The sequence below is a fragment of the Ornithorhynchus anatinus genome, chromosome 8 (genome assembly GCF_004115215.2).
Source record: "Ornithorhynchus anatinus isolate Pmale09 chromosome 8, mOrnAna1.pri.v4, whole genome shotgun sequence".
Lineage (NCBI taxonomy): Eukaryota > Metazoa > Chordata > Mammalia > Monotremata > Ornithorhynchidae > Ornithorhynchus > Ornithorhynchus anatinus.
In genome coordinates, this window is record NC_041735.1 from 25297012 (window position 1) to 25418907 (window position 121896).

A 121896-nucleotide genomic window follows, 5' to 3' on the forward strand; every position below is an offset into this window, starting at 1 on the left:
ACAAGTCAATTTTCAAATACTTGTATTTTATGGTATTTAAGTTTGAATTTAATCTGACCTATGGGATTTTTTCTTTAAGCCACCAGAAGGCAATGGAGCTTACGTTCCTCTACACTGTAAGCTTGTTGTGGGCAGGGAAAGTGTCCACCAACTCTGATATACTGTACTCTCCCAAGCTCTTAAGACAGTGCTCTGGACACCATAAGTGCTCAATAAATACTATTGATTGATTAATTGGACTTTATTGAGCCCTTGGTGTAAAGCACTGTACTAACTGCTTGGCAGAGTACAATACAGTTGGTAGACATGATCTCTGTCTTCAAGCAGCTTACAGTCTAGTGGGGGAAGCAGTCGCTAAAATCAATTACAGGTAAAGGAAGCAGCCAAGTGGGAGGAGGTATACATAAGTGCTGTGGGAGTGGGGTGAGTACAAGTGCTTATGAGGTGGTCTAAGTGCATGAATGAGGCAGAGGGAGGGAATATATAAAGGGGGGATAATATATTAGTCCAGGAAGGCTTCCTTGAGGAGATGTGACTGGGGGAAGAGAACTGATTGAGTGCCTTGAAGCTAATGGTGAGGAGTTTCTGCTCGATGTGGAGATGGAGATTCAACAACCAGAGACACTTAAAGAGTGGGAAGATGTGTGTAGAATAATTTTTTTAGAAGTATGATCTGGGCAGCAGATAGTTGTAGAAATGGCAGTCATTTCCCAAGTTTTTCATTCACCATTTCCTTTTTCTCGGATATCTGCCCCCAAACTATCTGCCAAAAGACATTTAACTGTGAATTAATATTTACAAGCACACGTGTATTTAGTATTCTGAGGGAAGTCCCTTCCCGGGAATATTTTCCAGTTTCTTTATCCCAGCACAGTCCTCATTTATGGAAGAGGGAACTCAGAGTATTGGGACAGTTCAAAATGCATTTGCTAAATGCCACGGATTGACAGACACACCTCAAAATGGAAATGTTAGAAGAAATTAAATTCTTCCTTTCCTCCGTTTGCTTAGCCAGATATGCATCACAGCGGCTAATTGTGACAGCCAGCGGTTTCATTATGCTGATGACTGAACACAGGAGCTCAAGCTAATGACATCCTTAAGCCAAACTGCCAGCTTCAGTACTCACACCTATTTGTCTGCCCTTTTGAATTAGATTTTAAACTAGAGGAGCCTAATAGGTCAACTTGGAATTACTGTGGAGGTAGAAATTGGTTCACATTTCCCTCTCCCCAGTGTCTTAACACCCTGACTCCTGCCCCTTGACTTTGTTGTGGAATCCAAGACTGTGTTGGCAGAAGCAGGATTGGTTTTTAAGGCTGTTGAAGCAACCGAGTGTGAAAACCTGATAAAAGTCCTGCAAAAATATGTCACTTGCTGAGCTAGACTTCCCTTAGTATGGGCAAAATCTTCCCTCGATTTCTTCTCTTCTCACTCACAATTGTACCTCTGGGGCTTTTGACCATAAATGGGACTGGCACAAAAAAAAAAAACTTTACCCATAACTCTGTTGTATTGTACTCTCCCAAGCGCTTCATACAGTGCTCTGCACATAGGCACAGAATAGAGCACTTCTCTGGTCTGGACTGGAGGGAAAAAAGGGTATCACCCTGATCCTCTAACCCTTGTGGGAGCCAAGAGCTCATATCTTCTCTTTCTTCTCTCAGCCCAGAGGAACAGGACACTAGAGACCTGGTGTTAGTTAGTGTAGTGGACTTTCTGGAATAATGGGGAATAATGGGGTATTTCGGGGTGGGGAGTAGTGGTGAGATATATGAGGAGAGGGAGGTGATAAGAAGAAGAGTTTCATCTTAATAATATAATAATAATGACGGTATTTGTTAGGCCCTTACTATGTGCCAAGCAGTGGTCTAAGCGCTGGAGTAGATATAAGGTAATCAGGTTGTCCCATGTGGGGCTCATGTGTACCCAGTTTCATTTCACCATTTTCTCACTGAGTATCATGGGCAGTATAACCCAGCTGCTTGATGATGATGATTGATGATGAGGATGATAATGGAAAAAAAAACCTTGTGTGCATTTCTCTATATACTGCAGCCCTGTCTAGCTACTCACATGTTCCATTTGAGGTCAGTCAATCAGGCAGTAAGCCAACCATATTCACTGAGCACTTAGTGTGCAGAGCACTGTACTAAGCACTTGGGAGAGTACAATATAACGATATAACTGACACAGTCCCTGTCCACAATGAGCTTACAGTCCATAAGGGGAGGTAAACATTAATATAAATTAATAAAATTACAGATATGTACATAAGTGTTGGGCTGGTGGGGAGGGGATGAATAAAGGGAGCAAGTTAGGGAGATGCAGAAGGGAGTGGAAGAAGGGGAAAGGAGGGCTTAGTCAGGGAAGGCCTCTTGGAGGAGATGTGTCTTCAATAAGATTTTGAAGGTGGGGAGAGCGATTGTCAGATATGAAGAGGGAGGGTATTCCAGGCCAGAGACAGGACGTGAATGAGAGGTCAGTGGCACTAGCAGGAACAGGCAGAATCAGACAGAAACGGCATACAGGGAGGTCACCAGCACTGTGCAAGCCACTAGCCCTATTATCAATTTCCTCATGCTTTCTCAGTGTCAGGACAAACTCTCACAGCATTCTGAACAGAAGTGTCCTTCAGCAGCAGCAGCAGCAGCTGCTCCATCCGCATCATCATCTTTCCCAAAGAGTCGGAGTGTAGGATGAGAGAGAAGTTTCCTTTCAGTCCCTCAGGTTAAAGAACATTTTGCCAATTTACTTGTTGTTATGAACTAATCTCTTGAATTTGTCTTTACTAATGGGCATTAAGACTGAAAAATATTTTCCAGTATTTTCCATTCGACATCTCAAAGAGTTATTCTGCCCCACGAATAACAACCAACGCCAAAAAGCAGACATTTGTTTACAGAAGGGTGGTTCTTTTGTGTCTTACAAAGTTCGATTTGTTTATAGGGTTAAACAGATTTTTTTTTTCCAGTGCCTCCACTTTGCATCTATTTCTATCACTGAATGACGCCGGAAGAAAGTAAGGAAATGACTGGGGTACCCTGCCCGTGGTGCTCGATGAGAAATTAATGACATCAGACAGAGTACCAATGGTACTCCAACTATTCCTGTCACCTCCTTCCCTCTCTGCACATGGCCCTCCCTTCCATAAACCCAAATTCCAAAAAGTCTGCTGTACAAACTAGTACCAGAGAAGCAGGTGAAAATATGAGCTCGAGGCTGCTTTTTTTTCCCCTCCAGTCCAATCCAGAGAGGAGCTCCATTCTGTGCCTCCCCACAACCTAAGTGGCCCGATGGTCAGGTTTCCTAATCCCCTAAATCTCTCTGAAAGAGGGAAGGGTGCCGGGAAAGGAGCTTAAAAGCCTCTGTTAAACACTGAAGGAGTCAATATGCTCTGATTTTTATTGCCAATTTCACCTTCACATAAAACTTGATGGCTCCTTGTGACCCCTTAGCTTTCCTCTTCCTGGCTTCGCCTCCTCCTTCACGGACCAGGCAAGCCAGAGCTGACGGAGCCAATACCCAACGCTCAGCTCTCTCAGTTCTACCTCGCTTCCAGCAATTGATTCCTTATCTGATGTCAGGTTAAAATTAAATTCTCTCATGTCAGTTTACTGTATGAAGAGAACGAGGTGATGGAGGAGGAGAAGGGAGACTGAAACGCATCTAATACGGTATGGATTTCCCTGTTTGCTTCCCGAGCTTTATAGACTTACTCTCTGAACTCTGAAATGGTGGATAATGGCCCCTAGTGCACCGCTTATCAATTCCAATGAAGTAAGCAAACCTACCGCTTGATCCTCCACCCTGAGAACCAGGCAGGAAAGAACAGCGGTGTCCAAGTTGTTTTTTTAATTGTACTTGGTAAGCACTCACTAGGTACCGAGCACTGTACTAAGCCACAAGTCCCTGTCCCACATGCAGATCACAGCCTAAATAGGAGGGAGTAGGATTTAATCCCCATTTTACAGATGAGGTACCTGGGACACAGAGAAAGTGACTTGCCCAAGGACACACAGCAGATAAGTGATGTACTTGGGAGTAGAACTCTGGTCCTCTGACTCCTAGGCCTGTGCTCTTTCCATTAAGCCATGCTGCCTCCCCCAGCAGATTTCAGCCACGCAGCATTTCTCTGGATGCAAATCCTAGCTGCCTCTATTTTATTCTGCAGGGAAACTGAGGTCCCTCCTTGTCCACTGTCATGGAGCAGGCATATTAAGCCACGTCTTGGATGGGACTACCTGACCTTCCCAGTCTTTGACTATATCTTCCCACCTAAATCTTGCCTCTAGTTTTTTAATCTTACACTGCAGGTCCTCCTTGAGAGGACACAGATTCTCATGGAATCTGGGAAAGAGGGGATCAAGTAGATAGACCTGATCCTTCATCGACCCCTTTTATCTGCCACAAGCTTTCTCCTACTGAAGGGGAAGATGGTAGAGAGGGTGATAAAAGGAGGAAGCAAGGTTAATGGCTTCCTACCAAATCCTGAGCTGGAGAGAGATGATTTTTTTAAATATTATTTGTTAAACAGTTACTATATGCTAAACGCTGAACTCAAGGCCAGGATAGATACAAGCTAATCAGGTTGGACCCAGTTCCACATGGGGCTCACAATCTATTCCCATTTTTACAGATTAGGTAACTGAGGCACAGAAATGCTAAGTGACTTGCCCAAGGTCACACAGCCAATAAGTGTCAGAGATTTGGTTTCAAAGGCACCAGCATCAGTACTAGTAATAGCATTTATTGAGCGCATGCTTGGTACTGTGTGTACACTGTATGAGGCTCTTGGCAACTACAGGATAAACAGGTGACATGAGCCCATTGTTGCCGAATTGTACTTTCCAAGTGCTTAGTACAGTGCTCTGCACGGTAAGCACTCAAGAAATACAATTAAATGAATGAATGAGGAGATTTCACTGTGGCTTAGATCTGTCTCGCAATTTGAGAAGCAGCATAGACAATTCACTTAAGTTCACTGTACCTGCTCCCTCATCTGCAAAGTGACAATTCAATGCCTCTTCTCCCTCCTACTAAGAATGTGAGCTTCGTGTGAGACATGATCATCTTGTAAGCACTCATCATCATCTTGTACCTACCCCAGTGTTTAGTACGGTGCTTGGCACATAAGTTCTTGACAAACTACACAATATTATTGTCATGATTATTTTTGTTAGAGTCAACCCAAGACAGAGTAAGGCATAGAAACCTGCCAGCAGCAGAGTTTGCATCAGAACTGGGGAGGGACAACCCCGTAACCCAACTGGAAATCTTAAGGTTTTAAAAAAAACAAAAATAGCCATTAGACTTATTACACTACCTCCACTACTCAAAGAACTAAAAATAACCCAGGAAACAGTGAGTTCTCACCCCTGTCACCAAAATACAATGGACATCAAATTCCATTAGAATGTTTATATTGAGGAAAATTGCATTCTGCAAACTTAAATGATCTCTCTCTTCGCTCTCCCCTCCCACCTGCCATGGCCCATTTCCTATTATATTTTTCTAACAAACCAATAGATGCTTGAAATCAAGAAAAGCCATAAAGAATTGGAATCAAATTAAGTCTACATTCTAACTGCATTAGGTGCTGTCAAGCAGAGTTTACTCACTTTTCACAGTTCTATCTAGAGGCTAAACAATTTTGTTCCCTTTATCTACTAATCAAAACTGATTACTCTGATAATGGACCCCCGGCACTGAACGCTTTATGAAGGTAAATTATGCTATATCGAACAGGAAAGGGAATGGAGAAATCATCCAGAGATAAATAGGTCTAAAGATGCATATATTGATCTCTTCCTCATTCTCTCTCCCTCTCCCTCCCCATCTGCGATAGGGTTCAATCAATATTTCCAGTGTTCTAATCCCATCCTTTATAATACCGTCATAATTGGCCGTTAGCACTATTTACCCTTCAATTGGCTTGTGTTGAACGTTGCAAGTCCCTGGTCTCTTCTTTCCTCTCCCTCAGTGAGGTGTGGGCTTTCCAGAGAGCTCCCCCCTAGATTAGGGTTAGGTCAAATCCCATCAACTAAGGACTTGTCCACGGAACCACTGTCCATTGGCTGGTACCCAAATGGAAGGAAGGGGTAAGAGGAGTTCAAAGACTGATCTTGTAGGATCTGTGGGATAGGGAATGGCTCGAGAGAGTGCCGCTCCTCCAGAGCCCCAGGAAGCAGTGTGGTCTAGTGGATAGAGCATGGGCCTGGAAGTCAGGCGGACCTGAGTTCTAATCCTAGCTCTGCCACTCTCCTATGTGGCCTCGGAAAATCAATTATTTTCTCTGCACCTCAGTTACCTCATCTGTAACATGAGGATTAATGCTGTGAGCCCCATATGGACATGAACTGTGTCCAACCTGGTTAGCTTGTATCCACCCCAGTGCTTAGATCGTTCCTGGAGCATAGCGCTTAACAAATACCATTTTTAAAAAAATTCTTCAGCATTCATTAATTCAGTCATATTTCATTCAATCATATTTATTGAGCACTTACTGTATGCAGAGCACTATACTAAGCACCTGAGAGAGTAGAGTGCAATAATCGACACACTCCCTGCCCACACTGAGCTTAGAGTTTAGAGTCGGGGAGACAGATATCAATGCAAATATATAAAATTACAGACATGTATGCAAGTGTTGTGTTCAACAGAATCCAGGGGAGACCAAAGCAGGTCTTAGGCCTGCAGAATTCCTACAGCTGAACTGTGTTGGACTGGTTTGCCTTTAACTGTCTGGGACAGGAATCCCACTGGGGAAAAGGCACCCAAGCCAAATGTGGTTCTGCCCCTGTTTGTGGCTTCAACAGCATTTCTAGCTTGGACTTACAGTTGCACAGTGAGCTCCAGAAGCTCTAATAATTATCATTATTACGGTATTTGTTACATGCTTACTATGTGCCGAGCACTGTTCTAAGCGCTGGGGTAGATACAAGGTAATCAGGTTGTCCCACATGAGGGTCACAGTTTAATCCCCATTTTACAGATGAGGTAACTGAGGCACAGAGAAGTAAAGTGACTTGCTCAAGGTCACACAGCGGACAAATGGCAGAACTGGAACCCACGTCCTCTGACTCCCAAGCCCGTGCTCTTTCCACTGAGCCACGCTGCTTCTCAGTCACGGCCAACCTTTGCCAACAGGCCCAAACCCACTTCAAAGAGCAGGGCTGAAAAAGCTCAACGGTAGCTCAAGCCCTGACCTGCCCTCTCCCATGGTTGGGGCTAGTGCCTATTTGCAGAATCGCCCCAGTAACGAGAGCCTTCTCCTTCACCCAGACTAGATCTGCTGCCTGCTCTTCTCTCATTCCCTCCTCCTTTGAAACTTGAAGATTCCAGTTGTCAGGTTGGGCCAGGGTGGGGTGAGGTCTTTCAGGTATAGTTGGATCCATGCCCTCGGTCCCTCAACCCCATCCCAGGTAAGAAAGAAAAGAGAAGTTTTGAGGCCTAGTGGGAATAGCAGAGGCCTGGGAGACAGAGGACCTGGGTTCTAATCCCAGCTCTGCACCTCAGTTCCGTTATGTGTGAAAAGGGGATAAAGATGCCCGTTCTCCTTTCTACTTAGCCTGGGAACCCCCTATGAGACAGTGATTGTGTCCAACCTGATTATCTTGTATCTACTCCAGTGCTCTGTACAATGCTTAGCACATGGTAAGTGCTTAAAAAATACCATTATTATTAATAAACCCCTGATGGTTTTCTGACATCCCATCAAATAGTTTCCTCATCCACCCACTCTCTTCTCCTGCTACATCCCAGCTTGCACTCTCCATTCTCCCCAAACTCAGCTTCTCAGTGTACCTTTCTTAACTCTCCTGCTCCTGACTCTTGGCTTTTCCCTGACTTGTAACGTCCTCCTCTTTCAAAGCTGCCAAACCACAGCTCCGCACACCTTCAAAACCCTTCCGGATTCCCACCAATTCCTTCTTTTTCCTTCTTCCTAGGTCACATCATCTCTACTATCACCTCAGCATTATTGCAACCATTTTAACAGTTTTGCACATGCTACCAGAACACTCTTCCTCCTAAGTGTAGATGATTTTATTTTCTTTCTCCCCTGCTAGACTATAAGATCCTTAGGTATGGGGATTGGGTCTTCTTTTTCTATTGTAATTGCCAAAGTGCTCACCCCAACATTGAAGGTGCTCAATTAGTATTGTTGGTTTGTCTTCCTCCTACTTATCCACTCCCTTCTACCATTACACCCCAGACTGAACTCTTTGTTCCACTAAACTAACCTACTCACTGTGCCTCTTTTTCACCTCCTGCTAATCTTTTCCTCAAATCATCTCTCCAGCTTGTCACTACCTCCCTCTTCCTTTCTGACAAACCACTGCTTTCTTCAAAGTCCCTTTAAAATCATGTCTCCTCTAGGTTTTCTCTGATGAACAACTAATCTCCCCTAGATAGTGATTTACACATAGTAAAACCTCAATAAATACCACATATTAACTGACTGATTGCCATCCCTCTCGACTGTAAACTCCCTCTAGAGCGGGAGCTCTTTGTGGGCAAGGAACATGTCTACCAACTCTGTTGTATTGTACTCTCTCAAGTGCTTAGTACAGTGCTCTGCACACATCAAGCTCTCAATAAATACCACTGATTGATTTCAGCATTTCTGCACCACCTAAGTTCTTACAACCCCTCGTTAGGACTTACCTACATGTCTGCATACTCTATTACTTCTTCTGTCGCAGTTGCAAATTACGGGCTTTCCTTCCAGTACAACATATCCGCACAAACTGTTGGAAATTCTTGAAACCAAGCACTTTCAACCAAAATCAATCAATTAAGAGTATTTCTTGAGTGCTTCCTCTGTACTGAGCACTGAATTAAGCATTTGGGAGACTACAAGAAAATGTAGGCAGCCAAAGATAACTTTTCTTTCCCTCTTTGTCCTCTTTATGCTCTTCTCCCTGCATGACTGTGGTTGTTACAGCCTAACTGGATACATTAGGGAACTGATTATCCAAATTAGTTGGGCTGAGGTAAGTCTAATTCTTTGACCGTTCAGACAACGGAACACAATTAAATCCAGCTAGCTTGGAGAGGCCAAATTTATCTGGTTACCTAACTTTTTTAATCCCAGTTGTCCAAACCAGCCTCAGCTGGCTAACCAGCCATTAGGATATCAGATCATCAGCATTTCACTACACTGCTTGCTGGGATATGCGGTGTTATCAAAAAAAGCCAAACCAATGGGAAAAATAAAGGCAAACCAAAGTAACTCTCCTGATTTATATAAAGTTCCATGAGGGGGAATTGAGTATTCGGATTCTTAAAAGAATCAAAAGAGACCTACTGACTCTAAACTCTAATGCCCCAAATCGAACCGTTAGCCTTTGTGCTTCAGCCAATGGAAGCCATTTAAAACTGTTGTTTACGAAAGGTTTACTAAATATGCATATATACAGACTGAGAGAAACATAGCTACACTCATACGCAAACATACCCCATATATATACATATGTGTGTGTGTGTGTATTGGTGAAGACTACTATTTCTGAACTGTTTTCTGCTTCTAGTCGAAGCATGAAAAGATAAATGTTCTCCTCTCAAAGATGAGATACCTATCCCACAAATCACTGTTCCCTTTCCCCAGTACCTTCCCTTGCCTCTAACCCTCCTCCATTACTCATCCACTGGAAGAAAATGCAAAGAGTAATAATAATTAGACAAGTACAAATAGCCAGGCAGTGATATGGATGGCCTGTTCCCCTAAATAAAGGGCCGTTACCATACCAACGGGCGGGCAGAGTGCTGATCTAACAGAGCTTGGAGGTGCTCAGGCAGGGCCGCATCATCCGTTATCCGACAACTTGGTCTGGGCTCTGGGAGATGCGAGATTCTACCGGGCAACGTGGGCCCCATCCGTTTAAGTCAAGGGGAACTATTGTTTTTTATTAAGAAGACTTCCGAGGGGCCGTGGGGTGGTGGCGGAAGAGGCCAAAATCGAGCGCCGGGCTGTGTCGAGAGTGTGATTTGGGGGGAAAAGCCCATAAAGAAACCTTCTGAAACAGCTTGGTGTTTTGGCAGGCCTCGAGGACTCAGCTAGAGCTGCTCTTTCTTGAACTCCCAAGAGGCTGAGGAGATGCCGGACGATGCCTGAGGCGAAAGCAGGATCTGTCTTACTGCTTGACTGTTCCCTCAACCTACGGAGTTGGAGAGCAGGCCAGCCCTCAGCTGTTCATGATTAAGCTCTTGGAGATGGAACTGAATGTGACATCTAGCCAAGATATCTAAACACTTCAGGAGCCAGATCTTCCATTGGCCCAGAGGGTGTGCCAGCCACCTTAGGGCCCCCAAAAATGCCACAAGCCCCCCATTCTACACACGGAATGAGGTTGGCCTTTGGCCTCTATGAAGCTCCCTGCCCAGAGTGAATAAGGAGCCTCAGAAAGGGGCATGGCTGGGGATGATAGGGTGTTCAAGAGTCCCTTGACCGTGACTCTTCCATCTGGTTTCTATAAAGGGAGAAAGGCATTCCCCTGAGATGAACATAAGATTTTCCCACTTAGAACAGATGCTGCCTCTGGGCAGAAACAGTCTTGGCTGGAGAAGAGACTCCTATAGGAAAACGAAGAGTGATCAGGTGGCCCTGAACTCCTAAAAGCTCCCTCAGTTGGTGCCCTCTAGCCTGTTAATGTAAGGGTTCATGGGGGGCTTAAGCTTTTGACCGCAGGCTAAGGGAGTGTGGGGGGATCTGAACACCCAATAACATGGCCCTGAGGCATGAGTGACCACCACTACTGCAGCTGACGTCTCAGGCAAAACTACCCTTATGTGCAGTCAGGTGGAGCACACGTCCCACCAATCGCCATCCCTTCTTGCGGCGGTGTCCTGATTCCAGGCACAACTGTGGCATCGATTGGCAGATGATAATAATAACAACTATGGTATTTGTTAAAGCCTTTACTGTGTTCCAGGCACTATACTAAACGTTAAGGTGGATACAAGCAAATCGGGATGGACACGGTGCCTGTCCCATGTGGCGCTCCCGGTATCAATCCCCATTTTACAGATGAGACAACTGAGGCCCAGAGAAGTGAAATGATTTGCCCAAGGCCACACATCAGACGAGGGTCAGAGCCGGGATTAGAACCCAAGACCTTCTGACTCCCAGGCCCGAGCTCTATCCACTATGCCATGCTGCTCCTATGTGGTGGCCCACCCTAAGGAGGAAGGACGGTGGGGGTTGAGATGGGTGGGGAGAGGGTAGGTTACTGTCGTGGTGTGGCCTAGTGGGTACAGCAGGGACCTGGGAGTCAGAATGACCTGGGTTCTCATTCTGGCTCTGCCAGTTGTCTCCTGTGTGACCTTGGACAAGTCACTTCAGTTCTCTGTGCCCCAGTTCCCTCATCTGTATGATAGGGATGAAGACTGAGAACCCCATGTGGGACATAGACTATGTCCAACCTGATTATCCTCTATCTTCCCCAGTGCTTGGAACAGTGCCTGGCATATAGTAAGCACTTAACAAATACCATATAAAAATGAAAAAAACCAAGGCGGGGGCGGTGGAGTGGGGGTGGCAATCTTAGGAGAAACAGACAATGGAGACCACAAGAGTGCTACTCCTATCTAATCTGAGGATCCAAGGATCCATCCTCTGCTAATAATAATAATAATTGTGGTACGTGTTAAGCACTTTCTCTGTGACTGATACACTGGGGTTAGATAAAAGATAATCAGATTGGACAGAGTCCCTGCCCCACGAGAGGCTCACAGTCTAAACAGGAGGGAAAACAGTATTGAATTACTTTTGTATAGATGAGGAAATTGAGGCACAAAGAAGTCAACTGATTTGCCCAAGATCACACAGCAGGTAAGTAAAAGAGCAACAGTTAGAACCCCACTGACACCCAGGCCTGTGCTCTTTCCATGAGGCCATGCTCCTGCTTTTTCAGCACCAACATGTATTTTTCTCTTTCTTTCTCTTTCCTCCTTTCTTTTTCTTTTTCCCTCTTTCTTTCTCTCTCTCTCTCTCTCTCTCTCTCTGCCCCTCCCCTGCCCCCCTTGTGGTTGCTGTTTTCTCAGCTCCCTGACAACCAGGAGGCATCTCCAAATTCCTAACTTAGAGAAAGCACAAACATCCTCTCCCCCAGCTAGCTGAGCTTTAAAGGGGCCAGGAGTTGGCTTTCCAGTTTTCCGTCTCCACCTGCCGGGCTGGCAAGAGGTAACTGCCCTCTACTTCATCTCTCTGACTGACTGGAAGTGTCCCTCCCTACTCAGGGGCCCGTGGGCGGGCCTCACTCAGCCCCCCTGCCAGCAGACCCCCTCTCCTTAATGGGGCCCGGCCTGGACAGGGAGGAGGATCTGGCTTCCGTCCCCTTCCCTCCACAGAAACCGCCTTCTCAAAGGTCACCGGTGATCTTCTTGCCAAATCCAACGCCCTCTACTCCATCCTAATCCCCCCGACCTCTCAGCTTTTGACACTGTCCATTATCCAACCTTGCCCACATCCTGCCTCTGGCCTGGAACACCCTCCCTCTTCATATCGACAGACAATTACTCCCCTTTGCCTCAAAACCTTGTTGAAGCTACATCTCCTCCAAGACGTCTTCCCTGATTAAACCCTCTTTTACTTTTTTTTCCCGTTCCCTTCTACAATGTCCTGACTTCCTTTTATTCATCCTGCCTGAACTTATGTACCTGTCTGTGATTTATTTATTCATATTAATGTCTATCTCCCTGCCTAGACTGTAAGCTCAGGTAGGAAGGTAATATATCTGTTTTTAGGTTATACTGCACTTTTGCAAGCACTCTGTACAGTGTTCTGCACACAGTGAGTGCTCAAAAAATATAACTGATTGATTGAGGAGGCCAATAGGGAGTTGAGCATGCCAACGGAGGGGTCTGGTTAGTCTCAGGGACCAGATTTGCCTGTTCACCCTGGGTGCCAATGTAACCTGTCTAGGCTTAGAAGGTCTTAGAGATTCTTGGGGAGCACTCGCTCTCTCCCCACCCCCTTTCTGCTGCTACCCAGTGGCATCATGCACAGTGTGACATTATAATTATTATTATTACTATTATTGTTGTATTAAGCATTTACTCTGTGTCAAGTGCCGGGGCAGATATAAATTAATCAAGTTGGACACTGTTCCTACCCTTCAAGGGTTCACAGTCTAAATAGGACAGAGAACAGGCTTTTTTTTTTTTTAAGGGCATTTGTAAGCATTTCCAATGTGCCAAGCACTGTATGAAGCACTGGGGTAGATACAAGCTAATCAGGTTGGACACAGTCCATGTCCCCCACAAAGCTCACAGTTTTAATCCCCATTTTACAGATGAGGTAACGGAGGTGCAAAGAAGGGAAGTGACTTGCCCAAGGTCACACAAAACATAAGTGGTGGAGCTGGGATTAGAATCCAGATCTTTCTGATTCCCAAACCCGTGCTCAATCTACTAGACCGCTGCTTCCTAAATGAGCAGTGAACCCCCATTTTACAGACGAAGAAACTAAGGCAAAGAGAAGTTAAGTTAGAGAAGTAGCATCCTAATCCAGACGCTGCCACTTATCTGCTGGGTGTCACTGGGCAAGTCACTTAACCTCTCTGTTACCTTGTCATGTAAAATGGGGAAAAATGGGAGCCCCATTTGGAACATGGCCAGTGTCCTACCTGATTAGCTTGTATCTACCCCAGCACTTAGTACGGCACACAAGTAAGCACTTAACAAGTACCATTTAAAAAAAAAAGTGACTTGCCCAAGATCTCAAAATAGGCAACTGGCAGAGCCGGAATTAGAACCCAGGTCTCTGACTCAGAGGCCCGTGCTCTTTCCACTTGGCCGTGCTGCTCCCAAGATGATATCATGTCCCAGACGAGAGGTCCTGCAAAATCTGCCAGCCCAAGGCCCACTTTGAGGGCGGGGGGCTGATATGACTGGCCGAAGTTCCATCTCACAAATGGGAATCTCACAATCTCTAGACTGTAAATTCACTGTGGGCAGGGAATGTATCTATTGCTATTTGGTGTGCTCTGGTGTGCTCTGCACACAGGAAATACTTAATAAATAGGTTTGACTGACTGACTGACAAAGGGGAATAAAAGGATATGATATTTCCATACCACAGGACCAGCTTATCCACAATCCTAAGGTTCTCCGTGACTCTTAGTGAGTTTTTAGGAGGCTGCAAACCAGCCCTTAGGCGGGGATCTGCTGGCACCGAGATTTTTCAAGAGGAAGTGAATTCAGCTTCCCAAGGACTAGGCCTATGGCAATGATTAATTCTGAGGACCCCCTCTAACTTCTTTGAACACTCATGGAGCTGGGAAATCCAGAATTCTATTCTCCTGGATCCTCCCTCGGACTTCTGCCTCTGCTCCAAACTAAGAAGTGCTAAGTATTAATGCAAATCATCTTAAGAGTACTTAAGTTACTTTACTTACAATTGGTAAAAATCTAATTTCCAAAACCTTATATTAGTGCAATAAACTAGCATTTCATTTATGTTAGCAGAATTGGGGACGGATATAGTAATTTCTAAACAGTTTTATCAGCAATATCAGTAAGCGTGTCTGTATTGTAATTAACAAGTGCTCTCTTTAATGCTTTACTAATAGCACGAACAAGCTAGATTTTCCCAGTGCTGAGCTACTCCCCAGATCTGACCTGATTAACTTGTATCTATCCCAGCCCTGAGATCAGCAGCATGGCCTAGTGGAAAGATCACAGGCCGCGGAGTCACAGGATCTGGATTCTAATCCAGGCTCTTTTGTGGGACCTTGGACAAGTCACTTAACTTCTCTGTGCCTCAGTAACCTCACCTGTAAAATGGGGATTAAGACTGAGCCCCACATGGGACACTGACTTTGCCCAAACTAAAAAATATCTATTCCAGCATTTAACATAGTGCCTGACATATAATAAGTGCTTAACAAATACCAATAAAAAAAGTACTTGACTTATAGTAAGTGCTTAACAAATCTAATAATAATAACAATAATATATAAGGGAAGATCCTTGGGAAACTGCATGAACCTGACCAGATCTTCAGGACTCCAGTGAGGGCTCTTGGTTAACCCCACTTTACAGATGGGAATATCAAGGCACAGAGAGGTTAAACAAATAGTAGGTGGCCAAGTCAGAATGAGAAATCCTGATCTTCTAACTTCCAAACTTTACTGTCTCTCCCAGAGAAAGGAATCAATGCCATTTACAAAGTCCTTTGAAGTTCTAGGGTGAAAGTCTGTTACTGGATTATTTGAGGGAACCATCCTAGTTTTGCTAGAACACGATGTGGGTCTCCTCACAGGACCCTTCTCCTATTACCTCAGAAACTGTAACCTCTCTCAGAGCTTCGTATAGTGTGTTGCGTGCAGTAAGCGCTTAATAAATATTATTACTATCACCCCAAAGACTCAAGCCTATAAATTTAAGTCTCCTCTCGATGGTTTTCCCATTAATTCACATAAAGTGGGAAGAGGCCTCTGATTTGGCTCCAATTAATCTCCCTTTCCTTTTCTAAAATAAAACCGATTCTCAGCCTTATAGCCACCCTCTCACCTAGCTCACGATTAAGGGCAATCTGAACGACTATCATTAAAGCTGCGGAGGGGCTATCACAGCCTACATTTGCCTTAATAAATAAGTAATGAACAATAAGCCGAGAGATAATTATGTCTAAATGCTGAGCAAAGAAGAAGATAACGTGGAAACAAGGCAAAGTGCCTAGCAATATGGAAAGAGGGAAAGGAGTGGCTCACACTTTCAGGTCAGTCGGGGGAGGCATTCTGGGTAATTTTCCTGGAAGACTGGAGTATAGTGGCTGCCCATTCACTAATCCAAACCAATCTGTAAAATGGCTGAGGAGAAGCTGGACAGAGAAGGGGGCAGAGGGCCAAGAGTCAAAATAATTATTCAGGAGGGATCTTGGTTTTCAAACTAAAAGAAAACAGAGCTTCTATTACAGTGATTCCCAGGCACGCAAATCTGGAGGGTCTTGAGGGTTCAAACCTGGGGAGATCTGACCTCAGCGGAACATTCAGCATCCAAAGGGCTGGATGGAGAACTTGGAGAAACTGACTCCATGGGGATTTCCCGGTTTCACTTGACAGAAGAGGCTCACTCAACCCTTGAGAGATATTAGCCTAGGCTCACGCACCACAGACTAGTAAGGTCAGGAAGGGGGGAAAAGCAGTGCCAACTGCCAATCCAAACAGCAATCCAGGGAAACAACATGGCCTAGCAGAAATAGCACAGGCCCAGGTGTCAAGGGACTTGGGTTCTAAACCCACCTCTGCCACTTGCCTGCTGTGTGACTTTGGGCAAGTCATTTAACTTCTTCATGCCTCAGTTCCTCCTCTCTAAAGTGGAGGTTAAGACTGAAGCTCCATAGGCTACGGGGACTATATCCAATCTGATTAGCTTGTGTCTATCCCAACTCTTAGTAGAGTTCCTGGCACAGAGTAAGTGCTTAACAAATGCAAAAATAATAATAATAATGGGAATTCCCTTCCACTTAGACCATGAACCTCAAGGGAGACAAAGACTTGTACTCAACCTGATTATTTTGTATCAGTGCTTAGTACAGTGCGTGGCACATAGTAAGTGCTTAACAAACACCATCTAGAAACCAGACACACACACACACACACACACAAAGATATTCAGATCAAACAGTGTGTCAGGGTCATGTTAATCCAATAGTTGGGTCATGTGTCACATCCATGCTGGGGTGAAAAGCAGCATGGCCTAGTGGATGCAGCACGGGCCCAGGAGACAGAGGACCTGGTTCTAATCCCAGCTCTGCCACTTGTCTGCTGTGTGATCTTGGACAAGTCACTTCACTTCCCTGTGCCTCCATTTCCTCATCTGTAAAACAGTGATTAAATCCTACTACATCCTACTTAGACTGTGAGCCCAATGTGGGACAGGGACTGGGTCCAACCCAGTGCTTGGCACACAGTAAGTGCTTAACAAGTACCATAATCCAAAAAAAAAAAGGAAAAAAAGTTGCCAAGCTTCCTAATCTCAGTCTCCTGCTTCATTTTCCATACTGAATTTTCTCCTTAAACACTTAGTGATAGAAATTTAGCCAAATTACATCCAATCTGTCACTCCAACTCAGGACGGGATCCATCTGTTAGTAAACTCCAATCAACCCAAATTGCTGATGCTAAAATCATCTGCTTTGCCTGACCCCTCGATCACATCATTCCTCTCCTTAAGAGCATTCCATTTCCACTCTGCTATAACTCCCTAGCATGACCAAATCCATCATTTCTTCAAGATTCTCCATCCATCTTTGCCATCTCTCGACCCTTTGCTCACCTCCTCTTACTCTTCTCACCTTTCCCTCCTCTAATGCTAGGCTACACTTCTCTTTGCCAGAGTCAGTCCCAACCCAAATCCAAGTCTTCGCCTTAGAACAGAAGCACAGTCCCATCCACACCCAATGATCTGGTTAATAATGATGCCGTCCGTTAAACGCTTACCATGTGACAAGCACTGGGGTAGTAACCAGATAATTAGGTCAGACACAGTCCCTGTCCCACAAGGAGCTCGCAGTCTAAGTAGGAAGGAGAACAGTTATTTCATCCCCATATTGAACATTCTTTTTTAATGTCATTTGTTCTGTGCTTACTATGTAGCAGGCACTGTACTAAGCACTGGTGTAGATACAAGATATTAAGGTTGGACACAGTCTTGGTCCCATTTGGGGTTCACAGTCTTAACCTCCAATTTACAGGTGAGGGAACTGAAGCACAGAGAAGTGAAGTGACTTGCCCAAGGTCACACAGCAGACAGGTGGCAGAATTGGGATTAAAACCCAGTTCTCTCTGAATCCAAGGCCTCTCCTCTTCCCACTAGGCCATGATGCTTCTCATGCTGCACATCGTTTAGACTGCGATCCCGTTATTGGGTAGGGATTGTCCCTATCTGTTGCCGAATTGTACACTCCAAGAGCTTAGTGCCCTGCACATAGTAAGCGCTCAATAAATACTACGGAATGAATGAGGGAACAGAGCACAAAGAAAGTAGAGTGACTTGCCCAAGGGCACACAGCAGGCAAGTGGGGCAGCCGGTATTAGAACTCAATTCCTCTGACTCCCAGGCCCATGCTCGATGTTCTTTTCATTAGGACACACTGCTTCTCACAATGCTGCTACTCTTACGACGATTACTACTACTTCCCCTTGGATTCATTGATTCCAAGAAAGAAAAAATTAATAGCAGAAACCTCTTCCCGCTCTAGCCCCAATCAAGGATGTATTTCCCAGTCTTTCTTTGTCCTCCAAAAAAGTTCCCAGCTCTGAAATCTGGGGATGTACGTGATGAGCTAGATCCAACAGTACAATACTGAGTAATGACTAAATAATAATAATAATGTTGGTATTTGTCAAGCGCTTACTAGATGCCGAGCACTGTTCTAAGCGCTGGGGGAGATACAGGGTAATCAGGTTGTCCCATGTGGGGCTCACACACTTTTAATCCCCATTTTACAGATGAGGGAACTGAGGCACAGAGAAGTTAAGTGACTTGCCCATAGTCACACAGCTGACAAGTGACAGAGCCGGGAGTCGAACTCATGACCTCTGACTCTGAAGCCCAGGCTCTTTCCACTGAGCCATGCTGCTTCTCAAGAAACAGAGGCAGAGTTATGACAGGCATTCCAGTCACCTCTAGGGAACAAAGATGGCAGAGACTCTACTGGTCGCCCTCCCATTAAAGCCCGTCTCTTCCTCTCTTCTTTTATGGTATTAGTTAAGCACTTACTATGTGTCAAATACTGTTCTCGGCGCAGGTACGAGTTAATTAGGTCAGTCACACTGCCTGGTCCCTCACGGAGCTCTCAGTCTAAATAGGAGGGAGAGCAGGTATTTAATTCCCACTTTACAGTTGAGGAAACTGAGGCCCAGAAAAGTGAGGCGACTTGACTATGGTCACACAGCAAGTGATTGGCGGAGTCGGGATTAGAACAGAGGTCCTCTGACCCCCAGATCTGTACTCTTTCTACTATGCCACTCAGCTTCTGCTTCTGCTCTCCAGAATCCTCATCCAGCGTTTAGAACAGTGCTTCGCACATAGTAAACGTTTAACAAATATCATCATCCCCTGGAAATTCCTAGCAAGGATAAAAAGATCCCAAAGCAAGAACTTGAGTGCCAGGTCTCGATTCCTGTCTCCCCCCCATGCTTTCCCAACCAGACTTCCCACTGCTCCAGCCAGTCTGCACGCGTCCCACCCTCGGGCCCGACCACGTTGCGAGAGACACAAAGGAGATGGTTAAGAGGAGCTTCCAGGGACGTGTCCTTTTTCTTTTTTAAAGCCCTTCGCCAGCCCAGCTCATCTGAGCTCATCGGCTTCTTGCTGATACGTCTCACTTTATTAGTGAGTTTGGCCTTCAGCGTCTTGGCTGTTTGATCAATACAGCAGGGGGTCAGTGATATTTTCTCACTTTTAGTGTCTCGCAGCCTTTAACTTTGTCACCTGATGAACAGCGATACCCGGGGAACGCTTATCTCGTATTGATTTTTCTGCTCTCCTACACTCTTTCCAGCTGTCCCGCCATTTCCTCCCCTGTCACTGGGTGCCCATTTAATGCTAACTTATCCGCTCTGTCCCAGGTTCCTCATTTTTACAGGACAACTCCCCCCACCACGTCCCCTCTACTGCACGGCACACTGTCAAAAAACAATTTCCTTTTTCTCCGGCCTGACTCATTGTCGCCCTTCCGTCATCTGTTGTATGTCAACTGGACCCTCTCCTCGGCCCCCGCCTTCGCCCACCTGCAGGGTGGAGAGGCTGACCTGGAGATTATAAGGGAGAGCTTTTCTTCTTACTTTAATGAGAAGTAGAATAATAACTGTGGTATTTATTAAGCACTTACTACGCACCAGGCGTTGTACAAAGCGCTGGGATGGATGCAAGGAAATCCCTGTCCCACGTGGGACTCACAGCCTCGATCCCTATTTTCCAGATGAGGGAGCTGAGGGCCAGAGAAGTGAAGTGACTTGCCCAAGGTCACACAGCAGACAAGGGGCAGAGTCGGGATTAGAACCCTATTCCTTCTGACTCCTGGGCGCTTCCATACTCCTCTCTGCTATCATCCATTTTGTAAGCTCCTTGAGTGAAGGGATTGTATCCACTAATTCTATTGTATTGTCCCAAGTGATTATTATAGGGCAGCAACACGGGCTAATGGATAGACCACGGGCCTGGGAGCCAGGGGACCTGAGTGCTAATCCCGGCTCGGCCACTTGCCTGATGTGTGACCTTGGCGAAGTCACTGAACTTCCCTGAATTTGACCTCGGGCAAGTCATTGCAAAGTTTTGAGGCCGGACAACACAAACCATTCTCCTTCCAGCCGCCTCATGACAGGAGCCACTGGGCCAAATCATTCATTCGATCATTCATCATATTTACTGAGCAATTACTGGGTGCATGGCACTTTACTAAGCACTTAGGCAAGTTCAATATAACAATCCACAGACACATCCCCTGCCTTAGTTAATGGGGACCAGGCAAGAGAGTACTCTTGGTGAACATGGCCTAGTGGATAGAGCACAGGCTTGGGAGTCAGGACGTCCCGGGTTCTAATCCCAGCTCGGCCACTTGTCTGCTGTGTGACCTTAGGCAAGTCACTTCACTTCTCAGAGCTTCAATCACCTCATCTGTCAAATGGGGATTAACACCGTGAGCCCCACGGGGGACAGGGACTGTGTCCAACCTGATTTGCTTGTATCTACCCCAGGCTTAGAACAGCGCCTGGCACACAGTAAGAGCTTAACAGATATCATTTAAAAAAAGGTGCAAGCCATCTGTTGTTACTGTCAAAACAACTCAAAAGTGCATCTTTCCTGGAAGTAGGATAGATCTTTCCTCTCTCAACAAATGGTGCCTGGACATTGTTCACCCAGCGCAGCAGAGGGGCCGAAAGGTTTATGTTCTTGGGCACAGGGTGTTCGGGTATAAAGAGGTTCTCACCCTCAGACTTAGTGTTATCTTCAAATTAAAGGACAATGCTACTGTGGTTGCCCTCCATTTTAATAATAATAATCGTGGTGTTCATTAAGCACTTACTATGTTCCGGGAACCGTACTAAGCACTAGGTTGGGACACAGTCCCTATCCCACATGGGGCTCAAAGTCCTAATCACCATTTTACAGATGGAGTAACTGAGTCACGGAGCACCATACGAATGGCAGAGCTAGAATTAAAACCCAGGTCCTTCTGACTTCCAGACCTGTGTTCTTTCCACTAGGCCACACTGCTTCTCACTGAGTGCACCTGAAAGAGAATTCTCTGCTGCTCAGGTGTACTGGCCCCAAAATGGTGCTGTCTCTGTTTTGGAGCCTGCCAATCTTCATTCGAGAAGAGTAGTCCCTTTCCGAGATTCTGTGGGCCAAGCCGGCCTGCCTGCTTCAGTTTCTCCAGATTCCACTTTTTGACTCTTTTCCCATGCCTTTAAATCATTTATTTTGCCCTTCTGGCATAGGTGGGCCCCCTTCCGGTTCTCCAAACAGGAGCTGCTTGGAGATGTACTTCCCACACGCTTAGTACGGTGCTCTGCACACAGTAAGCGCTCAATAAATACGATTGAATGAATGAATGTTATTAAACTCAAGTTCTCTCACAGCGACTCCGCATCGCTGTGATTTAATACTGCAGCTCCGAGGGCAACCCTATCCAGAATGCGGCCTCTTGGGAGACTGGGAAGGGGTGGGGTACTGGGAGCCTAAGTGGGAGGTCAGCTTCTGATCAGGAACCCTCTAAACTCTAAGCTCCCTGTGGGCCGGGACCATTTGTACCAACTCTATTGTATGAAGCTTCCCCAAGTGCTTAGTACAGTGCACAGCATTCAGCAAATACCATCGAGGCTGTAAGCTCGTTATGGACAGGGGACATGTCTGCTAATTTGGTACTCTCCCAAGTGCTTAGTACAGTATATAGCACAAAGTAAGTGCTCAATAAATGCCACTTATTGATCGACGCGGTAACTGGGCCCTCCACAACCTGAAAGTTGCCAAGTTGTGGTTCTAGCAAAGTAAGAAATGACCCTTAAAGTCAGTATGATTTCCTCCCAAAACAGTGTAGTCTAGTGGATTAGAGTATGGACCTGGGAAGCAGTAGGACCTGGGTTCCAATCCCAGCTCCACGACTTGTCTGCTCTGTGACATTGGGCAAGTCACTTACTTTCTCTATGCCTCAGTTACCTCTTCTGTAAAATGAGAACTAAATATCTGTTCTCCCTCCCTTTTTGAATGTGCGATAGGTATCGTGTCCGATCTTCTTGTATCAATACCAGAGCTTAACACGGTGCTTGGCACATAATAAGTGCTTAACAGATACCATTCTTCTTCTTCTTATTATCATCCCCCTACTCCAAGCCAAAGCAGCCTGCAAAATTAATGGTGTGCAATCTTTTGTCTTGTTTGGAATAATCTTGGCTAAGTTTGTTTTGACACTTAAAAGTCCAAAACACTGCCTGGCCCAGACCAGAAGTAAACCCTGATTTTATTTGTGAATTTGAAATTTTCTTCAAATATCATTCTCGCTCTTTATAGACAAAGCCATTGTTCCCTAATGGTCGGGGCTAACCACTAGACCAGAGAATTTTGCCACTTAATTAATGTAATTAATTTGTCTCTGTAAGTCATTTTGATGCCTCCAAGGAGAGCATACTCTGCAGTGATGTGAACTGCTAGGCACTTTATATTCCCTTAAATATAGAGAAACTGAAGAATTATGGACCTTAAAATGAATACTGTTTTAAAATTAAGGCAGTGGTTTTGAATTGTTAGTATCTGCCAAAGATCCTCTCCCTCCTGGAACATCCTACTGGATCTTTATGTATGTCCAGCAGCCCCACAGCATTTACATATATACCCATAATTAATTTTAATATGCTTCCCCCTATAACCGCTAAGGTCTTTGTGAAAAGGACTCATATGTACCAACCTTACTGTACTCTCTGATCCACACACAGTGAGCGCTCAATAAATGTCACTGATCGATTAATTGGTCTGTATAGACCAATGGCACTATTCTTCCTCAGTAAGAATGACCACTTTCCCCCTCCTACTTGGACACTCCACCCCATCAGCCATTCATGTTTCTATTTATTTAATGACTTGTCCTTCCTTTTATTCACAGGTAACTGTGTTCACCCAACAACCATGCCTAACACTTATTGTGTACATGTATATTGCATATACATCCTAAACCTCCTCTACTTCTCAGCTGCCTTTTACACTGTGGACCGTCCCATTCTCCTGGATATATCATCCAACCTTGGCTTCACTGACTCTGTCCTCTCCTGGTTCTCCTCTTATCTCTCTGGCCGTTCATTCTCAGTCTCCTTTGAGGGTTCCTCCTCCCACTCCCATCCTCTAACTGTTGGGTTCCCTCAAGGTTCAGTTCTTGGTCCCCTTCTATTCTTCATGTACACTCCCTGGGAGAACTCATTCATTTCCAGGGCTTCAACTACCATTTTTAAGCAGATGATACCCAAAATCTCCATCTCCTCCCCTGTTTTCTCTCCCTCTCTCCAGGCTCGCATCTCCTCCAGTAGTCAGGACATCTCTATTTGGATGTCTCCGTGCCATCTCAAACTCAGCATGTTCAAAACGGAGCTCCTTATCTTCCTTCCCAAACCCTGTCCTCACCCGAACTTTTCCGTCACTGTAGATGGCACAACCATCCTTCCCGTCTCACAAGCCCATAACCTTGGTGACATCCTTGACTCCGCTCTCTCATTCAACCCATAAATCCAGTCCGTCACCAAATCCTGTCAGTCTCACCTTCTCAACATTGCCAAGATCAGCCCTTTCTTTTCCATCCAAACCACTACTACATTAGTACACTCATCCTATCCCGCCTAGATTCAGCTTCCTTTCTGCCCTCTCAACCTCCCACCTCTCCTTCTCACTGGTTTTTGTCTACTGTCTCTCATAATAGATTGTAAGCTTCTTAAGAACGGAAGCTGGCAATTCGGTCAGGGTTCACCAGTCAGTGTAGTTGACTCTCTTTTTTTTCTAAATGATATTTGTTAAACACTTACTATGTGCCAGATACTGTTATAAGCACCAGTGTAGATGCAAACTAATCAGGTTGGATCACATATAAGGTTCACAGTCGTAATCTCCATTTCCCAGATGAAGGAAGTGAGGAACAGAGAAGTAAAGTGGCTTGCCCAGGGTCGCACCGAGACAAGTGGCGGAGGCGGGATTAGAACCCTGACTCCCAGGCCCGTGTTCTATCCACTAGGCTTTGCTGCTTCTCTATTGTCCCAAGTGCTTAGTACAATGTTATGCTCTAATATGAACTAAATGTAGTTCCAGTGCTATTGATAGGCGCTAAGACAGTAGACACTGTGAGTGTCATCAGCTGGGATATGGCAGGTTCCTCTTCCTGCACTCCTCTCTCAGGGCCACACCTGGAGAGTTTCCAGTACTCTACCAGTCTCGATTATGGGAGGGAGACTCAAGCAGAGGCCTACCCATTCCTTTCCAAGCTTGGGCAGTGGCTAGCGAGTGGAAGGCAATCTGGCTACCAGTCAAAACATCCCCGTGCTGGGCAGCAGCGGCATGGGAGAGAGTCGAGGGCGGAGACTTAGGTTTACTGCGCGGAAGGAGGCGACGGTAAACCATTCTGCATTTTTACCAAGAAAACTCTACGGATATACCACCAGACGATTGCAGTTGGAGGTGGGGCATTCTGGGAGTCGATATGGGTCGGGAACAACTCAACAATACAAAACAAGACTTTCTACACACTCTCCCCATAAGCTGCAAAGACCTCAATCCCGGCCGGACAGTGAGGTGTTCGGCTCCGAAGACCTCGGGGCCACCTTGGCTCATTTGAGCCCAAGCACAGCACCGTGTTCTCTGATTTAATGCGGAGAGACTCTTGCGTTTCTCTAACAGGTTCATTCCTTTGTCAGATACAGCCTCATCTCGGCGGGATTCACGGAGACGAGCGTACGAGGAATTTATCGCTGTGCCGGGTTTATTCTTACAAAAGCTATTCATTTATACATTCTCCCCTTTATTGGCAACTCTGTGCATAAATGGGGCAAGGCAGGCTCCGGGCCTCTGCCTTCGGAGCAGAGCGTGAACCTCCAGTGCTCTCTGCTGGTCAGACTCCACACTTGGAATCACGAACATTAATCATAGCAGCAGGAGTGTAAAATTCAATTTTACCTCTCCATTCATTCTGAGATGAGTTGAAGGCCAGCCTTGTACATAGAAACCACACTTTACTTCATCAGAGTCCCGGTAACAAATGGAGTGTCTTCTTTGGGGAGTTTAACCATCAAAAAACACCGCGCCATTTAATTCCACCCGTGCCTAGGGTCAGAACTAGAGCTCTGAGCATCAGCAAATGCCTCAGCTCTCAACTACGCAGTAAACTATGTTTTAGAGATTGTTCCTCAATATGAAATGATCAGTCCATTTATCTGCTAAAGCAGCCTGTCTCTCTGCTCAGCCTTCCAATATTTTTTCCGCTGACCTGATCTGGACAATAAACCAGAGTCTTCTTAAGGTATTCGCCGTTCAATTTGTTACTTGGGTGCCTCTGAGTCCGGCTGTCATCCTGGAGGGTGCAGTCGTCTGGGTGGAACTGGAGTGCTGAGCTTTTTTTTTTTATGGTACTTCTCAAGTGCTTACTGTTCTAAGCGCTGGGGTAGATACAAGCTAATCAGGTTGGACACAGTCCATGTCCCACATAGGGCTCACAGTCTTAATCCACATTTTACAGATGAGGTAACTGAGGCCTAGAGAAGTGAAGTGATTTGCCCAAGGTGACACAGCAGGCAACTGGCAGAGCTGGAACTAGAACCCAGGTCCTTTTGACTCCCAGGCCTGTGCTTTATAATAACACTAGTGGTATTTATTAAGTGCTGGGGTAGATAGAAGGTAATTGGGTTGGACACAGTCCATGTCCCACTTGGGGCTCGCAGTTTTAATCCCCATTTTACAGATGAAGCAACTGAGTCACAGAGAAGTTGTGACTTGCCCAAGATCACACCGCAGACAAGTGGCAGATCCACTAAGCCACACTGTTTCTCCAAGAGCCTGAATGCTGCTGGGGAAATAAGTAGCCAGGGAGATAGAGCCAGGTGCAACATATGGCTCCCCTTTATTGGCAACATATGGGGTTGGGGGCCGGGTGCTTTTGGAAAGTGCTTACCGTGTGCCAAGCACTGTTCTAAGCCCTGGGGTAGGTACAAGTTAATTAGCTCAGACACAGTCCCTGTCCCTCCTGGGGCTCATGGTTTAAGTAGGAGGGAGAAGAGGTATTTAATCCCCATTTTACAGGTGAATAAACTGAAGCACACAAAAGCCAAGTGACTTGCCCAGGGTCACACAGCAACCAATTAGCAAAGCAGGGATTAGAACCCAGGTCCTCTGATTCCCAGGTCGGTGCTCTTTCCACTAAACCACACTGCTTGTCATAATAAAAAATAAAAAATTTAATAAAAATATCCAGCCCTTAGATGCTGAAGAATCTAAATTCTCCCCCAGGACTCAAATCATTCACGCTGCAGATGCCATCCCATAGGATACTGACTTCTGGGAATGTTGGGAAGAGCAGACAAAGTTCCCGGGGAGTCCCTGAGGTCCATGGTGGCGATGGAGCCGTGGCTTCCGGGGTAGAGGGTTCAGGAGAAAGGGCTCAACCCTGGGAGTCAGGATAGAGCCGGGCCTTAGGAGTCAGAAGGACCTGCGCTCTAACCCCTGTGTGACCTTGAACAAGTCACTTGGTTTCTCTAGGCTTCAGTTACATCATCCATAAAATGAGGATTCAGCCTAGAGTGGGACATGTACTGGGTCCCACATTCCCTAGCACTTAGTACACTGCCTGGCACATAGTAAGTGCTTAAGCAGTGTGGCTTAGTGGAAAGAGCGCAGACTTGGGAGTTAGGGGATGTGGGTTCTAATCCCGCCTCCACCGCTTGTCTGCTGTGTGACGCTGGGCAAGCCACTTAGCTTCTCTGGGCAGTCATCTGTGAAAACTCTCTGGATCCACTACCAGAACGATTGCAGATGGAGGTGGGGAGTTCTGGGAGAGATGGAGTCGCTATGGGTCGGAGATGACTCCACAGGCGTAAGGCAGACAAGACCAGATGCTACCTCTGCCCGCCTATTCGCTTGTTGCACCCCATGCACCCCTGGGAATGTGCCTGGAAGGGAAAAGAGGGCATAAGTGGTGCTGCCAAACAAGGCTCATCTGCCATTCCAAATCCATCGATGGTATATATTGAGCACTTACTGTGTGCAGAGCACTGTACTGAGCACGTGGGAGAAGACAATATAATAGAGTTGGTAGACATGATCCCTGCCCTCAAATATCTTTCAATCAAGTAGCGAGCTTCCATCTAACACATGGAGAAACTGAGGCACCAAAAGAATAAATGATTTACCCATTGCTACAGTGAACAGTTAATGCAGTGGAACGGTAGGCGTTAAAGTCATACAAAATATTTTTAAAGACTATCACCTTACGAATATCACATATTCAAACACTTAACTCCTAGATTAGAACCCACGTCCTCTGACTCCCAAGCCTGAGCTCTTTCCACTGAGCCTCGCTGCTTAAGCTCATTGCGGGCAGAGAATGTGTCCGTTGATTGTCACGGTGTACTCTCCCGAGCACTCAGTACGGGGCTCTGCGCACAGTAAGCGCTCAACAAATACGATCGAATGAATGAATCGATCTTGGGGGCACCATGAATGTCACCATGGGAATGTCAGCTCCTTGAAGGCAAGAATCGGGTCTCATTCTTCAGGAGAAAGATACACAGTTATGAGATTGATGGGGAGGTGTTGAGAATGCCCAGGCAGATTGCAAACCAGAGTGGAAACTCCTTGAGGGGAGGGATCCTGCCCGTTTATCGCACTTTCCCACCTACTTATTGCGGTGCTCTGGATTAGGAGCCCCTTGAGGGCGAGGAACCATGTTTAATTCCCAACTGTGTACATTCTCTCAGCATTTAGTACAGGACTACGGGCACAGCAGCTGCTTAATTGAGACGATTATGACTTCGTAACTGTCATATCTGTTAAGCACTCACTAGGTGCCAAGCACCGTACTAAGCGACGGGGTAGATATAAGATCATCAGGTCCCCCATGAAGCTCATGTTGTAAGTAGGAGAGAGAACAAGTATTGAATCCCCACTTTACAGATGAGAGAACCGAGGCCCAGAGTTGTGAAGTGGCTCGCCCGAGGTCACACGGCAGGCAAGTGGTAGAGGTGGGATTAGAACCCAGGTCTTGTGACTCCCAAGTCTGTGCTCTTTTCACTAGGCTATGCTGTTTCTCGTACTTGCTCGGCACACAGTAAGTAATGACGATGGCATTCATTAAGCACGTACTATGTGCCAGACACTCTACTAAACAGTGAGTGAGATGGAGACAAGCAAATTGGGCTGCGCACAGTCCCTGTCCCATAAGGAGCTCACAATCTCAATCCCCATTTGCCAGATGAGGTACCTGAGGCCCAGAGAAGTGAAACGACTTACCCGAAGTCACACAGCAGCCAAAGTGGTGAGAGTGGGATTAGAACCCATGACCTTCTGACTCCCAGGCCTGTGCTCTCACCACAACGCCATGCTGCTTCTCGTAATAATTAGGGTAACTGTTAAGCGCTTGCCTTGTGCCGGGCACTGTACTAAGCGCCGGGGTGGACACAAGCAAATTGGGTTGGATACAGTCAATGTCTTACTTGGGGCTCACAATCTCGATCCCCATTTTCAGGTGAGACAACTGAGGCACTGAGGAAGTGAAGTGACTTGCCCAAGGTCACACAGCAGTTGATTGGTTGATAGTACTCTGGATTAGTGGTTGATCGATTGATCGATCAGCTGATAGCCCAGTTAGCTGATATCTCCTCCAGGGCTTGATACGTGGTGAGCGCTTAACAAATACCATCATTATCTTCGTTGATTGAATGAGTAGTGGGAGTTGTCCAGAATTTTTGTTGCCTTCCCTTAAACCTCGCCAGTCAGGGGATCCACTTCAGACCCTGTGACAGTGTGGATGATGGAAGTGGGAGAGAAGGATGAGGAGGAAGAAAAGGACATTATTTCTAATCCCTTTGTTTCTCCTGTGGCTTTTGTTAAGTGCTTACTATGTGCCAGGCACTGTACTAAGCGCTGGAGTGGATACAAGTTAATCAGGTTGGATATAGTCCCTGTCCCACTTGGGGCTCACAGCCTTAATCCCCATTTTACAGATGAGGGAACAGAGAGGTCAAGTGATTTGCCCAAGGTCACACAGCAGGCAGAACCAAGCTTAGAACCCAGGTCCTTCTGACTTCCAGACCCGTGCTCTAGCCAGTAGGCCACACTTCTTCTCAATCCTTCTGAGCAGAGGGGCCGGGGTCCCAGCCTCGGGCACTCTTCTAGACTGGCTAAAGGCCTTATCAAGTCTTCTCCCGGTCACCCCCTTAAAGGAAGTGTTAAATGATCAATACCTGCAATTTCCTTGAAACTGAAAACATTTCGAGGAAGACAAGTTCCTCCCCGACCCACTTTACGGCTCTCAGCATGTGTAATTTAACTCTGATCTACATCCTAGGTTCTCTTCCTCGCCAGACTCTCCCCCTGGGAGCAATGAAGAAGCCCTTTCAGCACTGAAACCAATTGGATGGCTAACAGAAGCTGTCAGCCCCACTCTTTTATACTGTCTCTGCCGGTATTTACATTTCAGGCCTGCTGGGGTGATCAATGCGCCACAGAAACACTACACCTAATCTATGACCACTTCATAATGCCAGAGGACCAGGGACTTCTGTCCCTGGATTCAACTCCTTACCAAGAGCCCCTTCGTAAAGCATGAACACCTTTCCCTTGTCCGGAGATGGATCTGCCTACGGGCCCGCTTTCTGATCATTCATTTCACAGCTCGGTTTGTTTCACGGCACCCGTGGCTGTGAAATCCTCGACTCACGCGTTTCGTACTCTCCGTCGCTCTCCCGTCGCCCTTTACCGCCTTCAGAATGTTCTACCCAGTTCCTGGGAAGTCGGGAATCTGGCGGTCTTTCCTGAGAATGCCCCAGTTTGGTATCAATCAACTAATCGATCAATGGTACCTACGGAGCGCTCAGTCGATCAGTGGTAACTATTGAGCACTTACTGTGTGCAGAGCATTCTATCAAACATCCGTGTACATATTCGTAATTTATTTATGAATATTAAAGTCTGTCTCCCCCTCTAGACTATAAGCTCCTTGTGGGTAGCCACTTTCAGCCCAGAGGGGTAGACAGACATTAATATAAATAAATCACAAAGGTGTACATAAGTGCTGTTGGGCTGAGGGTGAGTGAATATCAAGTGTCCGAAGGGTACAGAGCCAAGTCCATAGACAACACCGGAGGGAGAAGAAGTAGGGGAAAAAAGGGCTTAATCGGGGAAGGCCTATTGGAGGAGATGTGACCTTAAATAAGACTTTGAATGTGGGGAGAGGGGAGGTCTGTTGTATATGAACGGGGTGGGAGTTCCAGACCAGAAAGAGCACGTGGGAAAGGGGTTGGTGGGGAGACAGATTAATCAAACAGTTAATCATGGTATTTACTGGGTGCTTACTGTGTGCAGAGCACTGTACTAAACTCTTGGACGAGAATACAATGCAACAGTGTTGGTAGACACAGTCCTTACCCATGAGGAGCTTACAGAGTACGGGGGGGGGAAAGGCTCTGTTAGGATGGGGGTCTCGGAGCAGAGAGCCAATGATCCTGACAGATTTCATTCAGGAGAGGCCCCTCCAACTGCCTCGACTGCTTTCGACTATGGGATAATCGCCCACCTCCCTCCTGACATCTTAGCGGAAAGTAGAACAGATCAGTGAAATGAGGGCCACAGACATCCGACAAAGGGTTGCGTATGACATCGTCACATTTCAGTGCAAAACCCGAGCGACGCTCAGAATACCGTGTAAGTTTGATACTCCAAGGTCAGCAAATTAGCCTCCTGTATCTTCGAGTCCTGCCATTGGCCACCCTAGGATCCTCTGCGGTCCTCCCATCCACCCAACCCCCGGACCACCAGAACATGAAGTACTAAAATGCAATGTTCACACCCACCCATTAGGGTGACTGACATTGAGGCAGGGTCGGGGAAGTACGTGACCTAAATATATACACATAATGTTCGGGAGAATCAAGCTGGACATACTGGGGAATGAAGACAGTCAGTTAGTCATTCATATTTACTGAGAGCTTACTCTGTGCAGAGCACTGTATTAAGTGCTTGGGAGAGTACAATATTACTTCATGTTCCCTGATCACAGTGAGCTTACAGCCTAGAGGTGGGGAGAAGGACAATATTAATAAATAAAATTACAGATATGTATGTAAGTGCTGTGGGGCTGAGAAGGGGAATGAATAAAGGGAGCAACTCAGGAGGATGGGGTGGGGCAGTTTGTCACTGGCACAACAACAAATAAAACCCAAGTAGGATGGGACTAGGACATTTATGGGGGAAAGGAGACAGGCAATGGGTCCACAACAAGAATAGATGATCCCATCATCTCTTGGAGGATTATTGAAAATAGGCAGACACCGCTAATCCCTGCTCTGCTGCTTGTCTGCTGTGATCTTGGGCAAATCACTTCATTTCTCTGGGCCTCGGTAACCTCATTTGTAAAATGGGGATTGAGACTGTGAGCCCCACATGGAGCAGAGACTATGTCTAACCCGGTTTGCTTTTATCCACCCAGGGGTTAGTGCAGTGTCTGGCACACAGTAAATGCTTAACAAATACCATTATTATGTCCCAGACTGCCCAAGGAAGAGGAAGTCTACCTTTGGGGTGGAACCAGAGAGGGACAAGTGATGTTCAAGGTGAAAAAAGGAGGAATCAGAGGGCAATAATTTTTGGTCTGCAGAGCCCAAGCCTCTGGTCTGTGCACTCGTATGGGACGAGCCGGGAAACACCGTGGCTTGAGGGCTTTTTTTATGTCATCTTGTTCTTGGATTAGTAGCTGTACACTGGGGTGATGGGTAGATCCTTTCCCTTTTTAGGGGGGCAGTTCATTGTTGATGGAAGGTAGTTGTCAGGATCATCTCCCTCTGCAATAAATTACTGCTGGCTCCACCACATGCCTGCTCTGTGACCTTGGACAAGTCACTTAACTTCTCCGTGTTCAGCTTCTTCACCTGTAAAATGGACATTCTATACAGGTTCTCCCTCCTATTTAGACTGTGAGCCCCATGTGGGACAGAGATTGGGTCTGACCTGCATATCTTGCATTTTGCCCAGAGTTTTAAATAGCGTTTGGCATATAGGAAGCATTTACTATGATTATTAATAGTAGTATTAGTAGTCCTGGAGCAAGGATTATATCCTAAAGTATTAGACAACGGTCTTTCCACTCTTACCCAACCTGTCCAGGAAAAGGGGGGGGTGTGCCCCCCACATGAAACAGGGATTGGGTTCCACTTGATTATCTTGTATTCCTTTCATCACTTAATACAGTGTTGGGGCATAGTAAGCGCTTAACAGTTATCACAATTATTAGGATCGGCTATGAAATACAAGATAACCCGGCACATTTGAGACATCTGACTACCTAGATCGCCTGTCTCCCCCACAGTCTTTGCATTAAGATCGCTTATTGGGTCTTTTGACGGACCTGTTCTTTCGTTCAGCTATTAGAAAACTCGGTAGATGGTCATCCATCCAACAGACAGGAAGAGTTCCCACTTGACTCTGGTCTCCTGAAGTCAGACTCCAAAAAATGTCCACCAAGGCACTTACCGACAAAGTTTTAAACATCGTTTATGAACAGGGAGCACATAAATGTAATGGATTGAAGCAGCAGTCATTTTCCTGCATCTTTAATAAGTACAATGTGTTTTATAACGTTCCATAAAACTATCCTGCCTCCAGGTGCCTATCCCTTATCTAACAGAACCACTTACCATAATCATCCAATTGTTTACGGTTGTTTGTTTTTTTCCCCCCAGCATAAGCTTGTATATTCCTTCTGCTATTCAGTTAAATATGTAAGCAAACTGGATCGCAGACAGTATCAAATCCTGCAGAAGCCTAGTGGAGCTGGAGAGAGTCCTAACCAAAGCACCGGATCGTGACTGTCCTCGCACAAGCCAAATGACTTTAGATTGAATCACTGGGTTAGCAGACTGTTTTCTGCTCCTGCTTACTCCTCTATGTTGCCTGAGTATCTAAGGCACCGCATCTTATTCATCCATTCAATAGTATTTATTGAGCGCTTACTAGGTGCAGAGCACTGTACTAAGCGCTTGGAATGAACAAATCGGCAACAGATAGAGACAGTCCCTGCCCATTGACGGGCTTACACTCTGATCGGGGGAGACAGACAGACAAAAACAATAGAAATAAATAGAATCAAGGGGATGAACATCTCATTAAAACAATAGCAATAAATCTTACCTGGCATCGCTGTTATTGTTACATTAAGGCACTAGGTTCCTGAATGGTGCATGCTTCATTCGTTCAATTCAATCGTATTCGTTAAGTGCTTACTGTGTTCAGAGCACTGTAGTAAGCATTTGGAAAGCACAAGCTGGGACGTGGATTCTAATCCCGGCTCCCCCGCTTGTCTGCTGTGTGACCTTCGGCAAGACACTTCACTTCTCTGTGCCTCAGTTACCTCATCTGTAAAATGGGGATGAAAACTGTGAACCCCACGTGGGACAACCTGATGGCCTCCTGTCTACCCCAGCGCTTAGAACAGTGCTCAGCACATAGTAAGCGCTTAACAAATACTATTATTATTATTATTATTATTATTACAATTTCTTCAAATTCATTCTTCCCTCTAGAAAAGACAGTGGAAAGAGCACAGGTCTAGAAGAAAGAGGACCTGGGTTCAAATCCTTGCTCTGCCACTTTTCTGCTGTGTGACCTTAGGCAAGTCACTTCACTTTTCTGTGCCTCAGTTTTCTCATCTACAAAATGGGGATTAAATCCTACTCCCTCCTACTTAGATTGTGAGTCCCATGTGGGACTAGGACTATGTCCAACCTGATTATCTTGTATCTAATCCAGTGTTGACACTTAACAAGTAACTTTAAAAATAAAAAAAGGAAGAGAGAAGGCCCCATCAGCCTCGGGCATGTTTTGAACCCACGCCCCTCCTGGGCACGAGACCTGGGTGGCAACTTGAGAGATGCCTCCTCCCCCAGAATCGAATGGATCAATACCAAGGGGGTGTCACAACCCAAGGGTGAGGCTGATTAATTTCAGGCTCTTCAGGCTAGCTCAGTCTGCAGCCATCAGATATAAATTGACCAATGGGTTGACTGTTTGGTTGAGCTGGGGACCCAGGACACCCAGGGCACCCACTTAGAGATCAGCCTATGGTCACACTGGACTTTATCTTATTTTTTAATGATATTTAAGTGTTTACTATGTACCGGGCACTCTACTAAGCGCTGGGGTAGATACAAGATAATCAGGTTGGACACAGTCCAAGTCCCACATGGGACTCACAGTCTAAATCCCCATTTTACATATGAGGTACCTGAGGCACCGAGAAGTGAAGCGACTTGCCCAGTGATCACATGGCAGACGAGTGGTGAAGGTAGAATTTGAATCCATCTCCTCTGACTCCCAGGCCCCAGGCTCTTTCCACTAGTCCACGCTGCTTCTCAACTAGACTTCAGATGAATTCTTTGGCCTTGTTGGGTCTCAGTTTCTCTATCAGCAAAATGGAAGAATATTGGAATACCGACAAGCTTTTAAATGCAGTGAAGTTGCACCTTCCATTTCAGTCTCTAAAAGTAAATTATCGTAGGTCGCTGGCTGTCTTACAAGGACAAACGTGTGGCCCTGACTTGGGAGAGGACTGATTCTGCTTTCTCCACTAAATTCCTGCCGATCTCTGCGAAATTTTTTGGTGTCTTTGTGCCTTTCTGAGTGAAATAAGATCATCTAGTATCCAGAGGCCACAGGGCCACGTGCTTTAGAAAGAGAACAGACTCAGAGTTGACGGGGCTCCAAACAACCCCCAAGTAATAACAATAGTAATAATAATAATTGGTGTACTTGTTAAGTGTTTACTATGTACCAAGCACTACACTAAGCACTGGGGTAGATGATATGAGTTAATCAGCTCCCACATGGAGCTAAAAGTCTAAGAGGAGGAAAAGGTTTTGAATATCCCATTATTCAGAGATAGGGGAACTAAGGCACAGAAAAGTCAAGTGACTTACTTAAAGTCACACAGCAGACGGGAGATGGAGCTGGGGCTAGAATCCAGGTCTTCTAATTCCCAGTCCCATGTTTTTTCCACTAGGCCACGCTGCTTCACTAGAACATTCACCTAAACAAGGGCGCAGGATTGCATCAGTGATTAATGTAATACGATCATCAAGGGAAAACTCCAAGTTGTAAATCTCCAGGGCTCCGGCACGGAAACGGACACTGACAGATCCAGAATTTATCTGCTTGCTAAATCTTTATTCCTTCCCAGGACATCATCCCAAGCATGATTTCCAAACACTTCTCTTCACCTCAGTGCTGAAAGACCAGAATCAAAGAAGTCCTGACTGAGAGGTAGATTTAAGTTAGTTTCCAAGACAGTAGCTATCCACTGCGACGAAGCAGTGGGGTCTAGTGGGAAGAACACAGGCCAAGGAATCAGAGGAACCGGTTTCTAATCCTGGCTCTGCCAGTTATCTCCTGCAGGACGTTGGGCAAGTTACTTAACCTCTCTGTACCTCAATTCCCTCATTTGAAAAATGTAGATTCAATACCTGTTCCTACTCCTACTTAGACCGTGAGCCCCATGTGGGGGCTGATTATTTTGAATCTACCCCAGTTCAGTGCTTGGCCTATAATAAGCATTTAACAAATAGCACGATTATTCTCTATTTAAAAGGGGAATCTGAGGGTTTAGTGGGGTTTTTTGTTGGTTTTTCCCCTAGAACCCAAACTAGTTTGCTCCCCCTGCTCCCATCCCATCACTCCTCCCTGTTTAATTTTGTTTATACTATTCAAAGCGCTTAGTAAAATATTCTGCAAGAAGCAGTGAGGCTCCTCTTATACTAACCTCACTGTGCCTTATTTTCAGCTATCTTGCCGTCGAGACAGACGAGATAGATGTCCACATCCTGCCTCAGACCCCAAACGCCGTCCCTCCTTAAATCCGACAGATGACTCTCCCCGCCTTCAAAATCTAATTGAAGGCACATCTCCTCCAAGAGGCCTTCCCAGACTAAGCACCACCTTTCCTCTTCTCCCACTCCCTTTTGCACTGTCCTGACTTTCTCCCTTTGTCCTTCCCCCCTCCCAAAGCACTTATGTGCATATCTGTCATTGATTTATTTGTATTGATGTCTGTCTCCCCAGCTCTACACTGCAAGCTCATTTTGGAGAGGGAATATGTCTGTTTGTTGTTGTATTGTACTCTTCCAAGCGCTTAGTACAGTGCTCTGCACACAGTAAGGGCTCAATAAGTGCAAGTGAATGAATGAATTATTAGTGGAAAGAGCACGGGCCTGGGAGTCAGAAAGATGTAGGTTCTTATCCCGCCTCCACCACTTGGCTGTTTTGTGTGACCTTGGGTAAGTCACTTAACTTCTCTGTTCCTCAATTCCCTCATCTGCAAAATGGAGATTAAGACTGTGAGCCCTGTGTCCAACACACAGTCTCTGTGTCCAACACAGTTATCTTTTTGGATTACCCCAGAGCTTAGAACAGTGATGGGCACATAGTATGCGCTTAACAAATGCCACAACTATTATAATAAGCACTCAGTAAATATCGACTGATTGACCGATTCTTCCCTCGTGCAATCTGGAGTGAATGAAATTCAGGCAGGGACCCGCCCACACACACACACCCCGCTACACTGGGGAGAGAGAGAGACACTCTGATAGCAGCTTTGGTACCCCCAGGCTCTGAATGGGAGAGGTCCAGCTGGCAAGAGCAATGAGATTTGAATCTTGGACAGAAGTCCTGTGCCAGGTTTGGCGAGTCACAGAGTGGCTCCCCGACAACTCGTCTCCACGGGCTCACTGTCCTCCCAGATGCCGGGACCTAATAGGGTCTGAGATGGGGAGGAAAAGCAGCAACGAGGGAAGAGAGATTGGCAATTTTAGGGGTTTGAAGAAATATAAAAACAAAAAAGGATCTCTAGGGAAGTTTAGAAACCCGGAATGGCTGGGGACTTGATCCGGACACCTTGTGCATTAGGTGATGAGATATTTTTGTTGGATCTCAGGAAATAATAGACTCCTATGGTGAGATGGGACCTCAAAAGGCCAAAATAATGTTAACTGTGGCATCTGTTAATTGCTTATATGTGCCAGGTACTATACTAAGCGCTGGGGTAGATACAAGGTAATTGGGTTGGACACAGTCCCTGTCCCACAAAGGACTTACAGTCTTAATCCCCATTTTCCAGATGAGTTAACTAAGGCCCAGAGAAGTTAAGTGATTTGCCCAAGGTCATGCAGCAGACACGTGATAGAGCTGGGATTAGAACCCAGGAACTTCTGACTCCCAGGCTTGGGCTCTAGCCACTAAACCATGCTCCTTCTCTCACCTGTGGGCAGGGAGTGTGTCTGTTGTTGTACAGTACTCTTCCAAGCCCTTAGTACGGTGCTTTGCACAGAGTTAGCGCTCAATAAATGAATGAGTGAAACCCAGTGTCCTGCCTCCAGAGGGGAGAGCAACTAACCCAACCAAGACAGATGATTACAGATTTATTTATGATTTATTATATTTATTTATTTATATTTATTGTTATTTATTATTAAATCCTCATTTATGGAGTTCCCCTTGCTTCCCTTAGTAGCCAATCCTAAAGTGTTATTCCTTAGATTCAACAGAAAAGTGTGTGTTTCAAATGAAAAATGAGGTAGAATGTTATTTGGACAATTCAGACTTAAAAATGCACTTTGGCTTCGAGATCCAACTGTCGAAGGTGCCACCCTCCCCCCCTCCAACCAAAAGATCCCTGAAATAGTCAGATAATGATTTTTGGAGTGTGTAATATGCTCATGTAGATTGAGCCTCTACATTAGGAAGAGCAACAACCACAAAAAACCTATTCTAATTCTTAACGTGTTTCTGGAAAACATTTTGGAAAAAAACCCAAAAAAGTCCATTCTGACTCCAATCTGGATAGTAAAATTCATACTAATAATGACAACTGTGGGATTGGTTTAGCAGTCACTGTACACCAAGCACTGTACTAAGTACTGGGATAGGTTGAAAATGATCAGGTCAGTCCCTGTCCCAGAGATTGATTCCCCAGTTTGCAGGTGAGGGAATTGAGGCACAGAGGATTTAAGCCACTTGACTAAGGTCACTCAGTAGGCAAGTGGCAGAGTCAGGATTTGAATCCAGGTCCTCTAGAGTGTAAGCTATTTGTGGGCAGGGAATGTCTGTCATATTGTTATACTCTCCCAAGAGCTTAGTAAAGTGCTCTGCACACAGTCAGTACTCAATATTTAGGATCGATTGCTGACTGACTCTCATTCCCAGACCGATGCTCTTTCCACTAAGCCATGCTGCTTCTTATTAAGCACAGGTCTGACATTACTGGGAATTCGGTCAACTGCACAGGTTCGATTCTTACGGTTCCACATCTGTCTTTCCACCCAAGCCTTCCCTATCTACCCAGACATCACCCGGATAAGAGAAAACTTTTCAGTTTAGGCTCCTTCCGGGCGCCCAGGGATTTTCTCAGGGTTCCAGGGAGAATGGGGATTAGAGGGGAGAGGGCGGGGGTAGGAGGAGAAGAGTACCTTAAGTGCCCTTGGGCGGCAGCTGTCAATCAGGAAGCCTCCCCAGCCAATCGGGACACCCAGAATGATGCAATTCCATCATTATCCATACCTCTCGCTTTTAAGCCCTTGGATGCTGAATTGCAACAAAAAGTGCTAGTCAGAAGTCCTCCTTTGTTAGCTAGCTAACGAGTGTGGTCATGTCCGTACCTTACGAAACAGATGGATTCTATGACCTCTTTTTTTTTTCCACCTGACACCGCCAGGTGTGCCCAGTGCAAACTCAAGCACTCTGCTTCCCCAGGGTGTCCTAGGGAAGGAACAGAAATACACAGCAGAGGAGGCTTATGCTGTTTGCTACCACAGGGAGTTGTACGGGCAGAAAGAAAATATCAGCAAGTTCAAGGGGGCTCGGATCGATACTTGGGCAAGCAAGTCCATGATTGGTCGCTAGAGCAAAAAGTAGGGAAATCAGATGGTCAGTGGTAGAGGGTCCTTTTAAAAAGGACATCTCAGCTCCACCGCTCGCCCGCTATGGGGGATAGCCTTTAATGTGCTAGGCCTCAGTTTTCTCATCCGTAAAATGGGGATTAAATACCTGTTCTCCCGTCCACTTAGATTGCGAGCCCCATGGGGGACAGGGACTATGTCTGACAAGATATTCTTGTTGCTCCTCAGCACTTTGCAGTGTTCCTAGAATCCACATCTTCCTCTCCATCCAAACTGCTACTTCACTGATCCAGGCAATTAAAATAATCCACCTCAACCACTGCATCAGCCTCCTCATTGACCTCCCTTCCTTCTGTCTCTCCCCACTCCAGTCCATACTTCACTCTGCCGCCCAGGTCGTTTCTCTAAAAAAGCCTACTGTGCACATCTCCCTTCTCTTCAAGAACCTCCAGTGGTTGCCCGTACTTTGATGCATTGAACAGAAACTCCTTACCATCAGCTTTCAGGCACTCAGTCAGCTCTCCTCCTCCTACCTAGTCTTGCCAATCTCCTCCTACAATCCAAGTCTCACACTTTGTTTCTGTGGTATCTGCTTAAGCACTTACCACGTGCCAGGCACTGTACTAAGCGTCGGGGTAGATACAAGATTATCGGATTGGCCACAGTCCATGTCCCACGTGAGGCTCAGTGTCTTAATCCCCTGGTTACAGATGAGGTAACTGAGGCCCAGAGAAGTTACATGACTCACCCAAGTTCACACGGCGTATAAGTGGAGGAGCGGGGATTAAAACCCAGGTCCTTCTGACCTGGTCCAGTCCTGGGCTATATCCACTAGGCCGTGCTGCTCTCCCTGACGTCGCTAACGCCAGCCTCCTCACTGTATCTCGAACCCGTCTGTTTCCCCACCAACGCCTTGCTCAGATCCTCCTCCCTCCTGTCTCGAACTCCCTCCCGCTTCCTATCTGACAGACCACTGCTCTCCCCATCTGCAAAGACCTACTAAAATCATACCTCTTCCAAGGAGTTTTCCCTGATTCACCTCTGATTTCCCCACTCTATTCAACCCTACTCTGCATAGTCTATGCATCTAGCTCTGTATGCCTTAAGCACTTTTATACTCCCCCAACCTCCAGCCCCTCAGCACTTATGTATTATCCTTATATTCTGCCTTTCCCCCCGCTCTCTGTAATGTATTTTAATGTCCATCTTCCCGTCGGGACAGAAAGCTCCTTGAGAGCAAGGATCGTGCAGTGATCTGCACGCAGTGGATACTCAGAGAAGCAGCATGGCCTAGTGAATAGAGCGCAGGCATGGGAGCCAGAAGGACCCAAACTAAGCCCCACTTTTCCTCAGCTCCCCTTCCCTTCCATGTCACCATGACTCGCTCCCTTTGCTCTTCCCTCCCTCCCCACAGCATTTATGTCTAGATCTATAATCCTATTTATGTTGTTGCCTGTTTACTTCTATTGAGGTATGTCTACCCCCTGCTAGACTGTGAGCCCACGTGGCCAGGGATTTTCTCTTTTTATTGCTGTACTGTACTTTCCAAGCGATTAGTACAGCGCTCTGCACCTAGTAAGCTCTCGATAAATATGATTGATTGAAGGAATGACCTGGGTTCTAATCCCACCTCCGCCACTTGACTGCTGGGTGATCTTGGGCACGCACTCTGCTTTTCTGGGTCTCAGTTGCCTCATCTGTAATATGGGGATGAAGACTGTGAGTCCCATATGGAACATGGACTGTGTCCAACCTGATTAGCTTGTATTTACTCCAGGGCTTAGTACAGTGCTTGCAACATAATAAGCACTTAATAAATGCCATTAACATTACGAATAAATTTTATGAACTGACCGATTCCCCCGGGTGATGGTGGACGGGAGAGGGAGACCCTGCTCTGCTGACCCGAGACCCCAGTGGAGGAGGGAGTCCAGGCTGTTGATAAGTGGCAGGAGGGAAGAATGGAGATCCCAGAGTCTCCCTAGGGTGTGACCTCAAGAGCCATTCCATTGGTCAATCAATCAATGGTATTTACTGAGCATTTACTATGTGCAGAGCACTGTACTAAGCTCTTGGGAGAGCATAATATGAATTAGCAGACACGTTTCCTGACTAGAACAAGCTTTCAGTTTCGAGAGCGAGAGACATTAATACGAATAAATAATTTATAATATATAACATAATGCGATCCTTGTGGATGAACCCGCAGAGACCGGCTGATTTGTTCAAGTGCATATTGAGTGGAAAAAGTACAGCACTGTGAGTCAGGAGACGCAGGTTCTAATCCCAGCTCCACCACCCGCCTGCTGCGACCTTGGGCGAGTCATTTCACTTTCCTGCGCCTCCGTCTCTGCATCTGTACTTGTCTTATGCTGTCAAGTCATCTCTGTCCCATAGCGACGCCGCGGACACATCTCTCCTACAACGCCCCGCCTCCATCTGCAATCATTCTGGTAGCAGAGCTGTAGAGTTTTCTTGGTAAAAACATGGAAGTGGTTCACCATTGCCTCCTTCTGTATTAAACCTGAGTCTCCGCCCTCGATTCTCTCCCCTGCCGCTGCGGCCCAGCATGGGTGAGTTCTGACTTACAGCAGATTGCCTTCTGCTTGCTAGCCACTGCCCAAACTAGGAATGGAATGGGTAGGTCTCTGCTTGACTCTCCCTCCATAGTCGAGATTGATAGAGTACTAGAAAGTAGGTGCGACCCTGAAAGGGGCGCATATGTCCAGTGGGGATTAAATATCCGTTCTCTCTCCCTTAGACTGCGAGCCCCGTGTGGAACGGGGACTGTGTCCAGTCTGACTTTCTTATATCTACCCCAGCACTTAGTTTGTGCTTGTCACATATTTATTATTTAATACTGTTTTACTGGACTCCCCCAAGTGCTTAGTACAGTGCTCTGCACACAGTAAGCATTCAATACGATACTGATTGATTACTTCAATCCCAGACAGGCACAGGATAACCTTTGCTCCATTTCCCCCCAGATTCTTTTTATTTGATGGTGTCTGTTAGGCAGTTACCTTGGGCCAAGCACTGCCAACCATGCCCCGACTCAACTGAAAGATAAATAAAAAACAAACCAATAAACTAAAGGGATGGGTGAGACGATACCCAGATCGGAGTCTCTCTCACCCAAATTGGGCTGTCTCGTCACATCTCTCAGAAATTATTCTTGGAGCCGGAACTTTCAGGATCACCTTTGCCCTCTTGACATTCCCTCAGACGCTCCAGAGCTTAAGACCCAACCACTTGATGGATAGAGATCCTCCTATTTGATGAATGCCAACCTTCAAAACATTACAAGGGTCCTATCTCCTCCAAGAGGCCTTCCCCTATTAATCCCTCTTTTCCCCTGCTTGCCGTTCCTTCCGTGTCATCTGTGTGCTTCTCTCCGCGACCTTCGGATACTTGATATTCACCCCACCCACGACCATACAGCACTTAACGTTCGTAGCTTTAAATTACAGATTATGAATTACTTATTCGTATTAATCCATCTCCCCCTCTAGACTGTAAGCTCGATATGGGCAAGGAATAGATCAGCTAATTATATCGGACTGTGCCGTCCCAAGCTCCCCGCATAGTAAGCGTTCAATAAATACGAGATTGTCAGAGTTTGTCCCTCTTCTCTTAGCCACGGATGCCAACCGATTCTCTTCCCCCAACCCCACCTCCTTCCATCACAGAACTGATGAAGAAAAGCTGACAATTTAAAGAAATAAAAGTGACAGCATCAGACGGGTGACAGGACCCTCCAAGGAGGGGCCCCGTTCCCTCAGGATAGCCGGTGTCATTTAGGCCAGCAGGAGCTCAGTAGTTAAAGCAGCTCCAAAGATCGGTGTTTTACTGTCATCTAGAGACCACTTCCTGAAACTGCGAGCATTGCTCGGAAAAACGGGGAAAGACGATTTGCCACCAAAACGCTCCTTCGGCGACTGCCAAGTTGGGTGATCCAGGATCTCCTGGTTCTGGTTTTCCTTCACTCTCCCCATAGGTCATGGGTTCGAATCCCGGCTCTGCCACTTGTCAGCTGTGTGACCGTGGGCAAGTCACTTCACTTCTCTGTGCCTCAGTTCCCTCATCTGTAAAATGGGGAGTAAGACTGGGAGCCCCACGTGGGGTAACCTGATGACCCTGTATCTCCCCCAGCGCTCAGAACAGTGCTCTGCACATAGTAAGCGCTTAACAAATACCAACGTTATTAAAAACCTTACTGAAGGCACATCTCCTCCAAGAGGCCTTCCCAGATTAAGCCCTCCCTTTCCTCTTCTCCCGCCCCCTTCTATGTAGCCCTGACTTGCTACCTTTGTTCTTCCCCCTTCCCAGGCCCAGTGAACTTATGTACATATCTGTAATTTATCCCAGCGCTTAGAACAGTGCTCCTAGCTCTTAGAAAAGTGCTTGGCGTGCAGTAAGTGCTTAGCAAATACCGTAATTATCATTTATTTGTATTCATATCTGTCTCCCACCCTCTAAGATTGTAAGCTCATTATAGGCAGGGAATGGGTCTGTTTATTGCTGTATTGCACTTTCCCAAGCACTTAATACAGTGCTCTGCAAACAGTAAGCACTCAATAAATACGATTGAATGAATTATTTGAGGGAAAGGAAGGTCCCGGGACATTTCTAGTCTTGGATTTCAGGGGGATTTGAGAATTTTAGGAGCCAGGTTATAAATAAGAAGCCCACGACTCTGCCACCAGGAAAGAATAATAACTATGGTATTTGTTAAGCACTTACTATCTTTTAGACTGTGAGCCCGTTGTTAGGCAGGGATTGTCTCTCTCTCTCTGTTGCCAAACTATACATTCCAAGCGCTTAATACAGTGCTCTGCATACAGTAAGCACTCAAATGCGATTGAATGAATGGGCGTGGTCCTGTACTAAGCGCGGATGTGAATCCAAGCAAATCAAGTTGGACACACTACCTGGGAAAAGTGGTTTAAGCCCGTGTGGGAGCTGGCCAAGAAGTTTTTTGGGCCCTTCAAAAGACTCACACTTAGGAAGAGAAACCAGCCTGCTCAAAAAAACACAACAGAAAACCTCAAATGAAATCAGCATCACTATCGTCCAGCAAAGGCACACCCTACTTTCTTGTCCAACTGAAAAACAAAGCTACACATGGAACACAACTTTTCCTGAGCCCAGTTCACGATATGAAGGGAAACTGACAAGCTTTATCGGCTAGTGGAAAGAGCTCTGGTTTGTGAGTCAGAGAAACTGAGTACTAATTCCGGCTCTGCTGCCTGCCTGCTGTGTAACCTCAGACAAGTCACCTAACTTCTTTGTGCCTCAGTTTCGTTCTTTGTAAAATATGAAATAAATAACTGTACTTATTACTTAGACTGTGAGTCCCATAATATGGGACAGGGACTGAAGCCAGCCCAGTTATTTTGTACCTCCCCCAGTGCTTAGTACAGTGCCTGACTCATAGTAAGCATTTAGTTACCTCATCTGCCTCTGTTAACTCATCTATAAAATGGGGATTAAGCCCGTGAGTCCGATGCTGATCATTGGATCGTCCAACCCAATTATCTTGAATCTACCCTACAACTCAATACAGTGCCTGATACATAGAAAGTGCTTAACAAACACCTTCTTTGAAAACAAAAAACACTTACCCACTTGTGTATCCTTTACCAGCGCTTAGTACAGTGCTCTGCACACCATAAGTGCTTAAAATCACTACTCGTATCACATTCACTATTAAACCGAGGCCACTCGAGATCCAGACACGGTAACTCTCCTTCTGCTCCTTTCGGCATTCTCCTGTCTCCGGGCTGAAGATACTCTACCTTCTAAGCAGCTGACCGCTCCAATTTAGGGGGCCAGAATGCATTTTCCTTGCAGTTGATTCCAAACAAGGTCTGTTAGTGCCTCGCACTGTGGAATGCTCTAGAAGCTTCCCCCTTGCACGTGAGTCATTATCTGAAGGAGAAAAAAGTGGACACCCTGGGACATATGATTAGTTAATTAAGCTTCTCTCAGGTGTACTTCCCGAATCACCCGTCCCTCTTTACTGCCAGATGACCTCAGGTAAATTGACTTTCCATTCCAGTTTTTCTTCCCAGGAACCCTTCCTGCCTCGACAAAGATGACACAGCAGCTTTTGTTTCAAAAGTGTAACGGATTCTCCAGACCCCACCTTCAAACCTCTCTCAATTCTCAGAAGAGATTTTTCCTCTCCCCATAGCCCAAGGGATAAGCATTCTGGCAGTGAGGAAAAAGCGACCTTTGATGATGGGCTGATCCTTTGACTACCTGGCAGGGTTTACCTCGGTCTTTCTCATGCTGCCCCAGGCCACCACATAGGGTGTGTGGTGATGAGAGGAATCTGGGGAACAAAGTTTTCATTTATGTTTAAGTTCTTCTTTTCTAGGAGCCTGAGCTCCTAATTCCTTTCCTTCGAGCTTGCACTAGTCTGCTTGGATGGTTTATTTCCTCCTCCGCAGGACTATATGTCTCTTCTGTGACTAAGCTTTCAGCCAGATTAAATGATTTCGCTTTTCTTCAAGCCTCGGCTCTGCTTTCTTACGTTTCTGCAGGATCTTTAGTGGACCGGGACCTTGTGGAGTCAAATGGATCATAAAGGGGCCTAGGGCGGTGATTTCCTAAATGGACACCCAGGGATGTGAAGGGACCCCCAGGGACGCGTACCTCCCCTAGTGCTTAGTACAGTGCTTGACTCATAGTAAGCGTTTAGTTACCTCATCTGCCTCTGTTAACTCATCTATAAAATGGGGATTAAGCCCGTGAGTCCCATACTGATCATGGACTGTCCAACCCGATTATCTTGTATCTCCCTAGCATTCAGTACAGTGCCTGATACATAGAAAGTGCTTAACAAATACCTTCTTTGAAAACAAAAAACACTTACCCACTTGTGTATTCTTTACCAGTGCCTCCAGAGATCAGCAGTTCATTCCCCAGTCCCCTGGAGAATGAGCTTAGCCTAAACAAACTTGATGAGTTTCCTGTAGCATCATGTGAAAATAACCTAATCAGAATAACTGTGGCATGTGTTCAGCTCTCAACAATGAGCCAAGCGCTGTGGCAAGTACAACATGAGCAAATCGGCGACAGCCCTTATCCCACACTGGGCTCATAATCTAAGAAGGGAGGAGGTCAGGTATTTTAACCCCATTTTACAGAAGAGGAAACTGAGAGACAGAGAAGTGAAGTGACTTGCCCAAGATCACCCAGCAGGCAACTGGTGGACTAAGGATTAGAACCCAAGTCCTCTGACTCCCAGTCCCATGCTCTTTCCATTAGGCCACCCGCTTCTAATCATGAACCTCATTCGTTATGCAGAAAACAAGAAACGTCCGGTAGGCAAGAACGAGCCAAGGTGGTGATCAGTTTCCTTAGTTTTTTTTTAATGGTAGTTGTTAAGTATTTACTGTGTGTCAAGCACTGCTCTAAGTGCTGCGATAGATATAGATCAATCAGGTCAGACAGAGATCCTGACTCACATGTAAGTAGAAGGAAGAACAGGTGTGGAATCCCCATCTTATGGTTGAGGAAACTGAGGCACAGAAAAGGAAAGTGATTTGCCTGAGGTCACACGGTAGAGAAGCAGGAATTAGAACTCAGGTCCTCTGACTGCCAGGCCCAAGCTCTTTTCCCTGGGCCACCCAGTAGTGATAGAGTGTACGCAGTCTGTGCTATAATCAATTCATTCATTCATTATTGAGCGCTTACTCTGTGCAGAGCACTGTACTAAGCCCTTGGGAGAGTACAATACAACAATAAACAATGTATAGAGAAGCAGCATGGCTTAATGGAAAGAGCCCGGGCTTGGGAGTCAGAGGATGTGGGTTTTAATCCCCGCTCCGCCACTTGCCTGCTGTGTGACCTTGGGCAAACCACTTGACTTCTCTATGCCTCAGTTACCTCATCTGTAAAACGGGGATCAAGACTGTGAGCCCCACGTGGGACGGCCCGATTACTCTGTATCTACCCCAGCGCTTAGAGCAGTGCTTGGCACTTAAGAAGCGCTTAACAAGTACCATCATCATCATTCCTGGCAGTTGCCTGGGAACAGGCAGAGGGAGGATGAGGAGGAGGAGCAGAGGGTAGAAATCTCTCAGATGCTGGATCTGGACTGGCCATAGCTTCACTCGGCAAAATGGAGAAGCCCCAGAAAAAGAAAAAGACACTGGTCCTGCGGATATGTTGTAACTATCATCCAGGGTTGGACTAGGCTCAGGGTGCCTGAAGAGAAGGACACATGGTCAGTAGAACTCACCTCATCACCTCGCCCCTTCCTACTTTGCCTTGCTCTTCTCCTACAACATCCCAGCCCGCACACTTAGTTCCTCTAATGCCAACCTTCTCACTGTACCTCCATCTTGTCTTTCTCGCCGCCAACCTTCTCACTGGACCTCCATCTTGTCTTTCTCGCCGCCAACCTCTCGCCCACCTCCTGCCTCTTCCTTGAAACCCCCTCCCTCCTCCTGACAGACTCTCCCCTCCTTCAAAGCCTTACTGAAGGCACATCTCCTCCAAGAAGCCTTCCCTGACTAAGCCCTCTTTTCCTTTCCCTCCTCTCCCTTCTGCCTCACCCTGACTTGCTCCCTTTATTCGTCTCCCACGCCCAGATCCCCGACACTCGTGCACAAATCTGTAATTTATCTCCTTATATTAATGTCCGTCTCCCCCTCTAGATTGTAAGCTCATTGTGGGCAGGGACTGTATCTGATACGTTGTCTTCTCCCAAGCGTTCAGTACAGTACCCTGCACCCGGCAAGCACTCAGTGAATACAATTGACTGACAGTAGAAGCAGGATGGCCGAGTGGTAAGAACAGAAGCCTAGCAGTCAGTAGATCTGGGTCCTGGGCCCCGTCTCTGCCACCCGCCTGCTGTGTGATCATGGGCAAGTCACTGAGGTTTTCTGTGCCTCGGTTTCCTTATCTGTAAAAGGAGGATTAAATGCCTGTTCTTCCTATGAGACCGTGAGCTCAGCGTGGGACAGGGACCGTGCCCGACCCGATTATCTAGCATCTACTCCGGCACTCAATGCGGTGTTTAGTGCACAGTACGTGCTTAACAAATACCACTGTTCTTATTGGTTTGGACACTTTCCTAGCAGGGAGGGGCAAGGGAAGAGGATCAACAGCTTCTCCAACCTGCCTCGAAACTGTTCTTTGGGATGCCACGGATCCCCCAAAGCCTCACTCCTGGAAGTGCCACCCAGTGGCCTAGTATCCCAGGCATCTGCCCGGCCTGCCTGCTTAGGAGGCGGTGACCTGACCCGACTTTCAATCCCTCAACATCTTCAGTAGCATCGACGCCATTATTTTTGCACCTAGTTGGTGCAGATCACTGTCCTGAGGCATATTTCAAAGGAGCAGAGAGAGAAGCAGGGTGGTCTAGTGGAAAGAGCAGAGACCTGAGAGTCAGAGGACCTGGGTTCTAATTCCGATTCTGTCACGTACCTTCTGGGTGACCTTGGGCTCGTCACTTAACTTCTCTGAGCCTCAGTTCCCTCATCTGCAAAATGGGGATTCGATACCTGTTCTCCTTCTTACTTAGACTGGGAGCTCCATTTTCTTGTTTCTACCCTAGCGCTTAGTGGCACATAGTAAGTGCTAAACAAATACTACAACTGTTATCATTAATGTTATTAATATTATTATTATCACTATTAAACAAACGGTACAAAGGGGAAAGAGTACAGGACTGGAAGTCGGGAGACCTGCGTTCTAGTCCCCGTTTGCCTGTTGCGTGACCTTGGGCCAGTCACATAATTTTCTGTGCCTCAGTTTCCTCATCTGTAAAATAGAAGTAAAATTCCTGCTCTCTCTTCCTCTTAGACCGTGAGTTCTTTGGGGGCCAGAGTCTATGCCAGTTTTGACTTCCTTCTCTCTATCCCAGTGCTTAGAAGGGCCCATGGCATATAATAAGCACTTAATCAATAGTATCATCATTATCATTATTACAAGTTAGTGGAAGAGGCAGTAGACAGAATCGATGATGATTATCTGCTAGCTTGGAAGTTCAGGGCTTCCCGCTGCTTGCTGCTCCCAATCCCATCTCAGCAGGGATGAAACACTGCGTTTGAAGTGTAAGAACATCAGCGGTGCTTGCGAAAGAGAGAGAGGGAACCGTGAAGTCGGAAGAAATGTATCAAGCAGGAATCTGCCGCTCCAAAACTTTTTATCCGCCTCTAGATCCATTAAACCCCAAGTGCAGTCTACAAGCAACTTGACTGGCTCCACCCAAAAGCCTTCTGTAGGAAGAGAACTGTGGGTCCAATTTCCTTTCCACTCCGGTTCGCTGGAACGTTATTCTTATGTCCGGTTTTCCCCTTCTCCTGTTGGTTTGGTGGATGACGTATTCCCCGTGGCTCAACCTTACACAGCCCTGCGAGGCTGGAATTCCAGGTCCCGCTGGGATGGGAGCAGGGGTGGGGCCCGGGGCCTGGCTCGGCTCCTGTTTGTCTTTCGGCCGGGCCCATCGGAGCCTGACCGGCTCTGGGCGTGGCGGACACGCTGGGGCCTCCCTCTGCAGGGTTGACCGGGTGCTCTGCTGGCATCTCATGACGCGTGGGAGGCATAGAGCACGTCTGAAAGAGGCGAGGCGGGAGCCAGTCCTAATTAGTCAATCAGTGGTGCTGAGTTGAGAAGCGGTGTGGCCTAGTGGATACAACCCAGCTCTGGGAGTCAGAAGGTCATGGGTTCTAATCCCAGCTCTGCCACTTGTCTGCTGTGTGACCTCGGGCAAGTCACTTCTCTTCTCTATGCCTCAGTTACCTCCTCCGTAAAATGGGGATTAAGACTGGGAGCCTGATGTGGGAGAGGGACTGGTTCCAGTCTGATTTGCCTGTATTCCCCCCACAGTGCTTAGTACAGTGCCTGGCACATAGTAAACGTGTAACAGATACCACAGTTATCATTCTTATTATTTCTGTTCGCACAGCGCTATACTAAGCACTTGCATATAGTATATCACAACAGAGCTGGTACACCCACCCCACGCCATTCAGTCTAGAGGGAGAAACGGACATTAAAACAAATTAAGAATTAAGTACTGTGGGGCTGAGGTTGGAGTGACTATCAAGTGCTTAAAGGGAACCGATGATAACTGTGGTATTTGTTTAGTGCTTACTTCGTGCCAGGCACTGTTCTAAGCCCTGGGCCAGATACAAGCAAATTGGGTTGTTCACGGTGCTTGTCCCACATGGGGCTCACAGTCTCAATCTCCATTCTACAGACGAGGTAACCGAGGCACAGAGAAGCGACTTGCCCAGGATCACACAGCGGACAAATGGTGGAGCCCGGATTAGAACACAAGTCCTTCTGTCTCCGAGGCCCGTGATCTATCCACTAGGCTACGCTGCTTCAAACGCATAGGCGACGCAGAGGGAAAGGGAGTAGAGGAAATGAGGGCTTAGTCAGGGAAGGCCTCTCGGAGGAGACGTGATTTTAATATGGGTTTGAAGGCGGGGAGAGTGATGGTCTGTCAGATATGAATGGGCAGGGAGTTCCAGGCCAAAGAGAGGATGTGGGCGAGGCCCAGCTCAGGCGAGGCACGAAGTAGGTCAACAGAGAGGCTCGGGCATCTGAGGAGCAGCGGGGCTTAGTGGTTAGAGCACGGACCTGGGAGTCAGAAGGACCTGGGGTCTAATACCGGTTCGGCTACACGTCTGCTGCGTGACCCTGGACAAGTCACTTCACTTCTCTATGCCTCGGTTAACTCATCTGTAAATTTGGGATTAAAAGCGTGGGCCCTTTGTGGGACAGGAACTGTGTCCAACCAGATGAACGTATTTACCCCAGACTTTAGAACAGTTCTTGGCACATAGTAAGGGCTTAACAAAAACCACTATAATTCCCCCTCTAGACCGTGAGCTCGTTGCGGACACAGATTGTCTCTCTTTATTGCTGTTTTGTAGTTTCCCAAGTTCTTAGTGCTGGACTCTGCACACAGTAAGTGCTCAATAAATAATAATAATAATGCCGGTATTTGTTAAGCGCTTACTATGTGCAGAGGACTGTTCTAAGCGCTGGGGCAGATACAGGGTAATCAGGCTGTCTCACGTGAGGCTCACAGTCTTAATCCCCATTTTACAGATGAGGTAACAGGCCCAGAGAAGTTAAGCGACTTGCCCACAGTCACACAGCTGACACGACTGAATGAATAAATGAACCCAACCCAACCAGGAGGGCCTTTCAGGCCTTGTTTTCGGAATCGTCGTTGGATGGTGAACCCGGGAGGGCTGTGAACACGAGCAGAATGGACAAGGCATTTCCGGAAGGGAAGTACGGGGCCGCGCCCGTGATGGAAGTGGAGCAGAGCTACGCAAGGGCCCGAGCCTGGCTCACGGGAACAGACCAGGCCCGGCCGGGCCCCGGAAAGGCAAGCCAGACTACAGCAGGAAGCGGCGGGGCCCAACGGGAAGAGCAACGGACTGGGAGTCGAGAAGCCCGGCTCTAGTCCTGCCGCTTCCACCAACGGCCCGCTGTGTGACCCTGATCGGGTTAGCTAACCTCTCTGAGCCTCAGTTTCCTCATCAGTAAAGTGGGCATAAAATACCTGTCCAACTTCCCTCTTAGACTGTGAGCCCCGGGTGGGACAGAGACTGTGTGTAACCTGATTATCTGGTATCTACCCCAGTGTTTCTTGTATATTCAATGTTTAATAAATGACCATCACCATCATTATTATTCCTGGGCCAAGACCGCCGGGGGGGGGTGGTTGTGGCTGGTGGCCAGCTTGGCGACTGTGTCTCCGTGGTGCAGTTCAGTATGAGGAAGTCCCTGGGGGCTCCGAGGGACAGCTTTGGAGAAGTCCCACAGGAAAACCACACATGTGTGATGCATAGCTCATGTCTTACCCTGATCTCCTCCCTCCTCCCTCCAAAATATGGGTCAGGCTTGGCCCGGGTCCAGGTCCCACCCTGAGGGGGTCAGCTCAGGCTGGCTCCGGTAGGGCCACGCCTGGCTCCCCCTCCGCTACGGTGACGTGACGCAGAGGGGCCGTCTGAGAGCGAGAGGGGAGTCCGCAAAACACCGGATGGACGACGTCCTATTCTCCGACCTCTGGCTTCGACCCCACCTGGGCCCGGGGCAGGACTCTGCAGGTGGTTTTACCACAGACCATCAATCCTGCCAGTGACAGTCCCTTCAGTGGCAGCAATTTTGCACAGTCCCCAAAGGCCCAGTACAACAATGGGCAGCGGGACTCCATGCCACATCAGCATGTTTTTAAATTATATTCATTAATAGTAACTGAGGTATTTGTTAAGTTCTTACACTGTCCTAAACGCTGGGGTGGATACAAGCCAATTGGGTTGGACACAGTCCCTGTCCCACATGGGGCTCACAATCTCAATCCCCATTTTACAGAGGAGGTAACTGAAGCCCAGAGAAGTGAAGTGACTTGCCTAAGGTCACACAGCAGACAGGTGGCAGAGCCAGGATTAGAACCCATGACCTCCACAGGTTAATCAAGGTGGACACAGTCCATGTCCCACATTCATTCATTCAATCGTATTATTTATTGAGCACTTACTGTGTGCAGAGAACATGAAATAACAATAAACAGACACATTCTCTGTCCACAATGATGGCGTTCTCAGTCTTAATTCCCAATTTTACAGATGGGATTACTGAGGCCCAGAGAAGTGAAGTGACTGATCCAAGGTCACATAGCAAATGAGGGGTAGACTGGGGATTAGAACCCAGACCTTCTGACTCCGGGGCCTGTGCTCTATCCACTAAGCCATGCTGCGTCTCATCGAGCTCCTTTCCCGGTGACTTACCCAAGTGCAGGGTGATGCTCCCTACGCCTCTGGACTCCACGGTGGCCCAGGACTGCCACAGGGACTCGGGCAAACCTTCTCTATCCCAGGCACTCCCAGGGACAGGCCGGGGGAAGACACGACTGGGCAAATCACCTCTGTTGAAGATTGAACCAGAAGGAAATGTCTTAAACATCAGTAAGAGGGATTGAGGTTAAACCTAGAGAGGAATCCCCAGGCCGTGAGAGTTGGATGACTCGGAACAGGTTACGGAAGGAGGCCGTGGAGCCCTAAAAAGTAGGATTCCCACTTTTCCGGAGGCAGGGGATGGACTATCCAAGATCTCCCAGTCAACCCAGTCAGAAGATTCAGAGGAACCGGGCTTCCAAGAGTAGAGTCTGGGGCTAAGCAGGAATTTTAAAGGAGGAATTTCAGCAGGGAATCTATTAATCAATTCTAGTTATTGATCACTCTGTGTGCAGAGGACCATACCAAGAGCTTGCAGCTTGGCCTTAGAGGTTAGAGCCCAGGCCTGGGAGTCAGAAGACCTGTGTCCTAATCCCGGCTCCGCCGCTTGTCTGCCGTGACCTTCGACAAGTCACTTCACTTCTCTGTGCCTCAGTTCTCTCATCCGTACAATGAGGATTAAGACTGTGAGTCTCTTGTCGGACGTGGACAATATCCAACCTGATTAGCTTGTACCCACCCAGTGCTTAGAACGGTGTCTGGCATATAGTAAGTGCTTAACGAATACCATAAGAAAGAAGAAAGCAAGGAACTAGTTAGCAAATACCATTATCATTATTATTCATTTATTCCTGAGAGCTGGTCTCCCACACCATCAGGATCTGAAGCGCTGGCACAGTCTCAAGGAGAAAAAGAATTCTTGCAGATGAGCTTTTGAGGAGAGGTCTAGAGTGTAAACTCATTGTGGGCAGGGAATATGTCTGTCTGTTGTTCTACTGTACTCTCCCAAGAGCTGAGTACAGTGCTCTGCATACAGTAAATACAACTGAATGAATGAATGGATGAATGAAAAGAAGCTTTAGCTCTGGCTGAGAATGAAGGCGTCTCAAGGATAGTCCTGAGCTGGAAACCACCTGAGATTGAGTTACGTGACCACCCCTCCCTCCTCATATCCGACAGACAATTACTCTCCCCGCTTCACGGCCTTACTGAAGGCACGTCTCCTCCAAGAGGCCTTCCTTGACTAAGCCTTCTTTTCCTCTTCCACTGTGTCGGCCTGATTTACTCCCTTTATTCATCCCCACTCCCAGCCCCACAGCACGTATGCCCATATCTGCTAATTAATTCATTTATATTGATATCTGTCTCCCCCCCCCAACCCCCCAGACTGTGAGCTTGTTGTGGGCGGGGAATGTGTCTGTTTACTGTAGTGTTGCACTCTCTCAAAGTGCTTAGTACAGCACTCCGCACACAGTAAGCGCTCAATAGATACGATTGAATGCACGAATGAGTCCTTGATGCACAACACATCAGCTGCCACATGCCTGAGGTGGGTAGGGCCAGTGTTCACGCCCACAGACACAGCTCCGATAATTAAAACTTCAAGAAGAAGGAATAGAATCGAAACAACCCAACGCAAACACAAACCAGGGAAGTTGATGGGAGAGAGTGAATCATACGATCTCGTCATGGATCTCCTCTGCCATTTGGAAGTATCACCTTTTTTATGGTATTTGTTAAGCGCTTATTATGTGCCAGGTACTCTACTAAGCGCTGGGTAGATACAAGCTAATCAGGTTGGAACTGGTCCCTGCCCCGCATAGGGCTCACGATCTTAATCCCCATTTTACAGATGAGGTAACTGAAGCACCGAGAAGTTAAGTGACTTGCCCAAGGCCACACAGCTGACAAATGGCAGAGCCGGGGTGAGAACCCAAGTCCTTCTGACTCCCAGGCCCGTGCTCTATCCACTAGGCCATGCTGCTTCTCCATCACTCTGCTTGATGGTAATAATAATAATGTTGGTATTTGTTAAGCGCTTACTATGTGCCGAGCACTGTTCTAAGCGCTGGGGTAGACATAGGGGAATCAGGTTGTCCCACGTGGGGCTCACAGTCTTAATCCCCATTTTACAGATGAGGAAACTGAGGCACAGAGAAGTTAAGTGACTTGCCCACAGTCACACAGCCGACAAGTGGCAGAGCTGGGATTCGAACTCATGAGCCCTGACTCCAAAGCCCGTGCTCTTTCCACTGAGCCACGCTGCTTCTCTTCTCTCATTAGAGGAGCGAAGTGTGCAGGCTGGGTTGTAGTATCATTATATTCTGCCATTTCCCCATCTGTAATTTAGAAGCAGCGTGGCCCAGTGGAAAGAGCATGGGCTTGGGAGTCCGAAGTCATGAGTTTGAATCCCCGCTCTGTCACTTTCATTCATTCATTCAATAGTATTTATTGAGCGCTTACTATGTGCAGAGCACTGTACTAAGCGCTTGGGGTGAACAAGTCGGCAACAGATAGAGACAGTCCCTGCCGTTTGACGGGCTTACGGTCTAATCGGGGGTGGTACTGTTTAAGGAAATGGGGGAGACTGAGGCCGATGGAAAATGGGTTAATGGAACCACGGGAAGCCATCTCTGAAGTCCAAACTCAGCCCACAAGGCATTTTGGGTCCGACTGATGAGCAACTCCTTGAAACCGATCAGCTGAACAGCAAAGACACTTGACAACACTTTACCATTTCCAAAATTAAGGTTCGGTCATTAACCAAATCGCTCCCTCAAATTATGTTTGAATTAGGACAGGTTAAGAATTGGGCAGGAATCATTAAAAGTAGTGATTTGATTGTGCTTTTTAGTAGAAGTTGGATTTTCTTTTTTTTTTTAAAATGTGCTATGTGCTTATTATAAAAATAATAATAATGTTGGCATTTAAGCGCTTACTATATGCAGAGCACTGTTCTAAGCTCTGGGGTAGATACAGGGTAATCGGGTTGTGAGGCTCACAGTTAATCCCCATTTTACAGATGAGGTAACTGAGGCACATGTTCCAGGCATTGAAGTAAGAACTGGGAAAGCTACAAGCTAACCGAGTTGGACACAATCCGTGTCCCACACGGGTCTCCCAGTATAAATTCCCATTTGACAGATGAGGTGACTGAGGCACGGAGAAGTTAAGAGAGTCCAAAGGTCACGCAGCTGACAAGTGGCAAAGCCAGAATTAGAACCCATGTCCTCTGACTCCCAGGTCAATGCTCTTTCCACTAGACCATGCTATTTTTCCTTCTGTGAGAGGATTTTCCAGCTGTATGCACCATTATCAGCATTAAGTAATACTGTTGGTGTTTGTTAAGCGCTTACTATGTGCAGAGCACTGTTCTAAGCGCTGGGGTAGGTACAGGATAATCAGGTTGTCCCACGTGAGGCTCACAGTTAATCCCCATTTTACAGATGAGGTAACTGAGGCACAGAGAAGTTAAGTGACAGCTGACAAGCGGCAGAGCCGGGAGTCGAACGCATGACCTCTGACTCCGAAGCCCAGGGTCTTTCCACTGAGCCACGCTGCTTCCCCTGTAAGCGAGCCTCTACTTCGAGCAGAGTACTGGTATTAATCACTTGGGGAACATGGAGGAGAAATAAGAGATAGGGTCCTTGCTCTCCTGGAGCCCACAGTATAATGAGGAGACAAGTGGATCCCGATATACTATAGGTTAATCAAAAGAAGAACTATTATAATTGCTGCAAAATGCAAGTGGTACATAGATCCACATTCATTCATTCGATCGTAGTTATTGAGCGCTTACTGTGTGCAGAGCACTGTACTAAGCACTTGGAAAGTACAATTTGGCAACAGATAGAAACAATCCCTACCCAACAACAGGCTCACAGTCAGGAAGAGTTAACCAATCAATCGTATTTATTGAGCACGTAAACGTAACGTGTGCAGAACATTGTACTAAGTGCTTGGGATAGAGCTAGTGGCCTAGTGGATAGAGCTCGGCCTGGGAGTCAGAAGGACCCGGGTTCCAATCCTGCCTCCGCTACTTATCAGCTGTGTGACCGTGAGCAAGTCACCTGACTTCTCTGTGCCTCGCTTGCCTCTTCTGTAAAATGGGGATTAAGACTGTGAGCCCCATGTGAGACAGAGACTCTGCCCAACCCGACCTGCTTATATCGACCCAGAGTTTAGTACCGTGCCTGGAACGTAGTAAGCACTTAACAAATACCACAGTTATTATTATTATTACAACACAACATAATAGAAGCATTCCCTGCCTACAAGGAGCTTACAGTCTAGAGGGAGTTAGTTAAGGCTTCGTCTCTCTCTTGCAATCAACTCTTTTCTCATGTCATCCCTCCTGACTGGAACTCTCATATTTGACAGACATTCATTCATTCAATCGTATTTATTGAGTGCTTACGATATGCAGAGCACTGTACTAAGTGCCCCAAGAATCTAGGTCCTGGCCTGGTCCTGAAGGGTGATTTTAAGGAGGAGTTGGAGGACATCCTGGCAAAGGGTCAAGGCTCAGGGCTGAGAGGAAAAAGGAAAAGACAATAGCTAGCAGTGGCCATCCTCACACCCCTGTTCCCTCTTTGCCATCACTTTTCTAACTCAAAAACAACTGTGGGGAGATACCGGCCCTGGTCAGAGCTGAGGGCACGGGAATGGAAGCCCAGGAGGCAGGGAGAAGGAGAGAGGGAGGGGAAGAAACAGAGATGGAGAGAGAAGTATTTTACAGATAGAAAGAAGGGAAGGGAAGGAGACAGAGGAGGAGGCAGAGAAAGACTGAAAGGGAGGGGTGGGGGAAAGACAGAAGGATAGAGATTGAGAGGGAGAGGTGGGAGGGGAGAGAGAGACAGAGAGGCAAAAGGAGGGACAGAGAGACAGAGACTAAGTGGGAGAGGTGGGAGAGGAAGAGAAGGGGAGAGACAGAGAGGGAAAAGGAAGGACAAACAGAGACTAAAGGGGAGAGATGAGAGAGGGAGAAGGGGAGAGATGGGACAGAGAGACAGAGGCCAGAGGAACAGAGGTGGGAAAGGAAGATAGGAGAGAGAGAGACTGAGAAGAAGTGAGAAAGAGAAGGAGGGGGAGATAGAGTCAGAGAATTCCAAGTAGATGGTTGCCAGCTTCTAGCAGAGTCACAGAAGGCCACCTCAGATAGGTCCCCAGCATCATGTGAGACCCCCCACCCCCAAGACTCCATAAAGGGAGGGGGTGCAAGGGATGCTGGAAGGTTGGCTGCCGACTTCCCTTCTACTCAGCTAGAAACAAGGCCAACATCTCCCCTGCCTGGGGGGTCCCTGGGGCTCAATATACCTGTGCTTTTCTAGAACAAAGTCCTGTCACCAGTCATCCAACTCACCCAAGAAACACCACCGAGGCCTGCCAGGAATCTTCATTTGGGGGGTGCTCTGGGGAAAACAGCACAGCTCCGGGAGGCAGAGGGCTTGAGTTCTTTGCTTAGCTCGGCCGCTGGTTTGCAGTGTAGCCTCAGGAAATTCACTTATATTTTTTCATCTGTAAAACGGGGATAGTGAGACTTTCCTCTCTTCCTCAAAGGGATGGGTTGTGAGCATCAAATGTGAACTGCAAGTGCTCTGGAAAAACTAGGGCACTAGACTAACCAAGGGTCACTATCATTTCTGTGAGCTTGTTGTGGGCAGAGTGTGTGGGCTGTTATATTTTATTCTCCCAAGAGCTTAGTACAGTGCTTTGCACACAGTAAGCGCTCAATAAATATGAGTGAAGGAATGAATTTCTGCTCCTGGGGTGGGGAAGCAAGAATCAATGACTGAAAGGAGTAAGTGGAGAGCTAAGGATGAAGACTACTTATAGCTCCCGTGAGATCTGAATCAGCTGGGACCCTCTTGTTTTCCTGCTAGTGAATCAATCAGTGGCATTTCTTGAGCGCCTACTGGGGGTGCGGAGCACTGGATACTGTTTAGAAAGGTTATTCATAATAATGGTATTTGTCGAGCACTTACTATGTGCCAAACACTGTTCTAAGCACTGGGGTAGACCCAAGTTCATCAGGTTGATCACAGTTCCTGTCCCACATGGGGCTCACAGTCTTAATCCCCATTTTAGAGATGAGGTAACTGAGACTCAGAGAAGGTAAATAACTTGCCCAAGGTCACACAGCGGACACGTGGTGGAGCCGGGATTAGAACCCAGGTCCTACTGACTCCCAGGTCCGTGCTCTATCCACCAAGCCACGCTTTTGGAATAGAGACAACAGCCACTGCAACACTTCTTTCTTAGATGGATGAGGATTTTTTAATGGCATTTGTTAAGTGTCACAAACTGTTCTAAGCACTGGGAGAGGCACAAGTTAGGTGGGGCACACAAGGGGCTCAGTAGAAGTAGGAGGGAGAACAGGGATTGAATCTCATTCATTCATTCATTCAATAGTATTTATTGAGCGCTTACTATGTGCAGAGCACTGTACTAAGCGCTTGGGATGAACAAGACGGCAACAGATAGAGACGGTCCCTGCCGTCTGACGGGCTTACGGTCTAATCGGGGGAGACGGACAGACGAGAACGATGGCACTAGACAGCGTCAAGGGGAAGAACATCTCGTAAAAACAATGGCAACTAACTAGAATCGAGGCGATGTACAATTCATTAACAAAATAAATAGGGTAACGAAAATATATACATTTTATAGCTGGGGAAACTGAGGCAGAGAGAAATTGACTTGCCCGAGGTCACACAGTAAGCGATTGGCAGAGCCAGGAATGGAAACCGGCTCCTCTGACTCCCAGCCCCAAGCTCTTTCCAGGCTGCTTCTCAAGAATTCGTCAGTTATGGGCCCAATGTCAAATTATGCCTAAGGAATTATTTAACTCTCCACACTTTATCTTTCTTCCTCGCTCAGCCCAATATCTTCTCCCATTTCCTAATCCAGCCACACACCCCTCGGCCCTCACTCCGTGGGCTCAATGCCCCCTCTGCCTCCTATCACTCTTTCATCCCACTTTTTCCCCGCTTTGAATTCTCACCCTTTTTTCCTTGAACCCTCCCACACTTCTTCCCCTGAAAAGACGATTGTCTTCGTTACTTCCCTCCACCTTCTGCCATATTATCATCTCCAGGGAGGCAGGGAGGCAGTGAGGCCTAGTGGAAAGAGCACAGGCCCGGAAGTCAGAGGACCTGGGCTCTAATCCCAGCTCTGCCACTAGTCTGCTGTGTGACTCTGAGCAAGTCACTTAACTTCTCTGTGTCTAAATTTGCTCCTCTGCGACATAGGGATTCCATACCTGTTCTTCCCTCCTAGACTGTGAGACTTGATTACCTTTTTATCTACCCCAGCACTTAGTACAGTGCTGAGCACATAGTTGCCGCAAAACAAATAACATTATCATTACTATTATTATTATCTGAGGAGCAGCATGGCCTAGTGGATAGAGCACCGGCCTGGGAGTCAGGAGGTCCTGCGCTCTAATCCCAGCTCTGCCACTTGTCTACTGTGTGACCTGGGGCAAATCCCTTCACCTCTCTGTGCCTCAGTTACCTCATCTGTAAAAAGGGGACTGAGATCGGGAGCCCCACGTGGGACAGGGACCGTGTCCAACCCGATTTGCTTGTATTCACCCCAACGCTTAGTACAGTGCCTGGCACATACTAAGATCTTAACAAATACCATAATTATGATTATTAGTATTTGTAAAATGGGGATTCAATCCTACTCAGTCCCATTTAGATTGTGAGCCTCTCGTGGGACAAGGACTACATCCTTCCTGATTATCTTGTATCTACCCCAGCACTTAGTACAGTGCTTGGCACATAGTAAGCACCTAACAAATACCGTAATTATTATTATTATGACTACATACAAACATCCTCCCTCCTTCAGTCTGCTTCAGACCCTCATTCCAACCCTTCCTTGCCTTTAATAATAATAATAGTAATTGTGGTATTTGTTAAGTGCTTACTACGTTCCAGACACTGAACTGAGCACCGGGGTTGATACGAGACAATCAGGTTGGACACCACCCCTGTCTCGCATAGGGTTTCCAGTGTCAATCCCCATTTTAGAGATGAGGTCACTGAGGCCCAGAGAAGTGAAGTCACTTGCACAAGTTCACCCAGCAGACAGGGGGTGGAGCTGGGATTAGAACCCAGGTCCTGTCTTCTGGGCAAATACTCTATCCACTTGGCCGTGCTGCTTCTCCGTGCCTTTGTGGATTACAAAACCACATTAGGAGGATTAAAAGGAAGAGGATAAGTGTTGGTCCCCACAGCACTTACGTATATAGGTATATATCTATAATTCTATTTATTCATATTGCTTCCTGTTTACTTGTTTTGATGTCCGTCTCCCCCCACTTTAGACTGTCAACCCGTTGTGGGCAGGGATTGTCTCTCTTTACTGCTGTATTGTACTTTTCTAGCACTATTACAGTGCTCTGCACACAGGAAGCGCTCAATAAATACGATGGAGTGAATAAATGAATAAAAAATACCGCAACGTCCTTTCGACGGCTCCAAGACGAGCCAGTCCCTCAATCCCAATTTTACTCCTTTGGTTAATGACTCAAAAGGAGGCTACCTTGGGGGTGCTCCTTCATCAGCCTGTCTTCTAGAGGGCGAAGGGATGGGAAGGTGAGGTGGTGGTGTTTTAAAAGGGAATCGTCAAGGAAGGCCTGAGCGATTGTAGTTCGAGACTCTGCAGGAATTTTTATAAGAGGAATGAACCGTGGAAATGATTAAAGTAAATATTTGGCTAATGCTCAGGCCTTTCATTCCCTCAAACTTCCCTGCAGAACCATAAAAATGTCTTTCTCTTATCTGGTAAAAGGCACCACCACCTTGGCTCAGGGCATTGCTGGGAATTAATCACGAGAAGGTTTTCAGCCTCAGGGGCCAAGCTGAACATCAGCTCCTCTCAATCAGTGTCTCACTTCACTGATTATTTCTCTCATCCACCGTTGAACTCTTAGCTCTATCCGAGTATATTATTTCTGGGAACTGCCGACACAGGACGTCCCAGTTGCGAGATTGCAGTGCGGTATTTGTTTTAAAAATAAGCTTGCCGGCCTGGTCCCGATTCGCAGTCGCTCCAAATCCTAATCGATAAATCAAATGTTATCCGCTTAGTTTTTTTCAATGGTATTTATGCACTTTCTGCATGCTAGGCCCTGTACTAAGAGCTGGGGTAGATACAAGCCGATCGGGTTGGACACAGTCCCTATCCCATATGGGGCTCACAGTCTTAATCCCCATTTTGCCGCTGCGGTAACTGAGGCGCAGAGAAGTGAAGCTATTTGCCCAAAGTTACACAGCAGACAAGCGGTGGAGCCGGGATTAGAACCCAGCTCGTTGTGGACAGGGAATGTGTCTGCTTATCGTTATACTGTAAAAATAGAATTGTGGTATCTGTTAAGCGCTTACTATGTGCAAAGCGCTGTTCCAAGCGCTGGGAGATACAAGGTGATCAGGTTGTCCCACGTGGGGCTCACAGTTTTTTTTTTAATCCCCATTTGGCAGATGAGGTACCTGAGGCACAGAGAAGTGACTTGCCCAAGGTCACACAGCTGACCAGGGGCAGAGCGGGGATTAGAACCCATGACCTCTGACTCCCAAGCCCGTGCTCTTTCCACTGAACCACGCTGTTTAGCTCTAAGAGCTACTACTGTACTCTCCCAAGGGTTTAGTACAATGTTTTGCGCACAGTAAGCCCTCGATAAATACGATTGAACGAATTAAGCTTCTTCTGACTCCCAGGCCCGTACTCTACCTACTAGGTCAAAGCGCTTCCCCCTGTGCCGGCCACTGTACTGATCAAAATGGGCTAATCCAAAATGTTTGCCTTGTTGTCCAACTCTGGCCCTGTGCCTTAAAGGGAGTTACCCAACCTCCAACCCGCGCCCCTAAGTCTCCAGGGCCCCGGAGATCGGGGCCTCCTGACTCCGGCTGCTGCAACTGTCTTTCGGGAAGGACCGGAGTCCTCCGCAGCTCCGTTGGTTGCCCAATTCTAGGGCCGGGAGCCAGACTCCGCACGGAGGCAGGTGCCAGTTTTACCAGATAAGGGAGAGCTCGTAAAGCGCTTTCCCAACACAAGGTGGATATTGTTGGCTCAGGAGGGCATAAACCGGCTGACAATCAAAACGAGTCCAGAGGGACATTCCCAGAGCTTCGTGAGCATGGGACCAGGGTTTTATGGGGCCTGCCCAGGGCATCTTCTTCGGTTAAGTTCCTCGAGCCTGCGAAAAGGCTCCGGGCAAACAACTGCTTAACTGGAAGAGAGCAGGACCTTTGTTTTGTTTTGTTCCGCTCCCAGTACAGTTCAATAAGTAGGTGGGAAATGTGTGAATTCATCCATTCGTTCAATTGTATTTACCGAGCGCTTACTGTGTGCAGAAAACTGTACTAAGCGCCTCAGAGAGTACGATATAACACTAAACAGACACGTTCCCTGCCCACAGTGAGCTTGTAGGCTAGAGAATGCTTTTGGATGAAACTGCCGCTTGCGCGTTTCTGTCTGTGGTTATCTTTCTGCTGTTACGCGCGCATCCGTGCGAAGGGGTAACGTTTTTGACTCTGTTTACGGAACAGTTCGGAAGTCCTCCCTCTTAGCAAGGCATGGTAGAAATCCAAAAGAATCTGCACCCGCCATGCCAGCTCCCTAAACTGGTTCTGGGGCTCACAGTTGAAAGCAGGGCATGTGGTGATTGAAATACTCAAATACTGAATCCTGAAGTCAAACCCCTTCCCGTGTCTTTTTCTTTAGACATTCAGTTCTTAATTACGGGGCTTAGGAGTAGGACCAGGCTTGACCTGGTAATTAGTGAAAGATGACGAACTGCTCTGCCTCCCTCTGACAGGGTCATGCTAATGGAAATTTCCCTCAAATGAGCTGATAGGAGCCAGAGTGAGAGGGAGGACAACATTTATTCTACGTATAAAGTTTTACTATTATTTACACATTTAAAAAATGAAAACCAAAACAAGAATACATGTCGATGCCAAAAGCGGCATATTCCCCAAACAAATGTCTATACAAAAATAAGTTTTCAAGCTACATGTTTTTAAAACAAATCTTATTGCAACGGTAAGAAAAATAAATACGCCTACATCGACAGCAGTGTTTAACCCACACTCTGGTATGGTTGAGGAGCTCTGGGGTATCAATGCGTGAAAAGGAAGTGTACCCTTCCTATTTCTCAAAGATTCTTTCTCTCCCCCACCCCCCTCCCCCCGGGAACCCCCCAAAGCAAACCTCTTAGATTCCTGATCTCCAGAAGAACAGAGCACCTGCTTTTTGGTTCGGTCTCACTCAAAGGAGCACTCCCATGAGATTTTTTTTCCCCAATAAAATTTCATGAGATTTCACTAGTGTTAAGCCGGTTGTACCGAGTCTAAGATTTCTTATTCCAAAATAAGAAGCTAAGCTCACTTGTGAAAGCGCATAAATCCTGTGCTACAGGGAATGTGTACGCAGATGGCATGTGTGTCAATCACAAATCATCCCTAACTCTCTCAAAAGTTAGGGGGAAAGAGTCTCAGGCGAAGACCCAATGAGATCAAAGAGAGTTCTCTGGTGTAGATAAATTATTCATCCTCCCTTTAAATTCAAGGCCATCTAAAAGTCCTCCCTAGGGCCATAGAAGGACAAAGGGCATAGGAGAAGGTAGGTAACTATTGCTTTTGAAGCTCTGGGCCAATTAGGCATGCTCGGTGTGTGTTTTCAGGGCCACTTCCTTGCCCTGAATCCATCCTTGCCAGGCAAGCTGAAAGTTTACCTGGGACCCAATAGGTGGGAACCACGGCATATTAAAAAAATCCCTTTCCCTCTTCTGCAGGGCACTGTAAGACGAAGGTTTTCTTTCCTTCCCGGACTCTCTAGGGCTTAGAAATTTGTGGCCCCGTTTTCGGATCGTCTGTCCATCTATTTAAAAGGAGCGACATGCCCAGATTAACAAGGCCAAGTTAACCAGTGTGGCTAATTCAGCCAGGGAGGAAAACGTCCCCAATGCAAGCTCTACTTAGTTTCGCGATGTGCTGCTCATGCATAAACCCCTACAGGATCCCGGCAGGCATTTAAACATGGAGGTGAGCAGGGAGCGGGTTAATGGTTCATGACTGCGCAGGGGGACCACCGCCGCCGGCTTCGAATCGGCGGAAGGCTCAGAGATGACATCCGTGGACGGTGGCGTGTAAGGGGCATCGAGGAGGGCAAGGCCAGGTCCTTTCAGCGGCGGCTAGCCTGCTGTCACTGGTCATCTACCTTGACCCTTTTGGCTTTCAGGGAAAGATGCTACAAAGGCAAAGAAAAGAAGAGCATTTTAGATTTAGGAAATAGCATTTCATAAATACTCAGCTATCACAATCTTTTCTTTTTTTGGTATGGCATCTGTTAAGCGCTTACTACGTACCGGGCGCCGTTCGAAGCTCTGGGGTAGATGCAAGGTAATCAGGTGGAGAAGCAACGTGGCTCAGTGGAAAGAGCCCGGGCTTGGGAGTCAGAGGTCATGGGTTCGAATCCCTGCTCTGCCACTTGTCAGCTGTGTGACTGTGGGCAAGTCACTTCACTTCTCTGGGCCTCAGTTACCTCATCGGGAAAATGGGGATGAAGACTGTGAGCCTCACGTGGGACAATCTGATTACCCTGTATCTACCCCAGAGCTTAGAACAGTGCTCTGCACATAGTAAGCGCTTAACAAATACCAACATTATTATTATTATTATTATTATTACAGTCCATGTCCCCCCATGGGGCTCGCAATCTGAATCTCCACTTTACAGACGAGGTACCTGAGGCACAGAGTGAAGTGACTTGCCCAAAGTCACACAGCGGATAAGTGGCGGAGCTGGGATTAGAACCCACTACCTTCCGACTCCCAGGCCCGTGCACTATCCACTAGGCCACGCTGCTTCTCATGGGCCACCCGAGAGAAGAGCCTGTGCCCCCTCTGTCTTCTTCCAGCTCCCCAATGGCTCACTCCCTACCTCTCGCTCCGGGGTGGCCCGTGATGTGAACCTCTCCCTCGGCTAATTATGATCATGGTTGTGGCAACTGTTAAGTGCTTGCTGGGTGCTGAGCACTGTGCTAAATGCTGAGGTAGATACCAGATAATCAGGTGGGACGGTCCCTGTCAGACATGGGGCTAATACTCTCTCTCACGAGCGGGTTTAAACCTCACTTGCTACCAGTGGGGAATTATTTCCAAGCGGTGTCAGACTTCGCAACTGGCCGCAGAGCTCTCGCCTAAGCGCTTCTAGCTGCTCGGGGAAGATGTCGAGGGAGGTAGGTGGGAGAGCGGCAGCGGCAACCGAACCCCCGAGAAGCGAAAGGCATCTTACTTTCGGCTCCGAGTAACCCGGGCACAGCTAGACGCTGATGCTGAGCCGTCGAATCACCGAGTTCCAGCCCCAGTTGTGACTGGCCATCTGTGTGACCACAGGCTAACGCTTAACCTCTCTGTGCCTCAGTTTCCTCATCTGTACAATGGGATGAGATACCTGCTGTCTTTACCTCTTATACCGTGAGCTCCATGTGAAACGGGAACCAGGTCAGATTAGGCTACGTATCTATCCTAATTCTAAGCTAAGGTCACCTAAAGGCTGGACTGAGAAAGCCAATGCTTGGCACACAATTTCACCATAATTATTATTACTATTATCACGTTATAATATTATGAAGGTTAAGAAGCAGAGACTGAGATATGAGGTTGGCAGAGAAATGAAGGAGTTTACTTAAACAACGACGGAGTCTTTGGGTCGATATCGATACCCAGTGTTAGCAATGGCTTTAAATTGTGGAACGAGGGAAAGACATTTTAACGAAACCGTTCATGTTTCATTTCTGGTATGTGTTCCCTGCCTAAGCAGCCACTGCTTCAGAACTGTTTAAATTCTCTCTGTAGAGTAAAAACTGACATTCTGAACAATGAGGGTCAGGCAAGGACAAGTCACTCATTCCCTGATGTTCTTAAAACATCTAGGACAGTTCAGCTAATCTGTTTGCTCAATTTGTGAAATTTTCCAATTCCTTTTTTAAAACATGTGCCTCTTCCACATTACCAGCTAGTGAGTTAAAAATAGAACTGACCTTTGCCAAAGTAAACCAATTTGAAATGTGCATGGATTTGGAGTCCGTGAGTTCAAGTGTGTTCAGAAAGTGGAAAAAAAAACCAACCCAACATTCAGGGACCTTTAGGGTATCAGTGAGATCTATAGCCTTCATCAAAGTGTTGGTCTGTGTCAAGAATCACTGATCTTGAAATTTCTAAAAGAATTGGGTTTAAAATCCCAAACCAAAGGGGATTAAAATAAAAGCCATTCTAGGTAGAGAGAAGCTCAGATATCTCCTTTGCCTCAGGTGGCGGCTGGGCTGGGAGAGTTTCTGTGCCTGGGTTCGAACGTGGCCATTGCAGTGTCAGCCCCAGGACGCGTCTGCCCACTCATTTGCCCCAACAGTCATCTCCTAGTTGGGACCGTAAGCCCCTTGTGTCTCCCGACCCTGTTATATTGTACTCTCCCAAGCAACGTTCATTCATTCATTCAATAGTATTTATTGAGCGCTTACTATGTGCAGAGCACTGTACTAAGCGCTTGGAATGAACAAGTCGGCAACAGATAGAGACGGTCCCTGCCGTCTGACGGGCTTCCGGTCTGATCGGGGGAGACGGACAGACGAGAACGATGGCGATAAATAGAGTCGAGGGGAAGAACGTCTCGTAAAAACCGATGGCGACTAAATAGAATCGAGGCGATGTACAATTCATTAACAAAATAAATAGGGTAATGAAAATATATACAGTTGAGCGGACGAGTACGGTGCTGAGGGGAGGGGAAGGGAGAGGGGGAGGAGCAGAGGGAAATGGGGGGAGCAGAGGGAAATGGGGGGGAAACGTGGCCTAGGGGAAAGAGCACAGGCCTGGGAGTCAGAGGGCTTGGGTTCTAATCCTAGTTCGGCTCCATCCCCGCTGTGTGACTTCTGGAGAGACACTTCACACGTGGCTCCGTGGAAAGCGCACGGGCTTGGGAGTCAGAGGTCATGGGTTCGAATCCCGGCCCTGCCACTTGTCAGCTGTGGGACTGTGGGCAAGTCACTTCACTTCTCGGTGTCTCAGTTCCCTCATCTGTAAAATGGGGATTAAGACCGTGAGCCCCACGTGGGACAACCTGATTCCCCTGTGTCTACCCCGGCGCTTACAACGGTGCTCTGCACATAGTAAGCGCTTAACAAATACCAACTTCACGTCTCTGTGCCTCAGATCCCTCATCTGCAAAATGGGGATTCAATCCCTGTTCTCCCTCTTACTTAGACTGCGAGCCCCACGTGGGACCCGATTATCGTGTAACTACCCCAGTACTTAGAACGGCGGTCGGCACATAGTAAGCACTTAACAGACACCCCAGTTCTTATTATCCTTACAGTGTTCTGCACACAGTAGGTGCTTGGTAAATATCATTGGTTGACTGACTGACTGGTTCTAGCTGGGCACCCTCCCAAGAGCTACCTTCGCCACAGCTGAAGCTCTGGTTGCAGGGAGCAGATCGGATTGCTGTTCCACCCTCTTCGCTGGAAGGAACAGTCATTTCTGAATGCAGGACCAAGTGCTGACAAGAGGCATGTCAAGTTGAGATGGAGGTCAGCTCCCCAGTGGTCCTTCTCCCTCTCTACCACCTTCGTAATTAGGATTCCACGGCCAAGTTCTCAAATCCCACTGTCGGGAACCCATCTGGCGTGGGAAAGCAGTACGCCAGTGAAAGCCCAGGACCACCTTTCTAAACGGGACTTCCCTCGGGGCTGGGAGTTAGGGGAAAAGGCATTTTGAAAAAGGTCGGCTAATACGGTGGGAAGGTGAGAAGCGGTATGACCTAGTGCTATTTATGTTGTTGATGAGATGTACATCACCTTGATTCTATTTATTGCTATTGTTTTAATGAGAGGTACGTCCCCTTGATTCTATTTATGGCTACTGCTTTTGTCTGTCTCCCCCGATTAATAATAATAATGTTGGTATTTGTTAAGCGCTTACTATGTGCCGAGCACTGTTCTAAGCGCTGGGGTAGACATAGGGGAAGCAGGTTGTCCCACGTGGGGCTCACGGTCTTAATCCCCATTTTACAGATGAGGGAACTGAGGCACAGAGAAGTTAAGTGACTTGCCCACAGTCACACAGCCGACAAGTGGCAGAGCTGGGATTCGAACTCATGAGCCCTGATTCTAGGGCCCGTGCTCTTTCCACTGAGCCACGCTGCTTCTCTAGCCCTTCAGTGGGCGGGGGCCATCTCTATCTGTTACCGATTTGTCCATTCCAAGCGCTTAGTCCAGCGCTCTGCACATAGTAAGCGCTCAATAAATACTATTGAATGAATGAACCTCGTGGAAAGAGCACGGGCCTGGGAGCTGGAGGACCTGGTTCCAATTCCGGCTCCGCCACTTACCCGCTGTGTGACCTTGGGCCAGCCACTTCACGTATCTGTGCCTCGGTTCCCTCATCTGCAAAATGGGGGCTTAAGACCCGTTCTCCCTCTTGCTTAAACTGTGAGTCCCAAGTGGGACCTACCCCAGGATTTAGGACAGTGCTCGGCACATAGTAAGTGCTTAGCAAATACCGCAAGTATTATAAATCCCGGCTCTGCCACTTGGCAGCTGTGTGACTGTGGGCAAGTCACTTAACTTCTCTGTGCCTCAGTGACCTCATCTGTAAAATGGGGATTAAGACTGTGATCCTCATGTGGGACCAACTGATCGCCCTGTATCTCCCCCAGCGCTTAGAACAGTGCCCTGCACATAGTAAGCGCTTAACAAATACCAATATTATTATTAAATGCCATTTCAATGGCTGCCGATCTAGTGCATGCTTATTAATAGGAAAGGTTTAACTTTTGTGGTGGGGATCTAATTAAGGATCTCCAAAATAAGATGACAAACCAAAAGCTGGATACTGCACAGAAGTGCTTTAAGTAGAAACTCTGGCTCCAGTTCATGGCCCTCTGCCTTAAGCTAATCATCAGAGTGCTGAGGGGAGAGAAAGCTCAACCAACAGCAATAATGAAAACCAGACAATAGCTTGGCCCCAAGCTTCCAGCTGGATCTAAAATAGATGAATGCAGCTCTGTCAACGTTTAATAGGTATAGCTACACTCCACTCTGGTGGAGACTCGTCACTGCTTGCTCAGATCCTCGGAATATGCGCTGTGGGAAGCGGCGTGGCCTAGTAGATAGAGCACGGGCTTGGGAGCCAGAGGACCTGGGTTCTAATCCCAGCTCTGTCACTTGCCTGCTGCGGGACCTTGGGCAAGTCACTTACTCCGTTTCCTCAACTGCAAGATGGGGATTCAGTACCTGTTCTCCTATCTACTTAAGCTGTGAGCCTCTTATGGGACAGGGACTGCACCCGGCCTGATTAAACTGTATCTATCCCAGCGCCTAGAACAGTGCTAGACACATACTGAGCACTTAACAAATACCATCGAAAAATAAAATAAGCATCACAATCCTATGCACTGAAAATTCCTCTGCCCAAGGATCTCCAAGTACATGATGGAAATACATAAAGCTATATTTAAATCTGAGAAAGCATTTTGCCCATGCAACTCCCTGGGGGGAAAAATAAATTAGCAATTTTTTCTAAGAGTACATACACATAATAATAATAATAATAATAACGGTATTTATTAAGGGTATACTATGTGTCAGGAACTATACTAATACACATATACTCTTAATCCTGATTTTACAGATAATACATATACACATTTGGATATATTCCTATATATAGGAATTGAATAATGCCTTTGTTTTCCCAGGGAGTACCATAAGTACTACAGATTTACTTACAGTACTTACAGATGTACTTCATCTGTACTTCTAAAAAAAACTTAGAAAAAACTTTTAATTCCTTTGTTACCAAAGGAATAAGATGGGCAAAATGATTTCCCAGGTGTATCTGTATATACATAGAATTAAAGATCTATAGTTCAAATAGGAGTTAGAGTTCCTAATTCCTATCTGAACTGCTTGCTTTTTCCTGCCTTCATATATTTCATCAGTTCTATTTCAAGAGAGGACACCCGTTCACTTTGGAGGGTCTTATTTCTTTTGCCAACTCAAAAATTAACTTCTCCAACCGACTGAATATACCAACTTTAGGGAACAAGAGCAGTAAACGTGGAAATTTCCACGATGGGTGGGCTCTGGGGATTCGTACCGTTCCTTGTTGGTAGAAGTGAGGGGCCAGTTCCAGGAGCCATGAAGATTCAATAGCAGTCACATCTCTCATATAATATTTTGAAGTCTGAATCACCTCATTGTAGACCACCCTGAAATCAGAGAGCGGAAATAGTGTCACAGTGTTTGAAGCAGTAGATATTGAGAAGCAGCATGTGGTGGATACAGCACGGTCCTGGGAGTCAGAGGGACCTGGGTTCTAAATCCGGCTCGGTCATTTGTCTGCTGTATGACCTTGGGCACGTCACTTAACTTCTCTGTCCCTCAGTTACTTTACCTGTAAAATGGGGATTAAGACCGTGAGCCCCATGTGGGACATGGACTATGTCCAACCTGATTAGCTTGTATCTACCCCTCCGTTAAGTACAGTGCTTGGCACATAGTACTGTAAAATTTTAAAAAGCCATCATTCACCAGAAATTTTACATTTCTTGGGGCCTTCAATCTATAATTGCTGTGAGATAGAAAGGACAATTAATGCACTTTGACTGGAAAGGCGATATTCTAATTCAATCAATATGGGAAAAAAATCACAGTTTTTTTTATTATTAAGCTGTCCCACCTACCCTTTGGCTAATAAGATGACTGAGATTGGCTCTGCAGCCGATAAATCAGTGTTTTCAAAATAAATAAATCATGCAATTCCTGCAACCACCATATTGGAATCTGAAAAGTGAACCCAAACTCCATTTGAAAATTTCATATGGAAACTCCTCCCCCATCATTCCATGGGATTATATGACCGGGTTGGGGTTTTCCATGAAATCTGAAGCTTTGTGATTTTTCTGAATGCCTCCAAAATACTTTAAAACTATTACACTCTTGCAAACGTCCACATCAATAAGAGACCAATCTGTGAATCGGAGCCTTTCGGGTGGGATTAAAATAAATCACCCTTAGTACAGGGAATGCCTGGCGTAGCGCTTTGTTTAGTGTTTGCACACAGTAAGCGATCAATAAATACTACTGAATGATTCTCAATAGGCAGGTAAATCCGGAGTGTCACAATCTGAAGCTCTGCACTTGAAGTGCCTTTTGCACAGACATAATCTCAACTCTGTTTCACCTTAAAATAATCAGTCCTGCCTTCCTGTTATAGAAATGGAGCTATAAAGTGTTAATGATTGAGCACCAGAAATTAACCAATACAGCACAGCTTACCAGCGAGGTGGTTTCTCTGCATACAGCACTGAAGTGGGATGGATATGCAATTCATGGTCATCTCGAATGGTCCTTGAGAATAAAAGAATGTTGTGTAATTTACATTTAAGAGCTGTTTAACGACAAGAGGCCTCTTGGCAAATGTCTTCAACCTCAAAAAAATATGTAAATGATATGGATTATCTAGATATACGATGGTTTAGACACAGATCGGGCAAAAATTTCTTCCCCACCTTAGATCCCCTCTGCCTATCATGGGGGTTAGCTTTCTTTATTCCGCACCAAACCATAGGTCAAGAATATTTACTGCAGGAAGGCGGGTAAAATGAGAAAAAAAAAGGATTAACTTGTGGACAGCTTCTTTTAATTCTACGTATCTGACAATAGAGGTCTCGCTACTTGAGCCCAGGCTTCTGAGTTTGTCATTGACCTAACACTGTAAAATGGTACATTCCCAGAATCCCAGAACTGAGCTACGGTCAATCTTCCACCATCCAAGTGTCTTAAAATTTATTATTTACCTCAGAAACAATCAAAAACCCCTGGCAGAATGCCTTTCCAAGACTCCTGAGAATCGGTTTTCAAAACGGAAAAATAATTTGCTTAATGCAATATAGGGAATGGTGACGACTGTGAGCCTGTTGTTGGGTAGGGATTGCCTCTGTTGCTGAATTGTATTTTCCAAGTGCTCAGTACAGTGTTCTGCACAAGTAAGCACTCAAGAAATGAATGAATGCACTCTATAATCATCTGCCTACTATAGACCCTACAGGCCTGCCTTTGAAAGGGACAAGGGCCTTTCCCGTTCCTCGACAGCCATCCCTAGCATTTATGTACCCAGAGATTTATCTGCTCTCTCAGAGACGTGTATTCATTTTTCCATTCCCTTGCTAGTTCTGTCGTTTTTGCTCTTGTTCCCACTATTTATAAATGATTTATGTCTCCCAGACTTCCCCATTAAGACTGTAGGTTCCTCCAGGACAGGGGCTGGAGGAATTCCTCCCATACTCACCCATATCCTTAGTACAACGTCCTCTGCATTCACCGGTCGCTTGCCCAATAAATGCAATTACCGATTGATTAAGAGAACAATGGTACCTATAGGCTCCAGTGGAGTGGAACTTGGCCGCATTAGCGAAGAATCCGGAGACGATACACCTCAGAACAGGATCTGGGTCACCTGAATTAAGAGAACCCATATGTGAGTCTGGAAAAAGATGTACTCTTTTTCATGTGCTATGTGCTCAAGAACATTTCCTTTCACGGAGAAATGGCATGGGGGAGGACACTCATATGAAGTTGAAAATGACTTTGAATTTTTAAGCACAAATTTATCCATTCAAGCACACCAAATCACTTATATTCTTCCAGTTTCCAAATTAGCTCAGCCCGAGAGGAGCAAAAACTGACTCTGGGAGAATAACTTACACAGATCTTGCATCTATCATTTAATTTGCCTGCTTCAGTTATAGAATTAGGGTGATCCCAAATCTTGGGGCGAGAACAGCTTTAGGAGGCTTTAGTGGGCCCTCCTAAGTCTGGCAAATATATTTGAGTGTGCGCAAATTTATACACACACTTTCACGCTTACCCTCCTGACTCATATGCTTAAAAGAGATACTAAGCACAAAACCAATGAAACACAGAAAGCAGGAGTTCTGCGGCTCTTACCTTCACTGGATTTCTTTGGTACTTTAAACTTGACAAGAAGCTTTTTCAGTTGTTCCCTCACTGTAGTGGCCCTGACCAGCCCCTTGTAATTAAGGAAATGCTCTTGACACCACTGTGAATTCCTACTATGCTGTGGGGCAAACAAGACAATGGTAAATTTACAAACTGAGAGAAAAGCTTTTGCCACCCAGGAACTGCAGCATTTGAGAAGGCTTTTTTTCTTTCCCCTCTAATTCTGCTCACCCAATGGACTTCAGATTTTCTGAACACTTCCCATTTCCACTAATTCCCAATACACACAGTACTTTCTTAATCATACTTTTGCAGCAGAACTGTCGATCACGATTCTGATCTTCTACAACTCGGATATATATGAAGGGACATTGACAAAATATTTAATCTTTTTCTACGCCTCCATTTATCCAAACTGGAACTGTACTCATCTACGTTCCAAGAGCACAATAACATCTTTGTAAAGACCTTCGAGTGTTTAAGAAAAGAATTGCGGAATTGTAGAGTACCATTACTTCCAAACTCAGTCAGAGGGAAGACAGGTGGCAAACACAGTGCAACAACCTTTGCAAACTCATTTCTTAAAATAAATTTCACCTCTGAAGGGATTATCTTCAATTTAAGGTTCCCTCCCTCTCTCCCCTTCTCCTCCCCACAACAGACTCAATTATTTCTAGTCCCAGTCTTAAAACCCAGTCTTATTTCTGCCTAATATTAATGCCAGCAAGATTGAGGTTTGGAATACGTAAGCACCTGGAGAAAATTCTTAAGGCTTCAAAACAGAGTGACAAGAGTGCATGGGATAAGTGGCACGTGCACACATAAACCCTTGCATGGTTGTAACCTACCAGGCTGTTGGGTAAGTTCTGTGGGGCGCGTATGCCTTTTACGAGCACACCCACTTCACTCAGCCATAAAACCCAACTGAAACACACATGGACACAGTTAGCTCAGAATCTAAATGCAAAGAATTTCACATTCAGGTCCGAGAACTCTGTAGCAACAAGAAGACTCAGTCAGAAAAGCTGGGGACATCTGTGGCGTGACAGGCAGTCGGTCAGCTTTTGGTGCGTTAAACTATCTCCAGTCAGAGAGGCTTGAAGACTGCACGGAACTAAGTCAGCTCCCTGTTCCGTCAGTCAATATCACATTTGTAGGCTGAGCAGGTGATGCACGTTAAACAGGGCTTATGATACAAAAAGAGGTGCCAGGAAAAAATAGAGCTAGCCTGATCATCATTTGAATAATCTTAAACTTCTAGGACACTTTGCTTACTTTGACAAAAGCTTCATACACATTAAGCATAGTGAGATGGTCACCTTCTTCCACAGCAAATTTTCGGTGTTGCCGGATCTGAAAGAAGACGGTGTACTTTATCCATGTTTACCCGGCTATATTTTCACTCGGATATTCAAATGTAACCACTGGGGTTTACTTTTCTTCATTCCCAAGTTTTACTCCTAGGCTAAGCAAACAATATTTTCCTACAAAAATCAACAATATTAAACAACCTCAGAACTCTCCTCAATTCACTATGAAGATTGATTCTGACTTTCTAGGGGGTATTCTAATTTGAGATGGTGGGTTCCAGATCTCCGAAGTTCCCTTGGGGAATTTTTTGAAAGTTTAATGAAAGTTCTGGGATTAGCGACTTGCCTGAAGGGTAATAATACTCTTAGTATGTATTAAGGGGAAAATCTAAATGCTTACTTCTTGCAAATCTCCTTGGTATTGTTGTTGGGTTTTTTGGAAAGAATTCCAGTATTTCACCAATTCATTAAACTATCTTAATGAGCCCCTATTCTCTTCAAGTTCTCAAAGGTGGTACAGGGCACCTGTGGGAGCTGCAGCAGAGAGAACAGTCTTCCTCTCTGATTATTATTACTATTTTTTTTTAATGGTACCGGTTAAACTCTCACTATGTGTCAAACACTGTAATAAGCACTGGGATGAGGTATGCCCCAGGACCGGCAACAAACAAGTGTCTGAGCTAGGTTTACAATGCAGGTCCTCTGACTCCCAAGCCTGGGGGCTTTCTACTAGGCCGCACTGATTCTTTGCTGAAAGAAAGAGAAAGTGAAAAATCACTCTCCAGACAGAGGACTGACTGAGCTGCCGAGCCACCCAAACACCCTTCAAATTCTCATGAGAGGTGAAGTGGGAGAATGGAATGCCAAGTAGGAATGCGCTGGGCACCCCCACCCCCAAATGACATGAAGTCAGATTACATCCCATCCCTCTTGCTCTGAGAAGCAGCGAAGCTTAGTGGAAAGAGCACGGGCTCTGAGGTGGTGGGTTCTAATCCCGACTCTGCCACTTATCAGCTGTGTGACTCTGGGCAAGTTACTTAACTTCTCCGTGCCTCAGTTCCCTCATCTGTAAAATGGGGATTAAGACTGTGAACCCCACGTGGGACCACCCGATTACCTTGTATCTACCCCAACGCTTTGAACAGTGTTTGGCACATACTAAGCCCTCAACAAATACCATCATTATTAGTATTATTACAATACAAGAGCCTGCGAAGGGCCCTGACTTCCAAGGAAAGGGAGCGAAGCATTCTGCCACCCTCTCTAAAGCCTGGGAGGAGAGTTGTCTCCATGGATATGATCAATCCCCTTGTAAGGGGGGGTTTGAGCTCCCCAAATTATTTTCTTGTTTGGAGGAAACCTGGACATTCTCTTTACTTGAACCTGATGGGCGGCAGATCTGAGCTCTCCTATATTAAAAAGTGATGAGGCTATTTGAGAAAGATCCTCTCAGGGTCGCACCTGGAGAGTTTCCAGTCTCGGCCGAGGGAGGGAGAGTCAAGTAGAGACATACACGTTTCATTCCTAGCTTGGGCAGTGGCTAGCGAATGGAAGGCAATCTTCTACCAGTCAAAACTCAGCTGTGCTGGGCAGCAGCAGCATGGGAAAGAATCGAGGGCGGGTCAAGTTTATTGCGCGGAAGGAGGCAATGGTAAACCACTTCCGTATTTTTACCAAGAAAAACCTCTGGATACACTACCAGAACGATTGCATTTGGAGAGCAGGGCGTTCTGGGAGAGCTGTGTCCTTGGTGTTGCTATGGGTTGGAGACAACTCGACAGCATAAGAGAAGACAAGATTTGAGAACGAGTCTTCTCCTTTTCTAATTCAGATACGCAGTAACCAAGGCACCTCTCAAGTAGTCTTTGGTTGGTGACGCTCTGGCATGGTCCAGAAGCAGCGCGGTCTAGTGGAAAGAGCAAGGGCCTGAAGGGGGACAAAGAACCTGGATTCTAATTCCCACTCTACTACTTGCCTGCTGTGCGACACTGGGCAACTGTGTGACACTGTGGCTCAGTTTCCTTACCTGAAATATGAGGAGTTCTCCCTGTTCTCCTTCCACCTTAGACGGTGAGACCCATGTGGAACAGGGACTGTGTCTGACCTGATCATCTTGCATGTACCCCGGCACTTAACCCAGTGCCTGGCACATAGTAAGTGCTCAACATCGCTATTTTTATTAGTATTACTATTATTACGAATCTGTTGGTGACCTAACGGACACATTAAACAAGGGGCAGAATTCATATTGAAATACACTGAACTGATGAGAGAGTTGAAATTGAACTCACAGCCTGAGCCTTCTGATTTGGTGGGATCACAAAGACATTCTGAATCTGCATCATGGCCGCAATGCTCAAAATTTCCTGGGAGCAGCCAAAGTTTCCTGCAAAATAGGTAGCAAAACAATCTTAATTAATAGCTTGGGATGACTCAGTGTGAGGACAGGGATCTTCTTCCTCAAATCATCCTGGTACTTGAGTGACATACCTAAGCTGTAAAAGGAATTATTTCCAAAGCTCAACGATCCTATTTTGCCACGTGAACTAGTAGTTGTCGTATAAGAGGTGTGGGAGGCATGAAGGAATTTTAAGCCAATAAAGGCTGTTATTCTCTGGTTAACCAGGAAGTGCCAGGAAAGGCCTTGCGTTAGTCTCCTGATGCTCCCGGTCACGGTGCTCTGACTTCCAGGCCCCGGCAGCCAAAGGGGTGGGTGTGTGCATATGTGGGGGTGCGTGGACACCATGGTGGGCTCCATCGGTGGCCACTGCTGGGCAGTCCAAGCCAGTGGATCTTTAGTTTGGGGAAGCTCTTGGTCCCTCCTCCCCAGAGGGAAATGTTAGAGCCAGAAAACAGATACCCTAGGCTCCCTCGCCTGGGAATGTGGGGGTGGGGGTGGAATGATCTGAGCCAGGGTGATAGGGGCAGAAGGGGATGAAGATAAAATAGTCCCGAGTCCCGGACCTTCCCTATCCCCAAATCTATTCCACCCGCCTCAGGAGGGAAGAGGGGTTATTAATGCCCCCACCCCGCCACACCCCATTTTGTCTCCCATTGTATTGCGGTTAAGCAATATCCCAGGGTATTTGGGGCACCCGAGATCTGAAATATGGCCATCCTTGACTGGACTTAGTCATAAGTAGAACATTATGTTCTGTCAGTTGGCAGTAAAGATGGATGGTAGCAGATAGCAGGCTTCATTTGCACGTTTTTGATTCATATTGCCAGTATTTTTTTTTCTATAATAACTGAAATCAGAAATGAAGGTGGCCTTGTAGAAATGCTTAAGGTGCTCCCTCCCAATAACTTCGGACCTCCACACGTGATTTCAAGTCGACTACAAATCGGGGCACAGCAGCATGCCTCGGTGGAAAAAGAGCGGGCTTGGGAGACAGAGAACCTGAGGGCTAATCCACTTGCTTGCTGGGTGACCTTGTGCAAGTCTGTTGGGTTTTTTATGGTATTAGTTAAGCGCTTATTATGTGCCAGGCACCGTTCTAAATGCTGAGGTAGATACAAGTTCATCAGGTCGGACACAGTCCATGTCCCACATGGGGCTCGTGGTCTCAATCTCCATTTTACAGATGAGGTAACTGAGGCACAAAGAAAGTAAATGACTTGCCTAAGGCCACACAGCAGACAAGTAGTGAAGCTGGGAACAGAACTCAGGTCCTACTGACTCCCATAAATCACTGTAACTTCTCTAGGCCTCAGTTTCCTCATTTGTAAGGGGGGATGCAATACCTATTTTCCCTCCCATCTAGAGCGTCAGCACCACGTGGGCCCGGGAGTGTGTCTGGCCTGATTATCTTGTATCTCTCCCAGTGCTTAGTACAATGCTTGGCATTTAGCACTTTTCAAATACCAAATTATTATTACGAGTAGTAGAAGTAGCAGCAGCAGGCTCAATAAATACTCTTGTTTGACTGGAGGCAGGTTACTACTCACCAACACACCTGGCTTTAATTGAGCCTGAAAGACCTGACAGTCCTATGAATACAGTAAATTGTACACAACACTAATTCAGCGAGGATGGTGATAATTAGGAAGGCCTAGACATGCAGAGCAGTTTCAGACCAATAAGCATCCCGCTGCTCCTCCCAAGAGCTTATTACAGTGCTCTGCACACAGTAAGCGCTCAATAAATATGACTGACTGCTCCCTTGTTTGTCCACATAAATACGACTGACTGCTCCCCTGTTTGTCCACTGTCCATCCTCTCCAGCAGTCTCTCAATCAATGATACTTACTGAATGCTAACTACGTGCACTCTACTAGGCGCTTCAGAGAGTGCAATACTGCCGAGGTAGCGGACACATTCCCTGCTCATAACGAGGTCCCGTGGCCCACCTGTTTGAACCATTCGCCGGCTCTTCTATGTGTCCAACCTGATTTCGTTGTATCCCCCCAGCGCTTAGTACAGTGCCTGGCGCATGGTAAGCACTTAACAAATATCATAAGTATTATTATTATTGTAACCCAGAATCCAGAGCCACTTCACAGGTTTGAAGTCTCCAATATACCCGAAGCAATCTCTCCTATACCCCAAATAAAATGACCAACCCCTGATGCCTTACCTGATTCGAGAAGCATTTTTGCAAACATGGGGTTCAAGGGGAATTCTGCTATCCTTATACCTAGAGGTTCGGTTAAATGACAGTGTTTGTCCAGACCTGCCAGGGAAATAAACCTATCAGTTAGAAAGCAGATTCACTTGCTCATTCAATCACATTTATTGAGCACTTACTGTATGCAGAGCACTATCCTAAACTCTTAGGAGAGTAGAATACTTGTATGAATGTTGGGGAAGGGGGCTGCTGGATTCCATTGAATACAACTCAAAAACTAAAGTTCCCAGGAAGAACTGGAGTGCCCAATTCACTGTCCTGTACATCTTACAGGTTTGGGGTTTTTTTGCTTTTTTTTAAAGCGGGGGGAAAAAAACCTGTTCTGTGGCCAGGTAGTTAATCATATTTATTGAGTGATTACCGTGTGCAGAGCACTTTACTAAGTGCTTGGGAACATACAATGTAACAACATAAAAGACACATTCCCTGCCTACAGAGAGCTTACACTCCAACATCAACTATCATCCCCAAGAATGAAGTTAAGAAAGGAGCAATAGCAAGGACGATACAGATACTGAAGTCACAGAGACAAACTCTGAAGAAACAAATTCCATTTAGCCAAATCAGTCCGGAGGCTGGGTTGTCCCACAGATAGAAAAATATAAGAAAGTAACCTCCACGTTATTACCTTATTAAAGGTGAAATGGTTACTCAGTGGTTACTCAGGTTCAGCATTACTGCAAACCTCTATTTCCTGTGAGTTCTGAGTCACACCTTATTGTACTAATCCAAACATGGAATACAGCCTTTACAATGATTCAGAAGAGTAACGTCTTTTCTGACTCTCTGAAGATGGCAAAATTTCAGCCTGTAGACTAATCTTAACTGATGTTCAGGATACAGCTGGATATTACACTATAACTCTGTTCTATTATACTCTCCCAAGCACTTACTGTAGTGCTCTGCATTCATTCATTCAATAGTATTTATTGAGTGCTTACTAGGTGCAGAGCACTGTACTAAGCGCTTGGAATGGACAATTCGGCAACAGATATAGACCATCCCTGCCCAATGAGGGGCTCACAGTCTAAATGGAGGAGACAGACAGCAGAGCAAAACAGAACAAAACCAAAACAACAACGTCAAGACAAATGGAATCAAGGAGATATACACCTCATTAACAAAATAAATAGGGTAATAAATAATATATACAAATGAGCACAGTGCTGAGGGGAGGGGAAGGGGGAAGAGCAGAGTATGGGGGTGGGGTGGGGAGGGGGAGCAGAGGGAAAGGGGAGGCTCTGCACCCAGTAAGCCCTCAATAAATGTGATTGACTAACTGACTGATGCCTCCATTTAAGGTACTAAGCCAAATCTTGTCAAACAACTAATGCTTAAGCACAAACCCATCTAATAAACAAATGTTAATTCTGTAACCCACAAGAATTGATCAAACTAATCATTAAATCTTTACAACAACCCATGTTCTAATCCCAAATCCAAAACATTTACACCTAGCTTGGCTCAAAACACATCAATGGCTCAGGCCTTAACTCTGCTTGCCTTAACTCTAAAACGTTTTTCTGACATCTGATTTCTGTTGATGCTGACATTGCTGATGGACTGCACTTGTCGGTACTTGACACTAGCTGTTTTCCTTGGTGTCTAAATCAAGATGTGAAGCAAATCACTGAAAATCAAACTGAACTTTCCTCTCCTTCAGTTTTTATAGCGAAGAACTGAGCACTGAGCATCACCGAATTCAAAGTTTGCGCAGCAGAGGGTGGTACACTAAGCCATTCCAGCTGGCTTGCCTGCTTCTGACCCATACTGGTGACAATGGTGACCACTTCTGGGTGGTGACCACACTTCTAGGTCCGGATGCCACTTCATGCGTAAGACAAGCTGCCTCGGGGAGTCGACGCACCGACCTGAGCACCCTCTTCCACTTTAACTGGCCCCTCTTGCCTCTATGAGTAGCAGAAAAGCCACAAGCGAGCCCAGGTTACGGATGATCCTTGTGCCATCGACCCAAAAGTGGACCCGGAAGCAGGCCCAGCACAGCCCGGCATGAGCCGTACCAAGTCTGCTAGAGCTCGCCTGCAAATTGGCAAGGCAGTCAGATTTGCACGTAGCAAGCACTCAGTGAATACGATTGATTTGCCTGCTGATTTCTGGAATTAGAATATCAACAGTGAATTCCTTCATTTATGGTTTACAAGAGCTTTTTTTTTCCTCATGAGACACTCTTTTATGCATTTGCACGGTATAATTAAGACAAGTCTTGAGGAAAATGGGCAGCCTCACAAATTTCTAAAAACGACAGTGGCCTGTTTAGCAAAAACACTAAGAAATATTCCAGATTGACTCTGCAAACCCTTTTTAATCACATCTGCCTTTTAAGAAATGAGTTTTCAGTACTTTAGGTCCTGTTCTGTGTTTAGATTCAAAAAGAATGCCAGTCTTACCAAATTCTAAATCTTCTCAGTCCCTAAACAAAATAGAACTAGTGTTTAGACAGTGGATTAAAATAAAGTGAAAGGTGACAAAAATGACTCGGGGGCTAAATGCAACAACTCTAAGAGATCCAAGTACACTTTTAATAGCTTGAGTCCACTACTAAATTGAGACATCAACTAATTCTGATTCATCTTCTAAAGAAGGCAGGGTCATATCTACTAACTCTAATGTACTCTCACAAACACTGGGAGAGTATATAGAGTGAGTACTCAATAAATACTATTGATTGGGGACAGCGTGTATGGAGGTCCAGCAACCTAATGCAAACTGCCAATAAAGAACAATCCTAAAACACTAAAAATGTTCTATATTTTAAGTTCTGAGCAGAGGTGGGAGGGTGACCTACCTCAGGATATTCTGTTCCAAATTCTATTTTGGTTATAGCTAAACTAATTAGTGGCTACAACCAAATCTCAGATGGCCCTCGTTGCATAATACATTCAATATGTAAATAACGTTAACCAATCGAGATACAAAACTCTAGGGAAGAAACAATGTACTGTGTTTCACATTAGAAGTAAGGTGCCCTGACAAAAAATAGGTCATAAGTTTGTCTTTAGAAGACCTAGAAGTTTCCAGAATTAATTTTTAAGACCCCAAAATTAACAGTTAGTCACACTTAAAAGGCATCCATTTTAGGTAAGAGCTACTCTGAGTCAACATCACTTGAGCAGAACAAACAAAGAAAAAAATCCTCACCTCCCAGTGCATATAGTAGCTCCAAAGCCTGAACCATTGACTGGGCTGGGGGAGGCTGCGAAGAAACCATTATCGGAAAAAAAGAAATATTTCAATGCCGATATGAAAAGACTAAGAGGCTGGTGAAAATTGCCATAATTCCTGGATGAATCAACAGAAGCACTCGGTCGCAAAACCACGAAGGAGTCTTTGCAAATTGAAGAAGATGGGATGGAGTCAAATTTCCAGAGATGTTCACTATTATAGAAGATGGGTAGTAGTTTTGAGTCTTGAGGAGGTTTATCAAACAATCCCACTGACATTTTCCACAACAGTCTAATTCTGCTTCCTAACTTCATCAATTCTTCCCACTTTAAAAAGCACTAGACCACACAGCATTACGGTTTGGGGTTTTGTTATTTTTATGGCATTTGTAAAGCGCTTCCTATGTTACTATGTCTAAGCACTGAGCACTGAGGTGGATACAAGTTAGTTTGGACACAGTCCTTATCCCACATGGGGCTCTCAGTTTAAGTTGGAGAGGCAACATAAATGAACAGAGAAGTTAAGTGACTTGACTAAGGTCACCCAGCAAGCATGTGTCAGAGCCAGGATTAGAACCCAGGTCCTCTAACTTCTATTCATTCATTTATTCATTCATTCGTATTTATTGAGCATTTACTGCATGCAGAGCATTGTACTAAGCGCTTGGGAAAGTTCAATACAACACTAAGCAGACACATTCTCTATTTACAATGAGCCCAGGCCCATACTCTTTCCACTAGGCCCAACTGTTTAACTTGGCTGATCGAAACTGGGAAAATGAAGTAGGAATGTGGCCTAGTGAAAAGAGCAAGGGAATGAATTCGGGAGACCTGGGCTCTAGTGTTAGTTTCACCACTGTTTTGCTGTTAAATAATCTTGGATGTCACTTAACCTTTTTGTGCCTCAGTTCCCTTACCTCTAAATTGGGGATAAAATACTTGTTCTCCTTTCCTCTTACAGAGTGAGCCTCAATTGAGACAAGGACTGTGTCCAACAGGATTATCTTATATCCACCCCAGTGTTTAGAACAGCGCTTAGCATACGGTAAATGTGAAATAAACACCGTCGGTATTAAAATTAACGACTTTGGGTTTTTGCATCAAGGAAATCATTTTTAAACCCAAAGACAGTTTTTTGTTTACTTCTGAACCTTTATCGCTCCCCTTCCAAAAGGCACGAAGTGTCTTGTAAGGTTCTGTTTTAAAATAAACTGCCCAGATCAGTTCTGAAGAGCTCTCATCTATTCACCTTCAAGTGATTCGACGGTGACAGTGTTTTTAATAATTCCACACTAAAATTGTCCTTTTAGCAATGTTCCACAAATCAACATTTCTCAGTAGATTTTAGGACACCTTTCCTTTCGAGACGGCCCAGCAGCCAGAACTCACCGACATGAAGTGGAAACGGAGCACGTTGTCGATTCCCAGTGCTTTGAGCTGCAAGATGACAGGAGCCAGGTTACTGCGTTGCATCTCGGGCACAGTGGATTGAGGCAACTTGTCAAAGTCTTCCTCTGCAGGTGAGAAATCCACATTCTTTGAGAACAATCTTTAAAACCAAATGAGTCCTTCACTTTATAGACAAATTTCGACGATTTTTTTAGTGCCATTTTTTTAAGCGCTTACTGTGAGCCAGGCTCTGGGATAGATACAAGAAAATCAGGTTCCTGTCCCTTTCATTCATTCATTCATTCAATAGTATTTATTGAGCGCTTACTATGTGCAGAGCACTGTACTAAGCGCTTGGAATGAACAAGTCGGCAACAGATAGAGACAGTCCCTGCTGTTTGACGGGTTTACGGTCTAATCTGGGGAGACGGACAGACGAGAACAATGGCAATAAATAGAGTCAAGGGGAAGAACATCTCGTAAAAACAATGGCAACTAAATAGAATCGAGGCGATGTACAATTCATTAACAAAATAGATAGGGTAATGGAAATATATACAGTTGAGCGGACGAGTACAGTGCTGTGGGGATGGGAAGGGAGAGGTGGAGGAGCAGAGGGAAAAGGGGAAAAAGGGGATTTAGCTGCGGAGAGGTAAAGGGGGGGTGGCAGAGGGAGTAGAGGGAGAAGAGGAGCTCAGTCTGGGAAGGCCTCTCGGAGGAGGTGAGTTTTAAGTAGGGTTTTGAAGTGGGGAAGAGAATCAGTTTGGCGGACGTGAGGAGGGAGGGCGTTCCGGGACCGCGGGAGGACGTGGCCCAGGGGTCGACGGCGGGATGGGCGAGACCGAGGGACGGTGAGGAGGTGAGCTCACGGAGTTAATCCCCATTTTACAGATGAGGTTTCTGAGGCGAAGTGAAGTGACTTAATAAGTTAATAATAATGACTTAATAAGTGACTTAACCCCAGGTCACACAGCAGAAAAGTGGCAGAGCCGGGACTAGAACTCGGGTCCTGATTCCCAGACCTGTGTTCTTTCCGCTAGTTCACGCTGCTTCTTTCTTCACTTTCTTCAATGAGAAAGTGAATCTGCACTGAGTTTTATTTCCCGAAGTTCTTCCCCAGAAAGTATCTCATTCAGTCCTGAGGAAACTGAGGAGCAAAGAGGATGAATGCCTTGCTCCAGGTCACCTATGGACCAGTAGAAGAATCAGGGCTCTTTCTGTTAGATCACACTGCCTCCTAAAGGAGTGAGGGCAACTGCCCCCAAATCTCTATCATTTGATGCTTCAAAAACAATTTATGCATATTGCTGACCTTTAATAGAGATTTTCTTCCTTACTTTAAAATTTTGCTCTTTTGAAAATACTTCCTTTTCGCGTGTCTGTAACTGCTCTGGGCTTTTACAGAAATAATCAATGCCTCCTCAAAGTCTATATCACCAAAAGAAACCAAGGGGTATGCGTCAGTAAAGAAACTGGGTCTCGTACATGCCAGTTCAGGAGAGTGAGGGTTTTTTGTTGTGTTTTTTTTTTTAAACACGGAACTAGTTTCTTCTATCCCCCAGAAAACTCTAAAATAACTGGGTTTTAGCCTATTTTCTGCCAATAAAATCAGCAGAGTTGGCTTCGTCGTAATGTAGAAAAGAACTCTGCCCCATAATGCGCCCCCCCAAGCCCGCTCACTTGTTTCTAGGGCTCTCCCCAAGGGGGTATCAAATGTGATGTCAAATGCAGCCGTTATCAAAGAGGATGCTATCTACATCTGGGTCGCCGGCAGAAAAGAGCCCCAAAACTAGGGCATCCCAAGAATCTGGGACGACTGAAAAATACCTAACCCACTCACAAAACCATCAAGTCAAAAAGCACATTCCATCAGAGGGGCACAGCTGCGGAGACTTCAACTTGGCTAAAAAAAACTAAGCAGCCACATCAACAGGCAAGTTGACTGCATTTATAAAAGACATCATCTTTAAAGTCTAATGCATTCAAATAAACTATGGAGAAACTACGGAGACGGTGGAGACTTTGCAAGGTTCCCTCCCACCAAGTCACACCTCCTCTTTAGCCAGAATTAAATCCACCTGGTCTCACGCGCACAACCAAAACTGCAACTTCTGCACAACTCAAAAGCCCCACTGGCAGTCCATATATGACTGTATTTTAGAGCTTCACTGAAACTGCAGTCAAGCTTTGTCACGAGGGTTATATTACTGGGGCAAAAGAAGGATGGCCCTGAGCTAAACACGCAGACATTTTGAAGTCTGGTTGATACAAATTGTTCTCCCTCTTTTTCTCCTGCCCTTCCTTCACTCCCTCTCCTCACCCACCCCCATGCATATAAATACAGTGCCTTGCACACAGTAAGCACTCAATAAATAAATACATATGAACAGAATATGAATAGAATGAGAATAGCTCCCTGAGTCACAAGCAAGCGGAGGGATTGGTGGCTTAGAGGGCTTCACACATGCCTCCCCTAAGCCTGTCTACCCCTCTAGACTGTAAACTCCTTGTGGGCCGGGAACGCGTCTACCAACTCCGTTCTACTGTACTCTCCCAAGTGATTAGTGCAGAGTTCTGCACACAGTAAGCACTCAATAAATACAATTGATTGACCTCTCCCCTGCTGTAGTCCCTTCTTCTGGAGGTTCTGGGGGACAGGGGGAATAGTCCCTTCTATTTCTCTCTATTGCTGCTAGAAAATTACCCATCCCCCCCAGTGACCGAACTTTCCTGCTCTCCCCCAAACACCCCATTCCTCCTACTCCAAGATCCAGAGACCCCTTCTTCCCATTTTGCCCCCAAAGTGCCAGTGGTGGTGACCCACTCCCACCTATCTGTCCCCATTTGTTCTAGAACTCTGGTATCGGAGCTGCCGAGGTAGGAGTTCCTTCTCATCTCCCCGCTTCCTCACTTCCTGTTCCTGCCGGCCCGGGTGAAGATCCTTGGCAAGGAAAGACCCTTCCGACGATGATGACGACGATGGTATCTGTTAAGTGTTTACTGTGTGCCAAGCACTGTTCTAAGCACTGGGGTAGATACAAGGTAATCAGGTTGTCCCACGTGGGACTCACAGTCTTAATCCCCATTTTACAGATGAGGTAACTGAGGCGCAGAGAAGTTAAGTGACACATCGCGGATAGGTGGCGGAGCTGGGATTAGAACCCACAACCTGTGACTCCCAAGCCCATGCTCTTTGCACTAAGCCACGCTGCTCCTTCCACTTTCTGACTGATCCAGACATCCACTCGGGTATTCCCTTTGGTGTCCATGGGTCTGTGACCGCATGATTGGCTCATCAGAGGGTGGAGGGGTGTTAATGAGAGATGATGAATGTGAATATTCCAGTAGAGTGGATATAAGAGTATATGGGAAAGCGAATATGTGGCTGAGCAAAATAATAATAATAATGGTATTTGTTAAGCGCTTACTCTGTGGCAGGCACTATTAAGTTCTGGGATAGATGTCTGGTATTTGGAACAGTGTTTCTGTCCCACAGAGGGCTCACGGTTTTCATCCCCATTTTACGGATGAGGGTACTGAGGCACAGAGAAGTGAAGTAACTTGCCCATGGTCACACAGCAGACAAGTGACAGAGCAGGGATTAGAACCCAGGTTCTACCAGGCCCACGCTCTCACCACTAAGCCACGTTGCTTATTATGCACGGGGGGTGGTGACTAGTCAGCATATGTGAATGGGAAAGCGTGAATGCATACGGGTGAGGGGTACCGTGTGCAGCTAAGGGTGGGCACAGTGAGTGTAATAATAATAATAATAATAGTGGTATTTGTAAAGTGCTTACTATGTGCCAAGCACTGTTCTAAGCACTGGGGTAGAAACGAGGTAATCAGATTGTCCCACGTGGGGTTCAAAATCTTAATCCCCATTTTACAGATGAGGTAACTGGGGCACAGAGAAGTTAAGTGACTTGCCCATGGTCACACAAATGACAAGCGGCGGAGACGGGATTAGAACCCATGACCTCTGACTCCCAAGCCCGGGCTCTTTCCACTGAGCCACGCTGCTTCTCAAGGTGCGTATGGATGAGTGAGAGTGGGTACGCGTGGCAGAGTATGGGTATGGGGGTGCGAGTAACTGTGTAGGTGGATAAGATTGAGTGGGTGGGTGTGTAAGGGTGAGTGACTGTGTGGATGAATGGCTATGGGAGTGCGCGTGGTTTGCTCGATGGCAGAGCGAAACAGCGGGTTTTGGCAGCTGATTGTGGTAATGTGAACGTGTGTATCGGTGGAGAGAGCTGCCTCTATCTGTAACTCCTTAGCCCCAGGCAAGATGAGGCATATTCTGTTAGCTATCTCTATTTGCTACGTAGAAATTCCGTATCATTTCCTCAATTCCGTTTCGCTGCTGCTAAAATCAACAGCGAGGAGACTCCTCCCTCCAATGGCACGGTAGAACTAAAGTGTGCTGAAGTAGTATCGGTCGCCATTTCAAGTACTTCAGGTGGGCCTACCTCTGCGCCCAATATGGAGGGGTAGGAATGGCCGTGGAGGTTTTCCTTTTCTCGGTTCGGGATCAGACGGGATGCGCGGAGGCGGTCAGTGGGGCATGACATCGTTAGCACGGCCCTTCGTAGGAGGCCAAGATACAAGCTCTATCCTGGCTACAGGCCGCTAACCTCTGGATTGGAGTTTCTCCTCCGCTTCCTGCAGTGCTGCCTTGGGAGACGAAAGCCAAAGGCTGACTACGACACGATCTCCTCCACTGGGTGCCGATGCACGGATGGCGGCCGTGACTCTGGACACTTGAACGCCATTTTCCCATACCCTGTCTTTATTCTTTTACTCCTCCTCGCTTCCTTCCACCCCGCCTGCGTTCCTCATCTTCAACTGATGGATTCTAAACACTTCAGGTCGCAAAAATGGCTAGGGCGACTCCCGTTTTTCAGAGCGAACTGGAAACGGCAATTAGATTTTTACACCCACGTCATTAGGAAAAGATTTGTGCTCTCTGAATGAATTAGAGAACAGATAGAGTTTTGAGTCTATGAAAGAAGTCCAGAATTCCTCCAGTAGACAATCTCCAGTTTTGTCCTTTTAAATCAATCAATCAGTGGCAGTACTGAGCACTTACTGTATTCAGAGCGCTGTATTAAATGCTTCGGAGAATATAACAGACCCATTCCCTGCCCACAAGGAGCATACAGTCTAGAGGGTGAGAAAGGCATTCATATAAATAAATTACAGATATGTGCATGAGTGCCCTAGGGCTGAGGGAGGGGTGAATATTAAGTGCTTAAAGAATACAGATCCAAGTGCCTAGGCACCGCGAAAGGAAGAGAGTAGGATAAAAGACAGCTTAATCAGGGAAGACTTATTGGAGGAGATGTGATTTTAAGGTTTTGAAGATGGAGAGAGGGGTGGTCTGATGGCAGAGCCAGAATTAGAACCCAGCTCTTCTTACTCCCAAGCCCCGTGCTCTTTCCTCTAGGCCACTCCGCTTCCCTGAATTGCAGAGGATGTTCAAGTGACTACTGAAGTTCAAAGAGGGCAGGAGGGGGGAAAGTCAACGGTTGAACGTGGTGGTCAGGAAAGGAGGAGGGGAGCGGACAAATGTTCTGATGAGGTGCGGGGTCAAAGGAGCCAGAAGAGGGGGTAGATTCTGAGAGGAGGAGAGGGACTCCCTCTTGAGATACTGCTGGGAAGGATGACACGTTGAAGGTTGCTAAGACCCAGTCTTTCACCCAAGCCATACTAACCTGTGTAAAGCCTGAAGCATTTCCCGGAGCGGTTCCGGCCTCCTCGTCCTGCTCGCTGATTAGCCGACGCCTGGGACACCGGAACCACCACGAGACACTCGATGGCCGTTTTCGGGTTATAGGCTCGGAGTTTCACAAAGCCGCAATCTATCACAAACACGATCCCGTTGATCGTGATCGATGTTTCCGCGACGTTGGTGGCGACTATCACCTACGGGAGTCCAAACGTTGTGTAAGGCTCAGTCCAGCTCCCCGTGCTGGTCAAATCTAGAGCAATATCATCAACGGCTATGCAATTCATGAATTCATGAATTCAATCGTATTTATTGAGCGCTTACTGTGTGCAGAGCTCTGTACTAAGTGCTTGGGAGAGTACAATACAACAATAGACACATTCCCTGCCCACAGTTCTGTTGCCCTTATGTTTTCACTTTTACTGGCACGATTCATGATCTGGGAATGCACTTCCAACTGCTTCGATGGGAATGACTACGGACTTTTCTATGATGCAAAGAAAACATTGCAGTAGAGAAGGAGAGCCATTTAAAATCCCTGCATATTTATACTTCCAATGGTAAAGCTGCCTCATTCTTAGCAGCAATTTTACAACCCGTGCTGAAAATGGCATCGTGGGGCTCCTTCTGCCAGATATCTCCATGCCTGACCCTTCCTGAAGAGCCCGCTCCCTTACCTCCTTCCACTCCCCCCACCCTGGTGGCAGAGAAGAATGGAACCCAGAAGATCTTGAGGAAATCCGTGGGAGGTGCCGGGGGCTGCACCCCCCCTTTTCCAGGTGGGGCTGCCCCACGCTTCCTGCGCCCCCTTCCTCCTACCCGGAGCTCTGAGTGGTGAGAATGTGATACCAGAAGCAGATTGTAATTTTGGGTGGGATGTTGAAAAACCACACCAGCATCTGCAAAGGATTATCTACCATTCTAGTTCTCCACATTCCACGTGGAGAGCCACACTTGTGTCACTTTCTGTACCCAGGTGGTGGTTTTGTGATCTACTCAGGCCAAAAAGAGGAAGCAAACGAGGGAAAATGCTGGATTTACAGCATCTAGTGAGTTTTCACTTCAAGCCCATCTAGCACTATTAAGTATATGCTTCAAAACTAGTACAGTTACCGGAGGATACATAAACTCAGCAGGCCCACGGGTGAAGTTATCAAACCCGATTGTGATCTGGGAGACCACTACCCAACGTCTGCTGAGTCTGGAAGAGAATCACACCCTCATCCTAAGAAAGTCGACGGGGCTCTCTGGAAGTTTTACCTTTCTGACGCTGTGTGACACCCTTTCAAACACTTTCATCTGCTCATACGAAGGAAGCCCAGCATACATGGGAAGAACCCGAAGATGTCTTTTCATCCCAACACGTGACAGGGCTCGGGCTTGTTCTATTAGTAAGGATACCACAGCCTCCACCTCTTCCTAAATTAAAAAGAAGTAAATAAATAAATGAAAAGTAAAAGAGCTGAATAATCAAATACATATCGGGGTTTCGGAAGAAGACGCAAATCGACTTTAGGCTCAAAAAGTCAACTACGGTCAGGTTCAGCAGAGGCAGATAATATGGTGCGATTTAAGTGAAACGCCAGCACGGACACCCGCCAGACATCAGCCAGTGTGGTCAAGGTTTTCTGGTGAAATCCTAACTCGTGTCCTTACATTCTCCTGTGCCGCTTTTGGATATACCACAAAACATTCCACACTCCCTGAAGGAACATAATGTGCAATAAACCTTTTTCTTGACAGTGATTTTCCCTAATGTGCAAAAGACGAAAGGGTTGCAGCTGGAAGATATATTTGAGGAAGATTCCTATACTCCACCAGTACTCAGGCCCAGGAAAATCAGCGGGCTTTTGTGGAGGTGAAGCTGCTTAGCATCATCAGCATGTGATGAAAAGACTGCCACGGAAAAAGCAGGATGGAGCAGCCAGGATTTAAACAACAAAGACCAGATACGGAAACATTAACTTTCGGTAAACAAAAAGGCCAACTGAATTTAAAGAACATTGTTCAAACCAGTTCATACTCACCGTAAGACAAGCTACAGTAACAAATTTGAAACATGACTAATCACCTCAAACTGAGACTCCGAGAACTAATGACTCACTGACAATTAAGCAGTGTTGTGGATTACATCAAACTACAGAGGTTTGTCGGTTTTGTAGAGAATGAAGTATGTGCACATGGTGTAGTCTAACATCGGAAGAATGGGTAAACACAGTACCAAGAATATTATTGTTGGCTCTTCATTGATGATTTGATTATGTTAAAGCGGAAAAAAAAAGGCCCAGTGAGATTACCTGACCAGTAAGAAATGCCAATATATCCCCATCACCCTCGGTCTGATGAATTTTCATCACTGTTTCCACAGTTGATTTGACATAATCTGGAACAGGGCTGGAAAGAAATAGGAGGTACGTTTGAGAATGTTTGTTTCCCTTCCCTTTGGGAGCATGAAGATCCAACATTACCTCACTTCTAGCGTACCCAGCTTCGTAAAAATCACCTGTCTCGCCAACAACTTAGACCTGCAGTTCCATTGGCAATAAACAATGGAATGTAGTTACCGACTTGCTTTGCCCCCCTTGCGGAACTGCTATCATTATTTTTATGATCTGAGAATGGAAATCGTCCCTGTTCGCTTTGCTTAATTTTTGACAAATTACATTGAACAGGTTTATTCAAATAGATGCAGAGCCAAATGCTACGAACTGTCCCTTGTTCAGGAATAGAAGTTCACTTCTAGTCACATCCTGACTTGCCTACTGAACCTGGCTCCTCCAATCTCTCCTCTCTCTACTCCATACCTCAATTTTGCCCCCTGGATCATTTCCCCAAAACATTATTCTGCACATCTCCCCACTCTTCCAACACCTTCAAGGGTTACCAATTCCTCCCCACAACAAGCCAAAACTTCTGATCATCTGGCACCCAATCAGGAATCACCTCATCCGTCAATCAACAGAATTTACTGAGTGCTTGCTCTGTGCAGAGCACTGTATTCAGAGCTTGGTAGAGTACAAGAGGAGTCCTGCACTCAAGAAGTACAAATGCAGTGGGGTGGGGTATGAGTATCCAAGTGATTAGGTGACAACAGAAGGGTTGAAGTGGCAGTTGGAGGGGATTCAGGTGGAGAGATAAGGGATTAATCAGAAAAGGCCTCCTGGAAGAGATATGATTTCACAAGGGCTTTGAAGACCTGAAGAGAGAGCGAGCTCCAGGAAGAGGGAAGGTGTTCAAAAGTGAACCACCTCAGCATGGCATAGTGGATAGAGCCTGGGCCTGAGAGTCAGAAGGTCATGGGTTCTAATCCCTGCTCCGTCACTTGTCTGCTGTGTGACCTTGAGCAAATCACTTCACTTCTCTGGGCTCAGTAATCTCACCTGGTAAAATGGGAATTAAGGCTGTGAGCTCCATATGGGACTGGAACTGTGTCCAACCTGATTACCTTGTATCTACTCCAGCACTTCAAACAGTGCTTGGCACATAGTAAACACTTAACAAATACCATCATTATTATTATTATTCACTCCTCCTAGGCTAACCTACTTACTGTGCCTCGCTCTCCCCTCTCCCACCTCTAACCTCTTCCTCCTCCCTGGAACTGTTTTCCTCTTCATATCTGCCAGATCAAAGCTGTGCCCACCTTCAAAGCCTTCTCAACTTAATTCCTCCTCTTCCCTGGTTTCATCCTCACATGGACTGCCCTGAGCCCTTGGACCAACCAATCAATCAATCAATCAATGGTACTTATCGTACACTTACTAAGTGTCGAGCACCATACTAAACTCTTGGGAGAGAACAATACAAGAATATACCAGATACATTCCCTGCCCACGATGGGCTTATAGTCTAGAGCCACTCACTTATGTACTCACAATCACCTGAAGCATTTTGGTATATGCCTTAATTACTTCAACACTCACCAAAATATCCACCTCCTTTTCATTCTAAAACAGTAAATTATTTTAGCATGGAACTCCCTCACTAAATTGTAAGCTTCTTGAGAGCAGGAAGAGTGTCTCAACTCCATTATACTCTCCCAAATGCTTAGGACAGTGATCGTCCCACTGATGGCACTCAATTAGTACAACTGATAGACCGACAACGTCAAAAAACAGCCCAATGATGGAACAGGGAACAGTGCTCTTGGGTATTTCCTACTTACAGGAGGGCAGAAAGTCTTTCGACAGGGAAATGGAGCACCTGAAGCTTCTGTTACCCAGTGTTACCCAATCCTTTTCCAACCCCCTTCACTACCTCTCTCCAAGTAATTTTCTTCTTCTCACATATCAGAGGGTAGGAAACTTCTGTTTGAAAACAGATTAAGATTTTACCCAAGAAACTTTCATGAATTCGCTTTTGGTCCAAAATCAATGAACTTTTGCAACGTTCTCTAAATGGTGACTTCCACTGAAATTGCATATAATTGTAGTCTTTGTTAAGCACTTACTGTGACCCAGGCACAGTACTAAGCGCCAGGGTGGATACAAACAAATCAGGTTGACACACCCCCTGTCTCATATGGGGCTCAGTCTCAATCCCCATTTTACAGATGAGGGAACTGAGGCATAGAAAAATAAAGTGCCTTCCTTGTCCAAGATCACACGGCAGACAAGTGACGGAGCAGGGATTAGAACCCACTACCTTCTGGTTCCCAGACCCGTGCTCTGCTACATCATGCCGCTTCTCTATGTAATTGAACTGTGTCATATTGTAGCATAGAAATCTTCTTGAAATCACCACTTATAAGGATTAAACACAAGGGTACCTCTGTAAGTAAAAGATGTCCACTGGAAATGTTCTCCCTTCCACTGTAATGATCACGCATGTGTCCTTGCTGGGATCACTGGTCTCATTTTGATTAAAGAAATCCCTAAATTTCTATAATGTTAAAAAAAAAATCCATTTCTAAGATGACTAGAAAAAGTTGTTCCTAGAGACATTAGCTTAATGGCTATTTAAACTACCAGGTTACTGGGAAGGACAGCAAATATTTTACATTACACAAACATTCCATGGCAATACAAAAGATCATGTGCACAATTATTATTAAATGACTATCTTTTCCTTTGAAACTACAGCCTGTGAAGCTACATTTCAATTCCAGTGTCTTCAATGAAGATTTGATAAGGTGTCATTAAAGGTCACCCTTCAAAACAACAATCGCGTAACACGCCCAAATTAATAAGGGGTTCATTAATTAGAAATCACGTCAGTAGATATTTAAAAATAAATAGTTGACCTAACCACATAAGGCGCCATATATACGTGTGAATTTAAACCTATCTTTGGGATAGCTCTTTTAAATATCTAAATGTGTTTGCACAGGAGTCAATGAAGGGTATCTGTAATTTACTGAGCATGAGTCTCCCTTATTTTAAAATCAATCAACCAATCAGTGAGCGATTCCTGTGTACAGAGCACTGTAATAAGCGCTTGGGAAAGTAAAATACTGTTGTAGAGTAGGTAGGCACATTCTCTGCCCATAATGAGCTTACAGTTTAGAGGCGGGGAAAGGCATTAATATAAATTATGGATATTCACTCAACCCTATTTATTGAGCGCTTACTTTTTGCAGAGCACTGTACTAAGTGCTTGGAAAGCACAGTTAGGCAACAAACAGAGATAAGCCCTACCCAACACTGGGCTCACAATCTAGAAGGGGGGAGACAGACAACAAAACAAGTAGACAGGCAACAACAGCATGTGCACAGATAAGTACATAAGTGCTGTGAGGCTGAGGGTGGGGGAAATAACAAAAGCAAAGGGGGATAAGGTCATTTGACAGGATGGTCTGGAGTTTCACTTCTCTGTGCCTCAGTTACCTCATCTATAAAATGGGGATTAAGGCTGTGAGCCCCACGTGGGACAACGTGGTAACTTTATATCTACCCCAGTGCTTAGAACAGTGCTTGGCACATAGTAGGTGCTTAATAAATACCATTATAATTATTAAATATAATACAGTGATACTTAATCTTTCTCCCAATCAATCCGCAGAGCTGAACATTTAGGCCATTCAATGCAATGAAAAAAAAATCAAATCAATAGTTATAATTTACTATAGTCATTTCTGCTAAAATATTCATTCAGTCATTCAATTGTATTCACTGAGCTCTTAGTGTGTGCACAGCACTGTACTAAGTGCTTAGGAAAGTACAAAAGACAAAGACAATCCCTGTTTACAGGGATTTTACAGACTAGAGGAAGGAGTTTACAGACTAGAGTGAATGTTGACTCGATTCAGTAGTTATACACAATGCTTTTTTCTGACAAATGCAAAAAAAGAGGTACTGACCAACATTTTCCCTGTTTAACTCTAACCCACACTAGAATCTACAGCAGCACCACCTCCCTTTTCCCATCACTTCCCAGTAGCTCTCACACATCCAGACACTCAATTTGGGAGGGCCAGAACTTTCAACCTTTTTTAGCAGGGAAAAAAAAAACCACCAGGTAACAGAACTGAGCATGTAACACATGATGATTATTTTTAGCTGGATTCAGGATATCCTTGAGTTTCTACAAGTTCACCTTGGGCAGCATTAGAAGAGACCAACTTTGTTTCACCATTAAGTAAATGTACCTTTAACTTTGATAGAATTCTTAAATTTTTGTTGAATAAAATAATTGTCTTTCATATATTCTTGTTATAAGAGGCATTTTCCCAGCCTGACACTGGTTTGTGTGGCTCAGCTTTAATAGGCACAAATGACGAGGGACGGAACAGTTGGAAAGGAAACCAAACTTGGAAAGCTCTGGGACTAGATAATTGATCGGGAGATCAACCGGATCTCTCCCTGGACTCCTTTCTTTCCTTGCCCATGCTCTGCTGGCCTGGCTCTCTCGGTAACCTCCGTCAGTCATCACAACTCCATTCCCGAAAGCTGTTTATTGTTTGAGCACCCCTCTGCATGTTTGGGAGCAAACGCATTTCCTTTGTTTCAAGCTTCAATATTCATCAAATAATTACGAACTATTCTTGGGGGCTCTGCAATCGTAATAGAGAAAACTAAAAGCCGGTACAGTGCTCATTAAATACTTCTCCATTACATCTCCTAAGGGTTCGTTGAGAAAGACATGCACTGGCAAAGCAGTTAAACTTATTAACGCAACCATTTTCTCCTTCTCTCCTTCCCTGGAGGAAACAAACAAGACTTTGTTTGGGAATATCCACCTAAATCATTCTAATTCTTTTAAATTCTAAGCAATTAGGGCAATTAGAGAGCAGCTTATGAATGATGGAAATTCAAAATAAGGTAAACATCACCAAAAACCACAAGAAGTGAAACCCTGTAACATCCATTCAACAGCACAGGAAACAGCATTCCCAGAGTTTTATAAGATAACTTTAATATCGTATGGGAAAGCGTGTGCTCAGCTGTCACAAAAATGAGATGAGCAGTGAACTATCTACCCCTTTTGGCAGGGTTACAATAAAGGTTGAGCCATCTCTCATTTGCACAAAGAATCCCAATTTTTTCAATGGTCATAAATAAATGAAAGATAAATGCATTCACACAGAAGACAATAAACCACAACTGTCATGTACGTGAGGGAGTAAAAAAAGTATGTAGAGAAACAAGATAAATAATCATGCATCCATTTGATTAATTACAGGCTAATTTCCACCCACAAGCTTCAAAGGAGGATCTCCCAATCGGAGAGAATCTAGGACATCAGATAGCCTAACAGACAAGTCAGGTCATTCTGCTGAGTAACTTCTTTGCTAAAAGTAAAGTTTCCACTTAAAAGTCCCTAAACAAAAAAGTCCTTATTTTAGATCAACTAGGAAAAAAAAATGGGCTTTACCTCTGCATCCAGAGTGGCTGAGGCAACAATCAATCTAAGATCTCCTCGCTTCTTCTGAATCTACAAATGAAGGCAACAAGAAACAATGATGGGGAAAAGTATTTTTTTTTCAGTAACAGCTTATTTTTTCATTTTTCTGCCCTTCATTCAAAGGATGGCGAGAAATGTGAAATTCTGTAACTTACAGAGAATTGCATGGGGCAAAAGCAGATTATCGCATACACGGACGGTATGTCCACAGCACTTTTCAGATCATTCACTGTTGACGCAAATCACACAGAGAAGAATTTTAAATGGAGGCCAATCAGACTAAAATCAGGCAGTTGATTGGAAGACTGGCCAAATCCCAGCAGTGGAGGGAGACTCTCCATTTGGAGCTGACCAAATAGCGTAATGAGGGAATAAAAAAGAAAAACTTACAGCATCTCAGGATTCTCAGGAGAATCTCAGGATTCTCAGAAGTTGTTCAAAGTTCATAAGTATTGGTTTTTCCTCTTGCTCCCACTAAATGTACACAGTCTGTGGACTGCCTAGCGCCTTACTCCTTAAAGGTAGGGACTGTGACTTTTAATTTTACGGTCTTCTTCTCTCAAGAGTTTATTACAGTGTTCTACACACAACAGGCCCTCAACAAATAGGACTGAGTGAATGAATCAATTTACCTTTTTTAACAGGCCAATAGCAATGTCAGTGTACAAGGTCCTTTCGTGGGCTTCATCCAGCATGATGACACTGTTTAAAAATAAACAAATTTTAGCAATGTTGAAACAAATCTTCCAGATTTTCAAGGGATTGTCTCAGATTTTAGCCAATCATCTTTTAACAATACTCAAACCCAATAAACCCACTTGGAAAAAGAAGTAATCACTAGATAAAAAGATACATGATATTTGTTAAGAACTATATGCCAGGCATTGTGTACTAAGCGCTGGGGTAGCTACAAGTTAATCATGTTGGACACAGTCCCTGCCCCACTTAGGGGTCGGTCTTAATCCTCATTTTAAAGGTGAGGTAACTGAGATATAGAGAAGTTAAATGATTTGCTCAAAGTCATACAGCAGACAAATGGTGGAGCCGGGATTAGAACCCAGGTCCTCTGACGCCCAGGCTCATGCTCTTCCCATCAGGCAACACTACTATTCGTTCCTATAACTGCCATCATCTAAAAAGTCTGCATCTTTAAAGGGAATCAATGTCTTTGAACTATTACTAAGAATCATAAACAGCTAGTTTGGGATCCTAATAGACTTCATTGCCTTAAAGTACACCAGTCTCTCTCAGGATGGCACCTGGGGAGTTTCCAGTACTCTACCAGTCTCAGCTGCGGGAGGGAGAGTCAAGCAGAGGCCTATCCATTCCATTCCTAGCTTGGGCAGTGGCTAGTGAGTGGAAGGCAACTGGCTACAAGTCCAAACTCACCCGTGCTGGGAAGCAGTGGCACGGAAGAGAGCAGCGTGGCTCAGTGGAAAGAGCCCGGGCTTGGGAGTCAGAGGTTATGGGTTTTGAATCCCAGCTCGGCCACTTGGCAGCTGTGTGACTGTGGGCAAGTCACTTCACTTCTCTGGGCCTCAGTTCCCTCATCTGTAAAATGGGGATGAAGACTGTGAGCCTCACGTGGGACCACCTGATGACCTTGTATCTCCCCCAGCGCTTAGAACAGTGCTCTGCAAATAGTAAGCACTTAACAAATATCAACATTATTATTATTATTATTAAGAGAGTCGAGAGGGGAGTCTCAAGTTTACTGCATAGAAGAAGGCAATGGTAAACCACTTCCATATTTTTCCCAAGAAAACTCTATGGATACACTACCAGAACGATTGCAGACGGAGGTGGGGCACTGTGGGAGAGATGTGTCCACGGAGTCGCTACGGGTCGGAGACGACTCAACAGCACAAGGCAAGAAAGTATGCCAGAGTGTAAAAGTCATTTCACAGATCTGCCCTTTCTTCTCCATTCCTACTCTTAAATTCCAGTTAGACTAGAAAAGCAGCATGGTCCAGTGGAAAGAGCATGGGTCTGGAAGTCTGGGGACCCATGGACGACACTAGACACTATCAGCATCAATGTCTGGCTACATGTGAGGAACGTTTCTTTTGGAGAAAAATCACGTTTACCTGTATTTTGTTAATAATGGGTCAGCCATCATCTCCCGGACCAGCATTCCATCAGTGAGAAACTAAAAGCAAAAATATTGGGGAATGTAAAATGGATCATTTAGAAGTCATCTTTGTGAATCAGATCAAATGACAAACATTCACTCTGTTTCCAACAAGCACTCTTTCTCTCTCTCTCTCTTCCCCCATAAAGTACATATATAATACATACATATATATAGTACTTCCATAAAGTACATATATAATACATACATATATAGTACTTTCCCAAGTGCTTAGTAGAGAGTTCTGAACACAGTAAGCGCTTCAATAAATACCAGTGGACTGATCAGTAGAAAGATACCTTTAGAAACAACCTTCCATATATATTTAGATAGATAGATAGATAGATAGATAGAGAGAGAGATAAAGATAGATAGATCTATACTGCATGTATATTGGATTTATTTATTGAAATGCAAATACATTTACTATAAATGTATATATAATTTATATACACACACATATATACATATATATGCATTTATATATAAAAGGTTGTTTGTAAATGTCTTTTCCCATCAATCATTTCATCACTCAATCCAAAGGTATTTACTAAGTGCTTACTATATGCTGAGCACTCTACTAAGTGCTTGGGAAAGTACAATACAACAGAGTTGGTAGACATGATCCCTGACCAAGTTTACTGGGGAGACAGACATTAATATAGATTAGAGATAGGGGAAATAGTAGAGAATCAGACTACTTATAAAAGTATTGTGGGGCTGGGGTAAGTACTAAAGTGTTTAAGGGGTACACGTGCACAGTCATCACAGAGGAGAGGCCAGACAGAAGAAATAAAGGGCTTAGTTGGGGAAAGCCTCTTGGAGAAGATGTGATTTTAAGAGGGTTTTGAATTTTAGGAGGGCTTTTCCTATGTGTTCAGATAACATTCAGGTACCACTCTCTAGGCACTGACTCTGGCGATATCTGAAGGGTGACAGAGATACACTTGCAGTTCGCGCTGAGGCAAGCTGATTAGCCAGCCTGAGATAATGACATTTATAATAATAAGCCAGGGAATTTAGTACAACCGATTCTCTCATAACAGGTTTTTTTTCAATTTTTATGAACTACGTAAGGGAATTAAGGAAAGTTCTTCCAACACACTTCTCTCGGGAAAGAGGGTGGTGTGCTGACCAAAGGAACGGCTAAGCACGTGCGCAAGATGTGTGTACTAAATTATGAGTTTTCCTTAACACGGAGTTCATCAAGAACGTACCAGCTGCCTAACTGGACATCAGACTGTACTTGTAACAGATTGCTGAATGAGAGTCCTGGAAACTGAAGCTCTCTTTTTAATTAGATTGTTGTAACTGGATTAATGAATGTTTGTAAAACGCGGTGAAAATATGCTACATAAATACCTGATGGTATTATTCTTCCCTACTGGGCAAAGCAGTTACAAGGCTAATGCCCAGTTTATCTACCTCATCCATGTTCTTTAGAGATTTTCAGGAGAGAATCATACCATACACAGCCTCCCAAGCAAGCCTGCCACTATTAGGGACAATTATCAGGTGGATTATCTTCCTTCTAGGAGCTCAAAGGAAAGACCTTGGACATTTTCAGTTCTATGGCTATGAAAACAATTTAAAAAAACACTGCATCTTTATGCCAAACTGGAACCTGAGTCACTAAAACAGTCCACTTACACAAGTTGTCCTTAATTCCACTCCTTCCCCTCTCCTCGGGCCTCTAATTTCTCCTATGTCTGTCATCAGTTCCCTCTCCCCTTTACTCTGAGATTGCAAACCCTCTACAGGGCAAGGAACACGTCTAATTCTCAGCCATATATTCTCAGTGCTTAGACCAGCGCTTTGCACACCCTAAGCACGTAACAAATCGCATTCCTACTATGGATTCAGTTGGAAAGTTAACTGATTTATGTGTGTTTTAAAAACCGAGGGAAAAAATCCAATATAAAAAGAAAAGTGTGCTGTCCCTAAGAAAACCAATATAATAACTTGGCAAAACCACCTACCTAAATCACTCTAATACCACTTTTATCTATTTTGGGCATTCCCTAATCTTGTTGGGATTTCAAATCTAAGTCTAACGCTGATGTTAGACTCTGACATTCAAACTTCAGTGCAGCATTTCTGTTCCCATTCCACTCAGACCCAAGTTTCCTCCAGGGCTGGAGTACTTCACCACCTTACCAGTCTCCTCCCAGTCATGGAACGGTGGCCGTTGAAGACAAAATGCTAAAATAGGATGTCCTCTTTGCTCTTTGTTTAAACATAACTGGGACCAGAGCAAATTAATAAAAAGCAAGTGCAGTTCTTTCCAATATAAATGTGGAATATGCTGAATATATGGTCGCAAAACATAAATTCCAGTGCAAATCGCTGGTCTAAACATCAGGGTATAATTTTCAGAAAGGAACAATATGCCTGTTTCCTTATTGTCTTTATTAATAAGTGATGCTGCCCAAACTCTGCTTTAACATTTCACCTTAATTCTTGTGGCCTGTGGGTCGGTGCAGTCATCAAATCGAATACAATAGCCAACCTCATGCCCCAGCATGGCACCCCTTTCCTCGGCAACTCTTCCTGCAACCTTTGAGGGGGAAAAAAATGGCATTCAGACACATCAAGGGAGAAATGACTCATTCGTTCAATCAACTGCATTTATTGAGAGCTTACTGTGTGCAGAACACTGTACTACGTGCTTGTAAAGTACAACACAGCAATAAAGAGAGAGAATCCCTGCCCACAACGGGCTGCACTTCATAGTGTCTATAAATAGCCCAAATTTAAATTCCATTCAAAAATAGTGTATGTCAGGTCAGGGAGCAGAAAATCAATCAATCGATCAAAGGTATTTACTGAGTTTACTATGTGCACAGCACTGTACTAAGCGCCTGGGAGAGTACGATATAATCAATCATCTTTAATGAGCGTTTACTATGTGCAGAGCACTGCTTGGGAGAGTACAGGAGAATTAGCAGACACGTTCCCTGCCCATAATGAGCTTACGGTCTAGAAAGGGATACTAGCAAACTTTATTCTAGTGCTCGTCCAAGGATTGTACTTTCTCAAGCATTTAGTACAGTGTTCTGTGCATGATAAGCCCTCAATAAATACTGTTGTTTGAGAACATTGGTTATTGACCACTGCAGTCAAAAGATATTGCTTAACTGAGCAAACATATCCAACGAGCTTCATTTCAACAAACAATTCTTAACAAGATTCTACAAGTACCCAAAGCTTGTTGCCCTGTCATCACCTTATGTGGAATATTGATGACTTGTACAGGTGCCAGGCTTCAATAAAAACCTCCTCATGGACAAGTCAAAAAGTAGGAAAGTAGTGAAAGACAAAGTTGAGACGGGAAATTTTCAATCAGTTAGCAGAGGATGACAATTTGAGATATTTTCTTACTCAATCAGGGAAGAAAAATGCAGCAGATTAAGAGAAGGGTTCCTTTGGCTCCCTGAATACTCATAACAACTTGTACTTAATTTTTTTCCTTCAAGGGGCTCATGATAACTCTGTTGTATACTAATTTTCATTATACTTCCACGTGTTACGTTGGAAAAAAAAGATCAATTTCATATTCTAGCAGCATATTCAAGTGGGCAAAGCATGGGCCTGAGAGCCAGAGGACCTGGGTTCTAATCCCGACTCTGCTGCCTACCTGCTGAGTGACCCTGGGCAAGTCACTTAACTTCTCTGTGCCTCAGTTTCTCCAACTACAAAATGGTGATTTTGTTCTCCTTCCTACTTTGACATTTTCAAGCCCCATGTGGAACAGCATTATATCAGGACTATATTCAGCCTGATTCATACGTATCTACCCCAGCCCTTCCAACAATGCTTGACACGTAATAAGCACTTAACAGATACCATTAAAAAATTCTAGTTACAACATGGTCTAGATAGTCATTTCTGACCAACTAGCAAGTTTTACAAGGATTACCCAGAACAAAATGAAGTGAAGTAGTTTTGCCTAATAGGAAGAGCACAGGTTTGGGAGTCAGGAGACCTGGGTCCTAATCCCAGGCTCCTTCACTTCTCTGCTGCATCATCTTGGACAAGTCACTTACTTCTCTATCCTCAATTCCTAATCTGTAAAAGTGGGAATAAAATACTTGTTCTCGCTCTCCCTTAGACTCTGAGCCCCATGTGGAACAGAGACCGTGTTTGATCTGCTTACTTATTTCTACCCCAGTGTTTGGCTCACCAGTAGTGTTTAAACAATATCATTATTAGTAGCAGTAAGAGTTGTAGAAAAAAGGATGGCCTACATTTAAAATACCATTTGCTCTAAACCTCTTCCAATAATTATTGTGTAAGTAAAGCAATTATTTGAAATAAAAATGATATGAAAGGAGCCATTAAATGCCATTATTGGGCCAGTCCAATGGCAGTCAGTTTCCAACAGTGGCCAAAAAAAAAGCTTGGGCTTCTCATAGACCACAGCTACCAAAGTGAAAATTAGGCAAGGCAATGACACAAATAGCTACAAAGTTTTGTGCAGTTCTTTAGGGCCCCTAGCTCCCATTTTCTCTCTGAAAAAAGAAGAGAATATAGCAAGAGCCACCCCATTTATGCACATATCTTCAATTTGCTTTTATGCCTCTCTCCCCCTGTAGACTGTAAGCTCTTTGTGGGCAGGGAACGTGTCTATCAACTCTTCTGTATTCTTCTCTCCCAAGATCTTAGTACAGTGCTCTGCACACATTAGGCGCTTAACAAATATCATTGATAAATATTTGTATACTAAGCAATCTATGGGCGGAAAGGACATTTACTTGCAACATTTTTCAATTGCCAACCTGCTTCCAACACGTTGGGTTTGACTTCTTGACACTAGCCTTCTTTGTAGAACTGTCCGGTTTACCACTGAGGGCATCAGATATAAGAAGGAGGTGCTGAAATTTCCCGGTGACTCCCTGGCGATCAGATAATCCCATCTTTTGACATCTCTCAACATTTCCACCTCAACTCCTCTTTAAAATTTCCCCACCAACTCCCCTGGGGGCGTTGGGGACACAGAATCAGGAGTGCGGGCAGTGGGTGCATTAGGGGAGATAAATGTTTTAAAGTTGTGGCTGGGGGGAAGGGAACTTTAAAATGGCTAGCTGTGGGGAGGAATGGCAGAACAGGGGGAATGGGATTGACTTGATCACCAGAGTCAATAGTATGCATTTAACAAATACCACAATTATCATTATTATTAACTTGGTCCTGGACTCAATCCCCTATTTTTCAAAATGTTTCCAAAAGAATATTGGTTCTAACTTTAAAAAACATTTCAATTGAAAATCCAGTTTGCAGAAACCAATGGAATCATCAAACCAAGGACTGCCTGCGGTAAATTCCCTGGCTCAAGTTTTTTCCTAATGGTCTTTGATAATTTTTACTATTCGCATTTTACCCAGGAGCTCTACTTAATCATCACTTCTCCTGGCCCATCCTGATACATTTTAGGTTGTGATCAGACTAGCAATCAGGTATTCTTTTCATTATAAGTCAGTAGAACTCTCCCATTCTCTTTCAGTTTCAATTATTTTAGGAAATCATGCCCGTTTAAGTGACACGAATGAACCTCAGAAAATCTATTCATATTGGTTTGAGTGAACTCAGTGATGTCCACTTTGACTACCATCTCTACGCAGATGACACGCAGATCTACATCTCCGCCCCTGTCCTCTCTCCCTCCCTTCAGGCTCGCATCTCCTCCTGCCTCCGGGACGTCTCCACCTGGATGTCGGCCCGCCACCTAAAACTCAACATGAGCAAGACTGAGCTCCTCATCTTCCCTCCCAAGCCCGGTCCGCTCCCAGACTTCTCCGTCACCGTGGATGGCACGACCATCCTTCCCGTCTCTCGGGCCCGCAATCTCGGTGTCATCCTTGACTCGTCCCTCTCGTTCACCCCACACATCCTATCCGTTACCAAGACCTGCCGGTTTCACCTCTACAATATCGCCAAGATCCGCCCTTTCCTCTCCACCCAGACGGCTACCTTACTGTTACGGGCTCTCGTTATATCCCGGCTAGACTACTGTGTCAGCCTTCTCTCTGACCTCCCTTCCTCCTCTCTCGCCCCGCTCCGGTCTATTCTTCACTCCGCTGCCCGGCTCATCTTCCCGCAGAAACGATCTGGGCATGTCACTCCCCTTCTTAAACAACTCCAGTGGTTGCCTATCGACCTCCGCTCCAAACAAAAACTCCTCACTCTAGGCTTCAAGGCTCTCCATCACCTTGCCCCTTCCTACCTCTCCTCCCTTCTCTCTTTCTACCGCCCACCCCGCACGCTCCGCTCCTCTGCCGCCCACCTCCTCGCCGTCCCTCGGTCTCGCCTATCCCGCCGTCGACCCCCGGGTCACGTCCTCCCGCGGTCCCGGAACGCCCTCCCTCCTCACCTCCGCCAAACTGATTCTCTTTCCCTCTTCAAAACCCTACTTAAAAATCACCTCCTCCAAGAGGAGTTCCCAGACTGAGCTCCTCTTCTCCCTCTACTCCCTCTGCCATCCCCCCTTTACCTCTCCGCAGCTAAAGCCTCATTTTCCCCTTTTTCCCTCTGCTCCTCCACCTCTCCCTTCCCATCCCCGCAGCACTGTACTCGTCCGCTCGACTGTATATATTTTCGTTACCCTATTTATTTTGTTAATGAATTGTACATCGCCTTGATTCTATTTAGTTGCCATTGTTTTTACGAGATGTTCTTCCCCTCGACTCTATTTATCGCCATCGTTCTCGTCTGTCCGTCTCCCCCGATTAGACCGTAAGCCCGTCAAACGGCAGGGACCGTCTCTATCTGTTGCCGACTTGTTCATCCCAAGCGCTTAGTACAGTGCTCTGCACATAGTAAGCGCTCAATAAATACTATTGAATGAATGAATGAATGAATGTCCACAAAACTGCAAAATCCATTTTCATATAGAGATAGATATGGCAGAATGAAGGATTTAGTTTGTCACAGATAAACTAATTCTGAGGAAAGAATATGACCGAAATAAATTCCTCTGATACAATATCTTTATTCAGAAATGTTGCAGTAAGATCGGTTTTAAAAGCAAGGCATTGAAAGGGGATTTCTTTAAGAAGAAAACTTGGAAGAATGGGTCTAAGTGACAAGAACATTGTCATCACTTACTAATAAAAATAATATATGCTCTTGCTCTTCCCTCCCCCACTCAATTTGGCAAATGTATTCAAAGTTCAAATGGCAGCGGTCCAACTCACTGTGTGACATAGCATAAAATTGCTTCTTCAAGTTGTTCAACGAGCCACAATTCAAAAATCGTGGATTCCGTCACTTCCAAGAATTTCAAAAATGAACTCAACCTGAAAATGGTTAGGAAGTGGGGCCCCAGAGAGAGATGATCTGTACACTTACATTTCAAGTTGGATAAGAACTGAATTGTTCAGACTGTCCCAGCAGGCATGTGATCTGTAACTCTGCTTCACCTTGGGGTTTTAAAAGAGCGGCTATTGGGAAGGAATGGCTCTTCCGATTTGAAGAACCGAAGAACCCCCCACTTTGAGGCAAACGCAAAGATTTGCATTCGCTGAAACTCACTGAAACAGCAGCAACTCTGCGTGGCTGGGTCACTCCCACTACTCTTCCTTCTGCAGTCCAGCCAGCTTCTGCCAGGTACTGGAAAACAAAGCCAACTGTCATTACACATCTGAGAAAAGGAACAGATGATTCAGCAAATTCGGAGATTTTTCGCTTCATGAATTTTCTTGGCGCACCTCTGCTGGGTGGCTGTAATTTCTGAAGTGAGAAAGTTTTAGAAACTTAGAGCAGATACACTTTGGAGCTTGTGAAACTGTTTATGATTCTAAATGTAGGTATTTTAGAAAATCTGTTGAACTACTGGCTGTTAAAACTTCATTTTTACAAAGGTAGCAAGTAAAACAACTAAAGTGGGTGTCTCCTACCCTAAAGTGATCTCAAGATTAGACCTTTTGTAGACAGTTTTAAACTAAGGTAAGCAACTGCAAACGGCCTCTGGAAACAGAACAGAGACATTTGACCTCCTCCACACTCCCTTTTCCTTTGGTTCTCTACTACAAGAGTAAGCGGAGAGCTATAATAATAATAATCATTATTATGGTACATAGGAGTTAGAAAAACCACTTCATTCTCATTCTCTCCACAAGCAACTGATGTTTGACATAAGTAGGTCTTTAGGGCATGAGAAAGATCAAGTTTATATTGGCTTTTTGCTTCCTCCTTGCCTACTTGCTTATTGTAATCATGAGAACGTGACTAAAAGAGAACAAGAAAGTGTGAGGGACTGAGTGCAAGCCATTAGCACTATAATCAATTCCTCTGCATGAGTTCTGGGACCTCGAGTCTCCTTAGAAACTTAGAGCAGATACACTTTGGAGCTTGTGAAACTGTTAATGATTCTAAATGTAGGTATTTTAGAAAATCTGTTGAACTACTGGCTGTTAAAACTTGGTGAATGGTGATGGTGATGGCGAATACCTCAAATGTCCCTGCATGGATAGTACCTTTACTCTCAAAAACACCTGTCTTCTCTCTCTCCATTTCCTTCCTCCCCTCCCCTGCCTCACACTCCTCCATTTACCACTAGCTATTTCTCTTTTTAACTCTCTCTGGCTCTCTGTCTCACCATCTTAGGTTCTCTTTCATTCTCTCTCTCTCTCACCAGCTGAAAAATAGAAAAGGAAAGATGAAGATTCAGTAGGAACCATTAATACAGAAAAAAAGTGGGAGTTACAATCTGTCACAAGTTACATATAAGTCAGCAAGGAGCTGAGTTGCTCAAAATCTTGCTATGGGTCTGGGATATACAAACAGGAATTAAAAGTTGAAAATACTGTTGCCTTACTCAATCCTGATTATATATAATTCGAATACTAAGCCCAACTTTGGTCACTCAGAATAAAAAGAAAGCATGTAGAAAATGGAGAGGGTCCAGAGAAGACAAAAATGATTAAATAATAAAACTGTGGTTTTTGTTAAGCACTTACTGTGTGCCAAGCACTGTACTAAGCGAAGAAGTAGAAATGAGATAATCAGGTCTCACATAGGGCTCACAGTTTAAGTAGGAGGGGCATTGAATCCTCATTTTGCAGATGAAGGAACTGAGGCACAGAAAAGCTAAGTGACTGGCCCAAGGTCACATAGCCGGTGTGTGACAGAGCCAGGATTAGAACCCACGTGCTCTGACTCCCAGGCCTGTGCTAAGGGATCAGAAACCACACCTGGGAGAAAAGGTTAAAGCCTAGAGGAGAGAAGGTTAAAGTGATTTTTTTAATAGTATCTGTTAAGTGCTAACTATAATAATAATAATGATAATGATAATGACGTATTTAGTTAAGCGCTTACTATGTGCCAAGCACTGTTCGAAGCTCTGGGTGCTAACAAGGTAATCAGGCTGTCCCATGTGGGGCTCATAGCCTTCATCCCCATTTTACAGATGAGGGAACTGAGGCCCAGCAAAGTTAAATGACTTGCCCAAAGTCACACAGCTGGGATATATGCCAGACACTGTACTGAGCTCTGGGGTAGATATAAGTTAATGAGGCTGGATACAGTCCCTATCCCAACTAGGGCTCATAGTCTTAATCCCCATTTTACAGAGGAGAAAACTGAGGTACAGAAGTGAAGTTAGTTGCCCAAGGTCATACAGCAGATTAGAGACGGAGCTGGGATTAGAACCCAGGTCCTTCTGACTCCCAGACCCATACACTGGGACACGCTGCTCCTCTAACTTAACTGGCTTGAAGAATGAAAATGAAGGAATCTCATGGAGGATTTTTTTCCATGTCCACCAAGGCTGGACCAGGGGGAACAATCGAATATTAAAGAAGGAAAGACTTCAGTTGGACACAAGAAGAAGCTAAGGATTATGAAACACTGTAACTGACTTTAAAGAGAGACTATGGGGTCTTCAACCTTGCAGATATCCCGAAGAGAAGGGTAACCATCCCATCTGCCCATGACAGTCAGCCATTCAGCTGCCTTAGAGCAGAAGGCCAGACGAGATGGTCTCTCGAGAGTTCAAGATTCTGCTGTATTATGCCCCCCAATCGCTTATTTCAGTGCTCTGAACATAGTAAGTGCTCAATAAATACCACTGATGGATTGATCTTTCCAACTCTAGTCTCTGATTTCTCTTTCTTCTAATTTCTCTCTTTCTCTTAGTCTGGCTTCCACTTTTGTCTATCCTCCCCTCTTCTCTCACCTTTGTTCTCTCTCTGCTTCCTCCCTGTGTCTCTTTGCGCCTCTGCTCTCCCTGTTTGAATTCATCTCTCATTTGTTCCTCTCTCTTTGTGTGTGTGTTGGGGGGGGGAGTATGTTTGTGTGTCGAAGATGAAAAATCACAATAGGACACAAATTTGGATTCCAGTTCCTAGTGATTTCAAATCTTGATTTGTTGTTTGGTTCATCCAGTTCATTAGTCCACTATTAAAAAGCAAGATTGAGAAGGATTCAAACGACGACTGGGATGATCAAGAGCACCCACTGAATGGTAACTTCTTAATAAGCTCATTTCAACAACAGATCGGTGATCATGTCCCTTGAAAATAAAATCGCTCCAGCTCAAAAACACACTTTGTAGGTTTTCTGAAATGTCAGGTGTTAGGAAGCACCTGGAGAGTGAGTGCCTAAATAAGAAAATCCCTTCCTGGCAAGTGGGGGCCCAGGGGCTGCTGAAGGATGGGATAATGGGAGGAAGGAGGAAGCTGCCCTGACAGGGAGCCCCTCCATGACTTGGAATCCACAAATGTTCCTTTCCTCCCACTATTACTGCCCCGTTCACAACATCTCCCTACTGTTCTGCTCACTGAGAGGGGTAAGGACTCCAAAGCTGCAGGGCTCCAGGACAAATACCTCAAATGTCCCATCTTAGGACGTCGTCTCAGCCGCTTTTGGACACAGACATCTAAGCTCTGGGACTTGTATTTTTTGTGGGGGACAAAAAGCTCTTACTATAATTACATAAAAAATAAAAAGCAGGTGAAGCTTATTTACTCAGAAAATGAGAAAAACAGATCAAATTAGTTTATGTACAATCCTTGGTCGGTGAATTAAATCTTAACCATTTGTTTTGCAAAGTTGGGAAAAAGGCAACAATAGAGGGAGAAGGAAAATTATGTAAAATGATTGATCTTTCCTGGAAATATCATTCCACATCTAAATCGTTCTTGCTAGCACATACTAATTCCATACTCACTTGTGGAATTTGTGTCGTTTTCCCACATCCTGTTTCTCCAACAATCACCACAGTTTGATAGTTTTCTACCAAGTAGAGGATGTGATTTCTAATCTGAAACAGAGGAAGATAATCATGAGAAATTAATATTTTTAAAGAAGATTTATCTAAAAAAAAAGATAAATGCTTAATTGTGAAATGTATTTTCAGAGGAAAAAATTATTTGGACAAGCAAGCTCCTATAAATACATAAGTAAAATACATACGTCAGTCCTTTGGACTGTACGCTCGTTACGGGCAGGGAGCGTGGCTGCTAATTCTGTTGTATTGTTATCTCCCAAGGGCTTAGTACAATGCTCTGCACATATTAAGTGCTCAATAAATACCATTGATTGATTGATGTTTTAGAGTCAAATCTTTAAAACCAATCATTCAAAGCCATGAGCACCGCAGAGCCAGGGTTTCTAAACACTGTGTTTGGGAATTTTTCAAATGAAAAACAACTCACAAAATATTACTTAACCAGCCGGAAACCATACAATATATCCATCAATTTGGTTGATGGAAAAATCCTTTCAAAAACCTTCACTTCCAACTCACTTTCGTGGTGTACAAGACCCAACTGGAGAGTAATTTTTAAGATTTTTATCAGTTTACAATACTTCAAGACTTGTCAGAACTTGTTCCAGATGCGGTGAGTACTCTCCAAGGTACACACCCACCCAACCTAAGATGTGATCTTCAATACCTTGAATACGTTTAAGAGCAGGGGTTTACAATCAAGGCATGACACTCTAGGGTTGTCAGCAGCCTAGACTTGTGATTCAAACGCTGGAATCTTCCATTATACCTTGAAAACTGGCAGCTTTTGTCTCTGTTGTTCTACAGAAAGGGCAGCATGAGGGTTGTAAATCACGGTCGTTTCAGTGCATTCGGCCGCACTCTGCCTCTCTTCTGAGATGCTGATCCCCGGGCCTTCAGTGCCTGGAAGATAAATAATATATACGGCATTGCCCTTGTGTAGGGACCAGCTAAATGTGGAAAAATTCATCCAGTTTTTCTCCGCTTTAACCTTCTAAGCATATCTTATTTTTTCACTCAGTAATTAGCCACCTAACCAAACACATCATACCACACTGAGGTTTCAAACTTGAACTCTGACGGAAGCTCCTTGAGATGAGGACAGAGGACTATCTGAGAATAGACACATAAAATCCAGCCAAGAGTACAATGACCATTTGTCGACCAATATCAACAACCCGTATATGACTTTGAGGCTTATCTTCACCTTCACCTTTTTATCCTCAGTCCAACCCAGGACTCAACCACTGATCAACCCATCATTAAAACTAACGAGTCAAAAGTTGACCTTATCTTTCTTCCTAGCCCTCTTGCTTTTTGCTAATGATGCACCACCTTCCCTCTTATTCCAGATTTACAAAGAGAGTGTATTTCTTCATTCTTCTTTCATCCAACCTACTGCAAAATCCAGCTTTTTTCTTTCCTTAGCATTTCCACGTGTCTCTCCTGTGCAATTGCTTTTTCACTAGATTACTGAAATCTTCTACCCCTGTCATTCCTTCTTTGCATATTTCCCCTCTCCTGAATCCTGCCAAGAATCCATCCCCTTCATTCCCGTGCAAATACCCCACCCTGTGAATTTCGGCTCTGACGCCTTTCAAAAACAAATTGAAACCTTTTCCTCGTGTTTGAGATTTTCTTTCACTCCTTCTCCCTGTACCAATGCCTCAATTTCCTCCTACATCAGCTCTCTTTTCGCCCCACCCAAGCTTCCTCTCCATCACTACCCCCTTTGTCTCCTTCGTCCAAGTTCGCCTCTCTATCTCCTTTCATGGTATCTTTTACGGGCACAACAGCTGCCAGTCACTACGTGCCAGGTAACCACCCTTCCAAAGGCTCCAACCAAAACAGAGGCCCTGTGAAGCTCTTCACTTTACAAATTTCCCAGCCCACTCCAGCGTTTGTTTATGGTCATTTTTCCCTTGGGAGCAACGCATATTGGTTTGATTCCTCTACCTACCAGTCCTGCCACTTACTCATCGGGTAAACTTTTATAAACTAATTACAGTTCAAACACTTCGATGTCTTCATCTGAAAACTCGAGCTGATAATAGCAGCCTTCATGCTGCACCCTACAACAGCACTTCATGTTTTTCTGCTTATATCATTAATATTTTAGAGCTGTGGCAAAAAAACCCAATGAAATCACTGCCTTCATATACCGCCCTGTACACTTTTTTTCTTTTGGAAGGGATACACGTTGCGTTGAATTCGTAAGAACTCAATATGGTAAATGTCATTCAGGAAATCAAATGGATGAGCTATAGAAATCAGCATACGCTCAGTACGTAGAAGAAATCAGGCATCGGATCTAATTTCTAAGCTTTAGTATTTTGTTACCTTTATTAGTCACAAAAATAAGAACATTAAAAAAAATGCCAATTACTGGCAGGCCTACGATTCACGAACCCTAAGATTCTATCTCCGAAAGAAGCAAAGGATTTTTGGAGGAAACTTAATGCCTTCCTCATCACTCATCATAATGATCTGGGGTGTCCCAGCTAACACCTGTATGTGTTGTCTTTTGCCATCATTACTGTGTTCTAGTGAGTGCTTATGGACCTCTTGTCCATGAATGTATCCCAACTTTCCAAATCTACTCTCCAGATATTTTCAATCCACACTTCCCGTGGTAATCAGATTCCATATGCTTCATCACTCCCTGTATGAAGTGAAGAAGCCCTAGTGTTTCTGTTCGTCCTTCTACAGAAGGCACCCCATCTTCCTCATTTTCTTGGTTATTTTTTGTGCCTTTTTCAGCTTCTGTAAAATAGTCCTAAAATGTGGCAGCAGAATCAATACATCTATGGTATTTATTGGGAGCTTATTGTGTGTACAGCACTGTGCTAAGTGCTTGGGAGTCTACGCTTCAACGCCAGAACCGGACATCGCATTCCTTGTGCAGCATTCCACACTTTTATCTAATGACAAAAAGACACATTTCGTTTTCTCTGCCCTTCTTGAAAATGTCCAGGGAATGACTGGCCATTTAGCTGTCACTGGACTGTTGACACTGGACTCCCCTTCTAAACTGTAAGCTCATTGTGGGCAGGGAACGTCTTTACCAACTCTGTTGTATTATTCTCTCCCAAGTGCTTAGTACAGTGCTCTGTACACAGTAAGTGCTCAAAAAATACCACTGATTGACTGATGCTTTGAAGGAACAGGAAACAGTGATTCCAAGACCTCTTTTCCGAGTCACAAGGACTATCGCACTGGAGTTTGGATTATTTTTCAGGCCTTTCAATCAATCAACGGTATATTTAAGTATTTAAGAAGCAGTTACTGTGTGCTGTGCACTTGGGATTGAAATCAGTAGAGTTGATGCACATGTTTCTTGCCCACAAGGGGCACCTCTCACTCAACTTGAAGAGACTTCTCTATAGTATTCCCATTATTCCCATTATATTATTCATGTGGATTTCATTATCCAAAAGGGTCAAGTTTCACCTGCAAACTTGGCAATTTCACAACTCATTCCCCCTTTCTAATTAGTAACACGGTGAATAAAATCTGTTCCAGCACCCCCCTCTGAAGTACTTACCTTCTCCACTGCATATTGATCACTTATTGCTACTCTTTGTTTTCCTGCCTCTTAGCCAGTTTTCTATTTAGGAGTGAACTTTCTTCCCAATACGATGATTTCTTAGCTTTTTGGGGATATTGGTCTTTGTGGGTAAATTTGGGGATGACATTGCCTGCAAATAAGTCATATTTAGTAGTAATGGGTGTCTCGGGGAAGTGAACAGTACTTGTTGGGTGTTATGCGTTAGTGTTGAGCCAGTGAAAATATTGGTCTGATGATCTATGAACCTATTTGGGGCGTTTAGTGACGTTTATTGGAGGGAAAACAGATAAGGAGTTGAGAGACCTAACCTTTAGTGACAACTGGATAACATCTTTCTTCTTATTTAAAAATCGCTCTCTGCGTGGTGCTGTTGATACACAAGATTCTCTGGTAAGTGAGACCATATTATGCGATATTTTAAGTTTGTGTAGCGCCAACAGGAAAATACGATGGCTCATTACAGAAGGGCAGGTATTATTAAAAGATAATACTAGAACAAGGAAAATATCAGATAAAATCCTTCTGAATGACAAAAACAATATTTCCTGTTCAGTGTAAGCATTTCTCCAACCCAAACTTATCATGCTTGTTCTTTATTTCTTTTGGGGAGGGTATTTTATTGGCTACCTGGGGTTTGTTGGCCCTGTAAGATTCTGTGGGTCAATTGGTTGCTACAGCTGAAAGTTGGTTTAACTCTTATTGAAAGTTTAGGGCTATTTCCAGATGACAGAACACAAAATTGTGTGTATATAGAAGGGGGCTTATGGTATTTTCAGAAGTAGTCAGTGAATGAAGACTGGCTACACGATAAGCTGCTGTTGAAGAAAATGAAACAGAACTGATCTTCCAAGCTCCTATTAAGGGTTCTCATCATGACCATTCATTTCTTCTTTACATTAAATGGGTTTGGAATATTTTCACACCTCCTTATTCAGTGGGGCCCTCATTTTGGACCTAAATTTAACTCACTAACCCACAAATCCTTTTAGTTAGTCACCGTTTGTTATTGTAAAATTACTGACAGCTTAAAATTCTGACTCATAAAAATGCAGTTAAGAGCAATAATATGGTGATTTAAGATCTAAGCCCATCTCACTCCCAACAATTATATGAAGGATATGGGCTGGGATTCCCTCACTTGGGTGTTTTCTCTTCCACATTTTATATACCAGACATCACCGTGAAAGAGCTCTGTGCAAATTACTCCAAACCCTCCCATCTAACTGTACTCTGCTGTATGCCACATTGCCTTATCTGTCATTTCATTTGCACCGCAATCCATTTAGCAAAGCTAAATCAAAGGGAACGTGCTGTATACAGTGAGCACCCAAAAGGAATCCGATCCCGCTAAGTACTGAAGATCCCTACCATTTGCCTAAATTGAGAAAAGGATAATCCACGGTGCATGTGGGGGGGGGGGGGGTGGAGGGGTTGAGGGGGAAACTTCCTGACTGGGAGATTTATTAGACTGCACCAAAGGAAAGAGGGTGACAGGCCTGAGTACCAGAGTCACTCTCCTGGACAAGGCAATGGAAGTTAGCCTGGAAAAGAAAATCTTGCAGAAGATGAATTTGGGCGGGGAGGAGGAGGAGAGGTGGGTGTGTGAAGATGTGAAGATGAGAAGCAGCGTGGCTCAGTGGAAAGAGCATGGGCTTTGGAGTCAGGGCTCGAGTTCGAATCCCAGCTCTGCCACTTGTCGGCTGTGTGACTGTGGGCAAGTCACTTAACTTCTCTGTGCCTCAGTTCCCTCATCTGTAAAATGGGGATTAAGACTGTGAGCCCCACGTGGGACAGCCTGATTCCCCTATGTCTACCCCAGCGCTTAGAACAGTGCTCGGCACATAGTAAGCGCTTAACAAATACCAACATTATTAAGATGTGAGCAAAGACTGAGTCCCAAACGGATCTCCTTATATCCGAATGAAAGCTCCCTGTGGACAGGGAAAGTGTCTATCAACTCTGTCTACCAATATTGTACTTTCCCAAGCACCTGTGTACTCTGCACACAATAAGCACTCAAGAAATACGATGGAGTGATTAGCCCCGACTTGCGAAAAGCATAACCCACGGTGCCTGTCTGGGGAAGGGAAAAGAAAAACCCAAAAAACCTTCCTGACAGATTAGACAGCACCAGAGGAAAGAGGGTGACAAGCCTCAGTGTCCAAATCACTTCCCTGGCCGAGGAGATGGAAGTTAGCGTGGGGAGGGAAATCTCGCAGGATATGAAGAGGGGGGGTTTGGAAGGGAGGAGTGAAGATGAAGACGGCAAAGACTGAGCCCAAAAAGGGACAGCGGACTGTGTCTGACCTGCTCTTATGTGAAAAGAAGCTCGCTAGGGGCAGGGAAAGTGCCTACCGACTCTGTTACAGTGTCCTCGCCCCAGCGCTTAACACAGTGCTCTGTACGCAGTAGGCGCTCATTAGCTGCATAGCACATGAGAAGCGGCATGGCGTAGTGGATAGAGCACGGGCCTGGGAGTTAGAAGGTCACGGGTTCTAATCCTGGCTCCGCCACCTATATGCTCTGTGACACTTCACTTCCCTAGGCCTCAGTTACCTCGTCTGTAAAATGGGAATTGAGATTGGGACTCCCCATGTGGAATAGAGATTGTGACTAACCTGATTGGCTTGTATCCACCCCAGCGCTTAGTACAGTGCCTGGCACGTAGTAAGCATTGAACAAATACCATTATTATTATCATTATTATCATTACAGATACCACTGATTGACTGAATTACCCCCACAGTTTGGCACAGAGTAAAGGCTTAACAAATCAATGTAAAAAGGAGAGGGGATGGAAGAGAGAGACCAGAAGGCAGACTGAGGGAGGAAGAGAGACCCCCACCCCGGGCTGAGGGGGAAAACACCCCCATCATTATTTATTTATATTGATTTATATCGATGTCTGTTTCCCCCGCCCCTCTAGAATGTAAGCTCGTTGTGGGCAGAGAACGTCACTCTTTATTATTGTATTGTACTTTCCCAAGCGGTTAGTACAGCGCTCTGCACACAGTAAGCACTCAATAAATACTACTGAATAAATGAATGACTGAATGAAGAGACTCCTGCCCCAGGCTGAGGGGGGGACAGACACCCCGGTCTTTATTTATTTCTTTATATTTCTTTATATTTATTTATACCGCTGTCTCCCCAGCCCCTCTAGATTGTGAAACAATGTGGTTTAGTGGAAAGAGTCTGGGTTTGGGAGACAGAGGATGCGGGTGCTAATCCCGGCTCCTCCACTTGTCAGCTGTGTGGCTTTGGGCAAGTCACTTCACTTCTCTCTGGGCCTCGGTTCCCTCATCTGTAAAATGGGGATTAAGACTGTGAGCCCCACGTGGGACAACCTGATCACCTTGTATCTCCCCCAGTGCTTAGAAGAGTGCTTGGCACACAGTAAGCGCTGAACAAATTCCATCACTATTATTATCACTAGACTGTGAGCCCGTTGTGGGCAGGAATTGCCTCTTTATTGTTGTATTGTCCTCTCCCAAGTGCTCAGTCCAGTTCTCTGCACGCAGTAAGCACTCAGTAAGTAGGATTCATTCATTCAATCATATTTATTGAGTGCTTACTGGGTGCAGAGCACTGTACTGAGCGCTTGGAATGACTGAATGAATGAATGAATGGACGCTCCTCCCCCACACCCTGGGCTGAGCGAAAAGAGAGGCCCCCGTCTTCATTTGTTTGCTTATTTCTATTGATTTCTATTGATGTCTGTCTCCCCCACCCCTCTAGAATGTAAAGGGATTGCCTTATGGACAGGGATTGCCTCTCTTTATTGATATACTGTCCTCTCCCAAGCGCTTAGCCCAGTGTTCTGCACACAGTAAGTGCTCAATAAGTACAACTGAATGAACGAATGAAGAGCGCCCCATCCTGGGTTGAGGGGGCAGAGAGACCCCCACCTTTATTTAATAATGATGGTATTTGTTAAGCGCTTAGTATGGGCCAAGCACTGTTCTAAGCGCTGGGGTAGATACAAGGTAATCAGGTTGTCCCTCATGGGGCTCACAGTCTTATTCCCATTTTACAGATGAGGTAACTGAAGCCCTGAGAAGTGAAGTGACTTCCCCAAGGTCACCCAGCAGACAAGCGGCTGAGTCAGGATTAGAACCCACACCCTCTGACTTTCAATCCCGGGTTCTTTCCACTGGGCCACGCTTATTTGTTTATATTTATTTATATTGCTGCCTGCCTCCCCCGCCCCCCTAGACCCTGAGCCCTTTGTGGGCAAAGATTGTCTCTCTTGGTTGCTGTACTGTCCTCTCCCAAGCACTTAGCCCAGTGTTCTGCACAGAGTAAGTGCTCAATAAGTACGACTGAATGAACGAATGAATGGATGACTGAAGGGCTCCCCCCCACGCCCCCCGTTCTGGGCTGAAGGGGCAGTGAGACCCCCCTCTTTTTTAAATAATGATGGTATTAAGGGCTTACTATGTGTCAAGCACTGTTCTAAGCGCTGGGGCAGATACAAGGTAATCAGGTTGTCCCACATGGGGCTCACAGTCTTAACCCCCATTTTAATAATAATAATAATAATGCTCTTTGTTAAGTGCTTACTATGTGCAAAACACTGTTCTAAGCGCTGGGGGCATACAAAGGTGATCAGGTTGTCCCACGTGGGGGTCATAGCCTAAATTCCCATTTTAATAATAATAATAATGCTCTCTGTTAAGTGCTTACTAGGTGCAAAGCACTGTTCTAAGCGCTGAGGTGATTCAAATGTGATGAGGTTGTCCCCCTTGGGGTTCCCAGTCTCCATTCCCATTTTAATTATCATAATAATAACGATGGTCCTTGTTAAGCACGCACTATGTGCCAAGCACTGTTCCAGGCGCTGGGGGAGATAGAAGGTGATGAGGTTGTCCCACGTGGGGCTCTCAGTCTTCAGCCTCATTTTAATAATAATAACGATAATAATAATGGTTTTTGTTAAGCGCTTACTATGTGCCAAGCACTGTTCTCAGCGCTGGGGGGATACAAAGGTGATGAGGTTGTCCCCCGTGGGGCTCCCAGTCTTCATCCCCATTTTAATCATCATAATAATAATGATGGTCCTTGTTAAGCGCTTACTATACGCAAAGCACTGTTCTAAGCGTTGGGGGGATACAAAGGCGATGAGGTCGTCCCCCGTGGGGCTCCCAGTCTTCATCCCCATTTTAATCATCCTTGCTAAGCTCTTACTATGTGCCAAGCACTGTTCCAAGCGCTGGGGGGACACAGAAGGCGATGAGGTCGTGCCCCGTGGGGCTCCCAGTCTCCATCCCCATTTTAATCATCATAACTATAACAATGATGACCCTTGCTAAGCGCTTACTATGTGCCAAGCACTGTTCTAAGCGCCGGGGGCATACAAAGATGATGAGGTCGTCCCACGTGGAGCTCCCACTCTTCATCCCCATTTTAATCATCCTTGCTAAGCTCTCACTATGTGCCAAGCACTGTTCCAAGCGCTGGGGGAGACAGAATAATAATAAATGTTGGCATTTGTTAAGCGCTTACTATGTGCCGAGCACCGTTCTAAGAGCTGGGGTAGACACAGGGGTATCAGGTTGTCCCACGTGGGGCTCACAGTCTTAATCCCCATTTTACAGGTGAGGTAACTGAGGCACCGAGAAGTGACAGAAGGCGATGAGGTCGTGCCCCGTGGAGCTCCCAATCTCCATCCCCATTTTAATCAGCATAACAACAATGATGGTCCTTGCTAAGCTCTTACTATGTGCAAAGCACTGTTCTAAGCGTTATAATATTGGTATTTTGTTAAGCGCTTACTATGTGATAAGCACTGTTCTAAGCGCTGGGGTAGACACAGGGGAATCCGGTTGTCCCACGTGGGGCTCACAGTCTTCATCCCCATTTTACAGATGAGGTAACTGAGGCACCGAGAAGGGAAGTGACTTGCCCAAAGTCACACAGCTGACAAGTGGCTGAGCCGGGATTCGAACCCATGACCTCTGACTCCAAAGCCCGTGCTCTTTCCACTGAGCCACGCTGCTTCTCAGCGTTGGGGGGATATAAAGGCGATGAGGTCGTGCCCCGTGGGGCTCCCAGTCTCCATCCCCATTTTCCAGATGAGGTCACTGAGGCCCAGAGAAGTGACTCCCCCAAGGTCACCCGGCAGCCAAGTGGCAAAGCCGGGATTCGAACCCACGCCCCCTGCCTCCCAAGCCCGGGCTCTGTCCACTGAGCCACGCTTCTTTATCTTTCTTTATCTTTCTTTTCATCTATTTAAATGTCCGTCCGCCCCTCCGGGGGACAAGGACTGGCTCCCTGGGTTGCCGCCCCGTCCTCGCCCCAGCGCTTCGCCCAGGGCTCTGCACATGGGAGGCGCTCAATGAGTAGGATCAGGGGAAGAAGGGAGTGTGGAAGACGCCCCCGGGGGGGGGGGGGGGCTGCGGGGGCCCAGCGACCCCCTCCCTGCCCCGGCCCGCGCGCCCCCGCCCGGCCTTACCCGGCTTCCAGAACTTCACCGGGCGCGCGGGCGCGGCCATGATGAGGTGAAAGGTCACGGCCAGCGGCTCCTCCCCGCCCGCGGGCGCGAGCACGCACGGCGGCCCAGCCGGCCCGGGAGCGACCCCCCCCGCCTGCGTGAGGACGCCGCCGCCGGGGGCGCGCACGCCGCCGGGAGGATGGGGAACACGCGCGCATGCGCAGTCCCACCAGTTGCCATGGTGATGTCCCGTCCCCCCCCAGGACTGCCCTTTTTTTATTTGATTCATGCATTTAGTAGTATTTATTGAGCGCTTCCTATGTGCAGAGCACTGGACTAAACGCTTGGAATGGACAATTGGGCAACAGATGGAGACCATCCCTGCCCATTCATTCACTCAATAGTATTTATTGAGCACTTCCTATGTGCAGAGCGCTGTGCTAAGCGCTTGGAGTTTACAATTGGGCAGCAGACAGAGACAATCCCTGCCCATTCATTCACTCAATAGTCTTTATTGAGCGTTTCCTATGTGCAGAGCACTGGACTAAGCGCTGGGAATGGACAATTGGGCAACAGATA

The 121896-nt window shown here is 45.6% G+C and overlaps 1 protein-coding gene and 1 non-coding gene across 2 annotated transcripts; one reads left to right on the plus strand and one right to left on the minus strand.

Annotated features, from left to right (window-relative positions):
• Positions 1 to 63722: 63722 nt before the first annotated feature.
• On the minus strand, positions 63723 to 121419 carry DHX35 (DEAH-box helicase 35). The gene is made up of 22 exons (XM_007656191.3): positions 121339 to 121419; positions 112086 to 112219; positions 111257 to 111349; positions 107620 to 107697; positions 102542 to 102646; positions 100046 to 100107; positions 98591 to 98660; positions 97929 to 97988; positions 94885 to 94997; positions 92414 to 92510; positions 91377 to 91535; positions 90103 to 90313; positions 84389 to 84513; positions 82977 to 83031; positions 79767 to 79862; positions 77481 to 77575; positions 75155 to 75232; positions 73868 to 73997; positions 73295 to 73376; positions 72197 to 72268; positions 71016 to 71127; positions 63723 to 65107 (listed from the first exon to the last, which is right to left on the minus strand). The coding sequence occupies exons 1-22, from the start codon at positions 121376 to 121378 to the stop codon at positions 65063 to 65065; spliced, it is 2112 nt and encodes a 703-aa protein (XP_007654381.2). The 5' UTR covers positions 121379 to 121419; the 3' UTR covers positions 63723 to 65062.
• Positions 99200 to 99337, plus strand: LOC114814034. Its single transcript, XR_003761777.1, has one exon. It is a non-coding gene; the product is annotated as a small nucleolar RNA SNORA7 (small nucleolar RNA).
• Positions 121420 to 121896: the final 477 nt, after the last annotated feature.

Excerpts from the sequence above, each read along its gene's own strand:
- DHX35 (XM_007656191.3), bottom strand. The coding sequence starts at position 121,378 with ATGGCCGCGCCCGCGCGCCCGGTGAAGTTCTGGAAGCCGG. Across the intron at positions 100,108-102,541 it reads CACAGGCCACAAGAATTAAG|TTTCTCACTGATGGAATGCT; the intron begins GTGAAATGTTAA and ends TTTTGCTTTTAG. Across the intron at positions 94,998-97,928 it reads CAGCCACTCTGGATGCAGAG|AAATTTAGGGATTTCTTTAA; the intron begins GTAAAGCCCATT and ends TTAACATTATAG.